The 144,179-nt window shown below is 44.0% G+C and overlaps 1 long non-coding RNA gene and 1 pseudogene across 2 annotated transcripts; one reads left to right on the forward strand and one right to left on the reverse strand.

Annotated features, from left to right (window-relative positions):
* Positions 1-2,377: 2,377 nt before the first annotated feature.
* LOC118006223 lies at positions 2,378-60,515 on the reverse strand. 2 transcript variants are annotated; one of them, XR_004677996.1, is made up of 9 exons: positions 60,182-60,515; positions 45,539-45,617; positions 45,322-45,452; positions 44,436-44,496; positions 41,299-41,387; positions 35,782-35,926; positions 6,089-6,178; positions 4,654-4,780; positions 2,378-4,434 (listed from the first exon to the last, which is right to left on the reverse strand). It is a non-coding gene; the product is annotated as an uncharacterized LOC118006223 (long non-coding RNA). The 2 variants fall into 2 exon arrangements; XR_004677997.1 differs by lacking the exon at positions 44,436-44,496 and having other exon boundaries at positions 2,378-4,780; positions 60,182-60,513.
* A 48,341-nt stretch (positions 60,516-108,856) lies between these two features.
* On the forward strand, positions 108,857-110,158 carry LOC118006265 (annotated as a pseudogene).
* Positions 110,159-144,179: the final 34,021 nt, after the last annotated feature.

A 144,179-nucleotide genomic window follows, 5' to 3' on the forward strand; every position in this document is an offset into this window, starting at 1 on the left:
CACGTGGGAAATTGCACATGGTTCACACACAGACAGTACCCGGGGACTCATGTAGAGAGATGCACAGGGGCTCATATGAACAGATGCACACAGGCTCCCATGGGAAGATGCACACGGGCTCCCATGGGAAGATGCACACAGGCTCCCATGGGGAGAGGCACACAGACTCCCATGGGGAGATGCACACAGGCTTCCATGGGGAGATGCACACTATTCCTGGGGACCAAAAATGCTTCTCAACCAACTCCCCGATTTAAGAAGAGTGACCCGGGAAGGTCCAAGACTTTTCCCCGCCCACCCTGCCAGCGCAAGTCACCTCTAGGACTACAGACCAGGATCATCCGACAAGATGTGATTTTTTTTCTTTTGGCCTTCTTTAATTTCAAAAGAAACTAAGAAAAAATTTCTCCCAAGACCTTTCCAACCTGGTGTACGAGCAGGACAAGGAGCACCCTGAAGTCAAGTTTTGAAACTTTGAGGGTATTTCTCCAAAGGCCACCTGAGAGCTGACAAAGGAGAGGCAGATCCATTTACTCCAGATTGTGATTTCAGAAGAATGACCAGCTCAGAAGCCAAGCACGCACCTCCGCGGGGCTCCGGGGAGTCCTCTCTACACTTGGCCATGCTTCTCCCTCAGGACACTCAGGAGCGCTCCCATCTCTCTGTGGTAGGGAGCCCGTCCCTGGCCACCTCGCTCTCAGCTACTCCTCCTTTGCTTTGCTTACTGGTGTCTAGGCTAAGGGGGATTCTGTTGTTCACGTTTTGTTTCTTCATTGTCTCTCTCCCCTCTAGAATGTTAGCAGAAGGAGGGTAGGACGTGACTCTCCCGTGTGCATGGCTCTGATCTCAGTACCTCAAAGAAAACCTGGTACATAGTACACGTTCAGTCAACGCTGCTAGAATAAAATAATGATAAACAAACTCTACGCCTAAATGCACATAATGTGCTGTTTCCAGAGGCTATATTAGAGGAGCTATGATATTACATTGAAAAAATTCTCTGGGGGTTCCCAGGAAACAGTGTTCTTACGTCCTGATAACTCGCTACTGTTCGTGAAACAGTAATCAGAGAATGACAGCCTGACTACTGAGAGATTAAGGAAGAGGAAACAGGCATTAATTTCTCTTTGAGACCTCGCCACAGGCGAGACATTCCTCTGAGAGCCGCTCCTTCCAAAGCCCATCCTCCCTCAGTGACACCCCGCTAAGCAAATGCCTTGTCCCTGAGGACCGGGGCGCTGCGGGGCGGTCACGTGCCTTAAGTGGGCCATTGTCATTTTCCATATAGATCCCAAGACTCCTGCCTGGAGCACATTTGTAAATGATTCAGAGATGATGGAAAGTGACATGAAGCCACAGTCCTTCATTTTCCCGACAACCTGTCCTAAAAACAAACTCAGTCCGTTACGGTGGTTTTTGAGATCACTCCGCGCTTGGATGGTTATGTCAACACCAGGGCGATCTGGGATGTATCCGTACCGTCGGTCGTTCCAAGAAGCCTGCTTTTGCTGGAAGCTACGGCAGCCTTCTACGGTGGGCCTTCAGTAAACGTTCCCTGGGCGGCAGGGTTCCCCCCAGAGGGGCCCGTAGAGGGGCAGAAAAGCCCCGAGTGGGAAGTCACGGCCAGCTCACCCCCCAGAACGGCCCTGACAAGCTCTTTGTTCCAGTCAGCCTGAGCGAAAGGCATGAAATTGGTTATCTGGGCAGGTCTCATTACCCACGATGTAAAATACATGTTTAACACACTCCATTTTATCAAATTGGCTGCTACGGTCACCTGGAAACCACTGCCCTTGAAGATCCAGTAAGCAGTCCGATCATTTCCATGAGTTTTAAATCATGCTGAAGGAGACTAAGCAAATATCCAAACACCCAGCATTTGTGGAAGCAGAATACCCGTCACATCTTCATGAGACGTAGACGTTGAGATAGGAAGTTGCCGATCTTAGCAACTTTAGGCAGTGGTCAGCCTTTGTCTCTGAGTCTGCTGTGTCCTTTTGCACCTCCTCCCCCACACCACACACACACACACACACACACACGCCATTCACACTCTAAAAAGCCTCTCCTGACAATAACCTCTTTAATAATGCAGCATGGAGCAGAGGGCTAGAAATTATCTTGTTGTTCTGCCTGAACCCAAGTGACAGGAGAAAATATTTCCCAACCCTCACATCCTTGAGATGCTAAAACTTGATTTGCAATTAGTTTTGGTGCTGAATACAAGTGCCCGATGGAATGGCATTGTAGCAAGACTGATGATTCTACCGCGCAAAACCATAAATAGCACACTTATTTAAGACGATTTGAATGCAGAACAAAAGGTACCTTAGAAATAACCATCCAGCTAACAAAACCACATCCCTGAGTGGGTAGGTCTGAATTTAATGAAATGATGTAAAATGTGTGCTTGAAATGTCTAGGAGGCTTGGAATGTACTCCGTTCTCTTGGGAATAGTTTGGGTTTGCATTACTAATTAATAGAAGTTCCCAGTGAAGGGGTGTGTGTGTGTGTGTGTGTGTGTGTGTGTGTGTGTGTGGTGTGAGTACTCTAGAAATGCCCACACCAAAACACGCAATACCAGAAACTGCATTCCTCTGAAAATGAATGCCATTAATTTGTAACATCCGGCATGCAAGATCTGGATGTAAGCACGAGAATTAAGAGGCTGCTTGTGGAATCCAGATGGCCAGGGTTCTGTAGTGATCACTTTCTTTCCATCACTGCCAACCTCTGCATGCAGTTATCTAATGGGGAGTTCACAGAGAATAACCCAGAAGCTAGAAGACCACAGGGACCCTCATCACACAAGCATGAAGACATAAAAACCCACTTGGCAAATGCAAAAGGAAAAATGAGATTACCTTTAAAGGGATTATGAAGCTGGCTAGGAAATGCTAAGGATATTCATACAAGCCTCTTGCTGGCTGTCCTTGCTCACAGAATGTTAATTCCAAATGGTGTTGGCGGGCACTCTCTCCAGATCCTTCAAAACATACAGATTCCTGACACATAGGCATGAGGGTTAAATGAAAAATCAATTTACAGTTCTCATGTGAGGCAAAAAAAAACTTCAGGGACTACAACAGTTAACAAAGAGAAGTGACAGCTTAAATTTGAATTTGCAGAGCACCTTGCAAATTGTTTGCACAGATGTGACATTATTTACATGATAATTTCATGCTTCTCAGCACACAGAGGAAAATAAAACTTAGATGACATAATGGGACCATTAATCCTATTAATGGATTAAGGGTTGCTTCTAGAACCTTCCTGCTGCTTCATCATCTTGATATAATTGGCAATATTGCTATCTCTGCATTCCATCCCCTACTGCGAAAGGCAAGTCAGAAAGAAAACAAGTTTGCTACCTTGCCCAAAAAAATAATGTTAACTAGTGTCAAAAATGTTTGAGGCACTAAGGTGCATTTACAGTTCCCTCTGAAACAACACGGGGTTGAGCTGCCCAGGTCCACTGAGAAGTGGGTCTTTTCTGATAACGACCGAACAGGGCTGTAAATGTATTTTCTCTTCCTTATGATTTTCTTAATATTTTCTTTTCTCTAGCTTATTTTATTGGAAGGACACAGTATATAATACATGTAACATACAATATATGAGTTAATCGACTGGACTGTTCGTGTTATTGGTAAAGCTTCTGGTCAACAGTAGGCAATTAGTAGCTAAGTTTTGAGAGAGTCAAAAGTTACATGCGGATTTTCCACTGCAGGGGGTGGGGGTGTCGTCTGTGCCCGATTCCCCCCCTCCACACACTGTTCAAGGGTCAGCTGTATCTGGAATAACCTCCAGCCAAAGTATTAAGAAACGTTTTAGGACTGAAGCACTTTCCGCTCATGGAAAGAACAGAATACAGAGCTTTGTCTACAATACTCATCTCAGCAACCACCAAAGAAATAAGCATGTATCAGCCACAAGACCACTAAGCTGCTTTAACGTGACGATGCTACTGTTCATTCAGACTGCGCTGAATCAGCTCCATTTCAGCGGCGATGCTCCAGAAGCAAGAAATGATAGATCACGGTTGCGGGAGCTCCGCTGCGAAAGCACAGGAGGAATTCTCCTCCGTCCGCACTCGCATGTCATCACTTACTTGCAATTTCGGTAGAGGACTCTCCAAACTGGGAAAGATGAGGAGGCCGCGGGATAGATTCAGATTCAAGAGATTTGAGCCTCACCCTCCGCCCTGAAAAATACTCCATGTCGTCCATCCGTAAATGGACGCCCTGGCGCAAAGTGCCAGGGTGAACCAAAATTACCTGCCTGTGAAAAATGGCTCCCCGTACATCAGCATCTATCCATTCTGGCCTTCTTTGCCTCTGCCATTTGTCTTGATTTTCATTTAGAGCTGGGCACTCCAGGCACACTCCCTCACAGTCGTGGGTGGGTGTGTACTGTCCTTGTCACCCATGGAGCTACACAGGGGAAAGAAATTACTTATTGATTTTCCTTTCCATGGAATGGTGTCTTTGGAATGGTTTCTTGAACCAGGTCAGTAATGCATGCGGCCCCAGGACTGGGAACATAGACGGAACGCCAGCCGGGGCTCTCCTGCTCACCGCTCAGCCCTTCTGAGCAGAGGTCCCGCCCAGGATCACCAGCGTCCAGCTCTGTTGATAAGAGAAAGTATGCACCTCAGAAGTCAGAAGAATGGACCAAAAAGGGTATTCTCCCATCTGAGCAGTGGAAATGGCGTGATGTGAGCTTTGTTCTACTTCTTTATGCTGAAGGAGGTTTGGGATGGCTCATCCAGAACGGAGGCTGCAGCGTGGACAAGCAGGGACGGGGTAAACAGAAGGGTAGAGATGGATCAGGAGCAGACACGCGGAGTGGGCAGGACCTGCGTGCCATAGTAGAAGATAAAGCTGGGTATGGGGGTGGGACCAACAGACAGAGAGTCCTTCATTGCAGGCTGAGGGGTTCATGCTTTATCTGGGGGTGGCAAACTGCCTCATGCACCAAATCTGGCCCACCACCTATTTTTGTAAATCAGCTCTCATGGGATCGCAGTCTCCCACCTAAGACCAAAGTGACCCAGCCAGTGGCCCAGGTAAACCTGTGTCTGTAGGAGTGAAAGCTGCATATCTGGGGGAAACTGAGTCACACAACAGCTCAATCACATCCAGGGAGCCCCAGGGGCACCCTCTGTCTTTGCTCCACTTGGCCCCATCCCACTGGCACTGTAGGGGATGGCCCTGATTCATCCTTCTCATTGTTGTGACAAACCCTCTTCTTGCTACCAAGACTCTCTTTGATCACCAGCTTCTTACTCAGAACACACTGGAAGTTCAAGATGGTTGGTTGGTGATACTAACTCTTTGAAATGATTATAATAAAATCCAGTTTTAACCTCTTTCTCAAAACCGTATTTTAATTTTGTTCAAATGGTCTGCTCTACATAAGAGATACAGTAATCTCTGAACAAAACAGTTTTTAAAAGTAATCTTTCTGACTGCCCTATGCTTCTATATTAAGCTTTTGCTATAGCTTATTGGAGAAGTAAACAAGCATCAATGCAAATCAGGTTATGCTTGGTTGTAGTTAAAGAAGAGAAATAACCAAGGGACACCAGAAGCTGAAATGAGTCATGAGCTTTTCTAAAAACAAAATAAAATAAAGAGGTAAACTCAGAAAACTTATAATTGGGAAATCTCTAAGGACTTTACAGGCAAAGTGTATTACAGATTTATTTTTCCTTCTGGGCTTTGCTACTTGGGAAACCCAAACTTGTTAATGCAGATGAGCAGATGTGTCCTGAGCATCCACGTCGACACCAGCCTTGGCCAGCCTGAGGCCATTAGCGATCTGAAACGCAGGTCTGCTACAAGCACTCATTGGACTTTTATTATGAGATATTCATGGTGAATCACAAAAGAGCATTTTAATCATAATCTCTATAAAACACATTGATAATAAGAAAAATAGCCACCAAACTGCAGCTTAGACCTGTATTTATTTTCCAAAGGCACTCCAAGGTAATTACACATTTGGTAGGTTAATATTAAATTCAAATTTAACAAGTAAGATTAGCTTTTATAACATCATGAACTGACAATTTCTTGTACTCACCATATGATGATTCATACAGTATTGGAGCCAGTGGGTGCATCCCAATACTGCCTCCTAGTGGTACTGTAGCTTAATTACAGGAACAGTGTTCTGAAAAACAGTTCTTTGAAAAATGAAACATCGGGTGATTACAAACACCGTGACATTAAGCCACATAGCCCTGATGTCTGGGGTGACCGAACACCCATCACTACCCTTTGAGAGAGCCTACTGTGAGCTCAGTGCTGAACTAAGAAATAAAATTACCACCTAGAAAATGTGGCTTTATTAATATGCAAATTCAGATTATCAAACCACATTATTAAACTAGAAAAGAAGGATGTGGTACAATCAGGTGCTGTTAATTCAACCTACACAGCTTTTCCTTTACCTAGAATGACAATACCAGACTATTGAGACAGCTTGGCATTAAGTGTGCACCGGAAACCACACCCGCTTGAATTCTCGGAAACTGGTTTAAGAAACTGACTGGCCCATCCCCCCCCCCAATGACCCCTGAGTTTTTCCACCCTGACAATTGTGGTCATGCAAAACCTCCAGAATGCTTCATGCCAAATGTCCAGCCCAAATCCCTTTTGGGTACTTCAGGATCCGATTCAAATCCCACCTTCAAAATACCTTCCTTCTCTCTCGAAACTAAAGTGAGCTCTTCTTCTAACTATTAGGTTGGCAATAATGAAACAGATAGCCCTTTCTATGATAACCACCTCTACCCCTTTATGCTTATATTACATCATTTACTCCCTTTACTCACCTGTCACAAGCTGTGATTACCTCACCAAGCTCTGTTTTTATTTGTTTACTGTTTGTCCCCATAGAATGGATACCTCCTGAGGCCAGGGACCTAGCTGCTCTGCTCACTACTGAATATCTCGCTCCTTGCAGTGTCTAGCACATGGTAGATGCTGAATAAGTATCTGCCGAATGAATAAACATTTAGTGTTGCCGAAGGTATTACAGTCAGTCCTACACTTGCTGGTAAGATGGTACAAATTATTTAGGGGACAATTTAGCAATATGAATCAAACTTTATTATGCAAACAGAGTAGTAAAATGTAAGATATAACCCAAGTGTTTATCAAGAAAATGGAAATAAATGATGTGAATCAAACAATAATATGCTATGCAGCCATCAAAAATGATGATGTTCATCTATATTTACTGACGTGAAAAAAATGTCCATGACATATAAACTAAAAAAAAAAAAAAAACAAAAATAAAAACAAACAAACCAGGGTTCACAACACCATGTGTAATGGTTAATTCTATGTGTCAACTGGGCTACGGGGTGCCCAAATATTTGGTCAAACCTTATTTTTCATGTTTCTGAGTCTGCGAGAGTGTTTTTCGTTGTTTGGTTTTATTTTATTTTAGATGAGAATAACATTTAAATCAACAGACCTAAGAAAATGCTGATCACCCTCCCTAACATGGGTGGGCCTATTCAGTCAGCTAAACCCCTGAATAGCACAAAAAGGCTGAACCACCCCTGGTAAGAGAAAATTCTTCCCACCTGACTGCCTTCAAATGGAGACATTGACTTTTTTTCCTGCCTTCAGACTCAAATTGAAACATCAGCTCTCCCCGGTTTTGAGCTCTCCCACTGGCCCTCCTGGTCCTCAGGTCTTCAGACTCACACTGGAACTAAACCATCAGCCCTCCTGAGTCTCCAGCTTGTCAACTCATCCTACAGAGCTCAAGACCCGCCAAACTCCGTAATGCATGAGACAAGTCCTCTGATTCTATGATCTATCGATATTGATGTATCTCTTGCTAACTCTATATACAGACAGAGACAGATATAGATACATCCTATTGGTTCTGTTTCTCCAGCCAACCCTAATACAGCATGGATACTAGAATCTCATGTTGTTAAAATATTACAACTGGGTAGATTTAGTTGTGGTGGGTTGACTGCAGTGTGTCCCAATTGAATGTTCATGCCTCCCTGTTTCCATTCTCTTCCAGAATCCCTCTCATGCTGACTCTAGGTATGCTTAGCCACTTAACTTGATTTTTACCAGTGGGACAATAGCAGATATGATAGAAGCAAAAACTTGAAACATATTCGTATGTTGGCCTTTGCCTTTCTGTTGCTCCTGAAACCTGAGGCTGCTGTGTGAACCAGCCCAGGGTCATCTGCAGGAGTAAGGAGAAGCCACTGAAGAAAGGCCCCAGATGTCCCACCTCTGCTGGTCAAGGCCAAACCACCAGCTGACGGTGAGGTCATGTGAGACTGGACTGCGCCAGAACTCCCCAACTGAACCCAGTACAAATGGCCAACCTGGAGAATCATGAGCTACATAAATGTTGATAACAATAAACAATAAATAAGTAAATGCTTGGTATTCCAAACTACTAAGTTTGAGGATGGTTTCTTATAAAGCAAACAATAACTAATAGATTATAATGGAACAAAAAACCTAGAAGTTTATATTCTAAATTGTCAATGGCGGTAATTTCTGCATAGAGATCATAGATGACTTTCATCTTTACATCCTGTTTATGAGAATGTATTATGTCTATGAGCACAGAAAAAATAAAAACACATTTTTGTTTTAAAAAATTAATTCTTTAAAAGGGATTTCTCTCTTCTGAGATTTCCTGCAGTAATTATTATTTGCACAACTAATACTCTGATTAGTTATAAAGTGTTTTGATATCTTGAACTGATCTTCAAGGCTCTCCCTGTTATTTGACTATGGGAGTAGAACATGCTGTTGTATGGATTAGTGGGTGTGCATGTATCTTCCATAGGTATTAAACATAAAACCAGCCTATAGCATGGAATCATAGGTGGATTCTTTACTTTGATTTGAAATCACTATTTTATATATATTTTTTAAGATTTTATTTATTCATTTGACAGAAAGAGACATAGCGAGAGAGGGAACACAAGCAGGGGGAGTGGGAGAGGGAGAAGCAGGCTTCCCGCGGAGCAGGGAGCCCGATGTGGGGCTCGATCCCAGGACGCTGGGATCATGACCTGAGCCGAAGGCAGACGCTTAATGACTAAGCCACCCAGGTACCCCATGAAATCACTATTTTATATGAACAAGTAAGGCAGAGTCTGGAATGGAATAGCTTCAAGAAAAAGAGAGTCCCTAGCAACGTCTATGTTTGAAATTAATGAGTTGCCTGAAAAGCCAGTACTCGTGAGTCTGGTACCGATGCATCTCCCCATGCCCAGAAGCTAACAGCTTCCTTTGGTTACACCATGACTCCACGCTTCAACTGCCAATTTCAAGTTTAACTCGGATTGATTTAAACAACATATATACATACAAACCAGTAAATTCAACAAATCATGAAAATTTGGAACACAAATTTGAAGTTCAGTTACAGAGGTAACCTGGAAAGCGGATAGTTTTTAAAGACGATACAAGAAATAACATGGGGGGAAAAATGGGTACACCAAAAGAGTCCAAATGTAAAACAGATCATTCTCAACTTTCATTTTTAGACAATGTAACAAAGAGACCAAAAGTTATCCACCTTCAACCAAGTTAATAAAGAAATATATAGGGGCGCCTGGGTGGCTCAGTCGTTAAGCGTCTGCCTTCCGCTCAGGTCATGATCCCAGTGTCCTGGGATTGAACCCCGCATCGGGTTCCCTGCTCAGCGGGAACCCTGCTTCTCCCCCTCCCACTCCCCCACTTGTGTTCCCTATCTCGCTGTGTCTCTCTCTGTCAAATAAATAAATAAAATCTTTAAAAAAGAAGAAATATATAGAAAGCGGGCATCATGCAGCTTTCTTTGATTTTCCCAAAAGACTCCCTGTACACTTTTAAGAGTGAGATGATACAGAACAAAATAGATGATACAAGCGAGGCAAGAGGTAGATTAGAAACTGAAGCAAGACCACCACTGCCTTCAGCTGCAAGAAGGTCGCTGGACTACCTTGGGGAGTGCCCTTACCTACCGTAAAGCTAAGTGGCTACAACAAGGATCGGAGCCCCGGGTTCTAAAATCTGCTGGCAGCACTCAAATGGTAGTGGGAAGAATGAGGAGCTGTGTGACCAGGTTTCAAAGAATTTGAATCATTTAGGTAACTGGGCCAGCAGATGGCAAATGTGGTTCATTTTGCGAGACTGAAATAATTAGTCTGGGAGAGAGAAGCTAATCTAGTAATAATGATCTTCTGCTTATGTAGCATTATTTTTTACAAAGCACCTTTCACCACAAGGCTCCCACAGCACCTCTGTGAGGATCGTGCGTGGTCTGCTAAGATGCTAGCAGAGGTGGAAGAGGCATTGAGGAGAAGTGTAATCCGCACAACTGGGGCCCCAGATGAGGGAGGAGGGGGCGAGCAAGGGAGAAGCCGGAAAACCCCAAAGTGATTGATTCACCAAATAAAGATATCTTTTGGACACTCATCTGAGAGAATTCAACCAGCAGAATATTTGCTGGATTCTGAATGTTGACTCATGAAATATTAGGGTACTATTTCCTTGGGGTAAGATTTAAAGTATGTATATACCAGATATCAAGGTTTTTCTCTAGATGAAGGTTTAAAGAGATTAGCTTTATCTTATTAAAATGATGAACACACACACACACACATACACACACACCCCTCAATTGGCCAAATGAAACTCTTCAATTTTGAGAGTAATTCCCAAGATTGAATAGGTGATTCGGTGAAAAGTAGTCCCAGGGAGAATAGAGAGAGCATTGTTCTTTAAATCCCTCCTTCGGGAGAATACTTCCCTCCTTTCTTCCCTACCCCCTCGCCACCGTAGCCCCCTTCCCCACCCCTGCTCCCACCCTCCCAGCTCTTGGTCAACAGAGGGTGTTAGATGTAATTGGGGGCAGCACAGCTAGACTTTCGTGCATTAAGAACCAGTTCTCTAGTCCTGCTCATGACCCCTTCACCGGCCACCTCATGTAAGCAAACAGGAGCCTCTGGAACATCTTGAGAGCCTGGATTTTCCATCCACCTAAAACACATTGACATCACCTACCACAGATCAAGTATGGCTTAGCGTGAGTCGGGAGCAAACAGCCTGCTTACATGACATGTCAAGAGATCAGAAGCGCAGAGAACAGGGACCGTGGAACTTGCCTTGCGTGGCTTTCGAGGCACTTGAGTTACAAATTCCAAAAGCTCAGCAGTTAAAAACGCAGCATCTCTTGCTTATATAACCAGGGCAATTATTTACACTAATCATCTCTCCCGGGGGATAGATGGGAGAGCATCCAACTGAGTCTACAATCATATTGCTATTAGAATGAGGGACTATCTGGATCTCCAAAACCATGGGGGGAGTACTGGGCTTGGGGGGGCTGTGATTCTTGTTTCCATCTACCTGGGGGCCATCCTATTGCTAGAAGGTCAGATCCAAGTCAGACCTCAGCCCACCTCACAGTGAAGTCACCCTGAAAAGAAAAGATTGTGAACTGTTAGTATTAGACTTCGAGCAACCTGGGTCTGTGTCATGCAGATTCCAAGCCCTCATACTATTTACTTCCCCCCAGCCCCTTCTCAACCACATCAGCCATCATTGCATACAATTCCAGACATCATATTTCAAGGGGGACATTGACAAATGGGGGTTCGGTCAGTGGGGTGACATGTTTGGTGAGAGCCCCCTAGAACCAGGCGACTTAAAGAGAAATTCGCAGAATTGGGGATATTTGTTTTTTAAATTGGGGAACTTAAAGTGTTTTAAGGTGTGATCATACATAAGAGAGATTCAACTTAATCTATTTGTATAACTTGGAGCAGTGCTGCCCAGAAAAAAAACATAATGTAAAGCACATGTAAAATTTTAAGTTTTCTAGTACCCATACTTTTTAAAAGTAAAAAACAAAAACAAAAACAAAACACGGTGAAATTAACTTTCTTATTGAGAACATTATGTTAGTTTCAGGTTAACAACATAATGATTTGGTATTCGGATATATTGTGACATGACCACCACTGTAAGTCTAGTTAACATCCATCACCATGCATGGTTACAATTGTTTTTCTTGTGATGAGAACTTGTAAGATCTACTCCCTTAGCAACTTCCAAATATGCAACATGGTATTATTAACTAGTCACCATACTGCACATTACATCTCATGACTTACTCATTTTATAACTAGAAGGTTGTATTGACATTGATTTTAATAATGTACTTCATTAACCCAATATATCCAAAATATCATTACAGCCATGTAATCAATATTTTTTAAAAATTGAGTATTAAGAAATTCAATACTTTTTTCTTATTGTGTCTTTGAAATCCAACGTGTATTTGACACAATTCACACCAGCCACATGTGGCCAGTGGCTGCCTTATCGATCAGAGCAGATCTAGAACCTAAACTGGGCCATCATGTCCTAGACACGTCTGTCTTCAGGGGCGCCTGGGTGGCTCAGTCAGTTGAGCATCTAACTTTGGGTCCCCTCATGATCTCAGGGTCCTGGGATCGAGCCTCATGTCGGATTCCTTGCTCAGTGAGGAGTCTGCTTGTCCCTCTGCCCCTACCCCCTGACTTGTACTCTTACTCTCGCTCTCAAATAAATAAATAAAATCTTTAAAAAAGAAAAAAAAGGTCCGTCTTCAAAGTCCAGTGTGACCTGAGGCTCTTCCTTCCCTAAATGATTACGAGTCATAAATGTTTGTGGCTGATGGTAATTTCTCAATTGGCAAAAATTTCTTCACAGCTCTTGTCTCTTTCCAACAAATGCTAACAAAGAGTCACCTGCTCCCAGATCCCTCTCTCCCTGCCATAAGCCACACTTTCTTTCTTGTGGCAAACAGCCTGCATCTCCTCCTCTGCCCTGCCATCTTCCATGTCCCTCTCACATTCTGAATAGGCACACCCCCCCCAGGCACATCTCACACCAAGCTCACACTACTGAACACCTGTAAACTGAATCACAACAGCACATTGGTGCAAAGCACAAGCAGCTTTATAACACCGCTCAATAGCTGCAAGCAAAGCAGTCCAAGCAGGAAGTTCTCATTGCCACGGTGCTTCAGTAACACATTCGTGCCCTTTGAGTTTCTCACCTGACTTGCAGTTTTTGTTGTTGTTGTTTTAACAAACACGGCTACAAAAACTATTGCGAAAAGTACACCCTCCAAGACCTGCCTATCTTTGTTTAATTACAGGGGCCTACGAAGTTTTCTGAGCATAAATTTTATGCCAGAAAAACCCTAGAGGATGTTATCCATCTGGTGTACTCCACCAGAAAAAATCCAAACCTGGCAAAAATCAGCATCTATGTCTGTTACAGGTATCTTGGAGTATCTTGGGAATTGCAGACATTTGGATTGTAGATCCTTCACAGATTCTTTTACAGATGGCCATTTTATAATGCTTTATGCTGTAACAAGAAGCTAATAAATGGGAGCACTTATCTCTTCCCTTCTCACCTGACACCAGAAAAAAGTAGCCTCTGGTTCTCCCCCAAAGCATCCTCCCTGTTCTTGGCACGAGATGATGCCAGCAAGTAAAAGTTGCTTAGTGTTGCTTTTAGAAAGAAAATGAGATGCATGCGTTAGGTCTCAGCGTGTCTTAAGGAAAGTGCCAAGCTCAGTATTTTTTAAATATTCTCACCATAGGGACGGGAGGGGGAAAAAGTGTCAGAATAATCTATGAATCCAAATGCTTTTTAATTGTGATTTGACTGTAGTTCTCATCTGCTGGTTTCATTAACTCCTGCACATGAAGAAAGAATGCACACGTTAGCAGGTATGACCCCTACCAGTAGTCTCCACAGGCATCATAGTGAGGACTGAGGAGTGCAGATTCTTTTAAGACATTATTTAAGGTTCTCCTCAACTGTCCACACCGCATATTGATTTTCTATCACAGCTCTGTGTCTGGAGGGCTGGTACTACCATTGATCCACAGAGATCATTTTTAGTGCATCAAAGAGGTACAGAAGGTAAGCCTCCGAGGGAAAGACGGGAACCATGCTTTTAGGGCGGGACGTGGCTCAGCGGTGTAAAAGTCACATCAAATATTAAGCTGAACTTGAGATTTTTTTTTTAATGATCTGAAATCTGTTGACATATGAGACTCAATGGGACACAAAAAAAGGAAAGGATTATTACCTCTTCTAATGGAAAAACTCCCCCTGATGGAATGGAAGCAAGCTGCAGGAGCTGATAAATTGAATTCTGCATTTATCTTTTCTCGGGGAGGACTTGGGAGGTTGTAAATCACCAGTGTCTAGGCTGTGAAGTTCAATCAGTCAAGATGCTATGTTAATAAGTCAAGGTCATGAGTCAGTCCAAGGACAAGCTGGTTAGCTCTGCTCCATCCTCAAGAGTTGTCCTGGGAACTCTAATGATGGAGTTGTGCTGTTCTCAGGACAAAGGAGTAGCTGATTTCATGAAGTTTATTAGAGCAAAGGGCAAAACTGCTCTAGAGACAGAGCAGCCCACCTCCCAGGCTGGAATGCTAAAGCTCACAGAAATCCTACGCACTCCAAAAAGTTAGACTCGGGCTCACTCTATTAGTCAGATCAGGCTACCATAACACAAAACCACACTTCCCTAAACAGTCTTCGCTTTAAAAAAAAAGAGAGACTATCTTTTCTTTTTTGAGTGAGACAGTTTAGATACCCTTTGCCCAAACGTTTTTTTTTGGATACTAATAGAGTTAAACATGTACATGAGTAATGAAAAGATAATTCACTTACACCTAAGTGGATAACTAACTCAACTCATGAGGCTATGAAGACAAAACACAAGGTCAAAGGAAAACCATTATAAATCTGAAAATCTGGGTTTCTAATATGATGACTTGCATAGTTCCTGGTACTAAATAGACCCTCCATGTTGAATGAATGAACGAATGAATATTTTTCGATAATGGAAGGAGACTAATACAAATTAAAATCAAAGCCAGAAATGGCCTCATTCGTCAATGCTTATTCAAGATGAAAGTTGAACTAAAATGACTTTTCTTTTTAAAATCAGTATTTCAAAATATAAAATTGTAGCATTTCCAACACAGATAATTACATTTCTTATCAAATGCACTGGTCCTTATAAAATAATTCAGTATAACATATATCCAGTTTAATTAAAATTTACAAGTGGTTATGGACCAAACCAAGTGTATCTTAATTAAATCTGAACATGGCTCACAGATGTTAAGGTTGACCCCAATTTTAATAAAAGAGAAGGAAATACAATCATTAGAGGCTTGGCTGAAGAATTTTGGTCAGGTGGAAAGCAAGATGAGTGGGAGGCCAAGACAGTCCCTTCTACTTCAGGCTGGAAAGTAAGTAACCCACTGGCTGGAACATACAGAAAGATAGGCCAGCCCCCGAAATGGAAGTAGGGAGCTAAAGGATGCACACCCAAGTCATCATCAAGGAACCAACTTACACATGATCAGGGAGGAGGGGGCCCTACTCTAACATCTTAGAAGAACCCAGTCATTTCTGCCCAGTCAGTTCAAACTCATCAGAAATGGAGACAGGGCTGTCTTAACGAGGCCAATGCTGGAGGCTGAGGGTCCACATGAATAAGGTTACCAGATAAAATTTAGAGTGCCCAGTCTGCTTAGAATTTCAGATGAACAACAACTAATTCTTTGCATGCTTATGGTATGTCCCATGCAATAGACCTCCTGCACTTTCTTCCCCTACACTTGACAACCCTCTGCATGAACCGTCTCAGGGCTTTAACAAAAGGCTTGTCAAGGAGTTTGCTGTAATTCCAAAGTAAACCACGATATTTGTTGCCAGCCCTTGACGGGGGTGGGGAAAGACAACCCGTGTTTTAACATTCTTGTCTTTCCAATCCACCTGGTCAGGAGTCCTTCTTTTCAATGTCTCTTCCTCAAAGCAGACCAGACCGGGAGGAGCATGACAGTCAGAGGGAACGACACCGGTCAGAAAATCAATCTAGAAGCGTTTATTTCAGGTCTCTGTTGTAAACAAACCTGTGCCATGGCTCACATCTGAAACAAAGCCAGACGGCACCTGTGCACTCCAGAAGAGACCCTGGGCGGATGGGGAAACTGAGGCCCTCCATGGAGAAGCAGGTGCTCTTCCCAAGGTTTGGGTGGCTCTTACTAGCAGAGCTAAGAGTAGCATTTGACTACAATAAATGACTCTTCCACAAGCTTTTCAATACATAATAAAGCTTGTAAGTGCTACTGCCACTCTGAAACAAATTAATCCCTTCCCATGTAGATGCTCAGGAAAGATTTACATGGGTTAAAACATATTTATTTATGCACTGGTTCATTCAACAATATATACGCCCTATTAACCCCGTGGCCAGCACTGCTGTAGACGCTGAGCTCACAGATGTGATGCCTGCCTGTGAACAGACTGACCTGATGCTCCCCACACCCTTTCCTGCCTCTGCTGGGCACAACCAGGCTACACCTCCCAACCTGCCTTGCAGCTATGGGGCCGTGTGACTGAGCACTAACCAGGGCTGACCCCAGGTGTTCCCAGCCCAGGTCCGCTGAAAACCTTCCGTGTCAAATCCTCCTTCTCTTCCCGTCCCCTGTCTGCCAAATGGAGGCAGAGGATCCCACAGCAGAGTCCTGGTAGAGGAAGAAGGAGCCACAGGAGGTACCTGGAAGGCTTGCTTGTGCATCAAACACTCACATGTGACTGCCATTTGAAAAAAGTAAATAATCCCCTATTGTGTGAAATTGCAGAGGTGTAGAAGTTATTTGTTACAACAGTCGGACCACCTTGATGCACTTGCCTTGGTGGGATTTACAAGGGAAATCAGGTAAAAGATCAATGCACAAAGATGGATACGATTACAAATTAATTACAACCTGTGAGTGTTCTACGGAAACAACCAGAGTGCAGCGATAAAGAATAGCTGAGTTGGAGGGGCTGCTTTGGACTTGGCCAGTAATGAGCCAATTATAATAGGGATGGCAAGGGAAGCATCAGATGCTTATGGAGCATTTCTTCCATGGCAGGCCCTGGGATGAGCACTTGATCCACTTAAACTCATTTGCTCTCACAACAAGCCTACAAGGTAGGGATTATCAGTATCTTCATTTTACAGACAAAGAAAAGGATGCTTGGGGCCAGCATATATTCTGATTGGTTGAAGCCTATGCTACCCCAGTTAAGTCTTGTTAATGCTGGCCCTAGGTTAGGGGATGACTGGTAGGTGAAATTTCAGGCAGAGGAGGGGTTCTCAGTCAGGGGTGATTCTGCAAATTAAGAGACCTTTGACAACATCTGGAGACATTTTTAGTGGTCACAACTTGGCATGGGGAGATGCTACTGACGTCTACTTGGTAGAAGCCAGGGACACTCCCAAACACTCTATAATGCATATGTAAGACCCACAACAAAGAATGATGCAGTCCCAAATGTCAAGAGTGCTGAGGTTGAGAAGTCCTGGGAGAAAAGAATGTGTGCAATGCTCCTAGGGCGGGAGAGTCCCAGCATGGCTGGCGTTGAGTGTGCATTAGACAGTAGAACGAGTCAGCAAGGGAGGCAGGGGTGCACAAGAAGACCCTTGGAAGTGATGGTGGGAGCTGGGATTTTACTTTAAATGTAAAGGGGAGTGAAATGGGCACTGACAACCGCTACAGAAAATAGAACAGAAAAGGGGTCAGAGTCATAAGGCTGCTATGGTGGCACGGTGAGATTCAAGAAGGTTGGAACAAGGAGTGATGGCAGAGGTAGAGAAAAGCCAATGCATTTGAACTGTACCTTGGTGTGGGATATGGCAAGATGGATGGATGGCTTGCACGGGCAGGGAGAGGGGGAAGCAGCTCAGTAGGTGGCTGGCTGGTGGGGAGTGCCATATACTGGTTATGGGAAGGAAGGAAGACAGAAGGAGGAGGACATGGCCACTCCGAGATGCCTGTAAGACCAGATGTATCCAGCCGATGGTTGGAGGTGGGGGTCTCAGGTTCATAGCACACATCTGGGCTGGGGATTTACATGCAGGAGTCATGAGAACAAATCCGACCTCTCAGGGGCAGAGAGAGAGGAGGGAGGAAAAGTGAGTCCAGGGGCCCTCAGATAGTTGCAGTTGGGGAGAAGCAGTGGAACGAGCAATGGGAAAGAGGAAGAAGAGTCAGGTCAGAAGAAATCCTGGAGCATGAGGTTCTGGAAGAGAGTGTGTCTTCCAGAAGAAGACTCATCCTCTGTCCTGATTGGAATGTGGAGACCACTGGAGGCCTCGAAGAGAACCAGTCAAAATAAAAGAGTGGGTAAAAACCAGATCCCAAGGGTCTGAGATGGGAAACAAATAGAGTAGGTGTGTACAATCCTTAGGAGATTGAGGATTTCTGCTGTGAAATGGAGCAGAACGACAGGGCACTAACTGGAGCAGGAGAGGGACAAAGAAGACTTAAGCGGATCAGAAAAACCACAGCCTATTTGTAGGCTATGAAACATGATCCAGCAGAGAGAAACGGATGACGTCAGAAGTAGGGAAAGGAACATGCAGGAGTTAAATCCTTGACAGAACAGTAGGAATGGTGGCCTCGAGACCAGAGAGGACTGGGGACGGAGAAAGGAGAAGTACTTCCAGGGCTTGTAGGTCTCTAGATGTGACAGTGTTAAATTAAATGCTTCCATCTCATTCCTTCTATTTTCACAGCTAACTGACACCTAGCTGATTACCTGGTTGTGGAAGGGATGGGAAGGAAGAGGGGCTTGGAGATTTGAGGAGAAAAATTCAGGCATGAAATAGTTATCGCAGAGAATGGAGAGCAAATATCCCAGGGGGAAAATACAGGTTTGGGGGGAAGACTTGGGAACTCACCGGAAGTTTGAAACCATGAATTTGAAGTGAATTGAATCAGTCAAGTTGCCTGAAATTCTACAGAACACCTAAGAGCTCAGATGCAGATATAGATAGAGCAAGGGTGGCATGTTTCCAAGACTGGAGTGTGATCAATATGGTGGCCTCTCCAGTGAACACCCAGATCCCTGGCCTCGGGACCCAGTCCCTCGCTCCCTGGACCACAGACCTCTCTTTCTGCTCCTGTCCTCTCCAGTCCCCTAGGAACCACCTGCACGAAGCATGGAATCTTTATCCAATAGGGTGACAGGCTAGTGTGGCTCTTTCTCCATTTCCCCCAGATCAATTTTTTATAGCATAAACATTGTAAATCTGTACACAGGGACTCACTTAGCTTTTGATACAGCCAAAGAGACATCACTAAATCTCAAACACCTTTCTCTCTTTCAAAAGGCCCAATTCTTGCAAATCAATAGGCTTAAATCAAAAGACTATTGTCTCTTCATAAATTCTAAAAGCCATCTAAGAAACTCGCATGATAGGGTACGCGTAGGGTTCACTGCCCATGGCTTTCATGAAAGAAGAATGTAGCAGTCCCCACTCCGTGGAAGCCTGAGAGCAAGGAAAAGTAGGTGGGAAAAGCACCAAAATGTATGCTCCTGGATGTATACTACACTGGTTAATAAATCAAAATGCTTTCCCATACAGCAGTTGAATAACTACTGTAAAGATATTTTATATGGGGGCGCCTGGGTGGCTCAGTCGGTTAAGCATCTGCCTTCGGCTCAGGTCATGATCCCAGCGTCCTGGGATGGAGCCCCGTGTCAGGCTCCCAGCTCAGCAGGAGAGTCTGCTTCTCCCTCTGCCTCTCCCCCCTGCCCTGCTCGTGTGCTTTCTCCCTCACTCACTCTCTCTCTCAAATAAATTAATTAAATAAGTAAGTAAATAAATAAATAAAATAAGTAAATAAGTAAATAAAATATCTTATATGCTTATAGAATGGTTGGTCCCAGTTTCATATATATGAGCATGTGTGTAAAACAAGGAGGCGCTGCCTTTGGAGCATAGACGACCAGGCAGCAGGATTCTGATTAATTTATGGATTTCTGATTTATTCAAATATTTATTCAAACATTCAAACATCTGTCCTCGACATGCATCGTGATCACTGTGAGCAAGAAATAATAGATACACTTTTTTAAAAGAACAAACAATTGAAGTAAAATAAAATTATTAACCCAAGGCTTTTGCACGTGTTGGCATTTTGAATTACACTCCTGTCACAGCCAAGAAGACCCATGCCCAGGGGCCTGCCTGCAAGCGTAGGGGGTCAGGGACAAGCCAGATCTTCGCCCTCCTTCATATTGTCTCCAAGGGCAGGGCACGTGGCAGAAAGCACCTAGCATCTCTAGATCGCTCTGGCACTTTCCAGTCCAAGAGCTGATTCATGAGGATATCGCCAGCCCGGGGTTTCTGCACCCTCTTCCTCTCCGTGCTCCAGGTCCAGAGAATGGGAGGTTTCCAGAAGCAAGTCACTTTGAAAATCCTACTGCATCATCAGAGGCCTTGGTCAAGTCTCAGAGCTGGATCCATTCTGAACCACCCCCCCGCAAGTCTGAGAACCGCCTGCTGCGGCAGCAGAAGAGGGGCCCCCCCAGATGTCCACGTACCAGTCCCCAGACTGTGGGAATATGTTACCGTATAGGTCAAAAGAACACTGCAGATGTGATGGCGGATCGTGAGATGGAGAGATGACCCTGGGCTCCCCAGGTGGGCCCAGCCACGTAAACAGACTGCACGCAGCCAAGGAATGAGCAGTCTCCGATGCTGGAGGAGCCAAGGAACAGATTCTCCCCTGGAGCCTCCAGGAGGAACCAGCCCCTGTCGACACCTTGACTGTAGCCGGGTGAGACGCATTTCAGATTTCTGCAATCCTTGGAACTCTAACAGAATGCATGTGTGCTGTTTTAAATCACTAAGTTTGCGGTCATTTGCTACAGCAGCCAATGGGGAGAAATACGCCTGACTTAAAGCCGGAGGGAGGCCCCACCTCCCCGCACCCCCTGGCCTGATGGGACAATGGCTAGAGGCTTCCACAAGCTCTCGCCTGTTAAGAGTGCGGCAGGGGTCACGGCCCAGGGGTCACGGCCCCGCTCACTCATGCTGCTCGGTCAGCACCTGTGTCTGCCGGGTCTGCCTCAGCAGAGGGGACCGAGCACGGAGCACAGACCCGGTCTTCCCTTTGATTCTCCTTGCTTCTGGGGCAGGAATTCCCGTGCTGCCCTCCTACCCTCGTTATGAAGAAGTCAAGTCCGTTGTGCTGGTGACGAGAATCAGCACTTTGTGGCTACCGTCTCCTCAATCGGAGGCAGCGACTGACATTCCAAAGGCAGCTGCACGCAAAGGGGAGCCCGGTGACCTTGGGCTTGGGTGTCACAGGCTGCAGTTGAAAACCAATCAAACGACAAAAGCGCAGGCTATTTATCCTGAACTTGCTAGAGCCAGGGAGTTGGCCACCATCACTCGAGTTTTGGCAGAGACTCAAAGGCAGGCAGAGGAGCAGGAAAGCCTCCTAGTGGGAAGCAGGGGAGGCTTCGGTGTGCCCTGACTGGGGGCAGTTGGTATGGGGGAGCTGGAGGTAGGCCGGGTAGAAGTGGGCATCCTATGTGATCGGTCAAAGGTACCCATGTGGCTTCTCTGGCTAGTGCTAAGCCAGAGTGAGAACAAAAAATAGGGAAGCTGCCAGTATTTATCAAGTCCTGGCCATTTGGGGCTGACTGTTATAGGATTGTTGCTTAGCTACCTGGATGACTCCTAGAGATGGTGGTCTGACTTACATCAGGCTGGCTTCCTGGGCTGGTTGTGGAGATAATGGGTTGGTTTCCTGGGTGGGAGGCTACAGGTTGTGGGTCAGAGTTCTATTTTTATATATATGGTCTGGCCATTGTCCACTTGTGTATTCAGTCCCCTCGGCAAGTCAACCAAGCAGTCACTATGGACTCTATCCACATCCACCTCCAGTGGACAGGAGAGTACAATGGGTTGAATGATGGCCCCCAAAAATGTATGTCCACATTCTAATCCTCATTACCTGTGATGCGACCTCATTTGGAAAGGGGATCTTTGCAGGTGCAATTAAGTTAAGGATCCGGAGAGATCATCCTCGATTACCCAGATGGGGTCTTCATTCAACAACAGTGTCCCTAAAGGAAGACAGAAGAGGAGAAGACCAGGAGAGGAGGAAGAGGCCATGTGAAGACAGATGCAGAGACTAGGAGGGACAAGGCCACAAGCCAAGGAACTTCTGCAGGCACCAAAACCTGGAAAAGGTGAGGAAGAATCTTTCACTAGAGCCATCAGAGGGCATGATCCTACTGACCCCTTGAATTTGCACTTCTGGTCTCCAGAACTGTGAAAGAATACATTTATGTTGTTTTCAGCTACAAAGTCCATGCTAGTTTTATAGCAGCCCTACACAGAGGTTCCAGCAGACATGGGTATTATCAGCCCCTTCCTCCAGACCTGCTTTGCCGAAGGAGGAGACATAAGGAAAAGGATCGTTCCTCTACTGGGTGCAAATAACCCAAATAGGCAGAAGAAAACTGAAAAATTCAAAATTTGGGAATTCCAAAGTAACTTTATATTTCACAATATGAAGATAAATCTCCAGATTTATTTTGACTTCTTTCCAGATGTTTGGCTTGTTATAAATAGAGACTCTCTTTGGTATGTAGTCAACAGTCCCTTGAGGGTTTATCCGTGGTGATTTCCTTAAACATGCATAGCAAGTAACACTATTATATGTAAGTGATTAATAATAAATAGAGTAGAAGAGCTTGTCCACAGCACCAGGGTAATATGTATGACAGGGCCATAACAGGCCAAGACCTGCCAACTGGGGAACTGTAACTCCTATTAGCACATTTAAGATATGGCAAATTACCATGTTCATACATTCTCCCACCCTCTGGAGTTTCTCTCTCCCCACTTCCTTATCTTGTCCTCTTTTACTTTGTATTCTGGTCACTGTGGAGTTAGCCTTAGTATTTGCGAAGTAAAGAAGGGTGTCTCTATTGTATTTATTTCCAAATTAAAACTCCCAACTGTTCAAATTCTGGATTGATTACCACTTTTCCCAATGCAATAGCCTTGTCATATTAATCTGTTGTCCCTGATTAACTCTAGTGGTGTCTTTACTGTCAAATAATAGAGTCTAGAGATGTGATTAACATGCATAACAGATGCTCTTGGGAATTCACAGGAGACCTCTCTCAACTCAGTATTCACCGTGTGCCCACGGAACATGGCACAGCATCCCAGAACATACCCCCAGTTGTTGGTGGGCAAATTCACGTCTGCACAGAAGCAAACATTGTAGAGAATCCATTGGTATATTTAAGTGCGGGTGACTCATGGGTTCAACTCTTGCAAGCTGTTGGCTTCCACTGACTACGAGGTACTCTCAGGCAGACCTCCCCACTGGCTGTTGATAAATCAGACCCCTCTAGCAGTATATTAGCATCTTCCTTTTCTCCTCTTTGCAGATGGAGAACAGAAGGAAGAAGGAAGGATTGATCCAAACATAAAGGGGTGTTCCCTTTCAGGAGACCTACTTTCATAAATGAAAGCGAAGGACCCAATCGCCAACAAATGGACATGGAAAGTCTCCATACCCCAAAATCAAATGTCAGATGTGTGTCACAAACCTTTAAATGTGCATTTCCTAGAACTGCACTTCTAGAGATCGATCCTAAGGAAATATCAGAAAAGTGCAGAAGGACATATGTCAAGGATATTAATTGCAGTGGTGTTTACTCTAGCAAAAAGAAAAAAAAAAAAAAACTGAAAGCAACCTAAATGTCCAGCCATAGGAGATCAGTAAATAAATTATGATATAGCTTTAAAATGGAAAACCATGGGAGTCATTAAAAATGAGGCTAAAGGAATATACCCAGGGACATGGAAAATGTTTGTTATATATTTTAAGTGGAAGATTGTTTTAGTTTCCTATTCCTGTAACAAATGATTGCAATCTTAGCGGATTTAAAACAACAAAGATGGATGCATGATTTTGCAGTTCTGGAGGTCAGAAGTTACAGTAGGTCTCCTGGGCTAAAATCAAGATGTCACAGAGCTGTGTTCTTTCTGGAGGCTCTAGAAAAGATTTTTTTTTTTTTTTTACCTTGTTCAACTTTTAGACGCCACCTGTATTCCTTGGCTCATGGTCCCTCCCTCCATCTTCCAAGCCAGGCATGTAGCGTCTTCAAATCTCTCTCTGACTCTGACCTTCCTGCCTCCCTCTTATGAGGACCCGTGTGATTACACTGGAGCCACCCGGGTGATCCAGGACAATCTCCCATCTCAAAATCCTTACCTAAATTACACCTGCAAAGTTCCTTTGGTTGTCTAGGGTAACATATTCACCAATTCCAAGGACTCGGACGTGGACGTCTTAGGCAGACCATAACTCTGCCTGCCATAAAAGATCATACTGCAAAGTAGTAACGTACATTGCTAAATGTAATTCCATCTCTCTGGTTTTTGACACAAATTATATAAATGTTATGCACTGAGAGACTTTAACAAGAGAATGAAAGGAGATGCAGGGCTGACATATTTTCACACGTGCACACACAAACACATGAGCACACCACTTGGTTGTTAGAATGTGCATTCCCTACAGCCCACCCACACCTCCAAAAACCCCTTCTGATCTGACTTTCTGCCTCGTGTGCACATTGGCTCTTTCCTGCTACTTCTCTGCCCTCCCAGCAGCCCCAGGGTCAGGCAGCTCCCTCTGCCTACAGTAAAAATGAAGAAATTTCATCAGGGTTTCATGGGACAGGCAGTCCCTCTGGGACCTTCTGGGACTATCTGGAGGCACAGGGTTGCCCTGTTCTCAGGCCCTACAAAACCGCCTGAGGGTTCTGACTTCGGCAGCACAAGTCTTAGGAAGGCAGGGCGCTGGAGCTCCCTTATCAGGGGTCCACCAACATCTGTGCCCCACTGCTTCCCCAGGACAGTTGTATTGGCCCTAAAGGAAGGGAACTCTGCTGGGATTGTTGCCCTAAATCTTCTCTCTTCTTGTCCCGACACCAATTCTCTGACACCACCCGGATCTCTTGCCATTGCGTTCCATTCTGACATTCAGTCAACGCTGACTCCCCAGAGTTGGAGCAGACCCCACCAGTTAAGGGCCAAGACCTACACAAGACCACCCCCACTTCAGATGGCAGTTGCAAGTTTGGGGAGCTGCCTACGCTAATAGGCTATAAATTTGGAGGATCCCATGACCCCCTCAGGTTCAATAACTTGTTAAAACAAGTCAAGGAACTCACAGAGAGCACTGCACTGCATGTATTATTTAAGTTTTATTAAAGGACAAAACTTGGAAACACCCAGATGTGGGGGATGCATAGAGCAAAATCTGGGAGGGTCTCAGATGCAGAGCTCCCTTGCCCTCTCCCCGTGGAGTCAGGGCATGTCACCCCCACAGTGTATCAATGTGTTCACCAAAGAGGAAGTTCCTCCTGCTTGGGGTGTCGAGAGTCTTACTGGGGTCTTATTCCATCATTGGCCACATGGCAGAGCTATCTCCAGCCCCTCTCCTTTCCCAGACCCCTGATCTTTCAGGCATGGCCAGCCCCAATCTTATATCTGAGGACCCACCTCGAGTCACCTCGTTAGCATAAACTCAAGGATGACTGAAAAGGGCTCATTAAGAATAACAAAAGACTACTAGGTATTCACCTCAAAGATACAGACGTAGTGAAAAGAAGGGGCACATGCACCCCAATATTTATCGCAGCATTGTCCACAATAGCCAAACTGTGGAAGGGGCCAAGATGTCCATGGACAGATGAATGGATAAAGATGTGGTTCCTATATACAGTGGAATATTACTCAGCCATCAGAAAGGATGAATACCCACCATTTGCATCGACATGGATGGAACTGGAGGGGATTATGCTAAGTGAAATAAGTAAAGCAGAGAAAGACAATTATCATATGGTTTCACTCATATGTGGAACATAGGAATAGCACGGAAGACCATAGGGGAAGGGAGGGAAAACTGAATGGGAAGAAACCAGAGAGGGAGACAAACAATGAGAGACTATGGACCCCGGGAAACAAACAGGGTTTCAGAGGGGAGGGGGTGGGGGGATGGGGCAACCAGGTGATGGGTATTAAGGAGGGCACGTGTTGTGATGAGCACTGGGTGTTATACGCAACTAATGAATTGTTGAACACTACATCAAAAGCTAATGATGTACTATATATTGGCTAACTGAACATAATAATAAAAAAAGCAAAAACTAAAAACTAAAACAAAAGCAAAAACTAAAAAAAAATATTTTAAAAAGCATAAAAAAAGAAAATAACAAAAGACGCTCTCATCATGCAGGAAATTCCAGTTTTGAAGTCCTATGCTCGGAACTGGGGATAAAGACCAGATACCTTCTTTATTGGGCCACACTCTGTCTCACAACTCACAAGCCAGAAAGGGACCCCGCCTGCTTTTCTCTACTCTCTGCTCTTAACACCCATTTCCTTAGGGAGTGATTGCAGAGTGTCAGAGATGTACCAACTGGAGAAAGCATAACCGAAGAGAAGAACTGCATGGGGCTCACATTCACCCACATTATGCTGCCACGCAAGCATAAACCACAGTACGTATAGATTCTTGGTTCCTGACCTTCTAGCTCCTATGACAGCTCCCCTGGCACAGGAACCACACACCCCAGATTTTCACTTGCAGATTTTCTCTATTCTGCAAATAGGCAGTGACTCCCTGCCATGTGATCTGCACCAAGCAAAGCTCTCTGATAGAGAAGACACAGCAGACACAGTCCCTGCCCCCGGGGGAGCTGATAGTTTAGGTGGTGAGAGAGACAGGGGACAGGTAGCTAAATAATGATGTCATCACAATGATGCACAAAGGAAAAGTGCTGGGTGCTATGTGGGCAGATGGCCAGGAGATCCAAGCCAGATCGCAGTGTTGGGACAGGCTAGTTTGCACAGCTCCAGTCACTGGGAGAGCTGAAACATGAGGAGGTGTCAACATGGTAAAAGTTCGGAAGGTGGAAGCTGGAGGAGGAGGATCCGAGCAGAGGAAATGTGCATACAAGCTCGGAGCGGGAAGGCCTCAGTTCAAGAAACCGAGAGCACAGAGAGAGCACAGAGAACGAGAGCAAAGGAGGAGAAAGCTACAGGAGTAAACTGGTGCGGGTAATGGTGGATCTGTGGTCATGGAAAGGATCTGGGGTTTCATCTTAACAGCAATGGGGAGCCATCGAGTGTGTTAAGCAGGGGGACGACATGATCAACTTTGCATCTTAAAAACATAACTGCTGCAGTGTCAAGAAAGGGCTGAAGGCGGGGTGCCTGGGTAGTTCCATGGGTTGGGCATCTTCCTCCAGCTCAGGTCATGATCCCAGAGTCCTGGGATCGAGCCCCAGGTCGGGCTCCCTGCTCAGGGAGGAGTCTGCTTCTCCCTCTGCCTGCCGCTCCCCCTGCTTGTGCACTCTCCCTCTCTCTTTGTCAAATAAATAAATAAAAATTAAAAAAAAAAAAAAGAATGTACTGAAGGGAGCTAAGGGGAATTTGGAGAGGCAAATTTGATTGATGTTCCTATAGCCCACATAAGGTATGGTGGTGGCTTCCCCCAAAATGGTGGCGTGGAGGTGGAGAGAAGTGGATGGTGCTGGGGAGGGACAGTTTTTCTTCTGACTGGTCTATGAGTTAAATTGAGACAGATTCACAGGAAAAAAAAATCAAACTTAATTATGCAATCCACAGAAATAGGAGAGATTCCAAAGACAGGCAAAATGAGGTATATATGTCATCCTAAACTAAGGAGATGGTGGGCAACAGTCTGGAACTTTAAAGGGAAGGAGGACAATTCACAGGAAGACGAAGAAGAGTAAATGTTTGGTAGGCAAACCTTTCCCAGGCCATAAAGAGCCATGGTACACAGAAAGGACTTTGATCAAACAGGCCTTGCTAAGTTCCTCCTTGTCTACCAACTCTAGTTCATACTATAATGTAGTTATCTTTGGTGACAGCTTCCTTCTGGAGCAGGTCCCCTATTTAAATTCTTTCAGGCAGTGAGGGGGATGGCCAAGGCTTCTTCCTGAGTCTTTTGGGCCTTGATTGTTGCAACTCAAAATAATTTGTGTACTAAAGTGGTACATATTGGGGCAATTCGTTATGAACCCCTACAATGCTATTGATAATGCAGTATTTCATAATGCTATTATGAAATATAATCAATAGGACCCAGCAGTTGATTGGATAGAGAAATTCTGCAAGAAGAAGGTATAAAGGATGATGCCTGAGATTCTGGCTTGAGCTACCTGGTGGTGCTCTGAACTAGTAAAAAATAATGGTGAAGGAACCACCAGGATCAGGGAAGAAGTAGGGGGAGGGACGGATCAGGATAGAGCATTAGTTTATTTTCACCAATATAGTCCCAATTTCAAATATTCAATTTTCCTGTTTTCATGAAATCTCAACATCTCTCAGAAAAATCTTTCGCTAACAAAACCACATTTCCAGATCTCCTTTAGTACAAATGTATCCCCAAATTTTCTTTTATCAGATTAAAAGCCTTTGGGTCCACAGATACAGTTAACCAAATCCATGAGATTTCCCTTGTGCTTGAGAAGTGATGTTAATTAACCAGTTTCCTAAAGCTTGTAACCATTGTAAATTTTAGCACAATGATGATAATAAACTCAAGTAAGCTGTTTTCTTTTAGGTGGAAAAAAAAAAAAAGGAAACTTCAACCTGGATAGTTAATTCTATCCTGGCAAAGATCAGATCCCTCCAAGATGATTATTACCACCACCACCCCATTCCATTTTCTGTATTCGACCTTGATTAAATAATGGGAAACACTTGGATATGAGTCACCCACAACTGTCAAAAGCCAAGGAACTTTACCCCTAGGTCCCTTCTGCAACATGGCAGGTTGCCCTACTACACAGTGATTAATTCAGGACTTTGGAGCTGATCTATAACCAAGCTCCAAAAGAAACATTTTAGTGCTGTTTGTCATAAGCAGCAAAGGATGGAGCATACTGACATGGTTACTAACCAATTTTCATAATCAAAAAGCATTGTACTATATTGGCCAAAACATTAGTCATAGGATTAGAATCCATCCACCCTCGAATAGTCTAATCCTCTTAAAAATAGCTCAGAATAATCAAGTTAGCTTCACTGTAAATTTTAGTAAACCCATCCCTCTTATAAAAGAGTTTCAGAAAAGAAAAGATCAAACACTTTCTAAAATCCTTGATGCTGGTGAAACATTGGGCAAAATAAATGTTCTTACAAAGCACTTATATAATTGATTTAAGCTAAAATATACTAATAGAGATCCATTTGCCATAACAAATGGATTTATGCTATAAAGACTTCCACTGTGGAAGCGAATTCTGAGTGCTGGTTTTCTAAATAATGTGACAGTAACGAGAAAGGGCGTAGGGAAATATCTCACCAAGCACTCTACTTTCTAGCAATTTTTAAATGGAAGCCCCTTTGAGTAAAGCCATTTAAGTATTTAATGACTAAATGAACAGACCAATTGTTTTGTGACTTTCTGGTGAGCGCAGTGCCCTGTCCCAGCAGGCAGTGCTGACTTGACGGGCAAACAGCGCAAGCCTTCAATGCATCCAGTTGGCTCTGGCAAAATTCATCAAATCCACTCTCACCTCCAGTCTCCTAAGTGTTTTTCACACATCCCACATGACCAAGCCACAACCCCACCTTCCTGCAGTTGGCCAAAGTGCTGGAGAAGCCATGAAGAGGATCACAAATATGCTTCTGTCAATTTCCCCTTAGATTCAGTTCCACATTTCAATCTCTCCACATTACCCTGGTCCCTTCTTTGTGATCTTATCTACTGTCCAGTCCAGATTCATCATATCAAAAAATTATAATAATCACACCTACCTATCTTCATTTAAATTACTGATAAAAATGTTGAAGCTTACAGATTCAAGAACAATGTCATTTTTTTCAAGTTCAAATTGATATAAGATGGCATCATCACCCAACTGGTTATTCTTCCCAATAAGTGTCCTTGCCTCCAACCCCAAGTTCTCTAAAGGCTTAGCTGAAGCTGAACACACACAAACATAGCAGTGTAAGCTTCATGGACTTACACTGGATGCATGCACTCAAAGGGTTCTAAGAGTCAAACTTCGTGGGCTAACTATAAGGGAGCCATTCCCCTTGATTCCACTCCACCTGCCCATGGGCTCCTGTGACTGCCTCTTCTTTGCTATTTATACCTGAGAAGTCAACCATCCTGTCAAAAGTTAAAAAGGTACTATCCATAACAATTGCAATCAAAATGCTTTTATACTTTTGGAGACTATCCCTGTGATGGTTAATTTTATTTGTCAACTTGTCTGGAACACGGTGCCCAGATATGTGATCAAATATTCTAGATGTTTCGGGGCGCCTGGGTGGCTCAGATGGTTAAGCGTCTGCCTTCGGCTCAGGTCATGATCCCGGGGTCCTGGGATCGAGCCCCGCATCGGGTTCCCTGCTCCTTGGGAGCCTGCTTCTCCCTCTGCCTCTCTCTCTCTTTCTCTGTGTCTCTCATGAATAAATAAACAAAATCTTTAAAAAAAAATATTCTAGATGTTTCTGTGGAGTTTTTGGTTTTTTTGATGACATTTACATTTAAATTGGTGGACTTCAAATAAAGCAGATTGCCCTGCGTAATGTAGGTGGGCCTTATCCAACCATCTGAAGGCCCTAACAGAGCAAAAGACTGACCTCCCTGGAACAAGAAAGGATTCTTCCAGCAGATAACCTTCAGACTTGAGTTGTGACATCCACTCTTCCCTAGCAAGATGAAAGTCTTTAGACTCATGACCTGACTCAGCTCTTTCCTGGGTCTCCAGCCTGATGGCCTTCAGACTTGAACTACAGATTTTGAACTTGCCAATACACACACACACACACACACACACACACCACATCCTGGAGAATCCTGATTGATACAATCAAAGAAGTATTTTAATATGAAAAGCACAAAAATTTACTAATAAATTGCACAGAAACAATCTTATACCTACAGTTCTTCAAATGAATCATTATTAGCATCCTATCAGCTTTGTTATTCTCTTTAAGTAGCTCACATCCATTGTTCTTTAGACTTTTTTCCAGGATGTATTCACCTTCTTATTTGTCCTTGAGATCTTGGGTGAAGGAAAGTATATAAATATTTCACCTCTGCAATTCCAGTTTTCCACTCTTCAGAAGGTATCTACTGAATCATAGGTCAAAGATACAGCCACTGTCTGGTACAGAAGTCATAAGAACATTAATAACTCCTAATGGATTTATGAGTCAGACTTATTGAACAAAAAAATTACATTCAGGAAAAGGGAAATGCGAAAGGGAAGCATGAATGAGAGTGAGAGAAACGGCACTTGCTCAGGGCAGGAGAAGCCTATGCTCAGCACTTCCGGGGGAGGGTAAGAAAGGCCATGCTGGATGTAGGCATTTCCAGCCATGGCCCCTCTACACACACACACACACTGTGGCTCTAACGATTATTTTTTTTTAATTTTTTTTAAGGATTTTATTTATCTATTTGACAAAAAGAGACACAGTGAGAGAAGGAACACAAGCAGGGGGAGTGGGAGAGGGAGAAGAAGGCTTCCTGCCGAGCAAGGAGCTCGATGTGGGGCTCAATCCCAGGACCCTGGGATCATGACCTGAGCCAAAGGCAGACGCTTAACGACTAAGCCACCCATGCACCCCTATTATTATTATTCTTTTAATGACAAGTGATTTCTTGGGAGAAGTCTTGGTCTGATGAGATGCCACCGCAAAGTAACAAAACCCCAGAAGCCCATGGAAATACACAATGATGGATAACACTATGTAACATTGCCAAGTTACCTTCATATCTCAATTACTTGCGGGGATAGGAGACAGACAGAATATGGGTAACAGAAAGCCAAGAGTAATCCAAAAATCTAATTTTCTCAAATGGTTCAAAGTCTTCCCACAAGAGCCTTTACGAAAAGGATTGACAGGTGTTGCATCTGCAATGAAGAGAGCCACAGAAGGTGCTTGAGAAGACCAAGTAGTGCCTCGTCTCCTGGGAGAAGAACACTGGGGAATGTGCTGGATGCCCAGCTCGGCCAGGCACCAGAGGTTTCCCAGGCTGTCCTCAAGAGGCTGATCCATAGATGAGAATGATGATTTCTTAATTCACATCAAAAGAACTCTTTACTGGGGCTCCTGGCTGGTCCAGTCCATAGAGCGTGCAACTCAATCTCAGGGTTGTGGATTCAAGCCCCATGTTGGGTGTAGACATTACTTTAAAATAAAATCTTAAAAAAAAAAAAAGAACTCTTTATTCACCATGAGACTTATCTCTTCTAGTCAGCACATTCTCCCCTCTTAGAAAATTCTAACATGGAAAGTCATATTATAAACAAGAGACTGATGAGCATTCAGTGAGGAACAAGAAAAGATGGTGGGATGCTTTTATGGAGAGTGACATCAAGTCATAGGGATACAGATAAACCTTTCAAAGAGATGAAAGCATGTCTGCTGCTCAGGACATCCTGTTCTGCAGATGGTGAAGTTCCCACACCAGAAACGTCCTCTTCTCCCACTCTTGTTCTCTGGGCCCATGTTGATAATCTGCCCCTAGTTCTAAGTGCTTCTCAAACTCTCCAAACACTCATTTACAGATTATTGTATAGGATGGATGCCATGGGCTGAATTATGCCCCCCCAAATTCATATGATGAAGTCCTAACCCCCAGCACCTCAGAGTATGACTGTATTTGGAGATGGTGTCTTTAAAGAGTAACTAAGTTAAAATGAGATTATTTCAAATGAGATTCTAATTTTATGTGACTGGTGTTCTCATTTAAAAGCAGAAATTTGGGGGCGCCTGGGTGGCTCAGTCGGTTAAGTGTTTGCCTTCGGCTCAGGTCATGATCCCAGGGTCCTGGGATTGAGACAGCTACGAGCTCAGCAGGGAGTCTACTTCTCCCTCTGTCCCTTCCCCACCCCCCATGCGCACGCTCTCTCTCTTTTCTCTATCAAATAAATAAATAAAACCTTTAAAAAAATAAATAAAAGCAGAAATTTGGACACAGATACAGAGGGAGACCATGCAAAGACACAAGGAAAAGAGGGCCATCTGTAAGCCAAGGAGAGAGCCTACAACAGCTTCCTGCATTCCTCAGAAGGAACCAACCTTGAGGACACCTCTATTTCAGAATTCTGGCCTCCAGAACTGGGGAGAAATTTAATCTCTGTTGTTTAAACCACGCGCTCTGAGTAGTTTGATATGGCAGCCCCAGCAAACTAATACATGGGGTACATCAGAGTTACATGTGGATTTTTCACTCTCTGAGGATAGGGCTTTTCACAATCTTAAGAGAGGCTTTTCTTCCCCTACATACCCCTGCCATTTTAAACACTAAAAATGACTGCCTGCACCCCAGCTAATGAGCAGAGATATGCCTATTGCCAGAGACTAAAGGAGGGAAGTTATTTTAAGAGGCGGAGCAGAGATCTTTGTGTTGCCCAGATCACATAATCAGCTCAGAGTAATTGATGAGTACAGACATAAGTCCTGAGTACATATTCATTCACACTATTAAATATTCGTGAAACAACTGTCTCCAATTGGAGCCTCAATATTCCCCTGCCCTGTTGTTCTCAACCCCTGCAATTCTCAACCCCTCCCCCAAAATCATTCCACCTCAAAAGAAGCTTCTTCTAGTTTTTTAATTGCCAAACCCAGTGGATAGTTTTCTACTACTGTTTTTCTGAACCTCTTTTCATTTGATTCCTTCCTCTCTGTTGAAACCCTCCACTATCTCCCATCTTACGACATCACAATTAGCTGACCCCTCCATCTCTGACTACCCCCTCCTGGGCTCTGCCCTCATAGTTTTCCTCTTGACACGTTATAAATATTACTACTCCTTGAATTTATGTCCACCTGCTTCTAACATCACATAAATTTATTTATCACTTCTACACTGATGATCCAGATCTACACAGGAACTAGCTTCTCCCCACTGCCTTCAGCCTAGTACCACACATCCAGCTTTCTGATGAGGAAACCCAATTTTACTTCCACTCCATTAGAGAGAACCATTTGTGTGGCCCTTTGCAGCCCCTTCTCAGCTACATCTCTTCATCCTGAAAGAGGAGGCACATATTTTGTTGGTCCTTCATAAGTACCTGAGAACTTGCATCACCTGTAAAATAAGGCAAACCCTCCTGAATGTGGCATTCAAGACCCTCAGAAAATGACCCGAGCTTATCTTTCCAGCCTCAGCTCCATTCTCTCTACCTTCCAATCTAGTCAGGGCAGACAGTCTGTTCCTTCTCAGTTATTTCCAGGCCTTTGCTCATATTCTCCATGTTTAGAAAAGTTTTCCCTGCTAGTCTATTTTCAACTCATCTTCCTAATTAAAAAAAAGAAAAGAAAAGAGGGTGCCTGGGTGGCTCAGTTGGTTAAGCGACTGCCTTCGGCTCAGGTCATGATCCTGGAGTCCCGGGATTGAGTCCCGCATCGGGCTCCCTGCTCGGCGGGGAGTCTGCTTCTCCCTCTGACCCTCCCCCCACTCATGTGCTCTCTCTCATTCTCCCTCTCAAATAAATAAATAAAATCTTTAAAAAAAAAAAAAGAAAGAAAAAAAATCTTCCCTTTAGCTTTCACCGAGCCTTAGCCAGGCAGAATGCCACCATATGCAGTGTTCCCTTTGTACTGAGTAAATCCCACCATTACAGCGTTTATTCTGCATCATGCTCATTTGTTTGTCCATCTGCCTTCCCCACTGTTCCGTGAGTCATCGCAGGACCGTGGCTCCCATCCCTGAAGCCTCTTGAACCTGCCACTGTCATTAACATGGTGACTCATGAGTATTCCTGAAAGGAACCAAACCTCCAGGGAGGAAGTATGAACAATCCACATAAAACTGGGAGAACGACATGGCTTTGCTATGAAATGCAACACAGTAGCCACACGCAGAATCAGCATAGTATTCATCCTCTTCAGGATTTAGGACTTCTGAACATTAAAAGGCCCAGGAGGTGTCACAGAGAACAGCATCAATCAAGGCTGGAACCTACACCCTGAAATTCCTGACAGATAGCCTGGCCAACTATAATTGTAAAAGCTCTCATCTTCAGTTTCACTTCAGGAAATTAAAAACTGACCAACACGGTCTGTGAAATAGAGCTCCTGATACTTGTGTCAGAAGGTGCCATATTTGAAACTAGTCTCTGATGTCATAAGAGAGGGAGAAAAACCATGAGAGACTCTCAACTCTAGGAAACAAACTGAGGGTTGCTGGAGAGGAGGTGGGTGGGGGAATGGGGTAACTGGGGGGATGGCATTAAGGAGGTCACGTGATGTGATGAGCACTGGGTGTTATACACAACTGATAATTTATTGAACACTACACCTGAAACTAATGATGTACTATCAGTTGGCTAATTGAATTTAAATTAAAAAAAAAAAGAAAGAAACTAGTCTCTAAGAAAACTGGATTTCTGGAACTGCAGAACTTTCTCAAGAAGTGGAAGCCAGGGGATGGCTCATTTGTTTGAGGGAAAGTCCTTCTGGTTCCTCAGATGTAGACTGAGTACCTGCCCATTGTTCCAAGGGAAAACTATGAGGTAACCTGATGCAAAACCAGATTACAAATGATTGAGTTTGAATTGTGTTTTTGTTGATTTCTCACTGGAGGGCAAGGAGAAGGAAGAGAGGAAAGAAATTATTGATTTGGTGTGAATTTTAGAAAGAGTTACTGCTTATTGAGAACATATGTCAATCTTTCCCAATAAAACACTGGATGCTCTAATTTGAGACCTGGAACTTCAGGAAAATCGTGAAGACGTGGATCTTCCCCTAATGCTGGAGTCTGGGCTATAAAAGGAAATAAATTTGGCTTGGCAAGATGAAAGCTGCGTAAGACTGTTAACACGTACCCTGGTGTTATTTGCATGAACTGTCCTGAACCGTGGAGAACATCCTGGTGTTGAACTCTCCTCTTCCAGAGTGATTATCTTCGGAGCCCCCACAGTGAGAACTGAGCAGTTTGTTAGGATGAGTATATTCCCAGCATCCATTTCCCTGGGAAGAGGTGGATATGGGAACACAGAATGAAGATTTCAGAGATGAAGTTTAGAATGGGGTGAAGGGGAACACCGTCTTCTCTTTAACCTTGTAGTGGATGGACTTTGAATGTGTAGATATAATGGCAGGGGAGTGACTCCCTCTAAAAACCACATCTCATAACCATTGTAAACTATTCTTGGTGTTGTATTTCTCTTCTTTTACCCATAGACATTCAGTAGAACTTTACCAATGCAGCCTGATTTCAACTGTGCTATGGGCTCTAAATGGAAGGGCTTGATTTATGTTGGAGACAGAGGGGCAAAGGGGTTCAGTAACGCCCCTTTCTCAGGCCAGAGTAATGGCCCTTTAGCCTTCACCAAAGAGGGCACTCCCCATGAGGGCCACTACGAGAGAGCGGATCATGAGAGAGTGGATCCCAAATCCACAGACGTCCCCAAAATACCCAGGAGATTATTTAAGGGGGGCAGGCACCTTCAGGGGGAAGTCGTGTCCCTCTAAAAGAAAATGTGACTTCAATTTGAACCTGGGAGCTGATAACGGCTGGACACCAGGTTACCATTTCAAAGTAGTTTTTTATGAAGATGCTTCCTTGTACTTTTCCACTCATTAAGGCGAGCTCCAGCTACCAGGTTGTAGAAGAGCATAATCATCATTTCTTAGTTCCAAGTTCTCCTGGTTGTGAAACAGATACATTCTTATTCTCAGGAGGCGAATCTAGGCAGCGTGCTATATACTGAACAAGTGCCAACTGCAGAGACTACGACTCTTCTGTTGGCTCTCCCTAATCTTGCCCACTTATGAATTAAAGGGAAGAACCGTGTGTGTGTATGTGCACACGCACACACGGATTCTGCATATGCACGTACTTGAGCGTGTGCACTACGGTCTATATTGAGAGGTATGGGAGGAAAAAGCGTACAATGTTAGAGAACTGTAACCTTTTTGGGGAGTTTCACATAACCGGTGAATTATTACTTCTTTCAAATTTGTAAAGCCTTAAGTTTAATTGACAAAAATTAATGAACAATGGAAGAGCAGCATAAACACTTGGAATTATTACCCAGAACATCTTGCACTTATCAATTCATGCAGGATGACCGCTCTCTTGGAACAACTCGTTAAAGTGGAGAACTGGACTTTCGGCCCGTAATTCTTTCTGGAAGACCAGTCCTAGATGTCACTGACTAATTGGGCTAATTGGAAGAGGAAAAACTGCACAAAATGTTCCTTTAACATATACATTAATTTGCTTTTACTTTCAGCTGAGTCCTCCGTATCTAATTATGTTGATTTGTAGTTCTGAACAAATGAAAAATTCTAAGGGAAAAACATTTATAAAGGGTAATTCTAAAGGGAAAATAAAGATAAAGCAGAAGAGCAAGGAGGTCAAAAGAGCTATAAAATCTAACATATTATTCTTTTGACAACCTGTTTTAAGATACTCCAATCACTTAAAACTCACTAAAAATATCATCTTGAACACTCTCGGGAACTGAGAACTGCGTGTCCCAAATAATTGTCAACATGACATAGAGCTTTTGCTTTGCTGTAAGGCAGTTCCCAACTGACAAATGAGTTGTGCTCAAAAAGTTCTTTTGAAGTTAATTGTTCAGAACTCAGGCCATCTCACAGAAGAAAATCAACCCTAAATGCTTCTTGTTTTAGTTCCTCGGGCTACCGCACAGAGTTCCGCAGACCGGCTCGGGGGGCTTCAATGCAGAAATGTATTGTCTCCCAGGTCTGGCAGCTAGAGGTCCAAGATCAAGGTGTTGCCAAGGGGGCTCCACTGAGGGCTGTGAGGGAGAGTCTGCTCTGTGCCTCTCTCCTCGTGTCTGGGGGTTTGCTGGTGATCTTTGGCATTTCCTCTCTGCCTTCATCTTCACATGGTGTTCTCCCCGGGTGTATATCTATCTATGTGTCCATATGTGGCAGAATAACTTCTCTCATTTTAAGTCCCCGAGTTTGTGGTAACTTGTCATGGCAGCCCCAGAAAACTAATACAGGGAGGTTCTTTGACTAAAGATTAAATAAGCCCAAACGAATCTAAAGACAAGGCCATTCTCTTAATTTTTTTCCCAGAGACAGATAAATCACAAATTAACACCATCCTTCTGCAGTCTCTTACCCTAAAATTAACATACTTCCAATGAAATAATATTACATTACGTAGAGAATTTGTGGAACATTTTTTTCAATAACTAAAAAAAATGTGCTCCATGGAGGAGCGATTTTACCTATAGAATAAATTATGTTCCTAACATTTTATATACAGGCAAAACACCATGAAACCATACAAGGACTTAGACAGGAGATGCGCCAGCTGGTGGACCCCCAGCTAAGGCCCCACCACTCCCAAAGCACAAAGCACCCTCTGGCATACAACCCGCCTCTCTGAGGGTGAAACAGGGTCCAATGGAGCTGAGAAGCCGGAGAAACACCAGCCACCGACAGAACTGAACACAGAGAGAGTGGTGTGACCACCACAGTGAAAAGGAGGAGGACCCAGGGAGCCTTCGGAGAGGCAAAGGTGGCTTCCCTCAGTGAGCCAACAGGCGAGAGGGGAGGAGCAGAGGAAACCAAACCTTCCACCTGCACGGAAGCCACACTGCCATTGTGTAGCTCGTCTGGAGACAGTCCTTGCCCAAACCCTCTCCACACTCACCAGTCAGGGACACCTGAAGCTCAAGGCCCCCCAGAGAATGGGACGTAAGGGACTGTGCAGGTTCTGGGTTAATCACAGGACTCATTCAGGAAAAAATGAACTTGCCTCCAGAGGACATTCGAGAGTAGCCCCAAGTCATCATGATAAAATGATGAAAACCTGAGTTTAAATAACCATACACAAGTGGAAGGACCACCTCCAAGGATAGTTCTCTGTATTCCATGGTGAGGGAATCATCCCTTCTATGCACTTTAGAGACACAGGGAAGAAAGGCAGAGTTTTTGGAAAAATCTATTACCAAAGACTATTCTTAAATGCAAGTCACCTAAGCTGAGACTGTACTACTCTGCAGTTAGTCACTGGGGCCTTACAGAGGGAGCAAATGGTAGACCAGGTGGCCACGGAGCATGGAGGAGGGTCAGCAGATCCTGAGAGAAGCCCCCCAGGCCAAAGAGGGCCAGAAGAGGAGCTCCTCCCAAAACATGGAGCCATGAACTCACTGCCTGAGAAGGAACAAAACTGGAAGCCCATCCCACTGCATTGTTTGTGTGTCTCAATAAATACATGAGCGACACATACATCATACATAACATAGTATGAATGGTAGAGCTGTATTATTAATATTGAAATGTATTGTGTTTTGTGTATTAATATAACATGTAACATATTAATATATTACATATTGCATATATAAGTAATTTAATAACATATTACACATATATATGTATTGCATACCTATTAATAATTTACATGTATTGCATGCTATACTATGCTATCTCATAATTTATATATATGTATATCCATATGTCTATCCATCTCTGTCTATCTGTCTCACTCCAGAATGCAGACCTAGTTGCTCTCAACACATCCTTTCGTCCACCTGAAGTGTTATATGGGAGGCCCTATTCAGCTACTGTAGAGAGGGGTCCTGAGTGTGCCTGTCAGACACTGTTGTGAGGCTTACGTCAGCCTGCATGTGTGACGTGACTCACTGCTTGGTACCCGGAAATGGGAAAGAACCTCATGGTTTCAGTGCCATTTCGGAGTTGGAAGCATCTATGTTCCCTTCAGCAATTGTCCAAAGAAGTCAAGTAGCGGTCAGGAGGGTGCTGCTCACTCTGCTCATTCTCCAGATGGGTTTCTCCAACGCTTCATCACACTTGACTTTTCTTTCTTGCTCCAGTTCAGACAAGCCCTGGGGCATAAGAGGAGACAGGGATGCCTCCTCATTGCCCCACTAGGACTTTGCCTACTCCATTTCCTCGGGGCAGTGTGGCCCACACAGGATAGGGGGCGCCATGGTGCGGATAGTCAGAGCAATAGACTGCTGCTTGCCTTCACCCCAGGAACACCTGACTGCCTTCTGCTCCCTCTGCTGGCCCGCCAGCCTGCATGACCAGACGTGGTACACTCCACCACAACTACTGGGTCTACACTGATCTCCAGTGAAAGGAAGAACAAGATCAAAGACCGCTGTGCCCACACAAACCACTTCATGTCTAGGTCAACACTCAAAGTGAAGAATTAAAAATATACACATTTCAAGAGAATGATTTCTTCCTCTCCATCTCTTCCACAGAGCTCAAATAGTTGTTTTTCTTGCATAAAATTTTTCCTAGTAATTAAAAATGATGGCGTTGTATGTAAATGGCCTAAAATTTCAGTGATCGAGGGTGTATTTATGTCTCTTGTTTAGAAATGTGATCAGTTTCCTGGCACTGAAGGAACTCAATTTACTAAAACCAGCAGAAAGCACTTATATGATAAACCTACTGTACCATTTTTCCTGGGAAACATTTGCAATCTACTCCATCAGAAATGGAGGTTTTCTATTAAAAATATATCAACACCCTCATAAAGGCCATTTTCCCCTTGCAATTTATTCTGAGTAATAACATCCAAGCCACAAATTTGTTGACAATCAGTTTTTGCTTCTCCGTGCAATTCGGTTGAAGAGTATCTGTTTCTTAGTAACAGAATGGCGCCAATACAACACACCATTCAATTACCAGGTGCAGTGACACTGGCCACCCCCCAGTGCTTCCGGTTTCATGGTGACATATCTATAGAGCACCACTGGCCCCAAACCGTGAGCCTCGCAAGGGCTTGCTGCTCTACTCCAAATGGGTTTAATGGACTCCAAACATGAGTAATGTAAGTACTGAACCTCAACTATGTCATGAAAAATGTCTCCTGGGCATAGATGTGTGAAAGAGTCACTTAGATGTTGATGAGGGGCACCCTCTTGATCACGTTTTTCACCACAGAAAATATTGGCAGGCATAAAACCAGTGAGTCTAGCAGCTTGAGTAAAGAAACCCAATGATAGGGATACTTGAGACTGCCTCCCGCTTCATTCTGAAAGGTTGCTGGGATGGACTGTTGTAATTATAGCTTTTATTTCCCCCCCACTTTCCCTTCCCCCCAATTTCTTCCAGTAACAGAACCCCTTGTGGGAAACTCTTTCCAATCAATGCATTTAAGACTCATGACCCAGGCTTGGTCCATCTAAGAAACACAAGCCCCTGACCACAGTGATTAATTACTTCAGGGACAGACAGCCACTTAGGTCACCTCCCCCAACAGGGACTTTGCTGGAAGCATCAGAAAGGAGACACTCTCTGTGCATTCCCAGCTTCATCGCTGGGAAGACGTGAGCCCAGGTGTGCTGGCAGCCACCTCTGACAACACATGGAGAACCTACCTGAGAAGGAAGAAATTTGACGAAGCAGATTCAAAAGCTAGAGAGGCAGCATCCTGATGTCACTGCATGTGCCCCTCAAACCTAGGCACCTGGATGTAGGAAACAAATGTCAATTTGAGTTGCATTTCTGTCACTTGTAGCACAAAATATCCTCACACGGACCCTGAGTTAAAAATCATAACCTGTATCTAGGCTAAAACAAAACTCCTGTTTCTGTTACCCACCACATCTCTGACACTTAATATGCAGGTTTTACATACCAAGAAAGGCTGATACTAACTACCTGGCATTAGCACAGACCCCACAGATAAGGGCTGAGTCCCACAAGACTGCCCCCACTTCAGACACTGACCAAAAAGTCTTGGCCTCTGGTATTTATGACCAACTGAACAGCCATAAATGAAGGGTTCTCATGAACCCCTTCTCGGGTTCAATAATTTGCTAGGAACAGCTGACAGAACTCAGGAGTGTTTTACTTACTATTGGGGGCTTTATTATAAAGGATACAGATGGAAGAGACGCAAAAGGCGATGTATAAGGGGGAAGCAGGGAGAGAGATTTCCATGCCCTCTCTGGGCACACCACCCTCCCAGCACTTCGATGTGCTCACCAACCCAGAAGCTTTCTGAGCCCTGTTGGTTAGGGTTTTTGTGGAGGTTCCATTATGTAAGTATGGTTGATTAAGTCATTAGCCATTGGTAATTAGCTTAATCTCCAGCCCCTCTTCACTCCCTGGAGGTTGACTTCTCTGGCAACCAGCCCCCTCCTCCACAGTCACCTAATTAGCATGAACTCAAATATCATTGAAAGAGCTTTATGATGAATAACAGAAGATGCTCCTCTCACTTCTACAGGGAAATTCCAGGGGTCTTAGGAGGTCTGTGCCAAGAACTAGGGACAAAGACCAAGTACATATTTCTTATTATGTCACAATATCACATGGGCAAATCTTGTTTTATTTTTAAAGATGATACATGTTGGAGCTTGGGTTGTTGGCTAAACCTTAACGCATGTAAGTAAGTGAAAACAAAGATTTGACTTTTTTCATTTTTTGTTTTTGATTTTCATTTTATCTTGTTTCATTGGTGTCTAGGAATGTTACAATATACTAGGACAAGCAACAAGTGGACATAAATTGTCTCAAAAGGCATTTCTTTAACCAAGTTCTAAGGAGGCAAGAGTTCCCAGGGATGGTGTTGGTGAACAGGATATGCGCTCTGTGTTTGGACATTTGCGTCCTTAGCCACACAATGGCCCTCTCTGCCACTGTTGTCCAAGGGCCTGAAATCTGAGGAGAATCAAGGAGGTGTTGGCTCATCATCAGAATCTGACCTTCTCAGATAAGGAAAGATGACCACCAGCTGTAGCAGAAGAGCAGTTCCTGGCATGTGAACCATGGCTCAGGGGCTATCTGGAGTCTGGTGTCTCACAACACTGCTATTAATAAGATAATTGCTACATTTCCCTCTCTGACATGAATAGTTTATTTGTGGCCACTCTCCCTGAAATCTCCTAACAAGTACAACTACTCTTTCCTTTTGTTTTAAGAAAGTTAGTTGGGGGTTCTGGGGGACAGGGGTTTCAGCAAAAAATAAACTAAGAGAAATCAAATGTAGAGGCATATGTCAATTCAACAAATGTGGATTCGATGTCTCTTTCAAGAAAAACACTATGCTGGGGGAGGATGCAAGGGAGGAAGAGACACAGAGTGAGAAGTTCAGTGGGATGTAAAGGAAAGAGATTAAGCATGAGAGAGAAGACAAACACACATCTAAAAAGTAAGTCAGCAAAAATATGCCATAAGAAAAACAAAAGACAGCTAAAATACAGGTAAGGTAATATTTAAGAAGGGGAAGATAGGGATTTTTCAGATGCATTTAGTTACGCATTTCCCAAAGTTTGTCCTATAAAACACTAGTCCAATTAGATGCACCTTGAAGAAAGGGTTCTGTGGTCCGATATATTTTGGAGGAATGATGATTTCCATTCTGCCACTATTATAGCACATTAGAAATCCATAATATATTCTAGTTTATTAGTCTCTGGCTACTCCTACTGCAAAGAAACCTATTTAACTTTAACACAATATTTCCCAAAGTTATCTGACTATGGAAAACTTCTGTTTTCCATGGAAAATACTCTAAAACATGCTAAGGTATATCACCTAAGAAAAGATTCGTGATTTCATTGGGCAAACCCAGACATTCCAAAAGACTGGGTTTCTTTGAAATCCTGCAGATTGTTACCTCAATTGTTGGCTACAAATTATTTAGTAAACCAGCTTTGTTCCACCAGAAAATGAATGAATGAATGAATGAATGAATGAATGAATGAATGAATAAGTATCATGAACTTTCCAAAGAGATGATACATATCCTTCTAAAATTTCAGATGCGTTTAAAATTTAGCAGGGGCCCTAAATAGCGAAGAATGCATACCTTCAAATTTTTGTTTAAAAAAAAGGATAAAACACACATATGTATGTATATATATATTTCATATGCATATATTTGCATATAAATATCCATGTATATTCCATCTGTCATGTGTAACAGACGTGCACACACATACATACATGGATTTATGTATATATCCCCTTTATGTGCTCACTGTGATCATTCATAAGCAGTTTCAAATTTATGTGGTTTTAAAAAAACTATTATCAAGATATGCCTTAACCCACTGTTCTTACTGTGAATGGCTAAGCCCTCATTTCAAAGAGGAGAAAGGCAGGTGGAAAGGGAGAGAGGGAAGCGTTAAATGAAAGATTGGGGGTCACCAGGAACCTTGCCTGTGTTGGTTCTGAGAACCAAAGGAAGGCCAAACATTGACATGATTCAGAAACCTGTGAGTATTTATCACTGGACAATTGTACATCTGTCTGATGATGCTGTTCTCACCTCTGAACCATCTCTGATTCCACGACCCTGCTTGGAAACCCCCTGAGTGTTGGCACTTATTTAGGCTTTCCCAAAAGTATTGCCTCCATAAAGACCTCTTGCTCATCCTATCACCCGGACAGGGGGTTACTCAGAATAGCCAAGTACAGATGCTGGCCTTCCTGGGATCTTCAGACAACAAACTGATACTTTGGAGCCTGGGAAGGAGTGGGAGTCCTAATGCTCGCTCCTTCTTACCTGTAGATTAAAAGCAGAGGGGGAAATGGCCACAGTGAGGATCGAGGGATCAGGTCCTCACCTAAAACAGGATTGGAGAACAGTTTGAGCTGAGGCTCCAGTGAAGCTTCTCCCTCCCGTGCTAAACCTTGAGACTTACTCAGGGAAGTGCAGGACCACAGGCCTATCTCAGACCCTCATTACTACACAGAGAAAGTGTGAGAATGAGAGAGAAGGCACCTCCTCCTAGGGAAACCTGAAAAAGTGGGAAACAGGAAGTAGGAGAGCCGGTACCAGCCACGGCCCCAGAGCCAGAGAACTTTCCAGATACAAGCAAAGTCCTTGAACTTTGCCCTCCCCCACTCAAATGGCACAAGCATGGACAGTGGCTATCCAGTTCCCATCCTAGGCGATGCTGCTTCCCCAGGAGCCCATCAGCAGGGAGAGGGGATCCAGACTACTTCCACAAACACCCACCCTTTGTGGGGAGCTCTCCGGAAACCCAAACAAGGGGAAAAAGCTCTCGTCATCAGCATTCATACATACATCAGCAGCACAAATGCATTAAACCTGTACCTACAGAATTTTATATTCAAAAGGACATAGCTCTACCTAACTGGCAGGAAAACGATTCAGTACTTTCATGTGGAGATGATCATCTCTAGATGGATGGATTGGGTTACTTCTTAAGAATTCTGTTTCCCCGAGCCTTGCATTGAATTTCAGCTACAGTAAGTATTGGAAGATGGGTTTTTACCATAAGCAACCATAGGGCAGGGTCTCGGCTTTGTAGAACACACAACAGCATTTGCATACTACATCTAGCAAAGTGTTTTTGTAAGGTCAAGACATTTTGTGGAGTCTCTCTATGATGCAATCCGATCTCTGACTTCCTGTGAGCCCTTACATTTTGTCCCTTTTCAGTTTGCAGGTGTTCTTTGCTTTCTTGGTCGCTTCAAGTCACATGTTTGAGATCATTCTTCTCCCTGAAAATAATCAAGCTTCATTTCTGGGTTCCATGGGATTCAAACAGAGTATCTGAAATACATGACAGATAGGAGTTAACGTTCTCTGGATGATTTTAAAGGAAGACTTAATGAATAATAATCAACTGGAACTCATACTTGATCGATCGATGGAGGTGATAAGCAGGAACAAAGCCAGAGCACAGCCCAGAAGCCCATGGCAGGAAGAAACCTAAAACTACTGACAAAACAGATAGGAAATGTAAAACATTTTCAATCGATACCAAATTTGGCAGATGAATAAACGTCTGACTAATGCATCTTATCAGTTGTAAATCAGCTTTGAACTGCCATAAAATGTCATAAGACCATCTGAGAGGAAATTGGGGGGGCAAGCCTAAATCCCCCCCAAAAAAATCATCATATTTTATGGCATTTGTACTGGAATTATTTCTAGAATAATGCAATTTCACAGTACGATTCAAACTAGGTTTTAGTCTATTGGTTTAACTGCAGCATAGCTAAAATTTAGACGTTTTTATAGTGCTCAATCCCACATAATGGTGGTTAGAAAACTTAGAGAAAATTCAATTATAGTACAGGAGACTTTTGTTCCATTTTTCTTCCCTTCGCAATGAACCTCAATGGGAGACCAACTACATAAATAGTAGTTTCCAAATTTCCAACCCAATGTATATAAAAACGGAGTGGTTTACTAATCCAAGAAGCAGTATCGAGGGATGCAGAGATTATTCAAGGCAGCATAAGAACATCACAAAAAAATTTAATTCTCTAACAGAGGAACACTTGCTCAGGTTAAAATATATCCTGATCCTGGCATAGTTTTAAATACATCACATGATGAAATAATTATACACATTCCTATAAATACAGGTGGCATCAGAAAGAATCCAGAAAACACCCAGGCACGCTGAGGGCTGGAGGTCTCACCTTTTAGCTTGAAGAAACTATTCTAGGGAAGGAGCACTGGGTCCCCAGGGTACTGGCACATCTGGACCCCAAGGACAGCTATGCACCTGGCAGCTAAGGGGCACCTGCGGCCCTATAGATGGGCAACTGGCTGCTCAGTGTTTTGCTTTCTCGGAACAATAGAAAGGGATTACAGGATTATTGAGAGTTCAGTTTTAGAGATCTAATCCAAATGTCTCAGTTTGGTCCAAGAAAATGAGATCTGAAGAAATTAAATGGCTTCAGAGGGGGGAAAGATGGCGGAGGAGTAGGGGACCCTATTTCAACTGGTCCCCGGAGTTGAGCTGGATATCTACCAGACCCCTCTGAGCACCCACGAAACCAGCCTGAGATGTAAGAAGATCTGGATCTCTACAAACAGAATATCGCAGGCGGTTGGTTTCCAGGTACAAAGCAGGGAGCCGTGATTCTGTGGGCAGATATTGGAGGATAAACGGCAGCAGGAGGGTGCCTGGCCGTGGGGATCCTACACCGCCGGTGAGTGACAGCCTCATGCGCTGGGGACGGGGCACAGACTCGCAGACCGGTAGCGGTAGCGGCAGGGAAAGGACTTTAGGGCAGCCCCCAGGTTGGAAACCTGGAGCAGCAGGGTCGCACACGTCCGAACTGGGAGCGGCTGGCGGTTTTAGAAGCACAAAGGGCAGAGACGTGCCCCGACCTGGAGGCAGGACTGGGAGCGCTGCGGAGGGGCGCACAACCCAGGCCGCTGCAGTTTATAGCAGCATGGACAGAAATGGAGACGGTGTGGCCTGCAGAGCTCACTGAAGAACACACTGCGGTCTCTGCTCTGAGGCAGAGGGTTGGAAACGGTCTCTTCTGCTCTGACTCGCGGAAGAGACGCGGATAGCCTCCAGGGAAAGGCGCCAGAGAACAAAAGCCCCAAAGACTGATTCCCACTGAGCCCATCCCCCGCCATAGGGGTGCAGGGCAACTCTGCCCAAACAGGGTTGCCTGAGTAACAGCGCGGCAGGCCCCTCCCGCAGAAGACAGGCTGGGAAAACAAGAGGCCAGCAACCCTAAGGTCCCTATAAAACAGGTGCATCTTGCTTGGGTTCTGGTCAATAATTTGGACTCTACACATTCCCTCAAACACCCATCAACAGAATGACTAGGAGGAGGAGCCCCCAAAACAGAAAAGACTCAGAGATTATGACTTATGCTGCAGATTTACAAATGGATGCAGATATAACCAAGATGTCGGAGATGGAATTCAGGCTAGCAATTGTGAAGACAATGGCTAGAATGGAGAAATCAATTAATGGCAACATAGAGTCTCTAAGGGCAGAAATAAAAGGTGAATTGGCAGAACTTAAAAATGCTATCAATGAGATCCAATCCAATCTAGATAATCTAACAGCTAGGGTAAGTGAGGCAGAAGAATGAATAAGCAATCTGGAAGACAATATAATAGATAAAAAGGGAAAAGAGGAGGCCAGGGAAAAACAACTCAGAATCCATGAAAATAGAATCAGAGAAATAAGTGACACCATGAGGCGTTCCAATGTCAGAATAATTGGAATCCCGGAGGGAGTGGAGAGAGAGAGAGGACTAGAAGATGTATTTGAGCAAATTGTAGCTGAGAACTTCCCTAATCTGGGGAATGAAACAAACATTCACGTCCTAGAGGCAGAGAGGACCCCTCCCAAGATCAAGGAAAACAGGCCAACACCCCGGCATGTAATAGTAAAACTTGCAAATCTTAGAACCAAGGAAACCATCTTAAGGGCAGTTAGGGGGAAGAGATTCCTTACGTAGAGAGGGAGGAACATCAGAATAATGTCAGACCTATCCACAGAGACCTGGCAAGCCAGAAAGGCCTGGTAAGACATATTCAGGGTACTAAATGAGAAGAACATGCAGTCAAGAATACTTTATCCGGCAAGGTTTTCATTTAGAATGGATGGAGAGATGCAGAGCTTCCACGACCGGCAGAAACTGAAAGAATATGTGACCACTAAGCCGGCCCTGCAAGAAATATTAAGGGGGGTTCTATAGAAGGAGAAAGACCCCAAGAGTGATATACAACAGAAATTTACAGGGACAATCTATAAAAACAACGTCTTCACAGGCAACATGATGACAATTAATTCATATCTTTCAATAATCACTCTCAACAGGAATGGCTAAATGCTCCCATAAAACGGCACAGGGTTGCAGATTGGATAAAAAGACAGGACCCATCCATATGCTGTCTACAAGAGACTCATTTTGAATCTAAAGATACATCCAGACTGAAAGTGAAGGGATGGAGATCTATCTTCCATGCCAGCGGACCTCAAAAGAAAGCTGGGGTAGCAATTCTTATATCAGACAAATTAGATTTTAAACTTAAGTCTGTAATAAGAGACACAGAAGGACACTATATCATTCTTAAAGGGTCTATCCAACAAGATCTAACAATTGTAAATATCTATGCCCCCAACATGGGAGCAGCCATCTACATAAGCCAACTGGTAACCGAAATAAAGAGTCATATTGATAACAATACGTTAATTGTAGGAGACCTCAATACTCCACTTTCAGCAATGGACAGATCATCTAAGCAGAAAATCAACAAGGAAACAAGAGCTTTGAATGATACATTGGACCAGATGGACCTCATAGATATTTACAGAACATTCCACCTAAAACAACAGAATACTCATTCTTCTCGAGCACACATGGAACTTTCTCCAGAATAGCCCATATATTGGGTCACAAATCAGGTCTCAACCGATACCAAAAGATTGAGATTATTCCCTGCATATTCTCAGACCACAATGCTCTAAAACTGGAACTCAATCACAAGAAAAAAATTGGCAGAAATTCAAACACTTGGAAGCTAAAGACCACTCTGCTCAAGAATGTTTGGGTCAACCAGGAAATCAAGAAGAACTTAAACAATTCATGGAAATCAATGAGAACGAAAACACATCAGTCCAAACCCTATGGGATACTGCAAAGGCAGTCCTAAGGGGGAAATACATAGCCATCCAAGCCTCACTCAAAAAAAATAGAAAAATCCCAAATTCACCAACTAACTCTACACCTTAAAGAACTAGAGAAAAAGCAACATATGACGCCTAAGCCATGCACTAGAAGAGAAATAATTAAAATTAAAGCAGAAATCAATGAATTAGAAACCAGAAACACAGTAGATCAGATCAATGAAACTAAAAGTTGGTTCTCTGAAAGAATTAATAAGATCGATAAACCACTGGCCAGACTTATCCAAAAGAAAAGAGAAAGGACCCAAATTAATAAAAGTATGAATGAAAGGGGAGAGATCACAACTAACACCAAGGAAATAGAAACAATTACTAGAAATTATTATCAACAACTATATGCCAATAAACTGAGCAATCTGGATGAAATGGAGGCCTTCCCGGAAACCTATAAGCTGCCAAGACTGAAACAGGAAGAAATTGACAATCTGAATAGGCCAATAACCAGTAACGAGATTGAAGCAGTGATCAAAAACCTCCCAAAAAACAAGAGTCCAGGGCCTGATGGATTCCCTGGGGAATTCTACCAAACATTCAAAGAAGAAATAATACCTATTCTCCTGAAGCTGTTTCAAAAAATAGAAACAGAAGGAAAGCTTCCAGACTCATTCTATGAGTCCAGCATTACCTTAATCCCCAAACCAGGCAAAGACCCCAACAAAAAGGAGAATTTCAGACCAATATCCCTGATGAATACGGATTCCAAAATCCTCAACAAAATCCTAGCTAACAGGATCCAACAATACATTAAAAGGATCATCCACCACGACCAAGTGGGATTTATCCCCAGGATGCAAGGGTGGCTCAACATTCGCAAATCAATCAGTGTGATAGAACACATTAATAAGAGGAGGGAGAAGAACCATATGGTCCTCTCAATTGATGCAGAAAAAGCATTTGACAAAATGCAACATCCTTTCCTGATTAAAACTCTTCAGAGTGTAGGGATAGAGGGAACATTGCTCAAGTTCATAAAATCCATCTATGAAAAACCCACAACGAATATCATCCTCAATGGGGAAAAGCTGAGAGCCTTTCCCTTAAGATCAGGAACACGTCAAGGATGCCCACTCTCGCCACTATTGTTCAACATAGTACTAGAAGTCCTAGCAACAGCAATCAGACAACAAAAAGAAATAAAAAGGTATTCAAATTGGCAAAGAAGAAGTCAAACTCTCTCTTTTCGCAGATTACATGATACTTTATGTGGAAAACCCAAAAGACTCCACCCCCAAATTACTAGAACTCATACAGCAATTCAGTAATGTGGCAGGATACAAAATCAATGCACAGAAATCCGTTGCTTTCTTATACACTAACAACGCAACTGTAGAAAGAGAAATTAGAGAAACGATTCCATTTACAATAGCACCAAAAACCATAAGATACCTCGGAATAAACCTAACCAAAGAGGTAAAGGATCTATACTCTAGGAACTACAAAACACTCATGAAAGAAATTGAAGAAGACACAAAAATATGGAAAAACATTCCATGCTTATGGATCGGAAGAATAAACATTGTTAAAATGTCTATGCTACCCAAAGCAATCTATACCTTCAATGCCATCCCAATCAAAATTCCAATGACATTTTTCAAAGTGCTGGAACAAACAATCCTAAAATTTGTATGGAATCAGAAAAGACCCCGAATCGCCAAGGAAATGTTGAAAAAGAAAAAGAAAGCTGGGGACATCACGTTGCCCGATTCCAAGCTATATTACAAAGCTGTGATCACCAAGACAGCATGGTACTGGCACAAAAACAGACATATAGACCAATGGAACAGAATAGAGAACCCATGTATGGACCCTCAACTCTATGGTGAAATAATCTTTGACAAAGCAGGAAAAAACATGCAATGGAAAAAAGAGACTCTCTTCAATAAATGGTGCTGGGAAAATTGGACAGCCACATGCAGAAGAATGAAACTCGACCATTCTCTAACACCATTCACAAAGATAAACTCAAAGTGGATGAAAGACCTCAATGTGAGACAGGAATCCATCAAAATCCTAGAGGAGAACATAGGCAGTAATCTCTTTGACATCGCCCACAGCAACTTCTTTCAAGATACATCTCCAAAAGCTAGTGAAACAAAAGCAAAAATGAGCTTTTGGGACTTCATCAAGATAAAAAGCTTCTGCACAGCAAAGGAAACAAAACAAAGAGGCAACCCACAGAATGGGAGAAGATATTTGCAAATGACACTACAGATAAAGGGCTGGTATCCAAAATCTATAAAGAACTTCTCAAACTCAACACCCAAAAAAGAAATAATCAAGTCAAAAAGTGGGCAGAAGAGATGAAAAGACACTTCTCTGAAGAAGACATACAAATGGCTAACAGACACATGAAAAAATGTTCATCATCATTAGCCATCAGGGAAATCCAAATCAAAACCACATTGAGATACCACCTTACACCAGTTAGAATGGCAAAAATGGACAGGGAAAGAAACAACAAATGTTGGAGAGGTTGTGGAGAAAGGGGAACCCTCTTACACTGTTGGTGGAAATGCAAGTTGGTACAGCCACTTTGGAAAACAGTGTGGAGGTTCCTTAAAAATTTAAAAATAGAGCTACCCTATGACCCAGCAATTGCACTACTGGCTATTTACCCTAAAGACACAGATGTAGTGAAAAGAAGGGCCATATGCACCCCAATGTTCATAGCAGCAATGTCCGCAATAGCCAAACTGTGGAAAGAGCCGAGATGCCCTTCAACAGATGAATGGATAAAGAAGATGTGGTCTCTATAAACAATGGAATATTACTCAGCCATCAGAAAGGATGAATACCCAACTTTTACATCAACATGGATGGGACTGGAGGAGATTATGCTAAGTGAAATAAGTCAAGCAGAGAAAGTCAATTATCATATGGTTTCACTTATTTGTGGAACATAAGGAATAGCATGGAGGACTTTAGGAGAAGGAAGGGAAAAATGGGGGGGGGGAATTGGAGGGAAAGATGAACCATGAGAGACTATAGACTCTGAGAAACAAACAGGATTTTAGAGGAGATGGGGGAGGGGGGATTGGTTAGCCCGGTGATGTGTATTAAGGAGGGCATGTACTGCATGGAGCACTGGGTGTTATACGAAAACAGTGGATTGTGGATCACCACATCAAAAACCAATGATGTATTGTATGGTGACTAACATAACATAATAAAATTAAAAAAAAGAAAGAAAGAAACTAAATGGCTTGCCCAAGATCAGAGAGCTAATTCTTGGTGACCTATCTAGAGCCTAGCCTCCTGATTCCCAGGCTCTGATGGCTTGCCCTACACCAGGGCCAAGCATGGCCTTCTCTCCTGGGATGGGCATCCCCTTATCACAACCTTCTCTCCTCCAGGCTCTCTGAATTGGCAGGAGTCGCAAGAGCACCTGGCCATCATATATGGGAAACAACGGGCTCTCAGGATGGATTTGCAGGCAGCTGTGGAATAGGTCTTTATTTGTAGGATTCCAGAGAAGTGGGTTCCAGTGTGTCACGTTTATTAACATCGGTCTCGGAGCTTCTGCATACAGTGCTTTATCAATACACACGCATTATGCATCACACCTGGTTTGTGAGCTGCTGTATGAAGAAGCAAGGCCTGCAGCAGCAGAGCGGATGGCTTCAGTCACCGTGAGCCCCCCAGGCAATGACCTATGACCAAGACCTTCGACGACGTTCTTGTCATTCCTACCGCGAGGCCGTATAAAATGAATTATTTAGAAATCAAATATTGAAGAAAGGACATACACAGCAAATAGGAAATATGCAATAGATTTGTTTAGCCCATTCACAAAGCCAAATGTCCTTCTTGGAGTTGGCCTTGCGGGGGGCAGGGGAGGGGCGCGATGCACATTCATGCAAATTAGCATTGTGCCAAGAGCCTTGATTTATTTCAAAACCATGAAGATTCCATTGCTCTTGGTGAACTTTAGAGATTTTCTTTAAGGGAATCATTTGTTTGCTATTGTACTGAATGACACTTTATCTTCCGTGCGTGTGTGTGAGTGTGCACGCACACACGTACACACACTTTAATTTAGTCTTACAGCCTCTCATCCTCGCTAGTGATTTTTATTAGTTTAGTTTCATACATATTCAAGGAGATTTGTAAGTCAAATCCTTTTTTTTTTCTTAAGGAGGCTTTATGTTTTAGAAACTAAATAATATATTTTTATTTTTTTAATTTTTTATGTTAGGCTCTGCCCCCACAAGTGTAGCTGCCATCTGTCACCACACAACACTATTACAATACCACTGACTACACTCCCTCGTTTGTACCTTTCATCCCGTGACTCATTCACTCCATGACTGGAGCCTGGATCTCCCACTCCCCTTCACTCATTTTGCCCATCCCCCCATTATTAAAATTCTGTACTGTTAAATGAATTTTTAAACCATACACTAGACATTGTATTAACCGTTTAAAGGGGGAGAGTAATTATAATGAGTTTGTTTGCATTCCGTTAAAATCAGATACGTGAAATGAACTATATCCCACCAACTGTCCCTTGCAGGATGGATCGGTAGAGAAGAGCTGCCTGTGGTAATGTGAGATGTTCACTGGCTTTCTCATAATCCCCAAAGTGTCATCTTCCTTCCAAATTCTGAAAACTGACTGGTGGATCAGGCATGACGATGGCTGTTACGAGAAGCAGATCCGGCTGACATTCCAGCTGTGCTCACTCACTCATGGCTGGAACCTGGGCCATCCTTCCTTTAACTCCAGATGGCATTCTTTCTCCTTAGTCAGGAAATTTTGTTCGTGATGGGTCAGTTTCTCAGATACATGGATCTGATAAGGATAAACAAGCTTTTCAGTTCTTTGGTTCTACATACCAGCCCTCCTTTTTTATATATCCTTGGTTAGCACTGATTCCTAGTTACTGGGGTCAGAGAACGGAGTGATGAACTTGATCAAATTGCTGGTGCTGCAGAAATCTGGCAATGATGGGAACCTGATGACTGGCCCATCAGGCAAGTCATCTAGAAGAGCATAACTTCATAAAGATGGTATTAGGCATCAGATTTTGTTTCCTGTTTTTGTTTTTGTTTTTGTTTTTACTCTGAATCAAATGTAAAAGCATGGTCCAATGCTCTTTGTTGAAGTCAACCAACAGACCAACATGAAAGAAATGAAAACACCCAAAGGTGCTTTGTGGTGAAGGCCCCGGTGGCTTCTTGCAAGCTTTTATCTGCCCCCGATCACAACTTCCAGATCTCACTTAGGATCCCGCTGCTGCTGGTTGGGTTGATGTTGGCCAGAGGCCCCACGAACTCCTGCCTCTGCACTTGTCCTAGAGCAGCTGGGGAGCACGCCTGTGCAACACCCCATGGGGGTCCTGTGGCAGGTGAGCCTCTCCAGAACCCACAATCTGCCCCACAGGCCCTCACGTGAATGCACTCCTCTGATCTCCTTCAGGGGGCTTCAGTGAAATTCAGAAGAGATCACCGCAGACTAAAAGAAAGGAAAGCATCCTAGAGAAGTCTCAATGTAAGCTGGGCCTCGAAACATGGGGAATAGAATGACCTCCCTTAATGTCGATCCGTGTTCCTGTTTTTCATCATCACCCCTCCCCCACAAGGAGTCTTTTTAGGCTTCTCCTAATCATCCCTCCCCAAGACATTTTAGCATCTGTGGGTCCGTTTATGCACCATGACCCTTTAAAGGTCCACAAACCACCGTAATATCTAAGATTTTTTCACTCCCCACCCTGAGAATCAATTTTTGCCTCCTTGGGGGAAATATCACTGTAAGGAACACACATCACATGAGTTTCTCTTGTATCAATGATATTCTTCTGATAGCTTACCCTACTGCTGGTAGACAAATTCCCCTTTCAGAAAGATCTTTTTCAGTGTGGGTTACTTAAGAGAATGTTTGAATCCTCTCAGGGGAAAAAAATGGAAGCCCCCCAATAAATGAGCTGTGAGCTGGCAGAAGAGGAGACACTTCATCTCTGCCGTGCTTTGCTTTTTTAGAGCCAGACGTCAAGGAGTCCAGATGTCTTAGAAGGTTGGGAGGCCGCCCCTGAATCACGGGGAGAGGCTGGGCAGTGGGAAGAATGACCTTCTTAGAGCAGACATTACCTAGAGATTGGGAACATTGTTTAGTGAGCTAGATTATTACTTCATGTCACTCTTCGGTTTACCCACATTTGCCATCTCTGAATTCGTGAGTGAGCAAGGGTAGGAAAGTGAGCTGAAGAAGTAAGATGGGAGAGTGGGCCAGTAATGACATGTTCAGTGGGACCAGTGAGGACCGCTCACTCCTTCCCCTGAAGTAGTATAGACAGCTTCATAAAGGAGATGGAAACTAAATACTGCCTATGTCTCAATTTTGCATAGAACTAACAAGTGCTTATATCCTTGACCTTAACTGACCCAAACTAGCCTGCCTCCTTCCTTACTTTACTAATTCCCTCAACAAATATTTGAGTGTCAAGGATCTGTGACTACTGTAAAAATGCAAAGGTCAAGATTGACCCACTTTTCCCCCCAAAGAGCCCACAGCCCACTGGGAAAATTCAGATGATTTGATTAGTAGAATTGGTGAGTAGAAGCATAAGGTTCCCCACAGTATTTGCTCCAGCTCCCCACACTGCAACTCACCGAGAGACATTCATGGTTTGTTTTTCTTTAAGGATGAACCCCCCGCCTTTGAATAACTTAATCTCATTTGTACTTCCAAATTCATTGTGTTTTTTTTTTTTAAAGATTTTATTTATTTATTTTGAGAGAGAGAGAATGAGAGACAGAGAGCATGAGAGGGAGGAGGGTCAGAGGGAGAAGCAGACTCCCTGCCGAGCAGGGAGCCCGATGCGGGACTCGATCCCGGGACTCCAGGATCATGACCTGAGCCGAAGGCAGTCGCTTAACCAACTGAGCCACCCAGGCGCCCCCAAATTCATTGTTTTTAAGGAGCCTAATCAGGTGGCTTCTAGTCAAGCTGCTACCTAAATTAAGGGCTCTCCCCTCATTTCGCTCGCCCCACCAAATCAGTGATCACAAGTCAGTGATCAAAGAAACAATTACCTTTTACAAGATTTGTTTTTAATTCACGTGTTTGCTCCTCCTTGGGAATGCAGCTACTGGGAGCGCATCTGATCAGCCCTGCTGCTCTGTTACCTGCACGAACAAACAGGCACCAAGCAGGTGGCCTGACGTTTCCTTCACCCTGGACACCTTAAATCTCAAGAAAGTCAAGTCTGCCCATGGGATCCTGGGAAGCGGGGCCTTCTCCAAGCAGCTTTTGAGGACACGGGGTTGTCCAGAGAACCGGAGAGTGGAGGCTAGTCCTGAAAGATGGAGGAAGCTGGAACTTTTTTTCCTGGCTAGTTCTTAAAGGTATTATGTCAGCTTCCTAAGACAATCTCCCCATCTGCGGACCTTTTCACATCATTAGAACAAACCTGAGTCAAGAGGTCCCCTTGAGCCGGCCTCCAGAGCCAACCTCAGCCACACCACCGCCAGGCAGGAGCCTGCTAAATTTGCTTGTCCTGTTCCAAAGTGACGGAGGTCGACACAGTGGCTAGCCTGCTGAATGATTCTGCAGGAAGCCCAATTCTGAAAGCCCATTTCTTAGCCTACAGAAGCTCACCTACTGAGTCCTCCTACATGGTCAACACCTCTCTCCAGCAGGAGACCTGCATCGTAATGGCTTGTCCCAAAGCTCACACTCCGTAGCCTCCTCCAGATGACCCTCACCAAGTCACAGTCCTCTCCTGTAGGATTCTGAGACCTTACCTTCTCCATATTAGAGCAGAAGTGCATAGAGCCAGAAGACTTTGGCCTGCAAGCATGTTTCAATGGTATGGTTCTCAGATTTGAGATTTCTCAGCTTCCATAGTCTAAGCAACTAGGTCGGGGAAAATTACCTGGAAGATTAATCGTTAACTTTACCCTTTATCCTTAGCTGATCTCAGGCTGTTTATCAAGTGGGCCTCTAATGCTGGAGATCAAATTGGTCTCCAGCATTGAAGAGAAAATTCATTTTGAACATTCTGAATTCTTGAGTCCTCCCAGAGCTGCTGCCGGGTTTCAGGAGAACTTGACTTGGAGACTGCTCCCTGTTTCAAAGCCCTTCTGGCATTAGGCCACTTGATGCTTCTCTCCACTACAGGAAGTGACAAGGAAGTCACTCCCACGGTAGAAAAAAACATCAACTAATTACAAGTGTATCTCTCACTTGTCCTTTAGGAAAGTTCCAGAATTTCATCAGACCCCCAAGTCCCATCACTTCAAATAAGAAAAAAAAATGTATTACCACTTAAATGAGTCACTCACAAAAACATGATACCAACTACTGTTCTTTGATAAATTTCCCCCATCATCTTATATTTTCCAAAGATGAGCAAAGAGCCTCCATTAAGTCCCATTTTATTTAATTTGAGCTCAAATTTAAATGCAATGGTTCCCTTAGAAACTACTGCAACCTGAAACTTTTATGGCCAGTTTCTAGCTACAAACTCAAGGTTGTCTATGAACATAAGCTTTAAAATAATATTGAAATAGAACTTAAAAACTGAGATCCTAGTGTTTTTGTAATAAGGACCTATTAGTAATGAAACAAAAAAGATAAGGAAATAAAGTTTTGTATCTAAAACTGAGTATGCTGTTTCATAAAAGCCATCCCTCTGCAATGTGGCATCTATGTAGCTGAACACACTGATGTCTCTTGAAATTTGCTGAGAATAAATTTGAAATTGCATTTCTGTGAAAGTATTTGCCTATCCTCTAGAGCAATGGTTCTTAACTTTTGCAAAGATCCTTTTTGAATACCAAGAAATTTTAGCAGGAACTCCCACATGATCGCGAAAAGTACAGAATACAGGTGGAGAGAGACACAGGTCTTTGCATGAATGCCACAGCCCCTGGGGAGTCTGGGTCCCACCAGCTGGCTTCCACTGATCCTGTGCTCTGATAGCCATAAAATCATCCAGAAATGACTCCCTCTGCGCAGACATTCTAGAACATGGCTCATATTAAAACTTCAGAGATCACTGTGTCCCCACCAGACTTGCCTACACCAGAAAACAAATGTCCTCCACGTTTTCTTTTGGTCTCAATACATAGTCTACTCTTGATGTGTTACACCCCGTAAACTTACCTTTCTAGGACTCTCTAATTAAATCTAAAAACCGTTCACCTTCTTCTCCAGCATAGGCTTGAACTGTGACAATGCAGAGGATTTGAGAAGGACCTTTCTACATGCAAATAATAAATGTGATAACTTATCATCCCCTCCACTGAGATGATTATCCACATAAATCTTAGCGGTGCCATTGAGAGCGGCATTAAATCATCCTACTGGTCCATGGCATTGTGGGTGATAAGCTGGCATTTTTATATATTTAACCCTACTGCACTCTGACAGGAAATCATACCCTGTTTGTATGCAGGAATCTCTGCAAGAAACCCGGGCCCAAACCAACCCAGCTCAGCCTCACCTAGCTCGTGGGCACCGAATGCAAAGTCATGCTGCTTCTCAACCCCTTAGGCCCCAAAGGTTGCTTCTACAATGAACGTGTTGCCCTTTCGAGAGGGATTTTCTAATTTCCACACTCCCTGGAAGATCTTCCCACTGACAAATGGGAATATTGTGCGCTCTTTAGAAATTGTTCTTCCCAAGCTTCTGGCACGCCTCACAACCTGTGTATCGTTCTGCCTTTGGGTCACAGAATCATAGACATCATCTGGGTGGCATGAATTCAGAGGATCCACACACTTGGATGGGGGGAAAAGGTACATCTTTATTGTCACTAAGTTCTAACTGGAATTTAGCAATTCCTTCAAATGCGAATGCAAGCAACAAACCACAGTTGTCCCAGAGACTTTATCACCAAGAGAAATCACAGATATTTTCATTCACATTCAGGTTGCACAGATATCTCAAACTATTTACTGTCATCACTATTTCAAAATTCAGGCAGCTGTGAGACCTGCCATGAGAGCCTAAGCTTGCTTTCACTATGGTAATGAGGAAGCCTGTAGATTGCTAAATCACCAGTTTGATCCATATATTTGCTAATTATATTTTAACAAAATTGGTTCCCTTTGTAATCCTGTGTGTTTTATTTTATGCATTTAAAAATAAATTAAAAATTTATTAAATTTTTTTGGAGAAAGGGTCCCTGGGACTCATTAGATGATCCAGGGCATAAAAAAGGGTAAGAATTCTTGCCTTGAAGTGAGAGTCTTTGAATGGTCATTGCTGCTACTGCATCCTTGAAGACCCTGCACTTGGCTCCATTGCTCTCAGAACCCTACAACCTATGAGCCCCCTGCTTACGTATATGGGGCTACACCTGTTTGACCTCCATGAGCAAGAGACATTCTGGGCAGAAGCTCTGTCCAGCACGGCCCATCCCGAGAGTCACCCTTTATGGATCCTTCCCCAGCATCTCATTCTTAGGGGACATGGCATGAAGGTCAGACAGCACCCAAAAACATGCCCTTGCCCCTTCATTCATTCCAACCAAAGGTGAAGAGGCCCTTGGAGAACATTTCACTTGCCTCCTAATTCCACAGTCAGGACAATGGAATCCCATTGGCAAAATGACCTGCCTCAAAATCCCATAGCAAGTAAATTGCCCTGATGCCCAGGAAAGGTCTCTTTTCTACAACTACACACAGAGACAGATAACAGCAATGACCAGCATCTACGTTGTGCTCATTCCATACCAGGCACTAAGTTTTAAGTGCTGTACGTATATCAGTTCCTTTAATTGTCATAATGAATCAATTGAGTAAGTTCTGGGATTATCCTCACTTTATGGATGGGGAAACTGAAGTCCAGAGGCCAAAGGGACTAACTAGGTGACACCAACCAGTAAATGATGGAGCCAAGATTCAAATCAGGGAGTGAGACTGCTCTCAGTCCAGAATCATCTGCCTCTCCAGCCACCTCCACCAGGCAGTCTGAAATTGAAAGAAACATACATATCAATGCTCAACGTGTCCAATGCTTAAGTTCCTACAATGGTAGTTATAATCATTTGTTCCAAGACACACGTAAAATACTGTGGACAAATATGAATTAGATGGTAAAGACCAGACCTTCAGGAGTGAGGGAAGGAGCAGAAAATTGTAGCCCGAGGGGAAGAGAAGCTGAACAACCCAACCCACATTTGCAATGACCTACTGGCCATCTCCAAACCCGTAAGGTTGAAAACTGTATTTATTGTCTCTTTCCCCCCAGATTCATCCCTGCTCCTGTATTCCTTTACTCCATGAAAGTTGCTACATTCAGCTTCTTCCACCTTCTTTCTTGCTCCACTCCTCCCCCCTCACCCACAAACCCTGTCAACCTGCCCCAGAAATATCTCCCACAACTCAAAATATGCCTCGAACACTGAATTTAATTCCTTCTCAAAATGAGCCCCAGATGACCAAAGAAAATCTGTACCGAGGCTGGAAAACTGGAAAGGTTGAAAATGACATTCAAATGAGATTCAAGGATTTTCCAAGCAATAGAGGGAAGTGAGACCAGCCACAGAATAGGATACTCTGGGCCCACTACCGCCCAATGCAGGGAAACCTACTTGGGAACAAAGGGGAACAATGGCAAGGAAGCCACCAGCAAGTTCTAGCTTGGAGAGCATGAGAGATGGGTTTTTGTTTTGCCTACCTCCCTCCCTCCTTTTGGAGTCCCCCCAAAATGGGACGTGACACCCCCTGACCACAGAGTTGAGTGTGTGACCAAGCTATGTCACACAGATACCCTCCTGGGAATTCAACCTTGAGGGGTACATGCAGGAGATTGACAGCCACACCCTGAAGAGGTGGTCCAGAAGCTCTTGTTTCTAAGATCCCTAGAACTGCACCATGTCCTGTCCTCCTGAGGCCCAGTGGCTCCATCTTCCTTTGACTACATGAAATACTCCAGTGTCCTGGGTGTTTGTTGTATTACTATGCTTCATAATATACAGGTACACTAAATATATCCTTCTACTTGGATCAGTATTTCCTAGTCAGTGTTAAAGAAGAAAACAGAAAAAACAAAAGAGAATTCCTAAAAGAGGTTTGCTTTCCAAGCAGTGGGGTGAAACTCATCGCAGACTCAAATGAGAGGAAAAACTCATGTGCTCGTCCTGCTAAAGACAATGGAAACCATAGAAATTACTTAGAGCTAAGGAAACAACGTCTAGTCAAGTAGGGAGGGAAGTTAGTGCAATCTCAGGGAGGTTGAGGGTTTTGCTCAACTCACAGTTAATTCAATAACTGGCGAGAATTCATTTGAACCCTTAGGACATGGGCTGCAAGACCATCCCAGTTGAGCGGGGTGAACTAGGAGTCCCTATCTTCCACCTACAGAGGACTATAGAAAGCTCCATATGTCCATCTCAGGCACAGAAAGATCTGGCCATCCAAGGCATGGGTCCCAGACAAAATTCTCCTAAAGAGAAGCAACATCTTTCTGCTTAGGATGAGAACCCCAATATACCCAGAAGAGTATATTACTCAGCTCAGGCTGCCATAACAAAATACCATAGACTGGGGGGCTTAAACAACAGAAATTTATTTCTCACAGTTCTGGAGGCTGGTAGGCCAAGATCAAGGTGCCAACATGGTCGGATACTGGTGGAAGACCTTCTTCCGGCTTGCAGAGCACCCTGCCTTCTCACTGTGTCCACATGTGATGGGAAGGGAAAGAGAAAGGGGGTGGGAGGGAGAGAAAGCAAAAAGAAACTCTAATCCCATCATGAGGAATCTACGTTCATAACATCACCTAAACCTAATTACATCCCAAAGGCTCCATCTCCTAATACAATTTCCTTTGCGGTTAGGGCTTCAATATATGGATTGGGGGTGGGGGAGACACAATTCAGTCCACAGCAAATGGTAAAATGACTTTTTCACTGAATATCATTTAACCTTTGGAAGATCTTAAGATGTGTATAATCCATCTTAAAATACTCTCACATCCACAAAGCAATGCTATGATATGTTGGTTTAAGTTACACCCTGGGCATACTCAGTGGCCTCCTGGAGAACCCCAACCCTCAGTCCATGTTCTCACCAGCAAACCCATCCCCCAGGACAGCTGCAACAAGAGCCTCAGCCTCCCAAATCTCCAACCACATGCAAAGATTCTCTAATATAGAGAGGCTCAGAAGGGGGCTTTTGTTGGTAAAATTTGGGGTATTAAAGCTGTATGACCTAGTAAAATATGTCAGTAACAGCCCCCAAGCTTCATGAGCAGGATAGATGAAGAACCCATAAATGATGCCATTGACATTTGATGCCGTCAGATTCCCGTGTCCAGCCCCTGTGTTGGGAGGAGTCTGGCCTGCGGGTAATGTTGTATCTTCCTCAGTGAACCTTCTGTGCAGTGTGATTAGACCACCCACGAGACAAGAACTGGCACTTGAGCTCATAGACTCGATAATAGGAGTTTGTTTTGATAAATACCCATAAGGAGGATTTGGCTTCATACCTTCTTCCCTGTAACCAGATTGAGTCTCGATCACCTGCCTGCAAGAACCAGTTCTCAGCAGGTTAGAATATCAATGCTCGTGTGTTACACTGGGGAAAACCTGTGTACGTCTAGGATGTAAAGTGTTTGGGGATAATTTGGTCTATCAGAACCAGTGAATGTGCTGAGTCCATGAAAATGTACAATTTATTTTAGACCTGAGATTTTAAGCTAAGAGAATCGGGCTAGGTTTGTAAAGAGCACTGGGATGCTTAAGAGAACTTGAGATTTACGATATCCGTAAGTTTAATTTATCACATCAACTACATAGGAGAAATCAAATATATTATATTTATAAATGCAGTAAAAATGTTTAAAGGAATTTAATTAACCAAGTTGTAAAGGGGGCTGATTATTTAAGGTAGTTTTGTCTGTTCGACTGGAACACTAGTAAAAGCACCCTTGAATAGGATTGTTAAAATTCAATGGATTTATAAAAAGAACAATCAGATTTATAAGTGGGACTTAGAAGCTTAAGGAAAACAAGACTTCTGCATTTTTGTATTTGAAAAAATTGAAAACTAATCTAAAAATCCACATAGATGCAAGCCATCCCTTTTAGGGGGAAAAAAAAAGCCATTTTAAAGACCCAAACACTCATATCAAGAAATCAGAACTTACGAGTCACTGCTAATTTTGATATTCGCATTATTTTCCCACAGAAGGAACCAGTCCTGGGATAGTTTTGACTATGCACCCCTAATAGTAAAACAATCTTGAGAATGTATCCTTTACTACCCATCTCGTTATTGACATGCCATGGTGCACGCTGCGAGGCACCGCCCAGAGCCCCCTCTGACAAAGGACGAATTGCCTGGATGCTCCAGGTGCTGTGGGCAGACAGCCTCAGTGGACAGACCCTTCGGGGACACCTCAGCTACACAGAGCCGCCTGGCTGACTGCATGCCCTCCCGCACCGGCCCCACCCAGAGACTCTTCCAGAAGGGCCTAGCCAGCTGGGGCCAGCTCTGGACGACTCTCAAGGTCATGCCCACAGTTGACCTAAGCTGTTGGGGGGACTTCATCAGAGCTGATCTCTCCCCCTTTCTTCAGCTCTCTCCCACAGAGGTCAGTGCCCAGGATGGTCCCCAAAAAACACCCTGAGTGACCAACTCCTTCACTGCTCAGGAAACCCACCCTACGACACAAATTGTGTGCACCAGCCTCTCATTGGCTTTGTGAAACATTAGCCATGTTTAAAATCTTTATGATTTTAATATCTTCAGAGTGGGAAACAGGAGAGAGGAGACCAGAATTCTGGTGAGCCATAAAGTATGGCTAATCGGGAGGTGAGCTGCTAGACGGTCTATACTCACAGGGTTAGACGGCCTCACACTCTACATGACATACTCTATTTCCTTCGGAGACACATCTTTTCACCTGGCTCTGCCTCTGACTTGGCTCCTGGCGAGGCAACTGTCCTTACATCATTGCTCTCAGGAGCAAGCCATCAAAACTACCAGCATCAAACCCTTTCAGGGCGAATTTCTGCTTCCAAGAAGTGAGTAGATGTACATTTCCCAACTCCTTCTGCTAAGTACAACAAAAAAACCCTGGACATTACATATAAAACAAACGTTAAGGAGACTCCAAACAATGGAGAGGAATCTGACAAATTGGATGAAACTCTAGAATTATGCTGAGTGGGAAAAAAATCCACCTTAAAACATTACATACTGTATGACCCATTTATAGAATATTCTCAAAATGACAAAATCTGAGAAATGAAGAACAGACTAGTGGTTGCCAGGGATTAAGGAATGGCAGTGTGAGAGGGAAGTGTGTATGTCTATACGGAATAATATGAGGGATCCTGATGGAAATTTTCCGTGTCTTGACTGCATCCATGTCTATATCCTGGCTGTGATATCTCACTGTAGTTTTGCAAGACGACACCATTGGGAAAAACTGAGTAAAGTGTGCACAGGGTCTTTCAATATTATCCCATATAACTGCATGTGAATTTACAGTTATCTCAAAATACAAAGTTTAATTTGAAAAAAAAGAAAAAAGCATTCAGGATGGATGTTAGCAATTGAGAAGAAATGCCTGCAGATGAAGCAAAATACTTTTTAACCCCTCGGAGCCAAATGGTTGTAGGGGAGGGTTGGAGAATGGCAAATCAGATGCCTTCTGCGATTTTCCATAGTTGACATCAAAATGGCAAATCAGATGCGTTCTGTGATTTTCCATAGTTGACATCAGAGATGGACTACCATGAAACAAATAAAATGTAAGCTGTGGGACCCCTCACCTGCACAGACCCTAGCGAGGCCTGGCATGCACCATAGCAGGGTATCTCCTTGAGTAAAATTTGCAAAGGTAAGATATTCAACCAGTGTTGGTGGGGATTGTGATCTTCTACTCTGCTTCGTCTCCACCTTGCTTCTCCTCCTGTCGGGTGGGGTAGAGTGGCCACAGGTCTCTTGGGGACCTTGTTAAGGGGAAGCTGAATAGGAGAAACAGGTTGTCTGGTTGGTAGATGAGGTTTGATGAGGTTCCTATGGCTCAGAGTCACTTCCACGTCTAACCACATCATCACAGTAGAGGAATGTGGCCAGGATTTCCCTGCCACCCACCGTGTTACCTCATAAAAACATAGGTCCAGAGGCCACACTCCAACCCAAACATTATCTACAGTCCCCGTTACAGACTGAATTATTTATCGCCCCCCCCAAAATTCATAGGTTGAAATCCCAAGCCCCAGTGTGACTGTATTTGAAGAAAGGGCCTTCAAGGAGGTAATTAAGGTTAAATGAGGTCATGGGGTAGGACCCTAATCCATAAGACTGGTGTCTTCATAAGAAGAGGAAGAGAGGGGCGCCTGAGTGGCTCAGATGGTTAAGCATCTGCCTTCAGCTCAGGTCATGATCCCAGGGTCCTGGGATCGAGTCCCGCATCGGGCTCCCTGCTCCTTGGGAGCCTGCTTCTCCCTCTGCTTCTCTCTCTCTCTGTCTCTCATGAATAAATAAATAAAATCTTTAAAAAAAAAAAAAAAAAAAGAAGAGGAAGAGAAAGCAGGATGCTCGTACACAGAAGAGCCCATGTGAGGTCAGAGCCAGAAGGCAGCAGTCCGCACATCAAGGAGAGAAGCCGCAGGAAAAAACCCGAACCTGCTAACACCTTCATCTTGGACTCCAGGACTGTGAGAACAAAAGTCTCTGCTTCGGGACGCCTGGGTGGCTCAGTTGGTTAAGCGACTGCCTTCAGCTCAGGTCATGATCCTGGAGTCCCGGGATCGAGTCCCGCATCGGGCTCCCTGCTCGGCAGGGGGTCTGCTTCTCCGTCTGACCCTCTTCCCTCTCGTGCTGTCTCTCATTCTCTCTCTCAAATAAATAAATAAAATCTTAAAAAAAAAAAAATTAGAAGTCTCTGCTTCAGCTGTCCTGTCTGCAGTATTTTGTTATGTCAGCTGGAATAGACGGTTACATCTCTAACACCTCAAACATGAGGGCAGTGGAAAAAAAACAAGGTTGGAAGTGTACAGAGCCTGGAGCTGGTCGGTGCAAATTTCTCCCAGGCATGGGGCGCCTGGGTGGTGCAGTTGGTTAGGCATCTGACTCTTGGTTTCGGCTCAAGGTGTGATCTCAGGGTCCTGAGATTGAGCCCTGCATCAGGCTCCGAGCTCAGCGTGGAGTTTGCATCAGATTCTCTCTCCCTCTCCCTCTGCCCCTCCTGCTTGTGTGCTCTCTCTCTCTCTCTCTCTCTCTCTCTCTAATAAATAAATAAATAAATAAATAAATAAATAAATAAATAAATATATTTTTTTAAAAACCTGCAAGCAGGAGCTCAATTACCATCAGTCCAAATCTGAATGGAGGTGGTCTTCTATAGAGAAACTCAAGAATGAAACGTGGGGCGCCTGGCTGGCTCAATCAGTACAGCATGTGATTCTTGATCTCAGGGTTGTAAGTTCGAGACCCACATGGGGCGTAGACATTACTTAAAAAATAAATCTTTAAAAAAAAAATGAAATGCTTGCAACTAGAAACACACCAGACCCTTTTATGAAAATCCCACAACGAGAATCGCTCTGACTTAAGAGGACAAACAGTACCTCAAACTGCGGGTGCTACAAAGCTCTCGGTGGGTGAAGTCTCACACATTCCCATACACGACATGGCTTTCTCAGGTCCCCACGGCATCCCGTCCTGATGCAATCTGGCCGGCGCAGGTGAGATAGCATGCAAAGTCAAACCGAAGCTGTAAGATGCGCTGGAGAGTCAAGTGCTCTGAGGACTCACTGAACACTACATCCAAAACTAATGATGTACTACATATTGGCTAATTGAATTTAAATAAATAAATGAATGAATGAAATCTATGCTCCGGGGGCAGTCCCTTAATATCTGAAAGACCTTTTTCAGAAGCCCACATTGCAAAGCCTTCAACTTCCACTCCCAGATTCCACGAGAGGGTTTGCTAGAAATAATTTTTTTGTTGGTGAAATGAGGGTTGTTCAAATCTGTGAATTGGCTGGAATATTTCCCAGCACCATTGCTCAGGCATGAGCAGGGCACGAGAGTCTGGTGAGCTACATAACAGCACGCCTACAATCTTATTAAGTAAGTCTGGCATGCCACGAAATTGCTAAGGATTCTGTTGTGAGGTCTGACCTTCAGAGAGCCTAAGGACAGACAGCGGAGCCTTCTCTGAGCTTCCAAGGACAGGTTTTGTGCTCCTTGCTAAACAAAGCTTGTTTGGTGGCTGAATGCATTATGAGACTTGCTTTAACTGGGGACACTTGGCGATGAGGTTACAGAGGGCAGGAACTAGAGCCTTCGCCCACCTCTGCTCTCAGGAGGCAACCTACTTCCACAAAAACGCCAAACAACCGTGAAGACACAACACACCATCTGCAGCCCGGCCCCCACCCAGTGACTGACCTCCAGTTACCATCATCCCCCTCCCAAACCAAAGCCCCTTCTCCCGGACACCCAGGGGATAACTGATTCAAGGGCCATTAACCAAGGCATGAACCTTCATAATCATGAGACGCTCTCTCCCTGGTACAAATATATGAATGAAACGGTATTGGCATAGATTCAGCTTTGGGGAATTCTTTTAATTTTGCCCCAGATAATTAGCTTATTTGTTTCTGAAAGTGGCCCAAAACTTCTCCATTTGGATTCTGCTACTAACAGACATATAGCGGTTGCTAAGCATCAGCATGCATTGTTATTTCTTCATCTAATTTAAAATTCTCAGTTTGCAGTAAAGGTCTTCAGAGGGAAGTTATTGTTCGGGGTGGGCCAAATACTATTTTTTCACTGTAGCCCATTCAATTTAGAGAAGAAATTACAGCGTACTGTTTAATCAACATAGAATGATTTGTACAGAACATTTAACATCTTCTTGAAATGTAGCTGTCTTTTTCTACTAATCAGATCTACTTAATTTATCTTAAACTTTTCCGAGGAGATTTCCTTTCTCCTTCTATCCTTGCTCCTTCTTCCATTCCCTCAACTCTCAAGCCAATTTACAGACACCCTTTAGCATGGGAACTGGGAGATCTGGGGGGAAGATTTGGAAACATAAGAGACACTCGTATTACCCTGTAATTTGTCATGGGAAAGAAACCTCAAGAAATCCGGTCATCATTCTAATGAGTCACTTACCCAGCACTCTAACTTCATTAGAAGGAAGACACATTTAACATACAAGTTTTCTGTTATGAATGCTGCAAAATTAATCAATTGTTTGTTCTAGTAACAGTCTGGCTCAGCTTCAAGTATTTGGGAAGAGTGTTCCTAAAGCGCCCTCCCAGAGGACAGGACGTCGCATTTTTTCATTCACCCAACAGTATGTCTTGACATGAAGATTAACTTCTTGGCAAAACTTGTTGGAAAGTAAGTACATTTTCACAAAACAAGTAAAGGCATTCCTGCAGAGTGACCCTCTCATTGTGTGTTCAGTGTATTGAAACATCAACTGAATCAAAGTCGATTAAAATAGACTTTTCCTTATCTCGATTCCTTGGAATCTGGAACAATCTAGAATAAAAATTCACAAGTTTAGGCTAATGGAAGAAAAGAACAATAAAAGCGAGTAAGTGGGCAAAAATAAGTGGAATGTTTTAGGGGAAAGGTAATTTTGTTACTATAACAATATGGAGAAAATCTGATTTTCATAGCAGTAAAATCTCTCCCAGGACAGACAAGATTGATTTGTGTTGGCTTAAAACTTTATTAAGCCTCCTGGTTTGTGTGTGTGTGTGTGGTGGGAGGAGACTCCCCAGAGACTATGTTTAAATTACAGCAGAAAAAATGGTCAGTATGTTACTGGGGTGGGGGGTCAGTTTAGTCATGGCTTTCGGGATTTGTTTCCTTAATGGAGGTGTGATTTTTTTTTAGGGGCTACAGGTAGGGGTGGTTGGCAACACCAGACAAGAAAGCTTGGAGGAAGGGCCCAGCCTTCTCACAGAGAGGTTGTACAAAGGTCTGCTGTAGGTATGAGGCCCCAGTCTTCCCTAGGGAGGCAGTGAGACACGTATACAACCAAGTATACCTGAGTTCCAATCTCAGCAGTGCCGTTTTAATCCTGAGAACTTAGCCTGATCACACTTATCCCTATCTGTAAAATGGGAACATACGCACATTAACGAGTTAATAGGCGGCCTGTGTGATCACAAGGGACCCCCACCCCCACCCTGCTTAAAAGTCACTCCCCCCCCCATTTGGTTTAATGCTCTGCTGTCATTGTCTTGAAATTCCCAATCATTTTTGAACACGGGACCCTGTACTTCCGCTTGATCTGCAACTCACAAATTCTGTAGCAGGTCCCCAAATATATTAAGTATTTAGAACAAGTCCTGGCCCGTTGTCAAGGCCACCTGTAACTTTTATCTCCCTTCGCCTCGCACAGAATTTTAGGAAAATTCCCAGGAAGCAGACATGGTAGTGAAGAACAGGGGAGCAGGGAGAGGACAGGGGAGCCAGCCTGGTGCATCCAGTACTCATTCCCGCAACATCCTGCCCACGGGGCAGGATGAGACAGAGGCTGCGCGGGGGGATGCAGCCACATCTGGGCTGTGTGGCTTTGAAGTCTGGAGAGAAACTATATGGGCTGACGGGGAGGTCTTTAAGAATCAATTTAGTGGCTAGCTGATAGCACGTGTGATGAACACATCAGTTATTTACACACCAACAGGTGTTTAAAACATGCAAGAGACCAAGATCCTTTATCCTTTTAAATATTTTGAGTATCAGCCCTCCCCGCCCCTCTGCCCCTGCATCACTCACAGGGCCCGAGACAAGAGTGGAGTGGAGGCCCATGAGCTTTACATCTAAATGTGGACAAGTTATTCATCAAGCCAACAAACATGCACATTATTGACTCTTCTACCACCTTGTCAAACACACCTTCAAATGACCTGGAAGGCCAAGCTCAAGTCTAAAATTTCTTTCATTTCTCAAAGCTGCTCATGTGTCTGAGTGCGCACATTCCTCTCCTCGCATGTAAGCTCCAGTTATCCCTTATTCCTGTAACCAGTCAAACCTCGGCCACCCTTGGGGCCTGCAGACATACATAGAGTGGGATGGGCCACTCAGGACAAACCCAAGGAAGACACCAGCTCGGGCCTGGAAAGCAGGATTAGGGGTTTTGGACAGGGAGCTCCGGGACCTCAGATATCCAGGATGAGGTCAGAGAGGAGGGTCGGGGCTAAAGGGGGCCACTGCCTTTTTGTCCCCAGACTCTTCATCTGGTGAGAGAGGCATGGCTGGAAGGGAGTCTGGACAGGTTGAACATGGACCCTGAAATCTTGGTTACACTTTGAGTCTGTGCCCTGAAGTCAACCTTAAATAAAATTGAACTCATGCTCCTCTCATCACATATTCACACACTCCACATTATTAGTAGCTTTCTGTATAGAGAAATCCAACTTCTTTGGATTCAAGTTCATATCCCCAATTGTGCTCCCAGTTACCCGCACCCCCCCACACACATACACAGTGCCTGCCTAGCCCCAGTCTCCCCTCACTCCCCCACCCCCTATCAGCTCTGTTCCCCTCAGGTGCCCCCCCAAACATGTCGGGTGAGCTATACGTTGACTCACTACCCAGTGATGAAATCTCAGCACCTCGTTCAGGAACAAATGGGTTAATTTATATTGTTGTGCTACTAAAATTAAAATATTGAAAACATATCTATTATAAATATGAAGGTCACTAGAAAAAAAAAGAGAGATTTCATCATGGCAAATGGAGCTCATGAGTATTCTAAATATAGCCTTTGTCCAGGGACCTTTTAGAAAATCATTTTTCTCATGTTGCCCTTTGTATGTGACAAATACTGATTTGAGTTGTGTTTTGAATAACAATGAAAATAATGCCTTAGATAGAAGTTTACTCTTACACTTAAACTATTTAACACCCTAGAATATTGAAAGAACATTGCACTTATAACTGAGCTTGGGGGTCCTGCTTTTTCGTAGCCATACAAGTTTTAGGAGCCATACAAATTCCTCAACCCCTCTCTCTCCCCTACTGTAAAGATTCATAAAAGTTTGTTACCCAAAGACAACAAAAGCACTAATTCAAAAAGATAAGTTCACCCCTTTGGGGCGCCTGGGTGGCTCAGTTGGTTAAGCGACTGCCTTCGGCTCAGGTCATGATCCTGGAGTCCCGGGATCGAGCCCACATCGGGCTCCCTGTTCAGCGGGGGATCTGCTTCTCCCTCTGACCCTCCCCCCTCTCATGCTCTCTCTATCTCATTCTCTCTCTCAAATAAGTAAATAAAAAATCTTTAAAAACAAAAACAAAAAGATCAGTTCACCCCTGGAAGCAAACCCAAGCGTCCATCAGTTGATGAATGGATAAAGAAGATGTGGTACCCAGGCATTCACGCGTGCATGTGCAAGCGCACAAAATGGAATGTTACTCAGCCATAAAAAAGGACGAGATCTTGACATTTGTGACAATATGGATGACCCTAGAGGGTATTATGCTAAGTGAAATAAGTCAGAGAAAGATAAATACCATATGATTTCATTCATATGTGGAATCTAATAAAGAAAACAAATAAAAAAACAAAACAAAAAGCATAATCAGACCTACAAACACAGAGAATAAATTGATGGTTGCCAAAGGGGAGGGAGTTGAGGGATGGGCAAAATGGGGGAAGGGGAGTGGGAGATACAGGGTTCCAGTAATGGAACGAGCGAGTCCCGTGAACAGAAGGTACCACACAGGGAATACTGTGAATGGTACTGTACGGTGTTGCTTGGCGACAGACGGTAGCTACGCTTCCAGGAAGCACAGCAGGAAACAGAGAGATGCTGAATCACTACGTTGAACCCCTGACGCCAATGCAACATCATGTCTCAACTATACTCAAATTTTTAAAAAAGAAGTTTGGAAATAAGAGGTTTAGAAATCTCTTAGGTAATCAAGTCTAATCCCTAAATTCCACACTTGAGAAAACTGAAAACTTGGATCTGTTACCTATGTGCTGACGTCACCCAGCTCTCTGAAGAAAGGTTCCCTGTGAGCCGTTGTCCATGGGTGAATGTGGTCACCCCCAGGGGTCCTTCTAGTTCTAAAAGTCAATGGTTTTTAAGAAGAGCAAAACATTTCAGTAAGCCATCATCCCAATTAGCACATTTGACTTCTCATAACAGATTCTTTGTTTTAAAAAAAAATGGTTTTGTAAAAAAAAAAAAACAAAACAAGCAAACAAACAACCAATCAGGTCTTTTCTATTAATTAAGAAATCAACAGAATAATAAGAAAAAACTGAGAGATGACCAAAGAGGGAGCATGGAGAATTGGATTCTGGGCCCTATTCCAGAACATTTCAGAGTGGGCCTTGGCCAGGTACTAACTTCAGCAATTCTGTGGTCCATAACTGTCACCGCATCTGAATGGGAACAGCAGTGACAAAAGTCCTTGCCTGGCTGAGACTAAGACTGGAAAAACAGTCCCTCAGAAGGATCCTAGTATTTTTTTTCATGAGCAACAGTACAGGATTTGGGGGGTGGGGGAAATATATATATTATATTTTAATGAAGAAAATCTGATCAATCATACACTAATGGACCATAAGCATGTGACAATATTTAGCACACATTTCCAATAGACACAGGCCAAAGGAATATGCCCATAATTGGTGGACTGACATTTTAACATGGGAAAACAGCTTTAATTTGTGTTCTTTACTGGGTCCTTCTAAAACCCAGCCTTTCAGAAAGAAATCTCTAGTGATTCACTGCTAATGTTTTTTTAAGTTCCTAATTAGTATGGCCATCAGGTATCATCTGAAGAACCTATTTAATTAAGAACAGTTCATAATATTAAGGACAACTGAGCTGTCCACAGCGCCAGGCATCAGGGTGAACACTGACCCTTGTTTTATTAGCATGAATTGTAGGTAATAGAGCGAGATATTTCTGCAATAGGGACTGTTAACCACAGAGGCCCAAATGGCCTTGTGTCCTTTGTCCTTCTGCCTGGAGTGCTCACTCTCCTGCCCTTTCAGCTAGCCCCAGCTAGCACACTCCTACTCATCCACAACACCCCACTGAAAGCCTAACCTCCTCTGAGAAGCATGCGGAGAGTGCATCCCTCTATCTACCCCACCTCCTGTGCCCTGTTTGCTTATGTGCATTCCCACTGGACTAGAGTAGGTCCCTCTACGGCAAGGGCCAGTCTTGCTTACCATTTTATCCCCAGGGTGCAGCAGAAGACCCTATGCAGTGAGAGGTCAGGACACATTTGCTGGATGAGTGACTGGTATAGCAACAATTCTGGTTGCAAGAATGAAGATGCTCACCACTGCCTTTCTTTAAGGAACAGACACTCACCTAAACAATTCATTCAAGGGTGTTTACAGATAGGAGGTTCAGCAAGTTTTCTCAGGAACCACAACTTGGAACCAGAAATGACTTAGAGCTGTGAGTTTTTCCAACCTCTCTTCCTTCTTCTCTCCAGGCCCGTTCCTCCTCCTACTCCTCAGGCACATAAGCGTTCTTCCCCTTCTTGGGCGTGCTGCCCCTGGCTGGCTCAAGCCCAGCCCCACATGACCTTCAGTTCTGTTACTTGAAAGCTCTCCTTCCCAAGGCCACCAACCTTAAAAGCCAGCATGCTCAGCTGCAGAAAGTAGGTATAACCCTGGGTGAAACGTTTCTCTGGGTCGCCCAGCAATGGAGAATCAGTTAAAACCTTTTGCACAGTGTATGAACTGAAGGTTTGTGTCTGCGCCCCATCCCCCCCAAAAAAATCATGCTGAAGCTGTAAGCCCCCAGTGGTGGTTTCTGGAAATGGGGCTTTCGGATTTGGAGGTGATTAGGTTTAGAGGAGATTATGAAGATAGAGCCCCATGATGGGATTAGTGCCCTTTTCTATGGAGAATCAGGAACTGGACTCCTTATCTTTCTATGTGAAAACAGAGCAAGCAAGCAGCCATCTGTAAGCCAGGACAAGAGTTCTCAGCAGAACCTGACTATGCTGACACCCTGACCTCAAACCTTCCAGGCTCCCAGAACTGCCAGAGATAAATGTCTGTTGTTTGAGCCACACAGGCTGTGGGATTTTGTTAGAGCACCATGAACAGACTAAGACACAGGGCATCTGCCTCCAGTTGTCGTCCAGATAACAGATGGCAGAACCCAGGACTGGGTTCCCTCCCTCCCTCACCTCGGCCTTGACCCAACCTGAGCCACCTCTGGCTCTGTGCCCCTGCTCCTTGCACTTCCCCACCCCAACTCCCAGGGAAGAGGGGAATGCAACTCCACGGCATCATTTGGGTGATGCTTCATATAGCAAGAGTAAGCCATCAAAGCCTGACCAACATTTTGGTGGTCAGGCCACCAGCCTCCCCTGCCAGGACATGTGTCCCAGGACTAGGACTGACAGGAGACTCACACACTTGCAGAAGTACTCTGGCTTTCTGTGACTCTTTGTGGTATAGAGACAATAGCTTGGATCCAGCCAGCTGGTTCCCTAGACTCACAGCCCAATCACAGCCTCTGGGTCATCTTGTTACAATTATGAGAAACAGAATCTGAATGGTCACTCATCAGCCAATGACGTTACCTCTCGTTGGCCCAAGCAGAGACATCCAGTGGTAGAGAGTCACTAGATGGTGGGGTGGGGTGCTACCTAGGCATGTCTTCTGCATCTTCTGGGGTGGGAAGTTCCCCCAGAAGGTAGCATGGGCTCCTTGGTACCCCAAGCATATCTGGCAAACATTTACTCACATATCCAAAGCTAGGTAGTTCTCCAGGAAGGATTTTCTGGCAAACCAGTGATGGTGTGGAAGGCCAGTTGGTATTCCAGCCATGAGGGTATTTAGTCATTAGACCAAACACTAGTGCTGAAAGGTGCATATCACTGATGCTTTCTACATCAGTTCCTGATGGACGTTACCAGCCATCACCTGTATGCCATTCTCCTCCCACTCTGGCCAATGGAAGATTGCACATCTCAGGCCCTTGCATTTGGAAGCTAAGGGACCATGAGACTAGCTTCTGGTGGATGCATGGATCCAGGGTAGCAAAGAGCCACGGTCTCTTCCCCTGCTGTGGCCACCTGAAGTTCCATGTGTTCTAGATGGCAGAGCCAAAAAATGGTAGAGCTCCAATGTCCTGGACCGTTGACAACTATATGGGCACAGCTGTCCACCCACCATGTTGGATATGAAGTATGAGTGAGCATAAACTCTTTTGTTAAGCCACTGAGATGTTGAGGTTGTTTCCTACTGCAGCAAAACACAGGCTATTCCAACTAATACACTCATCCTGCTCAATTAAGTTCCAGGTGAGTCAAACTCAGACCTAAAGCCAACAAAAAAGGCTTACAGAAAGTCTTTGATACTTAGAGCCACCTTTCAAAATTAACAGGGATTTCTGGTTCTTTAGAAGTGGAAAAGAGAAAGTACTATGAACTTACTTAATTCTGAGAGTTGAATGTACAAAAGCACTTGAGACTCTACCAATTAATTTGGGACTGCATGAACAAACCATGACTAATTAACCCAGAGCACACCAGACCACTGCCTTCATGAGAAACATCATCACAGTCAGATCAGTGGCCCGTGCAGCCCAGTCCTGACTCCGACAGTAACACAAAATTGCGCTCCCACTTTTCTGCCTTTAGCTGCACATCGTTTTAACCTAATTTCCTACAGTTTTGTTTCCCATCACTTTTTACCCTCAAACAACCTTATAATTCTGATCATTAGGAGCATGAAAGCAGACGGAAGTTTGTAAGGGGGAATGAGATCCAGTCAGCATATTGCCCTACCCAGTGAAGGTAATTATCCCCAAATTCAAATGCCACAACCAGAATTCAGAGCATCCTACTCACAGCCAAGTCACTCCTAGTCACGGCCGTCGTGTTGTCCATTACATATTATCATATTACAACTGTCATTACAGAAACAAACAGAAACAAACATCAGGCAAAAGGCAGGAGCAAGGACAGGGCTCTCCCTAATTCAAGTCCACACAAACACAACGATCTAGATACATTAGAACCCAGCAGTTGTCTTAGTATCACTGCTACACTTGACCTTGGGGACTGTCCTTGAGACTCTCTATTCCCTTTTACTAGTAACAGGCCTGGCTCATGGTTCTCCTCTTCTTGGTCTCCTTGATGACCCTGACTCTTCCCCCCACCCCCTTAATTGTTGGCATTCCTGGATAATGCAGTCTCATCCCACTGCTTTTTCTGGTACATGCTCTCCTTGAATAATCTTACCTCCTCCCACCTACCAAACATAGACAATCATACCCAAACCACTCTCCTGAGTTCTCAACTCATATACCTTCTGCACATCTCCACCAAGATATTCCATAAATGACACCTCAGATTCTTCATGCCCCAAACCAAACTCACTGCTCTGTCCCAAACTCCTTCATTGGCGTTCTCTATTTTGTTCAGATGATGTAGTGGGTTAGATGGTGTCCCCTGGCAAAAGATATGTCCTCCTGCAACTTCAGAATGCAACCTTACTGGGAGAAACTTCTGGAAAACTTTAAAAAGTGGGGGAAAGTCATTGCATCTGAAATGGGCCCATTGAAACTCATTGTGGACTAGATGATCCCCTGACACTCTGCAAGGCCTATGTTGTCCATCCATAGCTGACGACATTTAGCCACAATACAGGACTTAGAAAACTTCATTTTCATGTAGTTGGGTAATATTTACAACCACCTCCCCAAAGAGATGTACTGAGTGTCTGAGAATGAAAGCTTGGAGCTCAGGAACCAGCAGAAAGAACAAGGCACACCTTGAACAAGTGTGTTGACCTAGAGATTAGGTTATCAGTGAGAGGGAAAAGAAGGCACCAGGCTCAGGTCAGCTGGCCACCCAGAATGTCAGCAGGTGCAAGCTCCACATGAAGACTCCAGAACACCTTAACTGTGTAATGTGGTTGCACACATTTATAGTCTCAGTGCCTAATTAAATGCATACAAAATGTCCTTATCAAAAACAACACCAAAAGAGTTCAGTAATTAGAATAAGAAGCCATTAGGAAATGTTTTAGTGTGGCAAATATATATAACATAAAATTTACCATTTTAACCATTTTCAGGTGTATAGTTCATTAGATACATTCACACTGCGATCTAGCCATCACCTCCATCCAGAACCTTCACCTTGCAAAACTGAAACTCTGTACCATCAGCCACTAGCCCCTATTTCTCCTCCCCCTGCCCAGCCCCTGGCCAGCATCATTCTACTTTCTGCTTCTACAAATTTGACTACTCTGAGTATCTCATATAAATGGAATCATACAACATTTGTCTTTGTGACTGGCTTATTTCACTTAGCATAATGTCCACAAGGTCCAGCCATGGTGTGGCACGTGACAGGAGTTTCTTCCTTCGTAAGGCTGAATGATATTTCCCTGTAAGTAGAGACCACATTCTGTTTATCCATTCATCCTTTAATGAACAACTGGGTTGTTTCTACCTTTTGGCTATTGTGAATAATGCCGCTATGAATATGGGTGTACAAATATATGGGCAAGCCCCTGCTGTAAATTACTTTCAGTTGTGTGTGTGTGTGTGTGTGTGTGAAATTAATGGCATTTAAGATTGGTGGCCGGTAGGCACATACAGGAAAGAGGCATAGGAATCAGGTAGGGCCAGCCGCCTGGCCTAGAAGAGCAGGTGGCTGGTCCAGAGTCCCATGCACTGAGATGCCACAAGAAGGCAGGTCATTCCACTCATGGCCCCTTTGAGAGCTTTACCTGCAAGGCAAGGTCTGCAGTCTGCAGGCAGAAAAGGGGACAACACCTGTCTGCCTCCCTGGTTACCTACCAAAAAACACCTGGGCATAGCCATATTTACCCAGCTTGGCTCAGGCCAGCTCACAACCTAGAGGGTTCCTGGTATTGGCACAAGGCGGGTTAAATACAGTGGTAAGTGAATCGACACCCAGCACCCGGCACACGTTGGGCACTTAGCGGTGTGCTCACCAAATACAGGCTAGAGTGAAGCAGCAGGTGTGGTCCAGGCAGGTGGTCAGCATCGGGAGGGGCCGAAGATGCTGGGTGACGGGACCTGCGGGCAGTGAGAACCATATGTGGGTTTCCCGTGACTGCTGTAACCGAGTCACCATACACCCAGTGGCTCAAGACAACGCCAGTGTACTGTCTGACACTTGTGAAGGTCGTAAGTCTGAAATGGGTTTCCCCGGGCTAAACTCAGGGAGTCAGCAGGGTTGCGTTCCCTTCTGGAGGCTCTAAGGGGAGAGCCCATTCCCCAACTTTTCCAGCTTCGAAGGGCCACCTGAGTTCCTTAGCTCGTGTTCCATTCTTGCATCTTCTAAGCCATAACCAGAGGCGAGGCCAGCCCTTTTCACGTCACATCTGACCTCCTCTTCTGCCTCCCTCTGCCCCTTCTAGGCACCCTTGTGTTGACACTGAGCCCACCCATCCCTGAAGCATCTCCCCGTCTGCTGATTGGTAACCATAATTCCATCTGCCACCACCATTCCCCTTCTCCATGCAACCTGACATCTTTACAGGTTCTGGGGATTAGGATGAGGGCCTCTTGTGCAGAGGGAAGGGAGTTCTGCCCACCACATGTAATCTAGAGAAGGCAATACTGGGCGATCCAAGGGGAGAATCAGAATCAGGGAGGAGGCTCAGGACTCCCAATACCAGGGAGAAGTTTAAGAATCTAGAATAGCCTTCCAAGAGCAAAGCAGGATGTCAGGTTTAGGAGACCCAGGTTAAAGGATGCATTATTATAGCAAAAATGGAAACCTGGGAATAAAACAGGGATCTGGCCAATGGGATGGGGATACAAGTGGGAAACTTGGCCTCCAGACAAGGTAAAGGGACACGTAGGCTCACTGGGGCAGGATCAGAGCAGCCCTGCCAACAAGGTTCACATGCATCTGAGAACCAGTTCTCAGGAGGTCCTCGAACCCCCTTGACTTGGTAACAAGGCAGATCGTCACATCCTCAGGTTAGGAGGCAAGCATTTGCCGGAAACAGCCCAGACGGCCAGTGATAAGCCCCATGTTCTATAGGGCTGAAGGGTGTTGGAGTGTGAAACCCAAGCAACAGGACAGTGGGAGGAGGAGGGCAGTTGGGGACGCAGACTCAGCCAAACAAGGACACGGACCAGCACACCAGGGGCACGCTGAGGAGCGCTGGGCAGATGGCAGCCCTCGGCTCCCCCTCTCCTGCTCTGTTGAGTGAGCCTGCAGGCCACCAGCAAAGCCAAAGCCGATCCAGAAAATAGAGGGGGAACTTCAGACAGTGTGTGGGGAGTAGAAGGCAGAGAAGAATGTTGGCAGGGGTCAGAGCTGTCCAACAGAAACCTGATTCCATTTTTGCTGTGCAGACAGTGATGAGAATGATCTTCTCCATCTCTCCAGAAAACCCAGAGCCAAATATCCCTTTCTTATGAATGCATGGTCAAATCAGATCTGTTCTGGGGATGCTTAGAAACGCCAAGCCCTGCTTTGAATGGGTTAGGGCATGAATATGGTCACCCCCACCCTCCTCAGGTCCTATATCACCAAAGGAAGACAATTAGAAGGAATACATCAGTCCTCAGAACAGAATTCCCACTTACAGAAGTCAAATACGCATAGGGCATGAATGGGAGCTCCCCCACGTTGGTTCCCCTTTTGCTCTTAGATTCTATTTGATTTCCTAGGAGACTGCAGGGCATTGCTTTGTTTAAGATGCTGAAAGCCCAGCAGTCCTGTGTTGTAATTAGTTTTAGCCATCAGCAGAAAGCACCTTTGTCTTATTCCTCAAAAGTCAAAGACAATTGATACACCCTCACTTTATACCTCCCCTGGCTGATCAGAAGGTCAACTGGCAAGAAACTCTCCACCCTTGGGATTGTGGAAATCCTTAGGACTACGAAAAGAGCAAAACCCATGCTGCCTTCCCCTGCCTTTCTCTGAGAAGCTCTCAAAAGTGAGCCCAAGGGCACTGGCCGAGTGTGGCAATGATGTTCCAGTTCAACATCAAGACACAGGAGCTAGGACCCAGATGGAACTCACACACACATTTCTGAGTGAGTGCTTTCTCCTAGCCTGGGGCCCCACTATTTTAAATGAATATATTAATTGGATCACAGCCAGCCCTTTTAACTAAGAGTTTCTGATTTGCGATTTAATAAACTCTTGCCACAGTGACTAGTTAATGAAAACTAGGGCATTAAGACCCCGCTCAAACACCCCCTTGCCAGCCTTATGGGGCTGGTTATCAATAGCATCTAATTTTAAACATCAAGCTTTTCATTTCAGAAAGCCTCGAGATCACACACAGTTTGCCATGCAAGAATTATTACTACAAGATGATTTTAAGTCTGCTGAAAAGGTATAGCCCAGTTAAGCCCAAAATGGAATACTATTTTCTTAGAACAGCTTCCAAAGGAAAGTTGCAACACCCAGGCATTTCCCAGTAAATAAGATAGTGGCCAAGCACAGGGGCGTCTGAAAGAAGAGCAGGCCATCCGGGAGCTGTTCGAAGCTTGTAAAGAAACCTCCTTTTCTGCCCCCTCCGGGGCAATCACAAGGAAAGAAAAAGAAGTATAGATAAGGAAAGCAGAAACAGGTCATACCTTGGCATTGATTTCAGGAAATCGAACACAGACTTTGGTCTGGATTCAGTTGCCCCTCATTCCTAGGTCAGAGGAGAAGACATCAAAGTCTGGCATAAACAGAAGCCCACAGCCTTCCCAGGAAAAGTCCTAAAGGCTTGGAGCTGTTGGCTGGAAACCATCCCTGTGGAATCATTACCATATTCATCTACAATTGTCCCCCAAAACAGGGATAAAGCAAGTCGGAGATATTTACCTAAAATGTGTGCTTGGAACTCAAGTTAATCAAGGCCCTCAGCCTGGGCCCACAGAAACTCATGCTGATACTTTTCAGGGGACAGACTCCAGTAAGGCTGCTAGGACTTAATAGTGCTAATGAGTGATTGCTGTCCACCTTGTCCAAAAGTCCCTCACCCGACTCCCAAGGCCCAGGCCTACCTGGCTAGCTTCATGTCTAATAAACACCGATCTTCCAGCTATCCTTCCACACCTTTCCTCTCTCCTTCTCCTCCCCCTTCCTCCCTGTCCCTCACCATCCACACAATTGACACCACACATTCTCTGAACCCACGGTTCTCAGGACTACTAGGACTCCAAATCAAGAACCCTCCTTGTCCAAGCAGCAAACGCGTTGTCCACACCTGCACGAACCCAAGCTGCTGGATGTGACCCGCTAGGAGAGGGGTTGTTGAAATCAGTTTTGGGAGCTAAAAGTGAGCTGAGCATTTTTAATGAATTAGCACAGAATTGGAAATGTCAGAAATCATCACAGGATCCTTAGTCAATGCTACTTCCTCAAACTTTTCTTCCAGTTGATATACACCCACCCACCCACTTGCAGAATCACATATGAAACATAGTCCTTATGGTGGACTGTTGTTACCAAATAATTGGAAAACAGTGATCTAAACCACTAGTCTCCAACTGTTTTCAATCTTACATTCCATCTTTTACAATTTTTTGAAAACTGCACTTACAATACATGTGTATTTATAAACACATCAATTATAGTCATGTATTTCTTACTGTCTATGATGTACCTCATAAACATACCCAGAAATAGTAATAAAAGATTCTATGGAAAAATAAATAGAAATGTTACTTCTAATACTTTTTGCCTGTGTCCATTCTGGTAACCCTAGCATGCAGAATCTGCTCCTTGGACAGGAGATGATAAGTCCCACCACTCCCTCAGCTTTCAGAATCCCTTCTGTTCTCCACTATCCCAAAATCCAGTGCTTAGAAGACAGGATTCCTGCCACAAGTCCCTCAAAATCTGCTAAGGAAACTGGCACACAAAATGTAAATATGGGGCACCTGGATGGCTCAGTCGATTAAGTGTTCAGCTCCTGATTTTGGCTCAGGTCACAATCTCAGGGTCATGAGATGGAGCCCCACATTGGGCTCCACACTGGACATGGAGCCTGCTTAAGATTTCCTCTCTCCCTCTATCTCTGCCCCTCCCCATGCTTGTGCAAGCATGTGCACATACTCTCTCTCTCTAAAAAAAAAAAAAATTAATTAAAAAAAATACATATATATATAAAACACAAGATAAAAATGCGGGAACACGAAAGTGAGCAAAATGTGGTGGCATTACAGAGGACAACCATTCAGTCTCCCTGAGAGAGGCAAAGAGGTCTTCCCCAAGACAGCGATGTGTGAGCTGGTGGGTGATGCTGGTGGGTGAGGCCAGACACAGAGGAGGGATACCTCTCTAGACAAAAGGAGCCAACATGCACAGCTCTACCTGCCTTTCAATCACCTGGGCACTTGTTTAAAATTCCCTGAACTCCTCCTCCCAGAGTCTAGCTTGGTAGGTCTGGGGCAGGGAGGGCCCAGCTTGTGCAACAAGAGGGAGCAAGGCAGGGAGGGGCTTCCTGTGGAGCCACAGCATCAGGTTAAAGTGGATTTAAAAACCCCAAGATTCTCAGTGCATGGAAACAGTGTAAGCATAGGAACCAGCAAGTCATGCTTGCAAAGTTTTTTTTTTTTTTTTTTTAATGTTCATAAACTTCAGCACCACTTATACTCAAGTGTAAAAAGGCTTCACAGCCTAAAGTGCTGTTTAGCTAGATATCATTCATAGAAGATGTTTGTTTGTTAATTGTTTTTCCATCTACCAACCATGCCTCCTCCTTCATCCTTTTGGGAACCCTCTTCACATCTTCTGAGGGTCTCAGCCTGGTTCCAGAAGGAAGGGTGTAACCCAAACCTAAGGTTATCATCAGCATATTGCAATCTTCAAGCTACAGTGATTGATTTTTGGAGGTAAAAATCCACACAGAAAATCAAAACTAAGAGGAACAAGGAGACTTCGTGACAATTGCTCATGGAAAGACACATGCTCTTTCCCTCCCCATCCCCACCAAAAATAAAGGGAGACTCAGGCTGCAGCAGCCATCTTACCACCGTGGGATGGAGGAGAGTCCTGAGAAAGAATTCACACAGAAGAAGTAAAGCTCATAACTGGAAAGACCAGCTAGGATGTAGTAACAATGTAAGAGCCTTGGAGCCTGGTCCACCTTTTCCATTATATAAACAAAAAACTTCTCACTTTTGTTTAGGACAGTTAGAATAGTATTTTTTATTAGTTGAAGCTGCAAGGGTCCAGATGATACATCTCCCATTTCCTAGACACATGGTAAGGTGATTGAAGGCTCTTAACTCCTCAAACTTCTATGCACAGGGGAGGCACTTTGTCAATTTTTATTGACTAAGTGAACAGACAGTTCTTTTCCAAAGCATAAAAACACAAGTTACAACAGAACATTTTATTTTTCCGAAGAGAAATTTTGGATATCACTCCTATACGTTCTACATGATCATATGTCAAAATAAAGCCACATTCTCAAACTTCTAAAAGAGTAATTGTAAAACATAAATGGCCAAAATTTATTTGATCTGTATAACACAATATTCATGATAAACTATGGTTATAAGATTTTCCCCTTATTCTTAATAATCTGACTCTACAACTCTCTAAAACTCTCTTCCAAACTCCAAATACAAAATTACAGTTAAAGGACCACTACAATTGAGTTAAGTTCAATTAAACATGCATCCATTCAACAGTAAGTCAGTTAACAGGAGTAGCATAACTCTATGTACCAAGCCCTAGATTCATGGATCAGGCGTGAGATGCCTTATAAGCTATGATAAAACTGGGCTTGATAACAGGAGAAGAAAAGTGATGTGTACCAAATTGTTCCAGGCATTTTGTAGAAAGGAATTCTGCCTAACTGCAAGATCAGCCTTCAAAGCCTCTAAGATCCTTTCCAACCTAAATTCTAATTACTATTTAAAATGTTTCTACCTTTTTTTGTTAAGTTTTACAAAACTGGGAAAAATTATAAGAGATTAAAAGTTAGAAACTCCTGAGCTTGTCTGGGGCAAACATATTGCATTTGGATTCTTTGGTTGCAATTGACAGAAGCCCAGTTAGAAAAGTTTGGGCAAAGGGGGAGGTCCATTGGCTCATATTAGGCACATTTTCCTTGCCAAAGGTGGGTAGATGGAATCAGGGACTCAAATGGTTTGGGGACTCTGTCTCCGTCTCTGCAAGTGGACTTTACTATCCCAGATGAGCTTAGTCCCGAGGTTGGAAACAGAGCTGCCAGATACTCTGGACTTCCATCTTCATAGTTTTGTGGCCAGAAAGAGAAAGACTCCATTTCCAGTCCAAATGCCCCAGGAAAGAACTCTTAGTTAAACTATGCCAGCTTAGTTAAATGTTGGATGACCAACTGTCCAGTATTCCTGAGACTGAGGAGGTTCCCAGGATATCTAGGACTTTCAATTCTGAAATGGGAGAAATCCAAGCAAACCAGAACAAATGTAACCCTAGTTAAATGCTACCCCCAGACCAATTATTGTAGCTAGGAAGGTAAGTTACAAACACTTTGATTCAAGTCAAGTGACTACCCTTTAATCGATGACTGTTGGAGTTGGCATCCATACAGACCTCATGGTGGGATGAGGGGAATGCATGACTTCCATCAGTAAGTGGTGTCTTGGGGCTCCTGGGGGGCTCAGTTGGTTAAGTGTCTGCCTTTGGCTCAGGTCATGATCCCAGGGTCCTGGGATCAAGCCTCATGTCAGGCTCCCTGCTCAGAAGGGAGCCTGCTTCTCCCTCTCCCTCTGCACCTCCCCTGCTCATCCTCGCTCATGTGCACACTCTCTCTCTCAAATAAATAAATACAATCTTTAAAAAAGGAAGGAAGGAAGGAAGGAAGGAAGGAAGGGAGGGAGGGAGGGAGGGAGGGAGGGAGGGAGGGAGGGAGGGAGGAAAGGGAAGGGAAGGAAGGGAGAGAGGGAGGAATGGCTTATTTTCTGGCCACAATGCTATGAAACCAGAAGTCAACCACAAGAAAAAATCTACAAAGACCACAAATACATGGAGGTTAAATAACATTCTACTAAACAATGAATGGGTCAACCAGGAAATAAAAGAAGAAATTTGAAAAATACATGAAAACAAATGAAATGAAAATACAACAGTCCAAAACCTTTGGTATGTAGCATTAAGTGGCCCTAAGAGGGAAGTCTATAATAATACAGACCTACCTCAAGAAGAAAGAAAAATCTCAAATAAACAACCTAACCTTACACCTAAAGGAGCTAAAAAAAAGAACAAACAAATGAATCCTATCCTAAGGCCAGCAGAAAGAAGGAAATAAAAATATTAGAGCAGAAATAAATAATACAGAAACTAAAAAAAAAAAAAAAAAAAGAATGGATCAATGAAGCCAGGAGATAGTTCTTTGAAAAAAATTAATAAAATAGATAAATCTCTAGCCAGACTTTTCAAAAAGAAAAGAGAAAGGATCCAAATAAATAAAATCACAAATGAGAAGAGAAATAACAACCAACAGCACAGAAATACAAACAATTATAAGAGAATATTATGAAAAATTATATGGCAACAAATTGGACAACCTAGAAGAAATGGATAAATTCCTAGAAACATATAAATTACCAAAACTGAAAAAGGAAGAAACAGAAAATTTGAACAGACCAATAACCAGCAAAGAAATTGAATTAGTAATAAAAAAGCTCCCAACAAACAAAAGTCCAGGACCAGATGGCTTCACAGGCAATTCTACCAAACATTTAAAGAAGAATTAATACCTATTCTTCTCAAACTGTTCCAAAAAGATAGAAACGGAAGGGAAACTTCCAAATTCATTCTATAAGGCCAGCATCACCCTGATTCCAAAACCAGAGAAAGACACCACAAAACAAAGGGGGAGGAAGGGACTACAGGCCAATATCCCTGATGAACATAGATGCAAAAATGCTCAACAAAACACTAGCAAACTGAATCTAACAATACATAAAAAAATCACTCACCCCAATCAAGTGGGATTTATTCCTGCATTGCAAGAGTGGTTCAATATTCACAAATCAATCAGCATGGTGTGTCACATCAATAAAAGAAAGGTTAAGAACCATATGATCATTTCAATAGATGCAGAAAAAGCGTTTGACAAAGTACAACAACCATTCATGATAAAAACCCTCAACAAAGTATGTTTAGAGGGAACATACCTCAACATAATAAAGGCCATATATGAAAAACCCACAGCTAATATCATCCTAAACAGGGGAAAACTGAGAGCTTTTCCTCTATGGTCAAGAACAAGGCAGGGATGTCCACTCTCACCACTTTTATTCAACACAGTACTGGAAGCCCTAGCCTCAGCAATCAGACAACAAAAAGAAACAAAGTCATCCAAATCAGCAAGGAAGAAGTAAAACTTTCACTATCTGCAGACGACATGATACTCTATATAGAAAACCCAAGACTCCATCAAAAAAATTCTAGAACTGATGCACAAATTCAGTAAAGTCACAGGATATAAAATCAATGTACAGAAATCTGTTGCATTCTTATACACCAATAATGAATCAGCAGAAAAAGAAATTAAGGAATCAATCCCATTTACAATTGCACCAAAAGTATTAAGATACCTAGGAATAAACCTAACCAAAGAGGTGAAAGACCTATACTCTGAAAACTATAAAACACTGATGAAAGAAATTGAAAATAACACAAAGAAATGGAAAGACATGCCATGTCAATGGATTGGATGAACAAATATTGTGAAAATGTCTGTACTACCCAATCTACACATTTAATGCAATTCCTATCAAAACACTGACAGCATTTTTCACAAAACTAGAACAAACAATCCTAAAATTTGTATGGAACCACAAAAGACCCCAAATAGCCAAAGAAACCTTGAAAAAGAAAAGCAAAGCTGGCGGTATCACAATTCCAGACTTCAAGTTATATTACAAAGCAGTAGTAATCAAAACAGTATGGCAGTGGCACAAAAACAAACACATAAATCAATAGAACAGAACAGAAAATCCAGAAATTAACCCACAACTATATAGTCAAATAATCTTTGACAAAGGAGGAAAGAATATACAATGGGAAAAAGATGGTCTCTTCAGCAAATAGTGTTGAGAAAACTGGACAGCAACATGCAAAAGAATGAAACTGGACCACTTTCTTCCATCATACACAAAATTAAACTCAAAATGGATTAAAGACCTAAATGTGAGACCTAAAATCATAAAAGTCCTTGAAGAAAGCACAGGAAGTAATTTCTCTGACATCGGCCATAGCATCTTCTTTCTAGATAGGTCTCCTGAGGCAAAGAAAACAAAAGCAAACATAAACTACTGGGATTATGTCAAAATGAAAAGCTTCTGCACAGCAAAGGAAACAATCAACAAAACTAAAAGTCAGCCTATGGAATGGGAGAAGATATTTGCAAGTGACATATCTGATAAAGGGTTAGTATCTAAATCTATAAAGAACTTATCAAACTCAACACCCAAAAAAATGAATAATCTAATTTAAAAATGGGCAGAAGACATGAGTAGACATTTTTCCAAAGAAGACATACAGACAGCCACCAGACACATGAAAAGATGCTCATCATCACTGATCATCAGGGAAATGCAAATCAAAACTACAATGAGATATCACCTCATGCCTGTCAAAATGGCTAAAATCAACAACACAAGAAACAACAGGTGTTGGCGAGGATGCAGAGAAAGGAGAACCCTCGTGCACTGTTGGTGGGAATGCAAAATGGTGCAGCCACTGTGGAAAACAGTATGGAGGTTCCTCCAAAAGTTAAAAATACATCTACCTTATGAACCAGCAATTGCCCTACTAGGTATTTACCCAAAGAATACAAGAACACTAATTCAAAGGGATACGTGCATGCCGATGTTTATTGCAGCATTATCTACAATAGCCAAATTATGGAAAAAGCCCAAACAGCCATCAACTGATGAATGGATAAAGAAAATAAAGAATACCATTCCACTGATGTATATGTGTATATATATATATACACACACATATATATACACATATACATATATACGTATATACATTCCACTGTATGTGTATACACACACACACACACACACATACATACAATGGAATATTACTCAGCCATAAAAAAGAATGAAATCTTGCTAGTTGCAACAACGTGGATGGATCTAGAATGTATTATGCCAAGAGAAATAAGTCAGAGAAAAACAAATACCATATGATTTCACTCATATGTGGAAGTTAACATATAAAACAGACTAGTAAAGGGGAAAAAGAGAGAGAGAGACAAACCAAGAAACAGACTCTTAACTCTAGAGAACAAACTGATGGTGACCAGAGGGGAGGGGGGTGGGAGGATGGGTGAAACAGGTGATGGGGATAAAGGGGTGCACTTGTCGTGATGAGCACTGGGTGTTGTATGAAGTGTTGAATCACTATATTGTACACCTGAAACTAATATTACACTGTATGTTAACTAGCTGGAATTTAAATAAAAACGTTAAAAAAAGAAGGGGTGGCTTAGAAATTACTCTAAAGATTATTGTCACCCAGGCAGCTGCCCCAGTTTGTTTTGATCATGCGTTCCTAATAATTTGATTCCTGAAACCATTCCAATCAAACTTATCTTGGAATTTTAATTCTCGAAACTCTTTAAAATGAATCTTATTCCATCATTGCTCCAATGTGATAAATGCCACCCTGATGAACTGAAATAGTTAATATACACCTTCAACCACTTCCATATCCGAGAAATCTAATTCATTTCTTAGAAACTATCCCACTAAGTACTACATTAATCACTTGTCACATCTTCAAAACTACTATGCTCTGTCAAAACACATCCTACGGTTTGATGCTGAACAGTCTGAAGCATTTACAACAATGTAATGTATGCTGTCAAACTGCATATTTCACCTTGTAGCAATTTCTTTTCTTGGGAACTTAGTTTCCCCTGCATGTGCTTTAGAATTGCTTGAATTCTTTAGCTCATTCTTTCAGGAAATGGAATTAATATTTAAAAGCAGCAACAGTGTAATTTCAAGAATGTCTCTGTAATAACCAGAGTTCCCATAACATAAATTATCCTATCCTTGTGGTAGTCTTATTTCCTTTACCAAGTCATACAATCAAGACAAGCTGGAGAAAAAGGGTTTGAATTATATTCCATCCCCCAGGAAGACTTCGGTTTGTTGAACCAAGATGCAAAGTCAACAAATTCAGATGCACAGACGTTTCTAGGTTGCATTCATTTGCCTGTGCTTTTAAGAAAAGATTCAGTACCACGTGTGCAAAAAAGCAGTGTAAAGAAACACTCTGGGTTACGAAGACCGAAATTAAAGATTCTCACTCCTGTCCAAGCTGCCTCACTCTCAAAATTTCTGCTCACTTCCTTTGTCCTAGCCGTACAAACTGAGTTTTGCAGCTAGAAGATGGTCATTCAAGGACCATGCATGGCCTCTAGGGACATCCTGACCTCTCTAGAAGGAAGGATCTCTTTTTTCCTTTTTTTTTTAATTAGTTTCAGAGTTCGTGTTTAGTGATTCATCAGTTGCATATAACATCCAGTGCTCATCACATCATGGGCCCTCCTTAATGTCCATCACCCAGTTACCCCATCCCCCCACCCCCCTCCCCTCCAGCAACCCTCACTTTGTTTCCTATAGAAACAGTTTGTCTCCCTCTCTGATTCCATCTTATTTTATTTTTCTCTCCCTTCCCCTATGATCCTCTCTTTTATTTCTTAAATTCCATATGTGAATATTACTTAGCCAGCAAAAAAAAAAAAAAAAGATCTTACCATTTGCAATGACATGGTTGGAACTAGAGGGTATTATGCTAAGCAAAATAAGTCAACCAGGGAAAGACAGCTATCATAGGATTTCACTCTTTCTTCCTTGATTCAGCTGATTCAAGTTTGATGTTTCTCCAACGGATATTTAACAGAACCGTAAGGACAAATAAAGCAGTAGAAAATACAAAAGCACAGACACAGATATGTTTACAGAGCAAAGGGGCTTTTTTCTGAGGTTACTGATCCAATACAGGCCTCACTCCCTCCTGTCCTCAGTGCCAAATGACTTGGAAGGTGAATAAACCACGGGCACCCTAGTAGAAGACCCCAGTTCCACATGCTCTCTCACCCACTCTCACCTCACTCCCAGCATGTTGGCAGAAATCATACAAATTAGGTAGAGTAGGGGCTGAAGAGAGACTGGGGGAAAGTACATGCCGGAGAATGGACAGAAAGGTTTAGAAGGAAGTAAGGAAGGAAAAAGTTCTGGAAAGGAAGGAAAGGGGAGAAAACAAATGGCGCTGAGCATAAAGGAGGGTGAGCACAGTGGGGGGGGGGGAAGGAAGGAGCCCCCACAGCTGTGCAGAGGCAGACCACCCACCGAGTCCAAAGAGGGGAAGATCCTGTCTCTAATCTCAGGCCCAGCTGACGTACACATGACTTTGCCCCCCAGTTCATGACCTGGTGAAGGACACCCGGAACCATGAAATATATTATCTAATTTTTCCCTTTTTTTATTGTTTTTTCATTTTTTAATTTAAATTCAGTTAGTCAACATACAATACACTAGTTTCTGGTGTAATGTTCAATGATTCATTAGTTGCATATAACACCTGTTGGTCATCACATCACGTGCCCTCCTTAATGCCCATCCCCCAGTTACCGCATCCCCCACCCACCTCCCTTTCCGCAACCCTCAGTTTCTTTTTTTTTTTGAGATGACTGATTTTTTTGGATCCCTGCAACTGAAGGCAAACTGAGACGAAGAAACCTAAACACAGAGAAAGGATTGATCTCAAGTGAGTTTGCAACACAGCACTTTCAAGTCACTTCCTTAATGGTTTAATTTTAAGGACAAAAAAAGTGACATATTAAAGTTAAGCTTCACTTAGTATCTTTATACTTTGTAAACATATATGTATAGTTATCTGAAAGCTGTTCACTTTGCACTGTATGATCAAGTAATACGAAACTAGGGTAACGACTGCTGTAGGTTGAAGAATGCCCTCCAGAAGTCAACCATAACTTACTCCCTGGAACCTGTGCATGTTACCTTAAATGGAAAAAAAAAATTACTTTGCAGAGGTGATCGAGTTAAGGATCCTGAGATGGGGAGATTAGCCTATATCATCCAGGGCAATCATGTGGGTCCTTACAAGAGGAAGCAGAATGATGTCTTTAGTTGTGACGAAATGTAAAATATACTTTCTAGCTTTGAGCCTTGACATGGCCTAGAAGCCTCCGCTGTACAAAGTGATGACAACTGAAGCAACAACAACAAAAAATATTGATGAGAGTATATTGAAGCACAATGAATCCGTGAACACAGGTAAGTCCTTAATAATAGTAAAAAAGAGAGAGATCAAGAAACATTTCCTATGTCATAATCTGCTGTGACTTACTTTGAAAACCGGTAATTAAAATGGAAGAATTAAGCCTTTATCCAGCCTTTCCAGGAAAAACGGTATTTTCGAGAAATCAATTATCTGGTTGATGGAGGAAAGCTCCACTTTACAGAGGAATGCCGGATAACACTGAGAAGGAATAATGGAATTGGGAAATCAGCATTCTGCAAAACTTGAGGAAGCCACTAGCCCAGGCAAGGATGTTCAAATGATGTTAAAATTACCAGGTGTATGATTGGTGTAAACTGGGTATTTCTATCACGCCAATAGCACTACACAGATTATTTGTGAATGTCAAGGAGAAAGATCAATGATTTGATTGGACGCATCAGGCTAACACCATCCTAACCTAGTGGCCAAGCTCACTAATGGTGTCATCAGATAGAGCGCCCTGGCGCAATGTGAGGTGCCCGACATCACCTGCGATGGCTTCTAATAAAGAAATGTGTGACTTCGGGCACATTTGTTGTAAGCAACAGAAGGGAGAGAGGATCGACTTTCATGACACCATGAGAGACAAATGCGACAAACCCAGAAGGTGGGCATCTTGCAGGAAAGCTGGCCGGGCCAGCTCCACGGTCACGGTCATGAAAACAAAGAGGAAGCTTTCCCTAAGTGAAGGAGATGCAGGGATCTCGGGGCAAGGTCCTAGGTTGGAACAAACCAGCTGAAATGGACATTTAAGGACGATCAGAGAAACCTGAGTCTAGGCTGTGGCTAAAATAAAATGGATGGACTTGGAAAGGTGGCAATTACCAACTGCAAACAGCCACCTTCCTTTTTAGCACCAGGCAGTATGACTTTGCTTTAGGTTTAAAGAGCACACACAGATATCCACCATCTACACATGAAACAAGATATCGCAAGGTATTAACAGTGCTCATCTCTGAATGATAGGAATCAAGTGTTTTTATCTTTGTATTTATCTGCATTTTCTAACTCCCTAGAAGGTTCCTTTACTGCATTTTATGCAATAATAAAAATTGTATTTTAAATAACAAATAGAATCCATTTAGGATTTGCATTTCCTCAGTATAAAAGACCCTGGCTGACTCCCATCAACACAACTAAAACTGCTGAATAAACAAAAACACATCTTTTAAGAGTACTCAGAAAGAGCAAAAAAGTTAAACTTCTCCAAAGGGGAGGGGGGGAGGAAAAGAGGGAGCCAGAGAAGCCAGAGAATTAATTTCAGCGTGCATGTTACAATGTCAAAGGTCAATGTTAAAAGAATTGGAGGAGTACAGAACTTGCAAACTAGTGGTAAGGAAAAATGGAATGAGGGGGGAAAGCCAGAAACAAGTAGAAACAAATAATAACAAAAGCATACGGTAGATATGAGTCCGGATACATATCACGAAAATGTCAATGGACTAAGTGTTAAAGGCAAATATGGTCAAATTGGATTAAAATATCCAAACTGCATATAGTTACAAAAGTCACATATATAATGAAAGAATATGGGAAGGTTCAAAGAAAAAGGATGAAAGGAGAGAGGCCAGGAAAATCGTAACAAAAGAAAGCTGGTATCACTCTTGGGTATTTTTTTTTTAAGATTTTATTTATTTATTTGAGAGAGAGAGAAAAAGAGAACAAGCAGGGGGAGGAGCAGAGGGAGGGGCAGAAGCAGACTCCCCACTGAGCAGGAAGCCCAATGCGGGGCTCGATCTCAGGACCCTGAGATCAGGACCTGAGCTGAAGGCAGACGCTCAACTGACTGAGCCACCCAGGTGCCCCAGTCTGTTAGGTATTTTATAAATTAGGTAGACGATAGATTAGACAGACAGATAGATAAAATGATTCATAGATAGATACATAGATACAGATACACACACACAGATGAATTTATATGATTAGCTATGTAAACCCCAAGGTAAAAATCATTTCTAAATGTGGAGTGAAAATAACATTTTAATTTACCAGGAAGATAAAACAATTTGAAACTTGTACACAACTGAAAAAAATAGACAAAGCCAAAATGCCAGAACTATAAGAGAAAAATTCAAATCAACAATCATATGGAAAATTTTCATAGTTCTTTTAGCAATTAAGTCAAATATATCTATGAAATAGCCTAATCAAGGGTATAATATAATTAAGCTGTAACAGACTTGAAAACTGTACTCAGTAAGATTTATCAAAGCTACCTATAAAGAATACTGCACCCAGAAAATAGGAAACACAAATTCTTCTCAAGCATATATGAAAGATTTACAAAAATCAACAATATATTGGGCTGTAAACTTGTGCGGGTTTGAACACGTCTTAAAGGAGTTGGAATATGCAGACCTCTATGCCATTGTTAGAAATCATAACAGAGCTCAGAAAAAACATATTTGGTATAACCATCAAGTTCAGACTACAATGAATTTGGTTATAGCAAGGTAACATGGGGCTGGCAAGGTGCGGTGCCATACAGAATCCTCTTTAGGATTCTCACTGAGGACCATGAGGGAATGACCACCAATTGCCCAAGGACAAAATTAACATTTGAATCTGTGCATAAGAGGTTAAGTTGGACTTCATGTGATCTTTTCTCCTTTGGAATGTAGGAAATCATTTGTTCCTAAGCAATTCACAGTGTTTTCTGATTCAGCCCTTGTGCTTTTCCAAGTCAAAATGTTCCTTCCCACGGTCCGGCAAGATAAAGTACTCAAGACAGCTGGATTTTAAAAACACCCCTGTGAGTTGGGTCTTTGTTAGAATAAGCAGAGAAAATCACTAAATTTAGGTCTTCTTTCATATTTCATATACTCAAGATTGAGCTCAAAGTACCAGCAGCAGAAAACACAAATTAGGGACGTGGACATATCACATCAGGTAGCATGCAATCCATGCTAAAAAGAGGGCATCTGTGAGCCAAACCACAGTCAAACTCATTGATAAAGACTACAGAGCTGCTGTGTGGTAATTTTTATGTTTGGTGCGATATGTAGTTCTCTCTGCTTTTATTTGGAAGATATTCCAGAGTTGAGAGAACATGAATATGAATTTAGTGAACATTGATAGGAAAATTCCAAAATGTCGTGGAATGCACAAGTGCTCTTGGGAACCCTGTGGTCAGCAGAGCCTTCGGGCTGTAACTAGAACCAGGACCCATCATTCTAGACACACTCAGGGTTGTAGGTCTGTTTTTACTGATTTGCACCAACACAACAGGAGAAATCGTAAACTCGTGGAGATCTCATCTACCTTGTTTTGTCTGCCAGTGAAAACAGATCAGAATTCCGGGCAACTGTTAGATGACCTTATGGTAGAATACTGTAGAAAAGGAAGATTCCCACCAAAGAAGTGGCGACAGGATTACAGAAAAGGAATGGAAGGGGACGGCAAATTCTAAAGTGATTCCAGGTGTAGCCGGGTACATGTGGCCCGCTGCTGGATAATGAAGACTCTGAAAAACCTTCTGTGTCACTGGTCTTCTCGGAGCTGCTTAGCTCACAGGGGACAGCAGCTGCAGCCCTGGCTCAGGGCAGTCCTTTCCAGCCTGTTCTCCACACCGTGGTCATGGACAATGGCTGTGATTTTTGGCGCACTGGGAGAGCAGCTGCTCACCTGGACCAGCCTGCACCGGCCTCCAGCCCAGGCCCTGCCCTGCACACGCCCCAGGCCCAAGGAGATCCACATGGAAGCCAGGCGCTGAGGAGCTTGACCTGAGGGCCCCAAATGAGCACCTGTTTCAGGAGCACCTCAAACTCAGCATCCAAGGCCCCATTCCTCATCCTTCTCCCAAGGTCTGCTTCTCCCACAGATTTCCTATCTCGAAGTGCAACTCCATTCTTCCTGTTGATCAAACCGGAAGCCTTGGGTTGAAACGTGACTCATCTCACTTCCTCATAAAAACATATGTTCAAGTCCTAACCCCCTGCCCCTCAGAGTGTGATCTTATTTAGAAACTGGATCGTTGCAGATGTGATTCAGTTTGATGAGGTAGGACAGGAGGAGGGTAGGCTCCTAATCCTACATGGCTGGTATCCTTATTAATGGGGGAATTTGGACACAGAGAGAAAGCCAGGTGAAGATAAAGGAGATCGGGGTGAGGTTTTGGCCAAGGAGCACCAAACATTGACAACAAACCACATGAAGGCAGGATCCAGGCAGGGAACGGATTCTCCTTCACATCCCTCATTAGGAACCAACCCTGCTGACACTTTGATCTTGGACTTCTAGCCTCCGGACTGGGGAGACAATACATTTATGTTAAGTAATTCAGTTTGTGGTCCTTTGTTACGGCAGCGCTAGCAAACTAATCTACACACCTCATTCGATCCAGCAGCAAATCCTCTGAGCCCTACCAAGCAGTCTGACCGCGTCCCCCGACATGCACTGTCCCATCCTGCTCCCAGCCTCCATCATCCTTTGCCTGGATCAGTGTAGTAGCTTCCTACCTGGTCTCCCTGCTTCCACCCTAGACCCTTTTCCCTCAACAATCTATTCTCAGCACAGTAATCCAAGGCTTCTCTTTAAAAATCAACTGAAGTCACATCGCTCTTTTGCTCACCCTCCACTGATGTCCCATCTCAGACAGAGTAAAGGCCAGAGGCCATCCAACGGCCAATAAGGCCTCCCATGGTCTGGTTCCCGGGCCCCATCTGACCTCACAGCCTTCCACTCCCATTCCTCAGTCTTCTCTGGCTGTCCCCTGCATGTGCCCCACTCAGAGGTTTGGAACCTATTTCTCCGTCTACCTGGAACATTCTTTCCTTCCCTCATTTCCCTCAGGTCCCATTTTCTCGTGGAGGCTTTCCCTGACCACCTCACACAGAGCCATGACACTCCTCCCCACCCTGGCACCCACCCTCAGCCCTCTCCATAGCATGCACCCCCTCTGATATCTACACATTCAGGTAGTGGCAGTGATGGAGACGCAAGATTTTACCCACTCCATTCACTGCTGTACCCACAGCACTTAGAGCAGGGCTTGGAACGTGGCAATCCCTCAACCATATTTACTGAATGGCTGAAGGAATAAATGCTTCCCCACACCCAGGACCTCCTCTCAGACCCAATGAAATCACTCTCCATCTGCCCTGTGACACCAACACTGAGTCTGACCCTGGTGAGCGGGACTGCCTGGGAAATGGAGCACCCAGATTTTGGCCGGGGAAGACAACAATTGCCTGGACCACCCTAATCTGCTGAAGGCCAGGAAAGGGTGGTTTTAACAGGAAGCAGTGAAGAGTTGGATAAGATGACCAAATAAGAAGAAAAGGAGAAAGGAATCATCTGTGAAAATATCTGTGGCACAGAAAGAGAACAATCGAATCTGAGAAGAACCCCTGCGTGCAAAAGGATAGGTTTGCACAGTGTGGGGTGCAGAGACACCAGGTCCATGCAACATATTTTGGAACCAGCATTTTAAAAAAAGAGCTACAGTTGGGACACCTGGATGGCTCAGTCGGTTAAATGTCTGCTTTCAGCTCAGGTCATGATCCCAGGGTCCTGGAATTGAGCCCCGCATCGGGCTCCTTGCCCAGTGGGGAGCTCGCTTCTCCCTCTCCCTCTGCCTGCCGCTCCCCCTGCTTGTGCTCTCTCTCTCTGACAAATAAATAAATAAAATCCTTAAAAAAATTTAAAAAAGAGCTACGGCAATATTGGTATAACTTCCAAAAGAAGTACAGTGTCTTTATCATTCATATTATCATTTCATTGTATTAAGGGGAGAGCTCGAACAAGAGGACCTAGAAACACATTCACGAGCAATACAAAAAAGAAACCGCAAAAAGCAATAAACATGAAAAAAAAATGTGTTTCACCTCACAAGTCATCAAAGAAACACACATCAGAACAATAACAAAACAATTTCCCTATACACTGGGTAGGATTATCTAAATGATAATATCCGATGAATTTCAGAACAAGCATGGTGGGAGGATAAAATTCGCATAAGATTTCAAAGGAAAATTTGGCACTAGATATCAAAAGGTTTTTAAAATTCATACTGTACTATTCAATGACAATGTTTATACTTTACTCCAATTCGCCCCGCAAGGCTTTTTGAACATAAAAGATTGTTGCTCCCGGTAGGTGCCCGAGCTAGGGTTGGAACTCAGGCTCTGTCTGCTCCAGAGCTCAGGGACCTACCAGGTTCTCCGCCTGCCATACACGCAGGGAAGTGGATCTGCAGAGCGAGGAGTAGAGACTTGACATGTAGAACTCTCCGTCTATCGGCAGATCGGGGTGCAAAAACACTTTCCCTGTAAGTGGTGAAATCCATGCTTTGACCCTCGGAGCACCTGACCCTAGATAATTCCCAGCCAAGTGAGACAGTGCGTTGAGCATTTAAAACCCAAGCACAGACGACTCCCGACTATAGGAACACATTACCAATTCACATCACAATGACATACTTAGGAAGGTTATCTTAACAAGAAATTTCCTGACACTCACATGAATAAATGCATGTACACATCTGAATAGATTTAAGGATGCAAGCTTGCTCTAGAACTCTTTGCTAAAAGGGGGATTGCACGGGAGATACAAAACACCAATTACCTTGCAGGCTCAATCTTAAACAATTTAGCATTATTTTGAAAGCCCTTGTCATAACAGAAAACAAGCCAGGCTTTGCCGAAGCTCTGCCAAGGCTCAGCCCCCACCTCCAGTCAGCCCACCGCCGTGGGATTTTATAAGGTTAGTCGCAAGCGTGGACAAGACAACTGCAATTCGAGCTGTTCTCTCGGAATTATTATGTTTCGAAGTCGAGAGCCCAGCAAGTGGCAGTGCTAATCAAGCAAGTGACAGTATTAATCTCCTTTGGCTTAGCTCAAAATAGGATAAGCCACAGGTAACCCCGAGTCCTTCCCTCCCCTTCTCAAGCCATTAGCTGAACATCGTATTTCTTTCTGCTGCCGGCACCCCCAGCAGCACAATTCAAATGGGGAGAGAACACACGTGATGAGAACAGCTTACTAACTCCATCTGGGAATTTCTGTGCTCACCTATGGCTGATTTTAAGGCATTCTCCCAATTTACCAAAAGTCACAAGAGGATAGCCTGCAACCAATTATCCTGCATGTGTCTTAGGAGGATGATTGGCTAAGAACATTAGTATTTAAATTTAAATTGTGTGTTACAATGACGGAAGAGAGGCTTATGCTGAGGGAAGTTTCAGAGAGTGATTTAAATATGGATGAGTTGTTGGGAAAACACAAGTGTTGCTATTCTGTGGAGTAGCTCAGCCACGATAAGGTGCCACGAATGAACTAGAACTGAAGTGTCAGATCTCTTGAGACTTGGCCGAGCTCTGCCATGAAGGAAGGGTGGAAAGAACAAACCCACTATGAACGTGGGAGTCGTTCTCTAGAGATTACCTAGTGATCACAAATCTAAGGTCTATAATCACTTATCAAAATGAAGAAATGTCCCTCAACTCTAATGTCCACCCCTTAAAACTCCAAGCGCCCCTTAATTTAAAGGCCAACAGCCTGGCAATTTCCCTTTTAAAGGTTCTTCGCTATTTCATGCACATGCCCATGTGCCCTCCTTTCCAGGTTTGTAAGAATCTTTAGAATTCTTCTATCCACGTTTGCAAGAATCCAGAGTCATTTCTTTGAGCATCTTACGGAGAACAGGAATGGAGGTGCAGGACATCACTTCCTTTGCCAGATTCCAGCTCTCATCAAGCACAGAGCCTGAATCTTCACTGCTTATTTTCCAGACCTGAAAGGCATCCTTATTTCTCTTCTTCCTGGATCCAGCCCACACGCTTCAGGATGACGCTGTGTCCTCTCCTTCTGAGTTGCAGATTCTAGCACAAGTCTCGGGATCTATAGTCCCTTTGGACAAGGAAGTTAGGGAAGAAATTACCTTGAATGTACTTTCCCACACTCCTCCACTGGGCAGAACTCAATCAAGCCAGTGAACACCTGGCCCAGGGACAGCCAATCAGCCGGCTGACCAGCAACCTGAGCCAGAATCTCAGCAGCAGGGGACTTGGGGAGGACGGTGAGTTCAAAGGACAGTAAGATGCAATCTGGAGATGGAACTGGATGGTTGGACGATGTAACACATGCTGTTTTCACAACACACACTACAGAGTGTAACGTTTGCCAGGACTTCTGGGCCTGGGGGAGGCACGGGAGCTAGTGATGTAAAATTACAAAGGCTGAATACCGAATAAGCCCCCAAAAGAGAGTGCGAGTGGCCCAATGGGTGGAAGAAAGAGGGAAGGACTGACATGCCTACTGTCAGGGTGAGGTGTGGCCTTTCCCAGGCTCCTGTGTCTGCATATCCTACAAGAAAACCCTAAATACTTAAAGTAACACGAGTGAGTCAGTCCTCTTCAAACCAAAGTGCCCGAGGAGGACGTTAATTAAATGGTATTTAAATTAATAGTGAAGAGTAAAAAAGGTGTCAAAACTAATTTACAACTGAATTATCATTATATAATTATTTGTATATTAGTATCTTAAATACTTTCCCTTTAAAAAATTCCATTTCTTTTTTTTAATTTAAATTCAATTAATTAACATATAGCGTATTATTAGTTGCAGAGGTAAAGTTTAGTGATTCATCAGTTGCGTATAACACCCAGTGCTCATCACATCATGTGCCCTCCTTAATGCCCATCACCCAGTTACCCCATCCCCCCACCCACATCCCTCCAGCAACTGTTTGTTTCTTATGATTAAGGGTCTCTTATGGTTTGGCTCCCTCTCTGATTTCATCTTGTTTTATTTTTTCCCTCCCTTCCCCTGTGATCCTCTATCTTGTTTCTTAAATTTCACGTATGAGTGAAATCATGTAATTGTCTTTCTCTGATTGACTTATTTCGCTAAGAATGATAATTATACTTTATATATATTGATAAATATCCCTTTTACATAATGCAATTCTAGGCCCAGAACTAATCTCACTGTTAAGGAGTAACCAGCTTACGTAATATGTATGAATTTCTGTGGATTGTCTTTCACTCCAGTTATATCTAAAATGGTCTGGTGGAAAAAGGAGAGATAATAGGGCCCAGCTGTATTTTAATAAAGGTAACTGACATGCAACTAGTGTTGATTGCTTGTGATGACTGCTTTTGAGAGACTGAATATATAAACAGACAATGACCCGAGTATATGTATAAAAATAGAACTCTTGGGCGCCTGGGTGGCTCAGTCATTAAGCGTCTGCCTTCGGCTCAGGTCATGATCCCAGCGTCCTGGGATCGAGTCCCACATCAGGCTCCCTGCTCAGCAGGAAGCCTGCTTCTCGCTCTCCCACTCCCGCTACTTGTGTTCCTGCTCTTGCTCTCTCTCTGTCAAATAAATAAATAAAATCTTAAAAAAAAAAATTTAAAAAAATAAAAATAAAAATAGAACTCTGCAGCAACCAGCCCAAGAAACTAACCCATTACCTGTGTAACCAGCCCAGGAAGCTAGCCTGCTCTTTGTAAGTCAGACGTGTAGGGAGTCCACCACTATCTTTAATAGCCATCCCATCCAGGAAGCCAAACAATGACTTCTGTAGCAATCGGTCCAAAATGGCCAGGACTTGATTAATAACTGGCTAATTTTTTGCCACTTTCAACTTAGGACCAACCAAAACAGTCAAATGCTCACCCCTAACAACATAGAATGCCTTGTCTCCAGTTGGCCCACTCCAGCTTCCCCAGGCCAAGGCCTCCAGTCAGGGCGCCCTGAGCCATCCCTATTTTCCCTGTAAATCTTTCCCACTCCTCAGTGGGTTGCCTTTGAGTCTCCGCCAAACACAAGTCATGGTGGCTGACTCCCTGACTATAGCAAATCAGGAATCAAGAGCCTGTTTTTGTTCTCATTGGGTTGGTCTTGTTTATTTCCACACTTTTATGGATACTTCTAAAAAGAATTCTTTTTTTTTTTTAAAGATTTTATTTATTTTTTTGTCAGAGGAAGAGAGAGATAGAGAGAGTGCACAAGCAGGGGGAGCAGGCAGAGGGAGAAGGAGCTGAGCAAGGAGCCCGATGCAGGGCTCTCCTGGGATCATGACCTGAGCCGAAGGCAGACATTTAACTGACTGAGGCACCCAGGCGCCCCTAAAAAGAATTGTTACAAAAACAAGCAAAACAGTAAAGCAAAGAAGGTCAAGATGAGGTGACTGTGACTAGCATACCCGGATATAAGAACCTCGAGTGCTATCCTCTGTGCCATTTTGTCTGAAAGAATGACTTGTGTCCAAATCCATCCTATGTGTGCATACGTTTAGGAGTCGTTTCTGTAAAACACTGTTTCCACAGTGTGTCATCTCCTCATCAAAACTTCCAACGTGCTTCCAAATGATACGATGAAAGGATTTATAAAAAAAAAAAAAAGTTGGGCCAACCTAGAACCCCCCTCCCCCCACCAAGTCATCACAAAAATTAGAAATAGAAGGACTGCAGAAGATGTCCTTACTCTATCTTCCGAATTTCTTTTAAAGAGTCTATTAAGAAACATGAAAGTAATATTCCAACAAAAGAGGGAAAAAGAAAGACCAGAGCCACATGTCAACAACTCCCCATTTCTCACTGAATCTCAAGCCATGTCCCTTAATGCCCCACTGTGGGGTTTCTTCAGGTACTAGCTGCCCAGGGGTGATGGTACCCCAGGAAGGGGAAAAGAGCAAAGGACCATGGCAACAGAGAAAAGGTGTTAAAATAACAAAAGCAACACAATTTTCCTCCCAGGAATCGTCACTCGTGGAAGGAATGAGTACACAGGAATCCAGATGTGGAAATTAAGCAAAAAGCCTCGCAAAGGGGAAACTGCAAAGAAGCAAGCCCATTGCAGGTAAATTAGTTATCCAAGGATGGCAGGTAGTTAAAACCCAAGCACACATCCCCCCAATGGTCTGTGGGTCTAGTTCTGCTGAGAAACGTACTTTTCACAATATGCCTTGAACCTGTCTGCAAGAATTACCTGAGAAGCAGAAAGATGGCATTTTAAATTTTAGTGACACATTAATGAACAAGGTAATACTCTTGACAGATAGAGAGAAATGTTCCCCACATCAAGCTAAGCAAGAGCTCCCCAGATCAAAATACAAGCCATGTAACCGGCCTTGGCAGGCCCACCGCACACCAGAGCGGCTCATCAGAGGCCACATGGACACTGACATATTTACTACTTGCACTGTCCTTGGCAGATGACTGCCAGAAGATTCAAGCTTTTGTCTGGGAGTCGAGGGTTAATAGGATTCCTTAACTGCAGGATCAGTTATAATAAGGTCCTACCTTTGTAAAAGTGGTGCTTCTTCAAGCTTAGTAACTGATCTTCCGGTTTGCAATGGTATAATCTCAGAGGTCAACGATTCAATGTACAAAGCAAGAACACAAGGGGGTGTAGGTTTCCCATGTAGTAGGGTATTTTATGGTCACGAACATGTCCCCAGACACGTTCTGTGTCATCTTCGGCCAATCGCCAGAGCCGGGGGCGGGGGCGGGGAGGGTGGCCTAGAGCCCCCACCCCTGCAGGCTTCTTCTCATGGTGGTCAGGCCTCCTGAAGACAGCTTGAGCAGTAACTAGCTCAGGGTCACTGTTAGGGGTTGAATTGTGTCCCTTGAAAATTCATATGTTTAGATCCTAGCCCCCAGCACCTCTGAATGTGACCTTATTTAGAAATAGAGTCGTTACAGATGTAAACTGTTAAGATGAAGCCATTAGGGTGGGCCCTAATCCATTACTGGTGTCCTTATAAAAGCGGGAAATTTGGACACACAGACATGCATACAGGAAGAAGCCCATGTGAAGACAAAGAGACCGAGAAAGACAGACACTACATGGAATCACTTATATGTGGAATCTAAAAAAATAAATGTCAGACTCATAGAAACAGAGCACAAAAGTGATCGCTAGGGGCTGGGAGGCTGGGGAAACAGGGAGAGGTTGGTCAAACTTCCAGCTCTAAGAAGGTCTGAGGGTCTCGTGTCGCGTGGTGACTACAGCTGACAACACTGTACTATATAAGTGAAATTTGCTTTAAGAGAACTTAAGTTTCGGGGCGCCTGGGTGGCTCAGTCGTTAAGCGTCTGCCTTCGGCTCAGGTCATGGTCCCAGGGTCCTGGGATTGAGCCCCGCATCGGGCTCCCTGCTCCGCGGGAAGCCTGCTTCACCCTTTCCCACTCCTCCTGCTTGTATTCCCTCTCTCGCTGTGTCTCTCTCTGTCAAATAAATAAATAAAATCTTTAAAAAAAAAAAAAAAAGAGAGAACTTAAGTTTCTCTCACACAAAAAATAGATAGGGGAGGTGTTGGATGTTAGATGTTAATCAAGCCAATGGGGGGAATTCTTTCGATGTATATGTGTATCAAGTCATCACAGTGTATGCTTCAAAGATCTTACAATTTTCTATGTTAATTATATTTTGATAAAACTGGAAAAAAAATAGAGTCAGAGGAGGGGTGATGCTTCCACAAGCTGAGCAGACCACCAGAAGTGGGGGGGGGGCAGAGTTTCCCCCACAGCATTGGAAGAACCAGCCATGCTGACCCTTGACCTCCACACTCCAGGCTCCTGATTCCCGACACAATACCTTTCTCCTGTTACAGCCACCCAGTTTTGGGGTGCTTTGTTACAGCAACAATCTCCTTTGTCACTCTTTCAAACATCATCTCAACTCCCAGTCACCAGCCACATCACCACTGGTACAAACCCTTGACCTGGAGTGAAAATTGAGACTTTCCATAAGTTTCCAGCACATTCTTCTTTGGTATATTCTGTCAACCCATCAGCTCTTCTTATACTCAGAAACTGCTCATTTCATATTCTAAAACATTAACTTGTATTTCAGCTAAGGTGCTATGGTCACTGGAATGTCAAAAAGCAAGTGATTCTGGACTATGACATTTTCTTGCTTAAGGCCATTGGTTTGTAAAGCATTCTAATTAAGGAATCAAGAGAAGAACTACAGAGAACAAGGAAGTGAGAGAAAAATGTAAGGAAATTCTAAACAGCTGCTCTTTTCACCCATCAGATCCCCGTGAAAATGAACATTAAGCAGCCACCTATTGATGGTTCCTCTAAAATCCAAGATGGCGGTCCTGAAAGTGTTCTCTCCACCCAGTGGCATCAGCAGCCAATTCTCAGGCCCTACCTCAGACCTACTAAATCGGAAGGGGTGGGGTCCAATTCCTGTGATGGAACAAGTCTTCCAGGTGCTCTGATGCCTGCTAAGGCATGAGAACCACTCCTACACTCAAAGCCAGGAGGCAACTCGGTGCCAGCTGATTGCAAATTCAATTAAGAATGCCCAAGAACGTCGTGTTAAGAAGGATTCTGAAGCAGACTCTGAGCTCTGATTTTAAAAGGACTCTCTTGGGCAAGAAAGAGAAGGGGACAGGAGCTGGAAAGCCACCTGCCAGCCATCCCATGAGTCTCACCATGAGTCCTTAGCTACCACCACTGCATCCTTCCTCATATCAATGATTCCAGATAAAAAATGTCCCAAATTTCTGAAGTGACTTGGACCCTATACATACTGACATAAAAATAAAAAGAAGAAATAAATAAAAAGCTTGCTTTCGGTTCTGAGACAAAACTCGAAATAAGTACCTGATAGCAGTGCTCTTTTTTCTACTGAATATTTATTTCCCCCTTTTCTCACCATACTTTGCTTCTCTTTCAGGATGGCATTATTTTGGTGATGGGATAAGAGAAATGGAGTTGCACTTCACCTAATTCAGGAAAACAATGTACAAAATTTGAACTCATAGGATCGTTGAAGTCAAAAGTTACTATTTTCACTGCATTTACATGATAAAGGATATTCTTTGGTTTTTAAAAGGATTTACAAAAGAGTTCTTCAGAAGATTATATTCCTCTGAGGTATTTCCTTTCTGATTTATTTTTTTAACTTTTCAGAATTTATTTATTCTTCTTAAGTAGGCTCCAGGCCCAATGTGGGGCTCAAACTCAAGACCCTAAGATCAAGAGTCACATGCTCTACTGACAGAGCCAGCCAGGTGCCCCTGATTTGGTTTATTTTTCAAAATCACCTACTGCTTCCTGTCATTTTCAAACCTGAATTCCTGGGATCGGGGACTACAGCCAGAGGACAGCCCACCAGCGAACCTTCTCTTCCCCACCTGCCCACAACCAGCACCCCCTTAGGGTCAGGTGGAGTCACTCATCCTCCGCTGTCTCTCAAAGTGCTTTCCTTTATCATACCCAATGCCCTGCCCTCCCGCACACTCAGGTAACATCTTCCCTTCCTTTGGACCCCTGCCCTGGCCCCTTTGCCTCCCCACCTCCTTTCCTGTCCAACCCAAACTTGTGCCTCGTCTCTCAATCTCCTGTGCCTTCTAACCTCTGCCTTTACTTCCCCTAAAGTTGCACACTTCGTCCTATGGGTCTTGCATATTCCAGTCTGCCCCACCCTCCACCCCCAGGGAAGCCACTTCCATCTTCTCTCCCACAGCAGCAAAGCAATGAGTCAACAAATTCAGTGTAAGAACAGATTCCTTCCTGGGAGAAGGCGGCCAGTTCGTTCCTCTCCTATTCCTTCCTGGGAGCCTTGCATGCAAATTTCTTACCTGTGAAGGGTCATTCCCAGCCTCAGGGAAGCTGGAATGATCTGGGAACCCCAGAGAATATACACGACATGCACAGATTGAAAAACTAGGAAATCTGGATTCTGCCACTCAGCAGCCCCTAATGAAGTATGTGGCCAGGGGCACTGTATCTCTGGCCTGCGCTTGGGCCATAGGATCTCCATCACCATTCTTCTTAGGAGTAATTCACATGAGGATCCACTAAACTGGCTTAAAGCATTAGCCAACCTCAGCACAATCTCAACGGTCTTATTAATCTTTTGCTCTGTCCTCCTAAGATATTCCTCTGATCCTTGTATTTTCTAGTACAAATGACAGGAGGCATCTTTATCTTATTTATAGCTCTAAATAAATTGGTATGAGCATCAACCAAACATACTTATTTTATTTCCCAAGACATATACCCCCAGAAAATGTCAAGGAAATGATCTTTGAAAAATGCACATCCGAATGCAATATAAAATATTTAAGGGAATGACTGTGCTCTTGGTTTCCATTTTCTGTTAGATTATTCTACAGACTCTTGTAAAAGTAAAGTCAGTGCTTTTAAAGGCAGAAAATGGCCAGAAGTTAAGAAAAGCCTTCAAAGCCCCAGGGTTCTCCTTGATTTCACTTTTACTTTCAGCATTTTGCCTTGAATGAACAACCTCAAATAACGGAGATATTCAAAAATTGACGGACAGTACTTAGCAAAGTAAAACTCAGATAAATATGGTGAGAACCAAGCCACTCACCAATGGCTTGAAAATTCATGGCTGCACTTGGTGCTTCTTGACAAGGTGTCTCTTGCTGCCACTTCCAGTGCATTCTTCCCATTCATCCACCTTCCCGAAAGTCTCTGCCCCGAATCATGCGGGCAACAAAAAGAATTCCAGAAAAGATTACTATTTAAGTCTCACCATAAATCCATTCAATTTAGTTGGCCAGGGAGTGGATAGTCACGTAGGTTAATTCATGTAACCCCCCAACAATCCTGGGAGGCAAGTACCATCTTATCTGCCTTCTAGGATAAAGTAACAGAAGCACAGGCAAGTCAAATATGTGGCTCAACACAGCACAGGAGTGGCCAAACCAGAGTCAGACCTGCCTGACCCCAGAGCCTGGGTGCTCGGCCACCCTGATACACTACCCCAACTACCATCAATCCACAGGCACTGATACTGGTCTCATAAATGATGTGTTAAGTGAAAATTTTCAAGGAACTGAAGTTCATCAAACTCATCTGTAAATTGCATTGGTACAAATGGCTATCAGGCAGAGCAGAAAGGTGGGGCTCATAAAAAATGAGGACTTCCTCAGGATCTATCTCTAAGAGTGGTGCAGGGAGGATGAGAGCCCCCAAGGGGACACACCAAGACCAAGTCGTATGGTCCAGGCAGTGAAGGGAGACCTGTGCAGGCAGCTCTGCAGTAGCCCCCTGCTCACAGCTCCTGGATGGCCATCTGGGGGCACAGCTAGAGGACAAGAGCACAGACTAGGGCAGCTGTGAGATGACCTAACTCCAACCCTCCTCTACCCACCTGGACAGACCCTCTCTAGATACGTGGGAAACTGAGGCTCCTCTGTCAAGACATTGTGCATTAGCCTCTTATCATTGGGACCAAGAATGTCCAATGAGGTCCAGCCATCACCAGAGCAATGGCACCCCCAGCCAGCTTCTGAGGTCTGCCGTGCTGGCCACGGCTCTCGCTGGCTGGACTGCCATTTGCTTTGGGTCCAATCCAGTGGGCAGCAGAGATGTTCTGAGCTCAGGCCCCAGGCTCAAGACAGCAGATCTCCGGGTGGACCGCTGGTGTTCTGTGCAGGAAGCCCAGACACGGGGGTGGTAACTGCAGGCATTTCAGTTGTCATCAAATAATATCAAAAATGGCTCCCGTAAGTGCAATTAGGGACCAAATCATCATGATGGCTGCTAGACATAAGCTCTCCATGGTGACATTAAAAGTATTCAAGCTACACAGATTGGCTGAAATATTTTTTAAAACATCCTACAGGAAGAGGGTACAAGAATCCATCGATGCCTGAATGCTTTCCCTTGGGGAAGATGTGTGACAACAGCCCTAAACCACCCGCGACCCATGGTAGGGCCTTGGACCTGGAGGATTTTGTTTGTCTGATGCTGGCTGTCAGGGTGAGAGCATTTGCCTCCACAGCCTTGGCATTTGCCTCAAGCCTCCCTCTGCCCAGTGGGGAGTCAGAACACCTAAGGGGCAGGAGCTGGGACTTCATTAAGCTCACAGAACAGCTTAATGAACACTTTGGAACCTGCTGGCAAATTAAGGCTATTTCAATAAAGGTCTTGTGTGGGACCGAAACTGGTTTGAGAATTGCTATAACAAAAACCAAGAAGCAAAATGTCAAGGCCCTGAGCTGCCTCAGACTTCTTTAGCTGCTACCCAAATCAATCAAGAAGAACCCAAGAGATGCACATGACCAAACAGGCGTAGGTCTGTTTTGGCCATGCCTGTGCCTATAAGCTTCATGGGGGAAGATATAGGGCAAGTTTCCTCAGCTCCAGAGAAGCCCCTAAAGCTAAAGACAGCTCCCTCCACCCCCCCATGGAGTCACCAGAAGAAACCCCCCCAAAGCCAGGAGGTCACATTCAAGGTTGCAGCACGGGAACATGGACTGGCCAAAAAACAATTTCAACACAGAACTGCTTCTCCCTGGTTGACCCTACATATTAAGCCGCCAACCCCAAATAAGGGGCGAGGCGTGGACGCCGGTCTCTGTTCCACAGGATGCGTCTTGTTAAAGTTGTCAAGAATAAGGCTCACTTCAAGAGATACCAGGTGAGGGGCGCCTGGGTGGCTCAGTCATTAAGCGTCTGCCTTCAGCTCAGGTCATGATCCCGGAGTCCTGGGATCGAGCCTTGCATCAGGCTCCCTGCTCAGCAGGGAGCCTGTTTCTCCCTCTCCCACTCCCCCTGCTTATGTTCCCTCTCTCGCTGTCTCTCTCCCTCTGTCAAATAAATAAATAAAATCTTAAAAAAAAGAGAGAGAGATACGAGGTGAAATTTAGAAGAGGAGAGGGTAAAACTGATAACTATGCTTGGAAACGCTTGGTAATTCAGGATCAAAATAAGTCCAGCACACCTATATACAGGATGATAGTTCGGGTGACCAACAGAGACATCAACTGTCAGATCGCTTATGACCCTAGAGAAGCAGACACGATAGTCAGTGCAGCTCATGCTCACGCACTCCCAAAGTATGGTGTGAAGGCTGGCCTAACCAGTCATGCTGCGGCATATTATACTGGCCCACTGCTGTCTTCTCGGTAGGTTTGGCATGGACGAGATCTAGGAAGGCCAAGCGGAGGTGAGTGGGGATGAATATGATGTGGACAGCACTGATGGTCAACCTGGTGGCCTCGCCTGCCATTTTCTTTAAGGATTGTTTTATTTATATATTTGAAAGGGAGAGCACATGAGCGGTGGGGAGGGGCAGAGGGAGAGGAAGAGAGAGAATCCTGAAGCAGACTCCCCGCTGAGTGCAGAGCCCAACGCAAGGCTCCATCCCAGGACCCCAAGATCATGACCTGAGCCCAAGTCAAATGCTTAACCGACTGAGCCACCCAGGCGCTCCCCCCCCCCAACTGTATTTGGATGCAGAGCTCGCCAGAATTGCGACTGGGAATAATGTTTTGGAGCTGTGGAAGGAGGCCTGTCTATCCCTCATGGCACCTAACGATTCCCTGGTTATGACTGGGAAAGCAAGGTATTCAATGCAGAAGGACATCGAAGCACATCATGGGTCAGAACACTGCAGATTATATGCGTTGCCTCATGGAAGATAAAGATGCTTACAAGAAACAATTCTCTCAATACACAAAGAACAAGGTAACTCCAGACATGGGGGAGGAGACATAGAAGAAAGCTCACACTGCTGCAAGAGAATCCAGTCCATGAGAAGAAGCCTAAGAAAGAAGTCAAAAACAAGAGGGGGAACCATCCCCAAATGGCTCTTACCCAGAGGAAAGATTCGGTAGCTCAGAAGAAGGCAAGCTTCCTTAGAGCTCAGGAGCAGGCTGTTGAGAGCTAATAAACCAAACCGCAATTTTCTGTGAAGATTTTTCAGATACAGACAATAATTATTCACCAAGCCAAAAAATAAAAATAAAAAGGAAAGAAGAAAGAAGCTCTTTTCCTCTTCCCCAAGATGAGTGTAGTCCAAAATCCCCATGAGAAGCAAAGAGGAGTCTCAGAATTCTGGGTCCCTAAAGTGGGGAAGGAGAAAAGTAGGTAGTCCTCAAAACCCAGCTTCAGGATTTCCTGCTCTTTCAGGGTGTTTGCTTAAACCAAGTTCCCTGGGTGCCCCCTTTATATCCAAGACCCTGCCTTAGTCTCCATCCTGACCTGCTTTCATTATACTGGGACGTATGTAGAAAAAGCACAGCATTTCAGGAAAAAGGCGAAAGGCACACAGAACAAAGGAGGGTCCCAGAGACTCAGCCAGTGTGTGTCCACGAAGAACGTTGGCCTGAGGAACATGGCACACTGTGGGCCAGAACCTTCGGGTCAGGAGCTCACGGGAGACACAAACTGTTTTTCTGTTGAACTTCACAGAGCTCCCAGAACTGCGCCAGGGGTCTGACCATTCAACGGCCTCCAAAGCCCATGCCACGGAGGACACAAGCCAAGACGTCACGGTCACGCATGCAGATTTGCAAATCCCAAATCCTGATCCGGAGGACAGAGCTGAATATATGTATCGGTCAATCCCGGGGAAAATGCCCTTCCCCTGTTCAGACCACTTTGGAAAAGACCTTGAAATAGAAGAGGCTTGTTGGAACTAAGTGCTGCCAGACAAGAAAACCCAGACTCGCTGAGGTGGCCTAACATCACAAAAGTTTCCTTGCTCAAGTGGGTCAGAGCCGCTCCCCCATCTTGCGGCTGTGTACGTCACCTAGAGCATGTCCAGAAAGGTGGCCACAGCCAGGGAATAGAGGACAAGAGGGTCACACGGGATGGCGTAACTGCTTCTTCCCACACCTCTTGCCAGTGCCATGGCCCAGCCTACCTGCAGGGAAGGAAGCCTGGGTAAGTGGGGAACAGTAAGCCCTCTGGATATGGTCTGTGTAGGGGACTGGTCATGAAGCCCGTGCTCCCAAGCTGTCCTCTCTGCCTCCCACTTGCACACCTGAGTTCCCACAGAGGGTCCTTCTGTGTGGGATTACAGTCCTTTTGGATTATACATGCCACCTGCAAGGGATGAAATGTAGTGTTATTATCAATGCCACTTTGAGGTACAGATCTGTGAGAAGCAATTCTAAAAATCCAGAAATCATTCCTGACCAAAGTCAGGGTCCAGGAGATAGAGATGGGTAAGGAAATCCACAAAGAGCTAGAATGAGAAAAGATGAACGTGAAAAAGAAAAGAAATTAATGAGAATATGAGCCTAATCAGGGTCAAGACAGGAAATGAGCAGCTAACCCCACACAGGGGTACCAACGTCAGAGGCTGGTGAGTGCAGGGCCAGGGGAGAGGTGGCAAGGAAGCAACCAAAGGAGCTGGAGGAACAGGGGAGACCCGGACACCTGCTCTCCTGAGCAGAGACCCGTGAGCATCACTATGAGGACCCAATGCGGGAAGAACAGGGCATAATCATGCGTGCCTCTAACGGGAAACCCAAGGACCTCAATTATGAGTTCAGTTCTAACTTCTCAGACCTCCCGCACAGCAAACCCTGCCACCCAGATCCACTCCCGTGCCTGCCCACACCTCCTTGCCTGCACTGGTCTCCACTGTTCACCCCAAAGGAAAGAAGGAATCTACCAGAACCCTTCCTCTGAGCTGGTTCCTGGATTCCTGGTCCTGTGCCTATTCCCTGTTCTCATGCTCTAGCATGAGAGCGAGGTCTCTTTTCACTTGTTTAATTGCCTAGAGAATGGGTCTTAAACTTGACCTTTCCTTGGAGTTCTTTCTCTCCGTCTGAGATCTTGACTTTTTCTTAAACCACTTTAAGGAAGTGCTCTGCATCCTGCTCTGCCTGCCTTACTTTAGACATCGGATAAAACCTCGATTCTCAGCATGAGGACATTTATCCCAACACGTCACTTTTTGATAAAGGTTAAAGCAATTGAAAGGAGCCTTTCCCCTGATATCAAAGCCATAGACTTAGATGATTTTTTTAGGCCAAAAGAAACCCACCGAAAAAAAAAAAAAGAAAAAGAAAAAGAAAAAAAAGCATTGCCTAAAAAGGAAACCTCCTGCTGCTTTTTCTTAGCCCTGAAAATTACTAGTTCACAAGGTGAATCTCCCCATGAATAAACTCAATACGGATGGGGAAATAAATCATTTGACTGTCTACATTTTTCCTTTGTGACAGTCACCTTGTTGAAAAAGGCCATTATTTTTTGTGCTAATGGAAGTATCTTGCTAGGTAAGACTCATACGCTCCCTAAAATGTATAGAAAATTTCATCTTTCCATGCATTTTATTCTTTTTAGCTAATAATTTTCTGCAGAAGTGCCCCAAATTAGGTTGCAGGTATAAATAGCTACATTTCAGAGATATGAGTATTGAAAAACCTTACTGACGTCACCTTCAAATGACCTTGACATAGTCTTGTCCTCTCAGTGCTTCAGATCCTATACCAAGCGAATCAATGAACCACCAGCCTTCCAGGGACGGGTCTCCCCTTAACAACCACATGTCCCAGACTGTCCTTTTTTTCCCCCCGGACTACATGTCCAAACCAGCTGCCCTACCACTTTATTTGGGAAATATGCCCATCAGAGCTCCAGCCAGGTTTGATAACGATCAGAACGCTCTGGTACCCCATCAGGAGGCAGCCTTTCCGGTGGGGCAGCCCCCATGCCGTACCCCTGGCTATGGGTGTCACCCATTTCTGCAGATGCTCTCTGCTCCCCTCTTCTCCTTGATCCACTCCAGCCTGGCTTCCATCTGCCGGGCTCCATCTGGACTGCTCTGCCAAGATCGCCGGGGACCACCGTGTTCCCAAAGGCATGGGCAGTTTGAGGCTTTATCTTGAGCAACAGTAAGCAATGGGAGAGCACAGAGTACTCCTTTTTTCTCTAAATCGCTCTTCCCTATGTCCCCAACACCATAGTCCTCTGGCTTTGCTTCCACTCTTCTGGTTCCTCCTTTAGGAGTCTTTGCAAGCCCCTCACCTTCTCTTGTCCTTAAATGTTGCCATTTCTAAGAGCACTGTTCTCCTGTCCTCACTCTACAGTCTCATCCAGCCAGACGACACTCAGATGACTATCTCGGGCCCAGAGCTCTCGGGGCTAATCTGCACATCTAGGTGAATACCTCTCCGAAAGCTCAAACTCTACGTATCCAGAGCTGAACTCAACACCATTCCATGTTGTCATGCACATGATTCCAACTACTCCCAAAGGGGCATGCCCCCTTTCCAGAATGGTACCCCAAAATACCCACTCATCCCGGTCAGAAATGGGGATGTCTTAATTATCTTCTCTTGCTTCTACCTTTTCTCCTACCTCCTCGGTAGCGGTCAAGTCTGTCTGCCTGCCCTATGAGCCGCCATCCAGTCTGGTCCCACCCAGCCCACCTGCCCTGCGGCCATCCTTGCTCTCCTCCCTCCCCTCATGGCCCCACTGTAGCCGGAGTTAACCTGCCAGAACTTAAATCCCATCCTGGCACTCCACTGCTTTAAAACTTTAAAAGTCTTAAATATGTCCTATTGTCTTTAGGATGCAACCTGAACTCTTGGCCCGACTTAAGGTGCTCCCAGACATAGGCTCTGCCTCCCTCGCCTCCCATCCTGAACATAAGCTGCTCCACGGGCTCAAACGGTGCCCCTCTCCCTGCACTCCAACTCCTACACACATCCACTCCCATCTCCCACTTACCCTTCGAGCTGTATTTTAAAGGACATTTCCCTCTGGCAGGATTTTCCTGAGCTTCTGACTAAGATGGATCTCATTGTGATGTGTTCCCTTGGCACCCATCCTAATAATCATTATACTTGATTTTGATTTTTTTTCTAAATGTTATTTTTTCCCATGAAATAGTAGGACACATACCCACAGAACTACTTTGTTCCCTACCACAGCCTCAGGACAAGACAGACACTGGAGAATGGTAGGCACTAGATAAATGTTCGACGAGTATGGGAATGAATGAATCAAAAAGTAAATTAAACCTCACCACCTCCATAAAGCCTGATCTCATTGCTCCAGCCAAAATCAGGGTTTCTCCAACTTAGTGCTATTAATATTTTAAGCCAGACAATTCTTTGTTATGGAGGGCTGCCCTGTACATCACAGAGGGTCAACAGCATCCTTAAATACCAGGAACCCCCCTACCCATTTGTGATGATCACAATTGTCTCAAGACATTGAAGCCTGAGACTTGAGAACCACTCACCCATGCTGGCCACTCTCCCTTTCTCAAAACACCTTCTCTGCCGCTTGTAATCACTTCATTGTTCTTTGTCTGGGTCATGTGTAGTAGTCTGGCCACCCCAAAGGACTGAAAACTCCTTGGGAGCTGGGCCCTGTCCTCTGCCATCCCCCATGGCACCCTACCCAGGACTGAATGTAACAAATGGAATTGGCATACGTCCATCAGCGGAAAAGAGTAGAAAGCCAAGATCACCATTCTTATTAGCAGGTAGAATTCGGACACTCCATGCTAAGGTTATCCTACCTGCCCAAACATTTCAACATTGGAAAATTCAATATTCTCAGAAAGCCTTTCCTGAACTCTCAATTGTATACGGCGCTTATAGGTAACTTTACGTGTCAGCTTGAATGGGCTGCAGGGTAAGCAGACATTTGGTCAAACATCATTGCATCTCTGAGAATGTTACCGAATGAAATTAACATCTGAATTGGTAGACTGATTAAAGCAGGTTGCCTTCCCTACTGTGAGTGGGTCTCATCCAATCAGTTTGAAGGCCTGAATAGGGCAAAGAAGCTGACCCTCCCTCAGATAAGGGAAACTTTTCCTGCTTGACTGCCTTCAAGCAAGGACATCAGTCTTTTCCTGCCTTTGGACTCGAACTGAAACATCCTCTCTCTTTGGGTCTCAAGCATGCCAACCTTCAGACTAGAACTACTCCATAGGTTCTCCTGGGTCTCCGGCTTGCTGACTTCAGATCCTAGAACTGGTCAGACTCCGTAATCTCATGAGCCAATTCCTTATAATAAATCTCCTTCTATATATACATACACCCTCTTGGTTCTGTTTCTCCAAAGAACCCTGACAGTGTGGTTCTACATGCTCTGTACAGAAGATTTAAAACATTGCGGAACTAATCATCTCCCCATCTGGAATTCATTAAATTCTCATTTTCTAAAAATTCAACAAAGTCAACTGAACCATGGGCGGCTTGCTAAGGGTTCAGCAGTCACTCCCTTGGAATGATACTTTCTCTGGATAACAAAGCTCCACATATACCTTCTGGCACATTCAGAATGTAATCAGAGGAAATGGAGCCAACTTGCCCTTGACCTTTTAAAGTGACATCTGATTTCTCTTAAACTATCCTAGATGTCTCTAATGCTCTCTAAATAAATAATGATGATAATTAATATCAGCCCCAAAAATCAATGGTTAAAAATTAACCATCTGTATTAAATATTTAGCAAATGTTTATGTACTAAATGTGTTTAGCACTGTTGCAGTCCTGTGTAAAAAGAACCCCAACATGCCACTTCCTATGATTACAAAAACACGATTCTATTTAGAAAATCATCTCCATTAATACACGTACATGTAGCAAAAACAGATAGTAAAAAAAAAAAAAAAATTGCATCTTTCCCTTATTATGTGCTCACACTCAACTACACAGTAAACAGGTATAAACCAAAGCCTTTTTTGTGAGTTCAGCCACACGATGGGGCGGGAAAAACATTCCCTGCACTTGTAACCCCATGCCCAGAGCCCGGTTCTGCCACCAGTCACCTTGTGAGCTTGTGAGCATTTCCCTCTACATCTCTCTGGCCTTCAGTTGACTCGTCTCAAAGTGAGGAGATAGACAGATTCCACATGATGACCAAGGTCCCTACGAGAGATAAAATTTCACAGTTTTGAGTCTAACCTATGACATCATTCTTTATTCCCAAAATGATTTTTCTACTCCTTTAATTGACAAGTGACAAGAGTAAAGTTGGCAAAATTCCATGTGCACTGCCCTTGAATGAAATGGCACAAGACAAAAATACATTATTTGGGTTTGGGGATAATTTTTCTGTATCCAGAAGTAAGCAACAGGGGGCTTACGTAGAAATATTCACGTAGCAAAGAGCTCCCGGTTAACTGGCTTAAAAGAAAACCTGTCGGCATTCAGGGACTAAAACGGGCAATAGAGGGAAGAGAAGATTTCAAGACAGAAGGAATCAACAGCAGTAAGAGTCAGAGAAAAGAGCCCCAGAAAGCATGCGGTACAGTTTTCTCTCTGATGAGGTCAGTTCCAACTCAGGTCACCGGTAAAATTTCTCTTTGTGGGCTCCCTTCCTTTACCCATTCTCTCCAATGAACGTGGCAGATCACCACAGACAGACTCTAGCTGTACGTTGAGGCTCAAAGTGGAAAACCCGCTAATGAGCCAATAAATGGATCAACTACACCTCTCTACAGCTGCTAAGGCTGCCGCATCGGGCAGCGCTCATTTATAGGGGACAGAAACCGCTCTAGCTATTTGAAGCAGAACGCGACTTAATACAGGGACCTAGGGTTCTATAAAATCATCAGAAGGGTTGGACGATGGCGCTGGGCCTCCAGCAGGAATTCCCACAACGAGATGCCAAACTGGCCCCCACGGGGGCTGCTAGCTGTGCCGCAGTTAGAGATGGGGCTGAAAGTCTGCCCCAGGACACCTCACCTCGCTACGGGGAGCTGTGTCTCCTCTTGCTCCAAGCACGGGGCACCGGCTACAACACTGACATCCCCCACCTTCAGAGCAAGTGATACGGAAACAGTGAGCCAGCCGCAAATACTGCTGGAGGTTCACGCCACAGCCCCCGCCCAGAGGCCAGTAAAGCACCTGAAACACTCCTGTGGCCAACCCCACCATCCCAGGACCCTCCCCGATGGCAGCAATACCCAAGCAGCAGAAGGGGGGGCTCTCTGCACTGGCGCCCTCTGAGCCTCAGCGAGCAGGCTCCGAGGGCGAGAATCCAACTCGTGTTCACAGCCAGAGCTGCAAGGGAGGCTGGGAAGGTAACCTATAGCCCTCCAGACTGCAGTGCTGGAAGGTACATTCCAGAAAGGAGCTGGAGTAGATGTTGAGGGCCCGTCCACCGTATCCACCACAGGTGGGATGGAAGGCACCAGTAAAATCCTCCCCAGGATCCTAAAGACAGTCATAAGGCATGCTGGCTAGCAAATCACAGCTGAATTATAACACATGACTTCTCCAACCAATTTCTTACCACGTGTTTATCCAGATGAAGACACGACAATTTAGCGATCAAGATTTTATAGGTGAGCATGTACTACAAAGTCTTAGGTATTGCATATGCTACCTACAATTTTTTTTTCTTCTGTAAGAGAAAGAAGTAACGAAATAGAATGAAATCTGCGGCTTCATTCATTTGCTTAAATATTTACCAGGCTTCTTTAAGAGACTCTTAACTCTAGGAAACAAACTGAGGGTTGCTGGAGGGGAGGTGGGCGGGGGGATGGGGTAACTGGGTGATGGGCATTAAGGAGGGCACTTGATGTGATGACCAACAGGTGTTATATGCAACTGATGAATCACTAAATTCTACCTCTGAAACCAATAAAAAAAATAAAATAAAAGTGCATATATTAAAATATATTAAAATGTGCATGAAAAGAATCTGAAAAGCTCTAAAGCAAAATATTAAAAATCGGGTGCCATGGTTGAGGGCGATTCTCATTTTCTTTATGCTTCTTTATGCTAATTATTCTTCATAATTATGCCTGTTTATTTTTTCCACAGTGTGCATATATTAATGGAATCATTTTTAAGTGTCTAAAAATACAAATGGGAAGTCCTAAGGAACTGGAGGAAGGTGACCACCCACATGACACACGCGGCAGGGAGAGCCCCAGGGCGCACCCTGGCCAAGGGGGCCTCTGTTTCTACCCACGCTGGTGCAAAGTCACAGCAAGCCCCTTAGTCTCATGCTGCCAAGTGAAAACAGGAAGTTGGAGTTGACACACAGGCAGGAGGGAAAACCAGAACTCCCCCTCACCTCTTTTCAGGGTCATGTTTTAACAAGTTACTGAAACAAAAAGACTGAAGGAACTTGGAAAGGCTCTTCTGCTGGGAGATGCTCCCATATCTGGTTCTGGTGTCTGTAACTGTGGTGGGTAGAATTCAAAGATGGGCCCCAAGTTTCCCACTTTGGTGCTCATGCCCTGTAGATGCCCCTTCCCTTGAGTGAGTGTGAAGGGATATCATGCCCATGATCGTGATACATTTTACGGAAGAAGCGATTTTGCGGATGTAATTAAGGCCACTGGTCAGTTGCGTTTGAATGAATCAAAAGGCAGATTATGCTGGGTGGGCCTGACTTCATCAGGGGAACCCTTCAGATGAAGGTGAAGTACTGGAGAGGAGCTGCTCTGTTGGCCTCAAGGGAGAAGTAAACTGCCCTGTTGTGGGAGGGCCAATGAGTCGGCAAGAGGGCTCAGAAAGCAGCGTCCAACCAAAGCCCTCAAAGCAATGGGGATTTCAGTCCTACAACCACAAGGAACTGGATTCTGCCAACAGCTAGTAAGGCTGGGGGAGAATCCTGAGCCTCAGAGAATATGCAGCTGTGGCCAACACCATGATTTCAGCCGATGAAACACGAGGAGAGGACCTTGCTTGCCTGTCTCTAGACTCCTGACCCACAAAAACTGTACAATAATAAATTTGTGTTGTTCTAAGCCACTAAAAAAATTTTTTTACCAGGCTCCTACTAGGTGTCAGGCACTGGATAAGCCATGACAATTCCAAGACAAAGAAAAGCCAGTCATGGGAAGCTCATTGGCGTTAGCATGAAGCAAGTGCCAGCTTGCTTCCCCTCTCTGCCATGCGCTATGTGATCTCGGACAAGTTCCTTGCCTTTTCTGTGACTCTCTTTATCAAATGGGAATAGTAACACCCACCTAAAAAGGCTGCTTGCGAGTGTTAAATGAGATAATACATATTTGCCCTTAGTAGAGTGCTTGGTCCATGTATTAGTCAGCGTCCTCCAAAGAAACATAATCAACAGGGTGTGGGCTGGGTGGGAGCACCTGCTTTATTTCAAGGAATCAGCTCATGTGATTGTGGGGGCTGACAAGTCCAAACTCTGCAGGGTAGGCTGATGGGCCTTCTCTGGAGACCCAGAGAAGAACTGGCGCAGCTTGAGCCCAAAGGCCATCTGCTGGCAGAATTCCGTCTTCCGCAGCAGAGGTCAGTCTTTATCCTCTTAAGGCCTTTGCCTGACTGGACAGGCCCACCTGCATTACGGAAGCTATGGAACGTAGTTTGCTTTCCTCAAAGCCTCCTAATTTAAATGTCAATCTCATTTAAAACATACTTTCACGGCAACATCTAGACGTGTTTGACCAAATACTGGTGGCCCAAGCCAAGCTGACACATAAAATTAGCCATCACAGCCCATTAAGGACACTCAGTAAGTGACAGCTGTTACCATCAAGCAGCTTACACCTAGTGGTGAAGACACATCACCACAAAGCAGTGTGGTCAAGACGTTCAGGACACCGGGCGTACAGGAAATAGAGCATGCATGCTGGAGGTACAGGCTCCTAGACAAGAACACTTTTAGGACACAAGGAAGATCAGAGGGATCCAGCTAACCCTCGGCAGACCTGGGCACAGGAGCGTCTCATGAGGACACCTCCCCGGAATCGGGAGGGTCCCCTGGCTGGCTGAGGTGAAGGTGTATATGCAAGGAAGTTAAGGCAGCAGAGTAAGTATGAGGGGTCACAGTCATTACCAAGAGGGGGCAGGGTCACGGTCAGGAAAATGGGCCAAGCATTAAGCCCGAGGGAAAGTACAGAAACAAGACTGAAAGCTCCCCTACCTGCAGAAAGGAGGGTCAGAAATGGAAGAGACTAAGGAGGGAAGACAGGAGAAGAAAAAAGGCTCAGAACTCAAGCTGCAAAGGGCAGAACTGTGCCACAACACCCCCCTCACCCCCACTACATGCATTTATATCTATGGTGAGTCTACTGGAGGAACAGGGGTGATGTAAAGAGCACGCAGAGATGGACAAGTAGAATCACAGACCACTAGAATCAAATGTTGATGATTGGCCATGGTTGGTACTAAAGAACTTTGATGAGTAAAAGAACTCATTTCTCCAACACAACATGGATGCCCACCATCCAGAAGCCAACAACATTGTCATTGCTATCCTGTGATGCCTTGTATGAAAAAGCCACCTCTTCAGGGGCCTCAACCCCAAACATCTGAGCATCACAGATGTCCTTATCACGAGAGATTTCCCCCAGCCTGGTCCAGCCTCAAAAATGGTTAAGATTCACCTTCAAGTTACAATTTCCAAATGTTTTCTTAGCTGTAAATGGAGTGCTTACCTCAGGTAAGATCCTGTGTGCCCAGGATGTTTTGGTGCCAAAGATTTAACCCAAATCCCCAAAGCCATTCCTCTGTAGTAGAGATTCGAATAGGTTTTGAGTGAGTGACAAACATTCAACAACAAACTGAAACTTGATCGTATCAGTATCTCCATCACTGACGGCAAGAGACACAGAGACAGACAGGCTCCATCTTGAAGGGCATGTAGAAAAGACAGTGCATAGCCTCGGGTTTCTCCTGGGGCAATGGGTGCTAAAAATGGTGGGGGGGGGGGAAGAGTGACAAGTAGCAAAAACCCTTTGGACTTGTTTTCCAAAATGAACGGATAAAAGCCCCAATGACCACTGATGTTAGAAAAGACCAAGGTTAGTTAAACCCAAAGAGAGTCTAATGCAGCCTAGTTTCCTCAAAGTCTCCTATATTTTTTACCCTTCTGCAAATTTAGGTGGTATGTGAATAGTTTAAAGCTGTCTTGTCTTTTCTCTTTAAACTTCCAATTATACCCCCCGCAGCACCAAATGGAGAGGGAATTATAATCAATTTCTTAAGTAAATTCATGTAAAATAAATTTAGACTCAAAGGATCTGAACAACAAAGGCATTTCATTCAACCAGGAAATCAGATTTTGACAGCCAAGGCTTTTTAAAAAATTGAATCTATTTTCCAGAGATTTATTCAAGTGTTCACTGCCACCAGGCACTGTAACAGAACTATAACAAACCCACTGCTCCCCTGTGAGTCATATTTGTCATTTTAGAACACATTAGATGGGTGGTAAGATGGGGTATTATCCTAGGTTGACCACCAAGCAGCTGTAGACCCTGAAAACATCACTTCATCTCTAAGCCTTTGCTTCAGTACTTGTAAAGTGGGGTGCAGTAGTTGATATATTAATGGTCCAATTCCTCACCCCTCTTGTATCCTTACCTTTTGCCAAGTAACTTGATAATCCTCTCCCATGCTGACTCTGAACTCAGCCATGTGACTCTGGTCAATAGAATACAACAGAAATAAAAGTTCCTCAGTGCCAGGTCTACGCCAAGAGACCTTGAGCGTTTCCACTTGCTTTCTTAAGCTTTTGCCATCACCACGGGAAGGACATGCCCGGGCAAGCCCCCTGAAGAGGATGAGGGATGTGTGGAGCAGAGCCAAGTGTCCCAGCCAAGTCTCTCCAGCCAAGTCAAACCCATTCCCACTCCACATGCACAAACACTGCTGAGACGAGCAAAGGACCCAGCTGAGCCATCTGTGAGAATAAAGAAGTCAGAGTGGATTATTATACAGCAAAGGCTGATCAGCACAGGGTTAGTACCACCTGCCCCAGTGACCTTACTAGCATGTTGGGAAGATCAACTGAAATCATACTTATAAAAGCACTGGAAACACTGTAAAGTTGCCTCCCAATGTGGGTAGGGCCATTATTTTCTCTTAATGCATCTTAGGATGCATTCACATACCACCTAAATTTGCAGGTGGACCCTCCATTCTGAACCTGGTTTTCACACCGTGACGACCCAACTCCTATACTAGGTCTCAAACTAACAAAAAGCAGGTGATCTGAAAACTCCCTATCAGCTTGGAAAGAACGACATGCCCTACATTTATTCAACCATTTCAAACTTCTGCTTAAGGTTCCTTGGTGAACTCTGTATTATCAAAGTTCCCAGCCACCTCAAATAGAAAGCTTCCCAAAATACATTTCTATTTTAGCAAATTCTGATCAATAGGTGAGACTTGAATAGCTTGATAGTTTTCTGCCCTTGTATGAATCACTATATAGAAGTGCAAATTAAACCAAATGATGCAGGGTTTATATCAAATGATAAATTGGATTCTGTATTAGTCTGCCTGGGCTGCCATGACAAAATGCCACAGAATGGGGGGCTTAAACAATAGAAATTTATTTTCTCACAGTTCTAGAGGCTAGAAGTCCAAGAATAAGGTGCCCTCAGGGCTGGTTTCTGGTGAGATTTTTCTTCCTGGCTTAGTGACGGCACCTTCTCCCTGTGTCCTCACCTGGTCTCTTCTCTGTGGGTGCATGGAGAGAGGGATCCCTTCTTTTCCTCTTCTTATAAGGACCCCAGCCCTATTCGATTAGGGGCTCACCCTTACAACCTCATTTAACCTTACCTGCCTCCCCCAAAGCCCCATCTCCCAATACAGTCACATCAGGGATTAGGCCTTTAACACCGGAATTGGAAGAACAGGGCAGAAGGTCACAACTCAGTCCAAAACAGATCCCAAAGGAGGACTGACTCAGGCAATACAAGTATATACCAGCCAATCCATATTTTCCTGCCCTCGAGGAGGCAAGTCACTCACTCTAATGAATTGTTTAAAACATACATTTATTTACCAGATACACACTACATATCTATCTGTGCCAAGCACTGTGTAAGGTGCAGGGGACACAATGGTGTACAAATCAGACATGGTCCCACCCTCTCAGATCTTATGGTCTGATGGGACTGCTCACCACTCGAGTACTGAATGAGGAAGGAGAGGTGGAACTGGAAAGATGATGGGATAATAACCTCACAAAGACAGATCTTTCAAATCCAAAACACATTCCTCATTTCACTCTGTCCATGCCCTTTCACGTAGTCCTCCCAAATTACTCACCAGAATAGCCACCCCAGTCTACATTCTCACCAGCAGGACACAAAGAGTTCCCCACACTGAGGTCAATACTTGATATTTTCCAACTTTACAGTTTTTGACAGTTGCATGGATATCTTGGTTTAATTTGCATGTCTCTGATTGCTAATGAGATTGAGCATCTCTCCATACGCTTACAAACATTAGCTCTCCCCTCTGTGAACTCCTTATTTATTCCCTTTGCCCATATTTCTATTGGTTTCCTGCCTTCTTGTTGATTTACAGGTGCTCCTTAAATACTCTAGAAACTAACCATTCTTTGGTTGTGTGTCTTAAAAATATCGTCTCCCTGGGGTGCCTGGGTGGCTCAGTCACTTAAGAGTCTGACTCTTGATTTTGGCTCAGGTCATGATCTCAGGGTCCTGGGATGGAGCCCCATGTGGGGCTCCCAGCTCAGCAGGGAGTCTGCTTGTCTCCCTCTACCTCTGCCCCTCCCCCCACTCATATGTGCGCTCACACGTACTCTCTCTCTCTCAAATAAATAAATAAATCTTTTTAAAAAATTATCTCCCAATCTATTAACAGGGGCTCTGGTGCTGGAGCAGATACTTGTTGCCCATCCCTGAGCGGGGATTACACATGCCTGACCCATTGATAACAAGCTTGGCCACATGACTTCTTTTGGCCAATAAAATGTGAGCAGAAGTGACAAGCAACCTTTCCAAGCAAAAGTTTTAAGACTCATTGCATGAAACCACTATGTACTTTACTCTCAGAGAGGGGCTGCCTTTTTGGCCTGGATCCTGGAATGAAGAGACCCACACTGCAGACCCACAACCAGCAGAGATAAACCTTGGTTACCGTAAGCCACGAGGTTGGTTCTTTGATTTTGGTGTTGGTTGTCACGGTCAAAGAGCTGAACAATTCAAAGACTGACACCAGCAGTGAGGTGCTACCATAATAATACCCCAAATACATGCATGGGTCTTTGGACAGAGTGACAGGTGGCAAGAAAACTGCCAGGAAAGGCTTTTTATGCAGTGGTAAGGCATTTGATAAAACGATCACCTATGATAACCTAGAAGGCTGAGAGTGTAACTAATGAATTTGTGGCTTTAGCAAAGTGGGAAAGCAGAATACTGGTAACACTGGATATTCGCTAATGGCTGTTTTTGACAAGGCACCATAAGAAAGAAATAAGCTCATAAGAGAAATGGCCATTTTACAAGCAGGATTGAAAGAGCATTTGGAGAGGCCATAAATTCCAGGATTTGCAGGTTAGAAAATGGAACTGTTTCTCATCTCCAACTGGTAAGAGGTAAAACTGAGAAGGCCTTGAGCTACAGAGCCCAGTTAAGACTCATACTTGGGGCAAAGATGAAATCAAGTAGCCTGGGCAGCCCACTGTTACAACTCTAATGGGGTACAAATGGGGAGAGGAGATCAAGCATTGTAGTGAACGAACTCTTCACCCATCAGAGAAAGGAGTCATCCATGATGCCTACAACTAATAATTCCATAATTCCACATTATTTTTAAAAGGTGTAACTGTTTTCTATTGCTGTGTAACAAATACCACAAACAGTTGCTCGAAACAACACACACGTACTATCTCATAACTTCTATGGTTCAGGAATCTTGGCATGGGTTAGCTGGGTCCTCTGCTCGGAGTCACATTGGGCTAAACCAAGAAGATAGCCAGGACTGTGATCCCATTTCAGGCTTGGGATTTTCTCCCAAATTCACTGGCTGTTGTCAGAATTCAGTTTACTTGTGGTTGAAGGACAGAGACTCTCAGCTCCCAGAGACTGTCCCCTGTAGATTTCAGATGCACTCATCACACACACACACACAGATAACTATGTGAAGACATGACATGATAATGAGCTTGACTGTAGTAGTCATTTCGCTGTGTCTGTGTAGAATAAATCATCACGTTGTATACCTTAGATATACAGAAAAATATATAAATAAGAAAGAAAGCAAAACAGATAGTATGGTTAAACTACAATACATGGGAAGGTTTATCATTGGACACAGAGTGTTTACTGATATTGACGAAAGGCAAAATTCACAATGAACATGTCCACCTTTGCTACACAGCCAACCACACTAGAGCTTCAGAGCCGAAAGCAACAACCCTTTCTTTAGTGCACTATTCTGCGGGTTGGCAATTTGGGTTGGGCTCAACTGGGCAGCTCTGCTGAGGGTCTCAGCTGAGCTCGCTCAGGATTTGTGATCAGCTGTTGCGCTCTGCAGCTGGGGTTGACTGACTGCAAGCAGGACTGACAGGGGCAACAACAGAAACTGAGCCACGGGTATCTCCTCAACCGGCAGGCTGGCCTGGGGCTTGTCTCTGCGGCAGTGGCCACACGGGTTCCCCGAGCAGCACAAGAACAAGCCCCAGTGAACAGGTGCTTTTCAGGCTGTACTTCTGCCGTGCTGGTAAACAACAGTGTCAAAATAAGCCAGACCAGAGCTGTCAGAATATAAGAAGAAACAAAGAACACAACCATAGCTTTATCTTCAGCCCTCAATCTTTATATAGATATGAAGCAGATGAAGAATTAGGATTCAGATAATATAATGAATAAAGTCTGTAAGTATCAAATTTTTGTTTTCTATAGAAAATATGCATTCTGGGGCGCCTGGGTGGCTCAGTCGTTAAGCGTCTGCCTTCGGCTCAGGTCATGATCCCAGGATCCTGGGATCGAGCCCCGCATCGGGCTTCCTGCTCTGCAGGAGGCCTGCTTCTCCCTCTCCCACTCCCACTGCTTGTATTCCCTCTCTTGCTGTGTCTCTCTCTGTCAAATAAATAAATAAAATCTTTAAAAAGAAAAGAAAATATGCATTCTTTCTCAATGTCTTTGGAACATTTACAAAAATCAGTCATACTGTTAGGCCATAAAAGAACATCTCAGTAAATCAAAAAAAAAAAGAAAGGAAAAGAAATTGTACAGGCAATATTTTCTGGCCAAATGCAATAAAACTAAAATTTAAAGAAACTACAAACAAGAAAATTCAAACCACAAAGAAATTAAAATGCTTCCCAAGATAACCTGTGGGATGTATAATTACAGACTATTTGGAAAATTTTAAGAAATGACAAAAGTATATATCAACAATTATGGAATGCTTCCTATTAGGGATCAGCAAACGTTTTCTGAAAAGTACCTCACAGTAAATATTGCAGGCTTGGTGGGCCATAGATCTCTATTGCCACTGATCAGTTCTGCCATGATAATGTGAAAGCAGCCATACACAACAGAAAAGACTGGCTGGGCAGGTGTTCCAATAAAACTTTATTTATAAAAACAGACAGCAGGCTGAATTTGATCCATAGCCTGAATTGGATCTTGCCAAGTCTTGCTTTATATTAATTAAATGTTAAGCACCTAGAGAGAAATTCCTAACTTTACATGTTTTTATTGCTAAATAAGAAGAAACATGGGGCGCCTGGGTGGCTCAGTCGTTAAGCGTCTGCCTTCGGCTCAGGTCATGATCCCAGGGTCCTGGGATCGAGTCCCACATTGGACTCCCTGCTCGGCAGGAAGCCTGCTTCTCGCTCTCCCACTCCCCCTGCTTGTGTTCCTGCTCTCGCTATCTCTCTCTCTGTCAAATAAATAAATAAAATCTTTAAAAAAAAAAAAAAAGAAGAAACAGAAATCAATGAAATAAGTAATGTACTCTAGAAGCTAGAAAAACATCAACAACAGTGAAACAGAGGGAGCAAGAATAAAAATATAATGAAGCCAAAAACAGAAAATAATGAAAGAGAAGGCAGGAAAAATAACAGCATCAATAAACAAATCCAATATTTGAAAAGACCAATAAAATAAACCCCAAACAATGCTAATCAAGAGAAATGAGGGGGAAAAAACCCACCAATATCCATTACTGAAAATTAGAAAGGAATCAGAGCCACAGATGTAGAAAAAAAAATTTTTTTAATTATAAGCAAATACTATCAACAACTAGATGATAATAAATGTTTAACTCTCAATGAAATGGCTAATTATCTAGACATATCCTATTTACTAAAATTGACTCTTACAGGGGCAGCAAATCTGAATAGATCAATAATAAGAAAATGGCCAATGTTTACCCAGCATTGGCTAGTGTCAAGGGCTCTTTGGGTAAATGCTTTCCTGGTATTGTCTCCATTCACCGGCCCAGCAACCTGGTGATGTAGGTCCTGTTACGCATGTTTCTTCAGGTAAAGACAGAGAAGTTCAAAAAGGTTAAGAAGCTCCTCACACTCTAGTAACTGCAATTGGCACACTCTGATCTGGGCAGTCCATTATTCCACACTACAGAAGAAAATGAATAATATGCCAAAGAACAGCCCCTAAGGAGACAGGAGGGCACCAGGGCCTCCTCAGTGAGAGGCTTCAAACTCTTGAGCAACTCATCATTTCTACAGAATTTCAATTGTCTGGGAAAAACGAAGAGAAAAAAAAAAAAGTGTTCCATTCTATTTTAAGAAGCCTGAACCACCTAAAATCAAAATGTGACAAAGTTAACTACTAACTAAATCTCACAAGGATAGATGCAAAAATCTTATTATATCAAGTCTAGAAATACAGTAAAATAATAATGTGCTCTTGAACATATACGGTTTATCATAGAAATGTAGAGATGGCTCCCAGTGAGAATTAAATTCTGGACATAACACATTATATTAACAGGCCAAGGGAGGGAAATGATTCTTCTCAATGGATGCAAAATTTAATCTCCTTTCTGACTGTTTAAAAATTTAGAAAAATGGGGGCGTCTGGGTGGCTCAGTCAGTTAAGCACTGGACTCTTGGTTTCAGCTCAGGTCATGATCTCCGAGTCGTGAGATCAATCGAGCCCCACATCAGGTCCGCTTGAGAGTCTCTCCTTTTCCCTCTGCCCCTCCTCTTTCTCTCTCTCAAAAAAAAAAAAAAAACAAAACTTAGAAAGACAGGAATAGACCAATTAACATGTTAGATGTTTTCTTTTTTGTTGTTGTTTTTTAAGATTTTACTTATTTATTTGAGACAGAGAACAAGTGAGAGAGAGAGAGAGAGAGAGAGAGAGAGAGCATGAGTGGGGGAGGGGCAGAGGAGAGGGAGAAGCAGGCCCCCCACTGAGCAGGGAGCCCAACAAGGGGCTTGATCCTAGGACCCCAAGATCATGACCTGAGCCAAAGGTAGACTTTAACTGACTGAGCCACCCAAGTGCCCCATGATATTTTCTTGATGTCAACAGTAAGCATGGTGTTTACTGCTAAAATACTAGAGTAGCATTTCTCAAACTGCCTTATAGAACCAGCTTCAAAGAGAGAAATTCTTATTCTACTATTGAAAGAATTCCACATTTCAGTAAACACAGAAAATAATACATGTTGTATCCCCATTCTGGAGATTCAAAATATACTTCACTGTATTAAATCTAGAAGAATAGCAAAAATAGCAAATAAATTCTGAAAAAAAAAAAGATACAAAAGCACATTATAAATATTCAGTATTAAAATATTGTGGTAATAGTAACTGAAAGAACAGGCATTAAAAAAAAAAACCTTCCCAAAAAGAGTAAATAGAGGATGATGGCATATGACAAATATGCCATTTCAAAACAAGAAGCAAAGATCAGATTATTCAATAAAAGATATTCAAACTAGAAAAAATATATATCAGACCTCAAGCTAATATTTTACAAAAATGTAAATGCCTGATGGCTTAGTTATACATCAAAAATGAAATCATAAAGATTGCTTAAGGAAACATAGATGGACTTCAAGTGTGAACATGGCTATTTAAGTGTATGCATCCCTCCTTGCCCCCTATGATACAAACAACAAGAGCATTGCCAACACAACACAGGAATTTCATTCCCAGTGAGACTTGGGAGTAAAGTATCATTGGTGGACTTGAAGATCTATGTAAAGACTGAGAAATGCAGTTGAAATTGAGCAGAAGCCACGTGGAAGGAAGTAAAAAAAAAAAAAAAAACAGAGGGAGCATGGAGCGGACTCGGAGCTGCCAGAGCCCAGAAATGCCACTGAATGCCCCTCCTGAAGATGAAAGGCTGTCACTTTGTTAGTAACAGGCATGCCCCTACATAAGGCAGTGAGTGTGAATGATGGGCAGGGGCAGAGCCAGGGGCAAAAGCCCGCCTTGATCCAGTTTGACTGAAAGAAACAGAGCAGAAGAGCCTTCATTAAGAATCACACCAGAAGTGGACACCTGGTTGGCTTAGTAAGTTAAGCATCTGCCTTTGGCTCAGGTCATGATCCCAGGGGTCCTGGGATGGAGTCCTGCGTTAGGCTCCTTGCTCAGCTGGGAGCCTGCTTCTCCCTCCTGCTCCTTCTGCTCATGTGCGCCAAAATAACTAAAATCTTCTTAAAAGAATCACACTAAAACCATATTTGCAAGAAGCAGCCTGCCTCTGGAAAGCTATATTAGTCCCAATATACACTGGCCCCAAACTGGAAACCGCTTACAGACTAAGGAGAATATGATCATTCAGTGATCAGTGATAAAAAGGGAATTAGCACAGCATTAATACAAAGATGAGCTAGGAAATACTGGTGGACAGAGCAACAAAATGTATCAAAGATGAAGAACACTCACCAGAAAAATGTTGCCACAGAGCAGATAAAAATTTTAACTAAGTATTTCACCGTGAATTTTAAAATATTCAGTGTGGCCGTTATCTCTATAAAGGACAATCAGAAACATGGGAACATAGGAAAAATAAAATTTTTATCAGAAAGAAATAAAACATGAGCTGCTATACTCCAAGAAAGAATAAATGAATAAATATTAGAAGGAGCAAAAATGAGTCTAGATACTCTGGAAGCTCACTAAGAAGCAGAGAGAACAATAATGAGAAATATGAGCATTATAAAACAAGATTAAAGAAAGGATTTTTTTTTCTTAGAGAGAAAATGATAGATCTGGAAGACAGGTAAAGGAGATTCAACTCCTACATCATTGGAATCCCTGAAGAAACACAAAGCAAGGTAACAAAGCAAATATTTAATGACACAATTCATGAAATTTTTCATGAAATAAAAAAAAAAGAATGCTATCTGGACAATTGAAAGATTATACTGTATATCAGACAAAAAGTTGACCTAGAATGGTTAACGCCAAGACTTAATCACAGTAAAGTTTCTGGATTTTAAAAAAAGAAAAAAATTTCTAGGCAAAGAACTCAATCTGGCTTTGGATTTATCCACCATTAATCACCAAAAGATAAGCAGCATCTTAGAGGTACTGATGGGAAAAGTATGACCTGTCCTTCAAGTATAAAGCGTGCTTTTTTCTTTAACTGCAAGAAATTAGGGAGCATTGTTATCATGAGTCCTTCTTGAGAAAGCTATAAGAAAACAAACTTCAGCCAACCAGAAGATGATTAGGAAAACCACAGGGAAAGAACCTAGTAGTGAGCACCAGATATGTCTGATTGAAAAATAAGACCAAAACAAACGTGTGAACCAGTTTCACAGAGCAGAAGTAAATGCCACAGGCCATGACAATGTAGAAATGATGTAAAAACAAAACTGGGCAGAAGAAGGGAATAAGAAGGTGAAAGGCAGAGTAAGTTTGTCAATTGCCTCATTTATAAGAACTGAAAAGCAACAAGTCGTTAACAGCTGACAAATCATGTAGTAGACGTATAAATACATCTATCTTACAAGGATGCATGCTAAAACAGATGGGTATTATTGACTAAAACTGGGTGTATGGGAGGGAAGCACACAGTGATTTTATCGTTACTCTGTTGAGCGGAACATACTGTGTAAAAAATAGAGGACCCAGGGTGTTAATTTTAAATGAAATTATAGAAGCAACCATTAGAATAATAATGCAAACCTTCCTAAACTTCAGAAGGATTTTCAAAGACAATAGACCACCTGGTAGATGACTTTATATAAAAGCATAAAAATTAAAATCGTAATGTAAAATAATACGAAAAACTAAAAATCGATGCCATCTACCATTAATAGAGGTAAATGAGCTCAACTCATCTATGATGGAAGGATGGGAGAAGGAAGGGAATGAGGGAAGAGACTGGGGGCCATGGGCACCTGGGTGGCTCAGTTGGTTAAGCAACTGCCTTCGGCTCAGGTCATGATCCTGGAGTCCCGGGATCGAGTCCCGCATCGGGCTCCCTGCTCAGCGAGGAGCCTGCTTCTCCCTCTGACCCTCCCCCCTCTCATGTACTCTCTCTCATTCTCGCTCTCTCAACTAAATAAATAAATCTTTAAAAAGAGAGAGAGAGAGAGACTGGGGGCCAAAGCAAACCCAACTGCAAGCTACACACAACAGCCACTCCCAAACCAACATATTTCATAGACTTCTCAGTCTTTATGAATAAAAGGTTTTCAAAACTCAACCACAAACAAAAAAAGAGCAAGGGTTGTGATCCTAACATCACTCAAGATAGACTACAGGCCACAAAGCATTAACAAAAAAGACAAAAATGGGCACTCTATGAAGTTAAATGATATAATCTCATAATAAAGATAACAGCTCGGAATTTCTGTGCACCTCCCTCTGTCCTTGAACATAAAGTAGACAAAAAATAAATTATAGATGACGATGACCTAAGTAGTATAATTAATAAGTAGGTCTGTTTTATATGTACAGAAATACACCCATGCATACATTCACACACACCCTAAAAACAAAGAAAATACCTTCAGTTCAAGTGCCCATGAAAGTTTCAGAAAAACTGGACTCGGTGAGGCACCAAAAAGAAAATCCCCAGAAAGACAGGGCAGAACACTTCCTATATCACAATGCAATAAAACTAAAAACTGAAAATCAAATTAGAACACAAAAGTCCTATCCACCTGGGACAGAGAGAAATGCTCTTACACTTTCCTTGAGGTAAAGAAAATGGACAAATAAATACATAATTTCTAGAAACTGTCATGAAACGGTCACAGTAAGAATCCAAAGGAGAGAGCTAAGAAAAGCTCAGCAGAAAACACTTCAGTTCTATTGACTAAAAAGAGAAGAAAAACAAAGAATGAACATAAAATGAATGAAGAACCCCGCTGAAAATGTTGGGAGGACACAAAGGAAAGCCACATAAAGTATTATTAAAGAAAAACGCAGGACTTAATAAGTTAGAAGGAAGAAAAACAGTAGAAAAAATAAATCTGAAGGCAAGTTTTGCCCAGACAAGAATTTCTTTCGACTGAGTGACTTTTTATTGGATTTCAATGCCCGCTCCATGTTAAATGGCCACAAGGCGCGTGGGGGGTGGGGAGAGAATTCTGCACAGAGGGACACGACCGTTTAGGGAAGTAAAGAGCCAGGTGGGCCAGGGGGACAAAAGGAGGACTGAACTGCTCTGTGTAATAAAGTGAGGGGGCGGGGCTTGGCGAGGACCCTCAGAGGAGGGGTGAGGGTCTTGAAGAGGAGAGCAAGCAGGAAATATGAGAAGTGGAGGGAGACAGAGAGACGGAAAGAGGTGGAGACAGAGACAGAGAGACAGACAGAGAGCCAGAGCAAATGTAACATAATCAGGGGACCGGGCAAGTTCAAGCCTTGGGTATTTCCACCATCTGTGACTCCCAGCCACTTGGCTGACCTCTTGCCCCTTACACGTGGAGCCCACGCCCATCTGAAAACGTCTCTAAGTGTCCCTCCAACTTGATGGATACTTTGGGCATAGAATTCTACTGTCATTCTTTTTTTTTTTTTTAAAGATTTTATTTATTTATTTGAGAGAGAGAGAGAGAGAGCACAAGAGGGGGGAGCGGGAGAGGGAGAAGCAGACTCCCTGCTGAGCAGGGAGCCCGATGCGGGACTCAATCCCGGGACTCCAGGATCATGACCTGAGCCGAAGGCAGTTGCTTAACCAACTGAGCCACCCAGGCGCCCTCTACTGTCATTCTTGTACGAAGTCACATTCCCCCAGGATTTTCAAGGTACTGCCCTATTTGTCTTCATATCCTGCGTTGAGCACTTAAAAAAAAAAAAAAGGCAGATCAATATGTACTAAAGTGGATAGTTCTCCAAGGCATAATGCTGAATGAAAACTACAAGTCTCGGAGTAATTTATAAAGTGTGATACCTTTTATATCAGGAGAATCTGGAAAGGGACCTCCTGCTAGCTCCCCGGGGACCAGGGGAGGGGGGCAGGGGAGGGGCGCTGGAATTGCGAGCCTCTAGTCACGGTCACGACAGGCATTAGTCTGTGCATTGCCTGTGTATTTTCCGGTTTATCTTACAAATATAATTTCCTCACAGATCCAAAAGAAGTTTGAACAAAAATAAGAAAATAATGTTCTAGAGCTCTTAAAACCCACACTAATCCAAACGACGTTTGAACAAAAATTTCTTCTCATCAAGAGATCAATAAGTACACAATTCTATGTTCTCACATCTGACCACTTTTATCACTTTTTCATTTAACTTTTTAACACAGCAGGAATTTATTCAGTCGTATGGTAGGACTTGATGTCCTACAATGGTATTTTTTCCCATTTCCTTACCAAGGGTTCCCACACCAGCACTGAATAGTCTTTCCTTCGTAGGGGTGTGTATCAAGTTGAAAAACACGTAGTATAGAAGTCAGGTTTCCTAATCCCCAACCTGGTGCTCATTCCCCTACATCACTGAGTAGTTTTTAGATTACTTTTGTTTTCGACATTGTCTGTTGCTCAATTTTTTAAAATATGCCTGACAGGGGCACCTGGGTGGCTCAGTTGGTTAAGCGACTGCCTTCGGCTCGGGTCATGATCCTGGAGTCCCGGGATCGAGTCCCACGTCGGGCTCCCTGCTCAGCGGGGAGTCTGCTTCTCCCTCTGACCCTCTTCTCTCTCATGCTCTCTCTCATTCTCTCTCTCTCAAATAAATAAATAAAATCTTTAAAAAAAAAAATATGCCTGACACACAATGTTACATGAATTTCAGGTATAAAACACAGTGATTCGACAACTCTGTATGTTATCCTGTGCTCCTAAGTGTAGCCACCATCTGTCACCACACAGCGCTTTCCCACTACTATTGACTGATATTCCCTTTGCTGTACTTTCCATCCCCGTGCCTTTCTCTCAAGTTTTAAAACATTTCATATTTCTAACACACTATTTTACTCTTGTATCTGACTAGTCGGATTTTTGCCCTCTGTTATAGGGGGATATCTTCCCAGGATATGGACAAGGCGTGCAGAGAAACACTTGGGTTCATTCATTTATTCATTCAGCAAGTATTTCTTGATCTCTGACCATGTTCCAAGTACTCTTCCCAACGCTGGGGATATGGGGGGATGAGGGAAAGGAGTTGCCTCTTAGCTTTTTATATAATAATAAATTATAAAATTATTTTGAGCTCTGTAGCCTTTCCCTTAGTCTTTGCCATGTAATTATTCACTCCAGCCACCCCATGGCCTCGATGCCTTTGAGTAGCAGCTCCTTGGTTTGGGATGATTGGTAGTTCTGACACTCAGTGACTTTCCATCTGTCCCCTCACTTCCTCAATTAGCTCCTTTTACCCAGAACCAACAAAGACCAAAGCCTGCCCTGCTCCATGATGGGAACATATTTCATTTTGTCCAAGTGAGGCAACAGGGTGGTGGCATTAAGCTACTCCCCTTCTCCTACCTCTACCTTCACTAAAAACAAGGGAGTATTAAGACCTCTTGTGCACTTTCCAAAGAAGTCTTCTCTGCAGCATAGATAACAGTACAAGGGGCACTTTGAAACCTTTTCCAGTTAGTTATGATTTATTATACAAGCGTCAGGCCTCCCATGGAACTCTCTGCAGTGTTCTGGATCTATAAACCAAAGAATAGATATTACATCCAACCACAGGAATCATCTTTTCATCTGTGGTGAGCGTAGATGGAAAACGTTCTGCATTTAATAAGCCATTTAGACGTAATAAGTAGCCAAAGCAAGGAGGAGGCATTCTCCACTGCGGGTTAACTCTTCTTTGGGTGAACTGAACTCAATGGAAATTGAAACGATAGGGTATTTTGTGTTTGGATCCCATTAGCATGGGAGCGCCTGGCTGGCTCAGTAGATCATGTGACTCTTGATCTCAGGGTCATGAGTTCAGGCACCATGTTGGGTGCAGAGAATACTAAATGTGAATGAATGAATGAATGATTAGCATGAAGAGTTGTATGTAGCCATTATACTTCTTTGTGCAAGCAGGTTATCATTTCCTTAGGACTCTGCGTATATGAATTACTGGCTTACTAACAGACAATGGCTGCCATAAAGTGCAGATTTTCTTTTTTTTTTAACATTTTATTTATTTATTGTAGAGAGAGAGAGAGCATGAGCAGGGGGAGGGGGAGGGGCAGAAGGAGAGGGAGAGAATCCCAAATCGACTCTGTGCTGAGCATGGAGACCGACCAGTGTGGGGCTCGATCCCAGGACCCTGAGATCACCACCTGAGCCGAAATCAAGAGTCCGACGCTTCACTGACTGAGCCACCCACGTGCCCTGGTGCACATTTTCTTAATAAAGATAATGACTTTGCACTGAAGCTGTCCCCTGGAAGAGAGTCTCCCAAGCGGGGTGCCATGGTTCAGTGGCATCTGGCAAATAGGTTAAAGGTGGTTGTGGGGTTGCACACCTTCAGACCCAGAATAGCCAGAGCCCAGACCTCCACCCGGGCCATGGGCAGCTGCCTCCACTTACTTCATTTATGCTGTCATTTTCTGCACATGCCACAATGTGGAAAAAGGTAACAAAGTACAGTATAACATAAGCCAAGGAAATTACCTTGTCAATTTTATAGAAAACAGAAATGCTGCTAAGCAAATTGTCCAAGCTTGAGACATTCTCAATATGCAATCAGATTTCCTATTTTCCTCCTTGCAGTAGGTATGCTAATAAAAGTCTCCTGCCTTAGATCGTTCAGGGCCTGGAGGTGCAGTGAAAGACCTGCCCCCCATTCAAGAGACAATCTTCCCACCAATCCTCCCTGCTTCCACAGAGAAAGTTCTTCCTTCATTCCGGAAAATGTTTCCCACTCACTCCAAGCACAGATTCCCAACAGCAGATGTCCCTTGCCTACAGACCCCACCCCTGTCCTTGTGGACTGGTCTGCAGTGGGCACCTAACCCAGGACAGACAGATCTGAGCCTGATCCCAGAGGGACAGACACATGACGAGGGAGGCACTTGCCAGGAGTCTTTCAAATGCATGGTTGGCACTTGTGTGACCCTTGAGAGTTAAGTGCCTCCCTAAAGGTGCACACTGCTGAACACCACTAGTCATCAGAGAAATACACATCAGGGGCCCCTGGGTGGCTCAATCGGTTAAATGTCTGCCTTCGGCTCAGGTCATGATCTCAGGGTCCTGGGATTGAGCCCCGCATTGGGCTCCCTGCTCACCAGGGAGCCTGCTTCTCCCTTTCCCTCTGCCTGCCACTCCCCCTGCTTGTGTTCCCTCTCTCACTGTATCTCTCTCTGTCAAATAAATAAATAAAATCTTTAAAAAAAAAAAAAAGAAAAGAAAGAAAAATACAAATCAAAACCGCAGTAAGATAGGACCTCACACCAGTCAGAACAGCCAGAATCAAAAACATAAGAAATAAATGTGTTGGTGAGGATGTGGAGAAAAAGGGAACCTTGTGCACTGTGGGTGTGAGTGTTAAGTTGGTGCAACCACTTTGCAAAGCAGTGTGGAGGTTCCTCAAAAAATTAGAAGTAGAATTACCACATCATCCAGTAATTCCACTACTGGGTATTGACCCAAAGAAAGCAAAAACACTCATTTGAAAAGATATATGCACCCCTATGTTTATTGCAGCATTATTTACAATAGCCAAGATATGGAAGCAGCTCAGGTGGCCATCGATAGATGAATGAAGACAGCAAACGTGACATATACTTATATATATCACATGAAATCCTGCCATTTGCAACAACATGGATGGGTGGATCTAGAGAGTTTAACACTAAGTGACATAAGTCAGACAGAAAAGGACAAATACCATATGATTTCACTCACATGTGGAATTTAAGAAACAAAACAAAGTAAAAAAAGAGAAAGCAAAAAACAGACTCTTAAATACAGAGAAAAAACTGGTGGTTGCCAGAGGGGAGGTGGGCGGGGGATGGGTGAGATGAAGGGAATTAGGAGTACAGTTATCCTGATGAGCACTGAGAAATCTATAGAATTGCTGAATCGCTACATTGTACACACGAAACTAATATAACACTATATGCTAATTATACTTCAATAAAAAAATGGGTTTTTTTTATTTAAAAAGTGGGTACCTTTGTACATTGCTGGTGGAAGCATACAACGGGGCAGCCACTGTGGGAAAAGTTAAACATAAAATTATCATATGACCCAGCAATTCCACTTCTAGGGATATACCCTCCAAAACTGAAAACTGGTACTCAAATAAATGCATGTATGGGCACACATAGTCATGGTAACACTACTCACTACAGCCAAAGGCGGACAAAAGCTCAAACGTCCACGAGCAGATGAACGCAGAAACAAAGTATGGCACAGCCACGAGATGGAGAGTATCTGGCCATCAACGGGATGACATGCTGACACATTGCAACATGGATGAACATCAAAAATGTTACGGTAAACGGGGGCACCTGGGTGGCTCAGTCGGTTAAGTGTCCACCTTCGGCTCAGGTCACGATCCCAGGGTCCTGGGATCCAGCCCCGCATCGGGCTCTTTGGTTGGCGGGGAGCCTGTTTCTTCCTCTCCCTCTGCTACTTCCCCTGCTTGTGCTCTCTCTCCTCTCTCTGTCAAATAAATAAATAAAATCTTAAAAAAAAAAAAAATGTTACGGTAAATGGAAGAAGCCTGAACCAAGAGGTTGTCTAATCCCATTCATATGAAACGTCCAGAACAGGTAAATCCGCAGAGAAGGAAAGCGGATTGGGTGGATGCTCAAGGGTGCATGAGGGAAGCCACGGCTTCATGCAGAGGGCTTCCTTTTGGGGTACTGGAAATGTTTTGGACCTAGATGGAGGTGGTGGTGGTTGCACAACATTGTAAATATACTAAAGGCCACCAAATTGTTGCTTTAAAATGGTCAATTTCGTTATGTGAACGTCACGTCAATTTTCAAAAAGAACTGCAAAAGACAGCAACAACATTTCATGAGGCACCCTGCCCTGGGGCCCTGAGCATAATACCCATCGAATGGTAATCGCCACACTGGGTGGGCAAGCAGGACCCAGCCCTACAGATCTCAAGTCCGTTTCGCCACACCTTGACGCCTTCCCTCAACTACAGAAGCTCTGCAGAGCTCGATTTCTGCAAAATATCACATGGTGCATGCATACTGCCGTTGCTACGCTCCTAATCACGTCCACAAAGCTAGTAGACATAGGAGATCTGGTCCTCGAAAAAGAGCTGGGAAGGAAATGCAAGGGAAAAATAAACCAGGACGTTTACTTCCACATAGAGGACATCATGCGTGTGTTTATACAAGAAAAAAAAAAAAACAGACAGCAAAACCTACTCACCGTCAAATACTCAGAGGCCAGTGGAAAGTAAAGAGAGTCAGAAGCTTCGCAGCACAAAGCTAATGCCAGACTGGTGTGATCGAGGGAAGCATGGTTTATCAATTCTGGGCCATTCACATTTCCAACCCACTTTACAATCGTTTATGCGCCATTTGAAACTGGGCATGATAGCGGGTGATTTGGTATTTTGGGGTGGAAAACAAAGTCACAAAAAGGTCATCAGGACTTGCTGAAGTGACAGATCAAGAATTAGGACTCAGGGCCATGGGCTGCAAGGTCCTGGCCCCATTTGCCTTTCACCAGCTCGGGCTGTCTTGGTGGTGATGCTGTCTGGAACTGTCCGTCGGTCCCAGCACAACCCAGGAAAAGAAGCTGTCCAGGTGGATTTCCCCTTTTCTCTATCTGCAGGCTTCCCCCTCATCTGACCCATCCTGCAAACTCATACGAAGACGACAGTTCTTGGATACTTCTTCCAGCATGTCCTACAGTGCCCGCCCAGGCTCTCCACCCCTTAACCCGTCCCAATGTGATCTCCCCTCCTCCCAGCAGAGAACACCCAGCCCACCCCGACAGCCCATCCTTTGCTTTGTGCACGTCTTACATTTCTGAGCATCCAAATCTGCCTCATCCTGAAGGGAGGGAGCCCCCGCAGCACCAGACACAGAGCTAAGAACTTCATTAAATACCTGAGTAAGCTTTCTCTCATGGAATTCAGAGACCAGTTGAGACTCAGCTCCAGGGACCCCTCAGACAACCGAAAGACATAATAAGCCACCATCTCTGAAATAAGCCTGACAGTTCAACAGCTTCAAACGCCAAACTAGCCTGTGTTCAGCTATTTAACTCACCTGTGAGTGCAAACGGGGCCAAGCTGAGAGACCCTGGGCCACCCAAGAAGATAAAGAAGTTTCTGGTCTTTCAAATGGCCCCCAAATAGCTACACTGCTCTTCTAAGAGGGTGTGTTGTCTTCCTAGGGCTGCTGAAATAAATGGCTACAATTGAGTTGCTGAAAACAATAGAAACTTTTTTTCTCACGGTCCTGGAGGCCAGAAGTACAAGGTAAAGGTGCCAGCAGGGTCATGTGCCCCCCAGAGGCTCTGAAAAGAAGCCTTTGTTGCCCTTTCTAGCGTCTGCTGGTTCACCAGCAACCCTTTGCGTCCCTTGGCTTATAGATGCAACTCCTCCATTCTCTGCTTCCGTCACCACGTGGCCCCCTTCTGTGTCTGTGTCCCTGTTCTCTCCTCTTACCAGGACACCAGCCGTTGGGTTAGAGCCCACCCCACTCTGGTGTGACCTCATTGCTACTAATTACGTCTGCAAACACTCTTTCCAAAGAAGGTCACCTTCTGAGGCTCAAGGTGGAGATGACGTTAGGATGCTATTCAACCCAGTACAGAGGGGAAGGTGAGGGGTAGGGAAAAAAAAGATTTGGAGCTGGGATTGACAGCAGGGTGAGTGGGCTTTCGATAACTTCATTTCCTAAACTGGTAAGAGCCCCCCAGGAGCGCTCCCCTGAAATCCCATGTGACATCCTGGCTTTTGCCAGACCTTTCCTCCCTCCCTTGCTGTCCGTGGATGCGTGGCTGCCTGAGGTCGCTGGCTTCCTTCTCCATCCTGAAGGAATTCCTCGGCCCCTGCCTTCCTCACCTAAGTGCTCAGTTTGCAGAGATGGATATTAAATCAGATTTTCTCCTGCTTCATTGCATGATGATTTGGAGCTACTGGGATTTTCCGTTTGAAAGAAAGTATTTTGATACAAGCAATGCCCATAGGACAGCTCTAGGAAGAGCTGTGTTCAAGGACACTTGAAGCATTCTGGGGAGCTGTGGAATGTGAGTCTGTGGGCAGACATAGCACTTAAAACCACTAGATGACTTGTTAGTTGGCCCAAATGGAGATGTAGTTATATGGGAGAGCTTTGGTCAGAATTTTGGTTAAAATAAAAGACTCCAAAAGAAAAAAGTCCTTCCAATATCCGTACTGCATCCCACAGACTCAGTGTGGCTCGTTTTAATGCAAAATTTACTAAACCACTAGTTTATGGTATTTTTTTATAGTAGCAAAAACGGACTGAGGCCTACCATTAAAAAATACAATTTACTTTTAATAGACTCTTCCTGGGGCGCCTGGGTGGCTGAGATGGTTAAGCGGCCAACTCTTGATTTTGGCTCAGATCATGATATCAGAGTCATGAGATCGAGCCCTGCATCAGGCTCCACGCTCAGAGGGGAGTCTGCTTAAGAATGCTCTCTATCCGTCTCCCTCTGCCCCTCCTCACTCATGTTCCTCCCCCCCCAACCAAATAAATAAATTTTTTTAAAAAACAGACTCTTTCTCATGTTGGGTTTGTCTCATGGTCCCTCGTGGCTGGATTCAGGTTACTCCATTCCGGGACAAAAAATGCCATGAGTGATGCCCCATCCTTCTTGGAGCATCATACCTGGAAGACCAAGACCTGCTCCTCATTGGTGATGCTCATTTTTACCACCTGGTCAAAGTAGTGCCCAATTTCTCCCCTGCATAGTTGCTCTTCCCCCCCCCCCCGCCCCTTGTAATTACAAGCAGTCTGCAGGGCGACACTGCGAGACCATGCAGACACCTTGCTCTTCAAAGCTGCCCCCTCGGGTGACGCCTTTGGCCTGAACTGATCTTTAATGCCTAGAAGATGGTACTTTTCCAACTCCACATTTATCTTGTGGGCAAGTGGAAGAGGCGTCCTATAACAGGTGGACAGGAAAACCTGGACACGGGGCCAGGATGGATACCACACATGAAGGCAACAGCCCAACAGCATGGCTGCCCTCACCGAGATAAATATGGTGACCGGGCGCCTGGGTGGCTCAGCTGGTTAAGCGACTGCCTTCGGCTCAGGTCGTGATCCTGGAGTCCCGGGATCGAGTCCCGCATCGGGCTCCCTGCTCAGGGAGTCTGCTTCTCCCTCTGACCCTCCCCCATCTCATGCTCTCTCTATCTCATTCTCTCTCTCAAATAAATAAAAATCTTTAAAAAAAAAACAATTAATTTTTATAGAACCCAACATTTTGATGAGCGATTTTTTCCATTTCTTGAAAATGCATTATGGTAACACAAGCTAGAAAATAAAGAGAAGAAATGTGCACGGTAGATTCAATTCTGATGAAAATACAGGAAGCATAGACTATCTTTCAAGGCAATGATTAAAGGATACATCTATGTCTGTGTCTTTCATTGCATGTTTGTTTAAAATAGTCTTTGTGGGGGCGCCTGGGTGGCTCAGTCGGTTAAGCAACTGCCTTCGGCTCAGGTCATGATCCTGGAGTCCCGGGATCGAGTCCCACATCAGGCTCCCTGCTCAGCGGGGAGTCTGCTTCTTCCTCTGACCCTCCCCCCCTCTCATGTGTTCTCTCTCTCTCATTCTCTCTCTCTCAAATAAATAAAATCTTAAAAAAAAAAAAAAAAAAAGAGGGGTACCTGGGTGGCTCAGTTGGTTAAGCGACTGCCTTCGGCTCAGGTCATGATCCTGGAGTCCTAGGATCGAGTCCCCATCGGGCTCCCTGCTCGGCAGGGAGTCTGCTTCTCCCTCTCCCGCTCCCCCCTCTCGTGCTCTCTCTCTCTCTCACTCTCTCTCAAATAAATAAATAAAATCTTAAAAATAAATAAATGAATAAATAAATACGGTGACCATCACTGCTGAGTGCCCCACCTGCAACAGTAGAGGATAGTACTGAGTGTCCCCTACGGAACCATCCCCAGGGGGACCAGCTGGATCCCTGCTGGCAGGCTCATGACCTTAGACTCCTCCCTTTATGGAGGGGACAATGCCTCGTCCTCATAGGGTACCACATATTCCAAGTGTGAATTTTTTCCCCTGCCCTCAGCTCTTCTGTCAGCTTCACCAGTAGTGGATTTACAGAATGTCCGAATGCCTGAGCCAGCACCCTGGTAGCCCACAAAACATCAGCTAAGGGACATTTTCAATAAGGGAAGTGATTCGATGGTCTCATGCCTCAAGCATTCCGTGTGTCTAGCACATGCCTGTTGTCCAGAAGCAGTTGGCTTGACACAATGATGGAATGGGGCGCTAAAAGCCCAATTACAGTACCAGCTGGAAGCAAACATCTATAAGGTTATAGGGTACATGTCTACCTTAAAATTTAAGGATTCAGCCAGTGATCAACATACGCTGTGATCTCCCCCCAGCAGCCAGAAGTACAGGCCCGGGAAACAGGGAGTGGAGGGAGGAGTGGCCCCTCTTACTGCGCTAGCTAATAACAAACTGGAAGTTGAGCATCCCATGCCCATAACCTTGGGTATGATCACAACCAGGACCAAAACAGGAAATGGTCACGGATCAACAGGAAGCTGAGACCACCCCTATGAGTCTATCTTGCCCTCCTCATGCCAATGAGCCAATAGCCAGAGTCGGGGTCCAGTGGAAAATGAGGGGGCTGGTTTCAAGCAGGACTGTGAAGCCTGGAGGATTTGTTGGGGCATCTCTTCTTTCCCCCTTGCCCCACATTCCTGGTCAGCATGAAACTGCAGACCTTGTAGTTTCAAGAGAACTAGGTGACTACCAAGATCTTCTATCCTGCAGGAATGAAGGTGTGGGTCACCTCCCCAGGTAAAGAATCATCCAGTGCAGGGCTGGCTCATGGCAGGGGCATCAAACACTGGGTGGTGGGAAAAGCTGCCTCTCTAGGCCCCCTGAGTGGCTGCCAAGTTGGGGGTTGTAGCAGCTGGGTTTACAGTCCTAGTTCTTTATGACGGCCCCATTTCTATTGTCCTTACATGAAGCACACAGCCTTGGCTAACAATATGGGCTTCACATGGAAATATTGAGCAAATTAACATCACCTTACATGAGAATAGCTGGGACTTCACACATTCCCTCTGCTGGGGAGCTGGGCTCCTCATCCAGAAGGAGAGGAATGGATGCTCGCCCAGATCCTTCCATTTGCTCTTCTGGGTCTGTCTCCATCCTTCTCCACCCTGGTCTCTGCCCCACGATGCTAAACTGATGAAACTCTGGAACAGGTCCCCAGAGAAGTCTGGCTTCCAGTTGGGTTCAGCTAGTGAGAACCCCAGTAGGATGGGCACCTGGGTGGCCCAGTTGGTTAGGCGACTGCCTTCCGCTCAGGTCATGATCCTGGAATCCCAGGATCAAGTCCTGCATCGGGCTCCCTGCTCAGCAGGGAGTCTGCTTCTCCCTCAGACCCTCCCCCCTCTTATGCTCTCTTTCTCTCATTCTCTCTCAAATAAATAAAATCTTAAAAAATAAAAATAAGGGTGCCTGGGTGGCTCAGATGGTTAAGCGTCTGCCTTCGGCTCGGGTCATGATCCCAGGGTCCTGGGATCAAGTCCCGCATCAGGCTCCCTGCTAGGCGAGGAGCCTGCTTCTCCCTTTGCCTCTGCCTCTCTCTCTCTCTCTCTGTCTCTCTGACTCTCATGAATAAATAAATAAAACACTTAAAAATAAATAAATAAATAGGGCGCCTGGGTGGCTCAGTTGGTTGGGTGACTGCCTTCGGCTCAGGTCATGATCC

The sequence above is a fragment of the Mirounga leonina genome, unplaced genomic scaffold, assembly GCF_011800145.1.
Source record: "Mirounga leonina isolate KUSES-001 unplaced genomic scaffold, KU_Mleo_1.0 Mir_95, whole genome shotgun sequence".
NCBI lineage: Eukaryota > Metazoa > Chordata > Mammalia > Carnivora > Phocidae > Mirounga > Mirounga leonina.